Source organism: Eumetopias jubatus, unplaced genomic scaffold (assembly GCF_037043125.1).
Source record: "Eumetopias jubatus isolate StellerSeaLion01/CBP00866 unplaced genomic scaffold, mEumJub1_p1.0 scaffold_13, whole genome shotgun sequence".
NCBI classification, from domain to species: Eukaryota; Metazoa; Chordata; class Mammalia; order Carnivora; family Otariidae; genus Eumetopias; species Eumetopias jubatus.
The window spans coordinates 10,298,450-10,435,499 of NW_028274819.1; the positions used below are offsets into that span (position 1 = coordinate 10,298,450).

The following is a 137,050-nucleotide window of genomic DNA, read 5'->3' on the forward strand; positions in this document are numbered from 1 at the left end:
GGGGAGTTGAGAGGCCAAAGTACTCCTGGGTGGGAATGGAAAGAAGTTTCCCAGGGATGGCCTGTGAACTGGGTTTTGAAGCCTGAATACCACTTGGAGTAAGCACTTTCCGCAGGGGAGTGGAAAGAAAAGGAGTTTGCAGTGGGCCCAGGCTGACTGCCTCTTAAACCGCAGGGCAGGAAACAGGTAATTTGAATAGAGTGACTAACCCTCAAGGACTGTGCTGTACCCCTCGCTAGTTGGCTTGGAGGTGGGGCGGGAATCTTTTTTCTTCTAGGCATAAAAGGGAAGGAGCAGAAGCAATTCCATGCACCTGGAGAGAGGTATGGAGAAGCCCTCCCACCAGGCGCGGTGGGTACATCGCCAGGCTTGTTTCCTTCCTCTCTCCTCTGCCTTCCTCTCTCCCCTTATGCCTCCCCTTGGCAGAACTTACTGCAAGCTGAAGGTTTTCTTTAGCGCGGGGAGCTCAGATGGGGAGGTAAGACTGAATTGCTCCTAGCACCCCAAGCAGCGGGAATGTCAGCATGGTTCCCCTGCACCCAAGTCCTCTGAGTGACAATGAGCCCAGAGAGCGGTGCGCACAGTAGATATGCCACATCTGAGGAGCCCAGGGTAATGGCTTAGCACCTTTGTAAGCAAGGAGCTAATAAGCCAGGGCCCCTGGGGAGAAGGAGCAATTACAGTGTAGACATATATACAGTAAGGGGTTAATATCCAAAATATATAAAGAACTGACACAGCTCAATAACAAAACAAAACAACAATCCGATTAAAAAATGGGCAGATGACATGAACAGACATTTTTCCAAAGAAGACCTACAGATGGCCAACAGACGCATGAAAAGATGCTCAACATCACTCATCATCAGGGAAATGCACACCAAAACCACAATGAGATATCACCTCACACCTGTCAGAATGGCTATTATCAAAAGGATGAGAAATAACAAATGTTGGCAAGGATGTGGAGAAAGGGAAACCCTTGTGCACTGCTGGTGGGAATGTATCTTAATGCAGCCACTCTAGAAAACATGGAGGTTCCTCAAAAAATTAAAAACAGAAATACCACATGACCCAGTAACTCCATTACTGGGTATTCATCAAAAGAAAACAAAACCCTAATTTGAAAAGATTGATGTGGGGCTCCTGGGTGACTTAGTGGGTTAAGCATCTGCCTTTGGCTCAGGTCATGATCTCAGGGTCCTGGAATCGAGTGCCACATTGGGTTCCCTGCTCAGCAGGACGTCTGCTTCTCCCTCTGCAACCCTCCGCCCACCGTCCCGCTCATTTGCGCACTCGCGCGCGCTCTCTCTCTCTCTCAAAAATAAAATCTTTTAAAAAGAAAAGATACATGCGGGCGCCTGGGTGGCTCAGTTGGTTAAGCAACCGCCTTTGGCTCAGGTCATGATCCTGGAGTGCCGGGATCGGGTCCCGCATCGGGCTCCCTGCTCGGGAGGGAGTCTGCTTCTCCCTCTGACCCTCTCCCCTCTCATGCTCTCTCTCTATCTCATTCTCTCTTTCAAATAAATAAATAAAATCTTTAAAAAATAAAAATAAAGAAAAAGAAAAGGTACATGCATTGCTGTGTTCACTGCAACATTATTCACAATAATAGCTAAGATACGGAAATAAACTAAGTGTCCATCAATGGATGACTGAAGAAAGATGTGCTGCATATATATTCAATGGAATACTACTCAGCCATTAAAAAAATGAGATCTTGCCATTTGCAACAACATGGATAGACCTTGAGCATATTATGCTGAATGAAATTCAAGTCAGAGAAAGACAAATTACCATATGATTCCACTTATATGTGGAATCTAAAACAAAACAAAAAACAAATGAACAAACAAAACTCCTAGATAGAGAATAATTTGATGGTTGCCAGAGGGGAGGGTGGGAGGGTGGGAGGGTGGGTGGTGGGCAAAATGGGTAACGGGGATCAAGAAGTACAAACTTCCAGTTCTAAAATAAGTCATGGGGATGTAAAATTGTCTATAAATAACCCTACAATCCTTTTAATATGCATACGATCTATAGGAACATTCCCTTTTTCATTTGTAATGTTGGTAATAGTGTCTTTTTTTCTTGATCAGTCTAGCTAAAGATTTATCAACTTTTTAAAGAATTGACTTTGGTTTTATATATTTCTCTATTATTTTGTCCATGTTCTCTTTAGTTCTGGTCTTGGTTTTATTCTACTTTGCTCTTTTTTTCTAGTTGAAGGTAAAAATTTAGACCATTGATTTTGGTTTTTTAATATTTTTTCAAAGATTGCATTTATTTATTTGAGAGAGAGAGAGAGAGGGAGCACAAGCAGGGGGAGCGGCGGCAGAGGGAGAAGCAGACTCCCCGCCGAGCAGGGAGCCCGATGCGGGACCCGATCCCAGAACCCCGGGATCATGACCTGAGCCGAAGGCAGAGGCTTAACTTACTGAGCCACCCAGGTGCCCCAAGACCATTGATTTTAAATATTTTTTTCCTAGTAAAAAGCTACATCATAGGCATTTTAATGTTTTATTTTCATTATTACTCAGTTCAAAGTATTAATTTCCTTATGATTTCTTCTTTGACACATGCATTCTTTACCAAGTGTATTATTTAATTGCTAAATATTTAGTGGTTTCCCCGTGTGGCAGTTATCAGTATAGTGCCCCTCAGCTCCAGATTCACCTTTCAGCACTTATTCTGTGATAGCGGACTGGACTTGAAGCATTTCTCCCTTACAATGAGCTCGGTGATAAGAGGATGCTAGAAGGACACTGCAGGAGAAAAGGGGTTTTCGTGGTTCCAGTGTGCGTCTGCTCTTGCTGCAGTCTGTCAGAGATGTGTACTGGGGGGACATCCAGTGGTGCTCTGCCCCAGCTGTGTGCCAAGAGTGGTGGGTCCCACAGCAATCTTTTAGCTTCAGCCCAGGTTTGGTGCTCACCTTGCCACAGCCTCACACCTGCAGTGCATCAGGATCCCTCTGTATCCTGCCCACCAGCCTCAGCTTGCAGCACCCCAGGGGCTGTTTCCCAGAGCTTTCCTCATACGGATACCAGAGGCTCCAGATCTCACCCTGCAGTAGTGCCCCGACTCTTCTGCATCCCCGCCCACCAGCCTTGGCTCACCCACACCCTGAGGTGTCGTTTCCTGGGGCCCTCCCAACAGAGACACCACGTTCACCATTAACTCCGTACAACATTGCATCTGATCATGCTACTCACTTCACAGCACAGGAACTCTGGCAATGGGCTTATGCCCACGGAATTAACAGGTCTTCCCACACATATTTCATCTCCTGAAACCAGGGGGCTTCCTTGAAAAGTGGAACAGCTTACTGAAGACTGGATTCTAGCACCAGGTGGGAGACAACACTATGAAAAAATGAGGGTTGCTTTACAGAATGAAGTACTTCTTTGAATGGGAGACCATCCTACGGTGCTGTCATCCCCCTGGCCAGCATAACATGGGTCCAGGAACCAAGGGGTGAGAGTAGGAATGACTCGTCCTATTACACCTTACCCACTCACAGAATTTTTGCCTCTTACCCTGAAAAATTGGAGCCTGCTGATTTGGAGATTTTAGTTCTCAAGTGAGGAATGTTCCACAAAGGGACACAAAAATGGTACCATGGAATTGGAAGAAGAGACTGCCACCTGGCCATGTTGGGCTCCTTATGCCACTAAACCACTGGGCAAAGGGAGGGGGTCCAGTCGATGGCTGACATAATTGATGCTGATTCTCAAGGGAAAATTCCACTGCTGCTACACAATGGAGTTGAGGAAGACTATGTCTAGAACCCAGAGGATTCCCTGGGAGCACCTCTCAGTACATCCGTGCTTCCCCCAAAGCAGGGCAATTAAGGACTAAGATCTTTTAGAATGAGGGTTTGGGTTACTGTACCAGGTAAAGAGCCCAGAGCCCCAGAATCTCAGCTGAGGACAAGGGAAATATGGAATGGGTAGTTGAAAAAGGAAGCCATGGATATCAACTATGTCCTTGTGACCACTTACAAAAATGACCAGTTACAAAAACGAGGACTATAGTAGCTTTGCATGTGTTTCTTTGATTCTTGTATGTATATTTGTGTATACTGACAATTTTCTCCTATTTACTCCCCTTTTTGTTTTATGTACAAATTGTGGGAGGTCAACTTTATAATTTAATCTTTAGGTAGTAGAATATTTCATGGAACCATGACTAAAATTGTGGAGTATTTACTAGAGCCAGCTCTGGATACAGTATTAGGACTGTGTCTTCTCATCTGGGAGAAGGGTGAGAATATCACTTTTAAGGATAGATAAATCTTATTGGTAGGAATATAACTGATTGGGAAGTCCAAATATATATAGAAGGGCACATATGGATTCTGAGTAGCCAAGAAGATGGATTCTGTTATCTATATTTTGCCTCTTGGCTCCAGATTCACCCTTTAGTACCTGTTCTTTGATAATGGACTGGTCTCAGCATTTCTTCCTTACAGTGAGCCTGATGTTAGCTTTGTCAGTAGAGGGCACTAGAAGGACACTGGAGGAAGGAAAGGACTTGTTTTCTCTGCTGCAGGGAGCTCTGGTTTGCTTTTCCTTGCTCCGGTGCCATGGTCTATCAGCAATGCCTGTGCATGGGGACGTCAGGGACCATGCGGGGGACAGTGCTCTGCTCCAGCTCCACACCAGGAGCAGGCACTCCCACAGCAACCTTGCAGGCCAGGTCCAGCCCCGCTGACTACTTTGTGGTGGCCCTGTGAGGGATGCTGCTTGCTCCAGGCCTTGCACCTGTGGCAACTCCCTGACTCTCTGCACCTGCACCCTCAGCCTTTTTTTTACCTATGCCCTGGACCATTTGTCCCAGAGCCCCCCAGGCATGGACACCACATGCCCACAGCAGTGCCCCGACTCCCTCTGTACATCTGCTCACCAACCTCGGCTCTTCTCCCAGGAGGGCTGATTCGCATGGCCCTCCATGCTTTGTGTGGCGGTCATGCACTCCAGGCCTCGTGCGCACACCTTTGGTCACCTTCCCAACAGTCTTGGCTCACCTGTGGCCTGGAAGGTTGTTTCCTGGGATCTTCCCAATGTGGATACTGTGGACTCTGGGCCTAGTGCCTGCAGGCTGTGCCCTTACGCTCCCTGTGCACCTGCTCACCAGCCTCGGCTCACCTGTGTCCTGGAGGGCTGTGTCTTGCCTGGCAGCCGGGAAGCAGCTCTGGCCTGGGCAAACCCATGAACTCGTCTACTGCCCAGTGGGCTGCAGTGAGGTCTAAACCCCAGTCTTAGGGTGGGACCCTGCCAAGTTTGTCCTTTCTTGGGTACTCTCCCTCAGCCCTCAGGTACCTTTTTAGAATTCTCTTTACATCTTCATAGTTACTCTTTTGCCATAACTTTATAATTTAATTTATAGTAAACTTGTCATGTTTGAATTACTGTATGGTTTCTGTCTCCTGATTGGACCTAGACTGAACCACCTAGCTATCTTGTTACTGATTTCTAGCTCAATCCCATTATTGTCAAAGAACTACTGTTTAGGGGCACCTGGGTGGCTCAGTCTTTAAGTGTCTGCCTTCGGCTCAGGTCATGATCCCAGGGTCATGGGATCGAGCCCCGAATCAAGCCCCACATCAGGCTCCCTGCTCCTCGGGAAGCCCGCTTCTTCCTCTCCCACTGCCCCTGCTTGTGTTCCCTCTCTCGCTGTGTCTGTCAAATAAATAAATTTTTTTTTTTTTTAAAAAAGAACATACTCTTTACACTTTTAAATTTATTGAGAATTGTTTTATGGCCCAATTGTTTTATGGTATATACTGGTCAATATTCTGTGTGCTTGGGAAAAAATTGCATTCTACACTCATATATGTTATAAAGAAATTAATAGGAAAAAAGACAAAAAGTCTATTTAACTGGGCACTATTTCTGATGTGCTCCATTCCTTTCTGAGAATCTGAGTTTCCATCTGTCTGTTACTGTTTCCTTCAGGCCAAAGAATTCCTGTAGCATTTCTTGTAATGCAGGATTGTTGGCAGCTCATTCCTTTAATCTGAAAGTGTCTTTATTTCAACTTCATTCTTGGAAGTATATTTTTGGTGAATGCTGAATTCTGATGACCTTTTTTTTTTTTCTTTTAGCATCTTAGAAATGTTATGTTCTCTCCCGGCTTCCAGTTTCTAGTGAGAAGCTAGCTTTCAATTGTTGTCCCTCTCTGTGTGGTGTGTTGTTTTCTCTTGATGTTTTCAAGATTTGCTTTTTGCCTTTAGCTTTCAATGATTTGACTAGGATGTCCTAGCAGTGGCCTTTCTGTGTTTCTCAAGGTGGGTTTGTGCGGTATCTTAAATCTACAAATCTCTCTTTCATCAAATTAAGGAAACTTTTGGCCATTTCTTCCCCAAATATTTTTTCTGCTCTGTGCCTTCTCTTTGCCTCCTAGGACTCCAATTACAATACGTCAGACTGTCTGATATGATATAACTAGTCTGTGGAAGTTTTTTTTTTTTTTCATCCTTTTTTCCCCTTTGTTTTTCAGCTCAGGTAATTTCTACTAATCTGTCTTCTAGTTCGCTGACTCATGGTTATCTCCACTTTTGCTGTTAAATCCATCCATTTAATTAAAAAATTCCCAGTTGCTGTCATTTTTATTTCCAGAATTTCTGTTTTTCAAAAATTATCTGCTTCTGTGCTGAGGTCACCTATCATTTTGCTGAGAATGTATTTTCATTGCCACTTTAATATCCTTGTCTGGTTCCCATATCTGGTTCATCTCAATGTCCATGTCAGTTTTTTTTTTTAAATTATTTTTATTTTTTTATTTAAAATATTTTATTTATTTGAGAGAGTGAGCGCGCGAGAGAGAGAGAGAGAGCATGAACACACGGAGGGAGAGGGAGAGGCAGACTCCCCGCTGAGCAGGGAGCCCGATGCGGGACTTGATCCCAGGACCCTGAGATCATGACCCAAGCTGAAGGCAGACACTTAACCGACTGAGCCACCCAGATGCCCCTCAGTGGTTTTTTTTTTTGTTTTTTTTTTTAAGATTTATTTGAGAAAGAGAGAGCACAAGCAGGGGGAGCGGCAGGCAGAGGGAGAGGGAGAAGCGGGCTCCCTGCTGGTGGGGCTGGATCCCAGGACCCTGGGATCATGAACTGAGCCCAAGGCAGACGCTCAACCAACTGAGCCACCCAGGCGCCCCACCATGTCAGTTTTGAATGTGAAAGTGTGGAGACTCTGGTTTCTGTTCCTTGTCTGCAAAGACTAATGTTCCTTTGGTTGCATCAGGTAATCAGCCTGGCTGGAGACACACCTGAGGGCACCCTTACTGGGTGGAGGGCTCCAATCTCAGTCTAGATCTTCTGTCTTTAGCTGAGATGCCATGAGTCTGCATTGCACATACGTGGCGCAGGGCTTGGGCAGAGATGTGGGCAGACAGAATCTGGGGATTCCCACCTCTCTGGCTCCTTCCCTTCCGAGATTCTCATCTTTCTCTCCCACGCCTTCAGTTGCCCTCGCTCAGTACTCTGGTACTGGGATTTTCCAACAGCAAACGTACATGCCACTTTGCCTACTGCCAAGTTACAAGCAGCAAAAATAGGGAAATTTCTCTGCACAATTCTCCTCTTTAGAGTGTGGACTGCCCATCAAACTTTCCCTTCCTTCTCCAGTATCTTCAAGGAGCTGTTTTTCATATTATGTCCAGACTTTACAGTTATCTGTGGAGGGGTCATTCCCATAGGATCTCAGCCATTATTAGAAATCCCTACGTATAGTTTAAATATTTTATCTACGTTCTCCATGTTTCCTCTGTTTCATGAGCATATCAACCATAGTTTAAACTCCTTGTCTACTTTCTTCAATATTTGGGTCACCTGTTTCTATTTTTTTACTTCTACTCTGGTTTTAAATAGTACGGGCCTATCTCTTGACTTGCCAGTAATTATTACTAGATCCAGAAATTGTGTATAAAAAATATAGTGTCTCTAGATGATTTTTCTTCCACTCTTGTCTCTGAAGGGCAGATAGAAGGGGACTGATCACCTTAACTTGCTCAAGAACTAGATGGTTTGAGGCTGCACTGCAATTTTGATAAGCGTCAGTCTACCTGTTTCATCTTGTTCCTAGTAAGGAGTCCTGGGCTTTTTATCTGTTCACCGGTTCCCTCCGGCTGGCGGGTCCTGAATTCTAATTATCAGCACCAAAAATCTGCCAAAAATTCTGTTCTGCTCTTCAGAGCTTTGAGGTTTAGCTTTTGATAACCTCTGGCCCTAAGATTTGGTAAGTATCTTGAGGAGGTAATTGTTTTGTGTTTAAGCCTCCTCCAGCCTTCAGTTTTGTTTCTCCAGTGTCGTCAGACAACCTGGCTCAGCTTGTTTCCTGGCTCTAACCCTCCACCTGGGGAACGCCTGGATTCTTAGCTTCTTGCTCAAACCCAGAATCAGCAAATGCCCCCAGGGAAAAATCTGCTGCAGACTGTCAGCTCACTTCTCTATGAATCTCCCTACTTTAGAATTTTAGGTCCCCCGATTGTCTTTCCTTCAGTAATTCTCTGAGGCCCTTTAGGAAGATGATTTTTGCATTTTATCTGTTTTTTCTACTTACTAACTGGAGCACTGGTCAGCCAGGAGCAATTCTATCCTACTAAAAGTCTCTAAGCATTTGTGAAATGCTTTTCTTTTTGCTGACTGTCCCCAGGGAGTTAATTTAACATCTCATCTTAAATACACATTCCTTGGGGCACCTGAGTGCCTCAGTCGTTAAGCATCTGCCTCGGGCTCAGGTCATGATCCCTAGGTCCTGGGATCGAGCCCTGCATCGGGCTCCCTGCTCAGCGGGAAGCCTGCTTCTCCCTCTCCCACTCCCCCCTGCTTGTGTTCCCTCTCTCGCTGTGTCTCTCTGTCAAATAAATAAAATCTTTAAAAAGAAAAATAAGTAAATAAATACACATTCCTACTGCTAAGTGGGGGGAAAGCAAACTGTCTTATGGCATATTCCCCATAATCACAGCTGCATTTAAAATATATACACATATTGTCAAAGGTTTGACATAAATGACTGGGAGAGGATTATGGCAAACTGTATGTCTGTTTTCGGTAAAAGTGTTTCTGAAATGTTATATTATCTGTAAGTAGTATACAGGTAAATGTAGATTGTCAGGGAGGGGACAGAGAAGGAACTCAGTGGCTGAGATACAGCAGGAAGAAAACTAATCACATAAAACTTTAATAACTTGAATTTTGTATCACATGAATATATTAGCTATTAAAGAAAGTAAACACACACACACACACACACATCCCAGAACTCACAGGGCCCCAAAGTGCCACAAATATTTTAAGGAAACAGGCATTTGGTTGTACTCACTAGCTGCAAACACTATAGAGAACAATCTAGGCCAGATTCGTTCTGGGGCACAAAAAACTGCATTGTTGTGAGCAAAGGGGAATATAATATTCCTATACAAGCTTTTGTGAAAAGTTCAAAATTGGGCTTTTTTATAGATGAGGGTATAGTAAGTATAGATGGTGGTTGCTTTGTTAGGTCTTTTTAGATCACTTGTTCCAATTATAGGATATGGGGCCTTACACGGTTTAACACTGTACCTTTTCTTTTTTAATAACTGTTAAAATCTTGACAGCACAGCTGATTAACTATATAGTCTCTCTTTCTCCAGGACTGTATTCTAGCCCTCTAAATCAGGGCTCAGTATACTATGGCCTGGGGCAAATCTAGCCTGTTTTGCACAGCTCTTTAGCTAAGAATAGCTTTACATTTTTACATAGTTGAAAAAAGTCTAGGGCGCCTGGGTGGCTCAGTTGGTTAAGCGACTGCCTTTGGCTCAAGTCATGATCCTGGAGTCGCCGGATAGAGTCCTGCATCAGGCTCCCTGCTCAGCAGGGAGTCTGCTTCTCCCTCTGACCCTCTTCCCTCTCGTGCTCTCATTCTCTCTCTCTCAAATAAATAAATGAAATCTTAAAAAAAAAAAGTCTAAAGAAAAATATTTTGTGACACATGAATATGATATGAAATTCAAATTTGTGTCCTTAAATAGTTTTATTAGAACACAGCTGCGTCCATTTGTTGACGTATCATCTCTGGCCGCTTTCACACTATGATGCTGAAGTGGACTACGGGCACGCCTGAGATACGGCAGGTTTGGTTCCAGAATACCACAGTAAAGAAATACCACAATAAAGCAAGTCAAATGAATTTTCTGGTTTCCTAGTGTACATAAAAGTCGTGTTTACACCATACTATAGTCCACTAAGAGTTCACTAGCTTTATGTCTAAAAAAAACCCTACATATATACTTATATTCATACCTAATTAAAAATAATTGCTGGGGTGCCTGGGTGGCTCAGTTGGCCGAGTGCCTGACTCTTGGTTTCGGCTCAGGTCATGATCTGATGGGTGGGATCCGGTCCTGTGTTGTGTCAGGCTCCACACTCAGCGGCGAGTTGACTTGAGATTCTCTCCCTCCCTCTCCCTCTACCCATTCCCCCTCCTTTCTCTCTAAAAAAATAAATCCTTAAAAAAATAAAATTAAAAATAAAAAATTGCTAAAAAATGCTAACCATCATCTGAGCTTTCAGTGAGTTGTAACTTTTTTTTTTTTTAATTTTATTTATTTGTCAGAGAGAAAGAGAGAGAGAGCATAAGCAGGGGCAGTGGCAGGCAGAGGGAGAAGCAGGCTCCCCACTGAGCAAGGAGCCCAATGTGGGGCTTGATCCCAGGACCCCGGGATCATGGCCCGAGCTGAAGGCAGTCACTCAACCAACTGAGCCCCCCAAGTGTCCCCAGTCATAATCTTTTTGCTGCAGCTGCTGCACTGTGCACTTGTATGTTATGGAGATGGCTTCTTTCCTTAAACCTCATGAACCAGCCTCCACTAGTTTTGGACTTTTCTTGGGCAGCTTGCTCACCCCTCTCAGCCTTCACAGAACTGAAGAGTTTGGGCCTGGCTATGGGTTAGGCTTGGGCTTATAGGAACGTTGAGGCTGGTTTGATCTTCTATTCAAACTTTCTCCATATCAGCAACAAGGCTGCTATGCTTTGTTTGTGTGAATGCCAGAGCAGCGCTTCTAATTTTTTTCCTTTGCATTCACAACTTGACTGTTTGGCCCAAGAGGCCTAGCTTTTAGCCCATCTTGGCTTTTGACATGTGTTCCTCAGTAAGCTTAGTCATTCCAGCTTTGGATTTTAAGTGAGAGACATGCAACTCTTCCTTTCACTTGAACATTCAGAGACCATGGTAGGGTTATTAACTGGCCTAAGTTCAATACTGTTGTGTCTCAGGGAATAGGGAGGCCAGAGGAGAGGGAGAGAGACGGGGAACAGCCAGTCGGTGGAATCACAACATGCTGAACATCTATGGCCTAAACTTGCTAACCAACATGGGTGCGCTTCATTGTGCCCCCAATAATTACAATAGCAACATCAAGGATCGCTGATCACAGAGCACCATAACACATATAATCAAAATGAGAAAGTCTGAAATGTTGCGGGAATTACCAAAATGTGACACACAGACATGAAGCGAGCAAAGGCTGTTGAAAAAAGTGGTGCCAACATCCTCGCTTAACATGAGTTTGCCACAAACCTTCTATCTGTAAGAAACACGGTATCTGTGAAGCGCAATAAAGCAAGGTATGCTTATGGTTGCAACAAAGACCATATGGCCCTCAAAATCTAAAATATTTATTATCTGGAGCTTCACAGGAAAAGTTTGCCCACCCCTGTGCTAAAATGCCTCTGAATGATGAGTTTTACAGAGCAACCTTCTGACGTGGTTAGACTGAATTAATGGCCCTCCCTCTATCTGTGCCTTTTACCAGGACACTTTGCAGTGCTTTCCCACCTGGGCTCTGGGCTCAGTCATATGACTTGCTTTGACCAATGGGAGTCCAAGAGAACACAATACAAGCAAAGGCTTGAAGTTAAGATTGCACAATGGAGCTCATTCTTCTGCTCCTCGACCACTGTCATGTGAACAGACCCAGGCTAGTCCTCTGGACGATGACTCATGAGAACCAGGACAGCCCAGTCAGTCCAGCTGAGACCAGCCTAGGTTAGCCAAAAGCCCCAAATCCCAAGATCATCACAGCTGCCTGGCTGACCCACAGATGACCACAGACACATGAGCAAGCCCAGCAGAAATCACCTGAACCCGCCCAATCAGCTGAACCCCAAGGCTCAAGAGCCGTGTAACTATTTATTGGTACCTGCCACTGAAGTTTGGTGGTAGTCTGTTACACATTATTCTAGCAAAAGAAAGCTGATACCATGGGCATATGAATTTTAAAAAATTTCTTTTGCCAAAACAGGCTAAGGAACATTTTTATTCTTCTGAGGGCAGTTAAGGGATCTGTGCTGAATAAAGCACAGAAGTCCAGGGGCGTATGGGTGGCTCAGTTGGTTAAGCGTCCAACTCTTGGCTTCGGCTCAGGTCACGATCTCAGGGTCATGAGATCAAGGCCCATGTTGGGCTCCCTGCTCAGCGCGGAGTTTGCTTGTCCTCCCTCTACTCCTCCCCCGCCCCCCTGACCCCAGGTGCACATGCATACATGCACACACGTTCTCTCTCTTTCTCTCTCTCAGCTAAAATAAATAAATAAAACCCGAAAAAAAAAAAAAAGCACAGAAGTCTGGAACTCCAAGGGTTGGGGTGGGGAATCAGATCGCACCTTGAATTTCTACAAAAATAGCTTATACTCATAACGGCACTCAATAAATATCTTTATTTGTTCTGTGGTTCAAGCTGCCCACTGGGTCAAGTAAATGCTAAGGCCAGGACTTGACATTCTTCTTATCTGGGAAGAGATCTAGCTACACAGACTCTACCATGTACGGAAAAAGAATTCAATTTATTTCCTATTTATAAAATGTAAAAAAAGCCACCTTAGGTATAAAATCTAAATGTCTACAGTGTGATCAGTCAGGAGCTCAGAAATGTCACTCTTTGCATCCATTAATTATGTTTGCTGCAAAGAAAGCAGGTGCCAGGAGCCCCTCCTGTACCAGGCTAAGTGACAGCCTCCCAAGGATCAAGCCTCACAGCACTGTGTGAAAAGAGGGGCAGAGAGCAGGAAAGGAAAAGGGGCAGAACCGAGGTGGAGGCCGGGGAGGGTTATGTACTGAAGCCTGTATTGGGAAACACTTTGATTTGCAAGACGGAAGATCTTCCTTCTTGATGGCTGAACACAAGTGGCCGGAGACTGTCCTAGTAAAGTCAAGGTGCTTCCTGTGCATAGGGCCAACGCCCACCCCACAGAGCCACAAACATAGCCTCTGTCAGGAAGGAAAGGCATCCATCCATCAGTGTGACAAGAAGCGGTCACCTTTGGACTTGGGTGAACTCGCTGCGCAGCCATAACGAGTCCTGGTAGAAGCGAGGATCGCCCAGTCTCACAGCTGTCCGCTTGTAGAAGTAGCAGTAAAACACCGCCGCTGTGGGCAGTACGCAGGAAAGAAGCGTCAGTGATGCTCCTGAATATCCGTTTCAGGCTAAGAACACAACCTAACGGGGCGCCTGGGGGGCTCAGTCGTTGAGCGTCTGCCTTCAGCTCAGGTCATGGTCCCAGGGTCCTGGGATCGAGCCCCGCATCGGGTTCCCTGCTCGTGGGAAGCCTGCTTCTCCCTCTCCCACTCCCCCTGCTTGTGCTCCTTCTCTCTCTGTGTCTCTCTGTCAAATAAATAAATAAAAAATCTTAAAAAAAAAAAAAAACACAACACAACCTAACAAGGCGGAGGGGCCCTGCCCCCTGATTTCCCAGTGCCTCCCTTGCAAGGGCAGCCGGCCACCATCCCTCCTGCTCTTGTCATGGCTGTTTTACTCGTCCCATGCTGGCCGTGATGGACTGTGAAAGCCAGGATCGCGGCCCTTAGTTGCCTGAGCCATGGGTGCCACTGAAGGGAGGCCTGAGGTTGCTCTGGTCCTTACCTAGTCTCTGGAATACAAACAGCGTTTGAAGTCCATCTGTCCAGACAAAGCGGTTGGAGTTTTTCCAGCGTAAGTTCTGAAGGAGACATGAGTAGACAGGGAAAGGTTAGTGACCAGATGAGGCCCTAGAATCTCCAACTTGGTTAGCTGCAGAAATGCCGCTTGGTTTCAAATCAGGCTAATCTCAGCCTCCTTTCTTCCCACAACCCCAAGGAGTGTTTTTCAAAGGAGCTTCAAACTCCCTTTTCTGTGCAAAGGAAATACCCTTTTAACCCTGGAGGAGAGAGTTTGAACTAAGCTATTTATTCCCTTTCATTCCATAGCCTTTTCCAAGGAGAAGTGATACACATTATCTCAGTTCAGTGTGGTCACTGTCTTTCCTTGAAGATCTCAAGCTCAGTTCCTGTCAGATAAAGGCTTAGTACACTCAGGGTTTAATCAGATTAACAGCTTTATATCACAAAGTACAAAGCCAGGACCTATTTTGGCCCCAAGAACCAGAGCAGAGACAATCCTCTTCAGGAAGCGCTTAGAGACTCTGGCACTGCTATTTCTTTCCCGTGAGCTCTACTTCTCTCTGGAGTAACAAGGGCGACTTAAGAGAAGGTTCAGTCTAAGAAGGTGGCTTTAGTAGAGAAGTGACTAGAGAACCCTGAGGTTTTAATGCGTTCCATCAAAATAAGTATGAGAAACACCGGCAATACCCAAAGAGATGGAACAATTCGTGAAGCAGGAGAATCTGAACCATGAAAACTGGGATCTGCTGTGAGGCCGTGTCAGCACCTTGGAGATGAGTCCTTCTGGTGTGATGGGCACAGAGCAGAGGGCATGAAGCACTAAAGGGCAAGTGACACTCTTGGCCTGGCCATTTCCCACGGGACACCAATGTCTAAGAATACCTTGTCCCAACACCCACCTGCCCAAACAGCTAATGATTAAACACAGTCACCTTCCTGTTTTACCAGGACTGTTTTGGGGCAAAGGTGAACAGAATATTCCAGAAGTGTCCCCTGACTCTTGGATAAGGCAGTTCTTTAACACAAAAGGTTGGGCAGAAGTGCCTTATGCAACTTCCCCAAGCCCAGGCGGCACCACATTCATTCACCACAAACACACCTGTTTCCTGTCAAGGTTTCTGTGAGATGTAAAAAATTGAGGCTGGATTCCTAGAAAAAAGATACTTCTAGCCCCTTAAGGATTCAGGAACTCAAGAGCTCCGCTCTTACCATGACCCAGACATGAAGGGAGATGCTGAGGGCGAAGTACACAGCTGTGAGGATGATGGTCCCTTTGAACTTGTGGAAGAGGAGGTTGACCAAGCCAGCCTGGAAGACGAAGGTGTTGAAGAACATAAGGAAAATGATGATGATGTTGAAGAGGATTGCGATATCCTGGATGCTGCAGACATCAAACAAAATACAGCCAAATGGAGATCTGTGGGACGACCCAAGAGCTGGCCCTAAGTCCTAAGGGACACCATGAAGTCTGGCCTTCCCTGTGCTCTAGGCCCCTGAAACCACACCCCCCCCCCCAACAGTGGCATGCGCTTTGGGTCCCAAATGACATGAGTCTCGAACTCCCTGCTGGCCCCATCAGTGAGGTGCAGCCCACAGACAAAGCTTTCCTGCTCTGGTGCTCTTAACCTTCTAGACACTTGGGAGGAGAAGCTGCTTTCTTCCCTATATCCAGAAAAAGCCAGCCCCGCCTGTCACATAACCTGGGCCTGCCAGACATTTCCGCCTAGACAGATGGCAACACCTTTCCCTTGATCTTTGCACGGCTGGTGTCTTAGGGCCATTCAAGTCTCAGTTCCAATGTCTCCTCTTCTGAAACCCTCCTTTAACCCCACTGCCTCAAGGAGCCCTCCCCTCTCCGCCCCACCCGCTTTCCATCCACTGTACATTTGTTACTATTCAAAATTATCTTTAAAAAAATGTATTCATTGTCTTTTTCCATTTGAGTGGAAATCCTGTGAGAGCAGGAAATTGTCAGCTTTACTACTGTACCTAGAACACTGTCTGGCAGGCCAATGAACGCTCGTTGAATGAAGGAAGACAGTGTCAAAGACTGATTTTCTGTTAATAACTTGCCTCGTGGAGTCTATCAATCATTGTGGAAGAAAAATGCCAACAGCTTCATCCCATATACATAACAGATTTGACTGCCCTTTGAGCTCACTGTTCTGTAATCCTCTTTCATAGCAATGTAAGATAATACTTCTACTCACAGACTGAGAAAATAACCCTCTGACTGCTCCCTGGATCCCAGACCCTTATTAGAAGCATATAAATACAGGATCTGTGACATGTCTGTGGAGTACCCAAGATACATGAAATTTTATTTTCCCTAAGATTTCTCTATTAATAACTTTAAAATGCTAAATCACAATTGTCAGAGCTTTCAAACCGCTCGGGTTCAGCTGTCCAGTCCCACCCACTGAACTCACATGAAGAGCACCAGCTGGATGACAGGAGCCATCCGGAGTAGCTCCGAGAAGGAATTGACAAAGAGGTCATAGGACAGCAGCAGGAACTGCAGGGAGAGCACCAGGCTATAGTTACTGGTCTGGAGCATCTTCCTTCTGCTTTATTGGGTCCCCAGGGGCACACTCCACAGTTCCCCAGAAGACAGCTCCTGGCTTTCTCCCCAGCACTGAGGAAGAAGCACTAGTTCCTCAAATCAGAGCTGTTTTCCTTGCTCTAAGACAAGGGCCTGTTGAGGCAAAAAGGAAAAAAGAGAGAGAGAGAGAGAGAGAGAGAGAGAGAGGTGGTTAGAAATTCATTAATAGAGTAAATATTTACTGAGGACCTGCTACATGCCAGGTCCCATTCTAGCTGCTTGGGATACATCAAAGACCAAAACCACTACCACCTCCCAAAAAACCCAACTAGTCATTCCTAGGGACCTTTACCCTCAAACTTTCTGCATGCCTGGAAACTTCTAAATGCAGAGCTCTTTCTTTTTTCTTTAAGTTTTAATTTATTCATTTTAAGTAGTCTCTACATCCAACGTGGGGCTCGAACTCATGACCCTGAGACCAAGAGTCACATGCTCCTCCAACTGAGCCAGCCAGGCGCCCCAACGCAGAGCTCTTTCCACTTTTGAGTTCAAAGGAATCTAGGAGCACTACAAAGAGTGACTGTCTGGGTCATGCAGTTAATACTAGTTCTAATACTAATTGCAGCAGCAAACCTTTATATAATCACTTACAGTATGCTAGGGACTATTCTTTTTTTTTTTTTTTTTTTTAAGTAATCTCTACATCCAACATGGGGCTCAAACTCATGACACTGATCCCCAATATCAAGTCACGTGTTCCACGGACTGAGCCAGCCAGGCACCCCTGCCAGGGACTATTCTAAGCACTAAAATTCTGTAACTCTCAAAATAACCCCATGAAGTAGAAGACACACTATTATTACTCTACCCATTACACAGATAGGACAACTGAGGCTCGGAGAGGTAAAATAATTTGTCCTAGGTCACACTGCTAGCAGCAGTGACAGAGCTGGGATTGGGATTCAGGCAGCTTGGGTCCAGAGTCTGTGCTTTTAACCAATGCCCAAAGCTGCCTCTCATTTAACAGACAGGCTGATATGTACTAGGTGGGAAAGATGTTGGTGCAGAAGTGGGAAGTGGTGCAGGCAGGGCAGAGGAAATAGTGCTCTCCTGCAAAACTCTATGTTTAAGGGGGTGGCAACACAGTGGCACCAGGTAAGGGGGGCTGGGTCTTTACTTTCACATAATCCAAGGCCCAGAAATTGCTCTGCCAGGTGTCCTGTGACCCCTCCAGCTGGGTCAAATCTATAAACAAATTTCAAAATGCTCTGAGGTGTAAGAGGATGAGATTAAATGAACGTCTGCAAAATGTTTTACAATTTACAAGCTCTTTTTATATTCGTCAGGTTACTTAATCCTACACCCATTTTGAGAAGCAGCCGTTAGTATGAATTTAATCCCCATACCACACAGAGGCTCTGAGAGGTTAAGGAACCGCATCCCCCTCAGCTGGTGGAGAAGTCCCACCTTGGTGGCTGCATGATGGCACTTTCTCTGAGCGGACAGCTATCACCTACTACCAGCACCGTGATACACTTGGCGACCAGGACAATTTCCTTTAATCCTCGCAACTACTCTGCAAGGTGGGAAAGAAGGAGCCCCCCCGTTATACAGGCAAGAACCCAGGGTCAGAGTTCAAGTCGTGCCTCCAGGTCGCAGGGGAGCAGAGCCAGGCTTCACAGCGGGGGGATGACACCAAAGCCCCGCGCTCTAAACCACGACTTCACGGGCCACCGCGGCGGGCTGTCGTGAGGATCCGTGACAGAGAACCGCCCGCCGCCAACTCTACGGGAAGGAGGCCCATCGCCTCCGCTTTAAGGAGGCAGAGATTCGCGAGGTAACGGAGCCGTCTTCGGTCTGTCCACGCTCCCTGCCGCGTTCCCTTTGTCCCCAGAGCAGCTTTCCTCCCAATCCTTCCCAATCCACCTCAAAATGCGGCTCCCTTGGCAAACCCCCCCCCAAAAAAAACCAAAAAAACACCCCAAACAGTAAAAACAAAAATTCCGATTCTGGTCACCTCACCCACTCCTCAAGCACTCTCACCTCAAAGCCCCAACGTCGGTTGTCATGGGGACGCCGTCCTGGCTTCCGGAAACCGGTTTTAAATCCCGGAAGTAGGGCGCCTGGGTGGCTCAGGCCCTAAGCGTCGGCCTTCGGCTCAGGTCATGATCCCGGAGTCCTGGGATCGAGCCCCGCGTCGGGCTCCCTGCTCCGCGGGAAGCCTGCTTCTCCGTCTCCCACTCCCCCTGCTTGTGTTCCTGCTCTCGCTATCTCTCTCTGTGAAATAAATAAATAAAATCTTTAAAAAAAAAAAAAAATAAATCCCGGCAGTAGATGGCGGACGCGGGCTCCGTCTGTACCGTGTTATCCGCCGGTCCTCGGTTTTCGCTCCGCGCTCTGTGGCCAGCCCGGCTGCCATATCTGGCCGCCGCTTTCCTGGGCCCGCTCCTCTCCTGCTCCCGGCGACGCCGCGTCCAGCTCCTGACCTTCCCAGACGCTGCCCCGCGGCCTTGCTGAGGGCCAGTCCCCGGCGAGAGGCTTCGCGTCCGCCCACACACGAGCTGGGGGTGAGGGACCGGGCCGAACTGTTGGCGGCGCTCCCTGGGGAAGACACGCCCGCGAAGGAACTGGAGGTGGGAGTCTGCAACCTCTGACTTCATTTCCCAGGGGGCCGCGCGCGCGCCCGGAAGTGCTGTGAGCCTATAAGAGAAGGAGGCGGCTCGGTTCAGAGCCCTGGGGCTGCGGCGCGGTCTGCACGGTCGCGCCCCTCCGGCAGAGTCCGGGATTCCATCCGCCTGCAGTCCTGGTAGCTTCCGCGCCGGGTGGCGAGAGGCGGGTCTCGGAGACCCCTGCGACCCACTGTGGTTCGGGGGTGAGAAAGAGCTCGGATGGGGAGTTCAGGGATCTGGGTTCGAGCGCTGGCTCCGCTACTACCTCTCCGCGCTGTCGCTACCCTTCACTCGGCCTCAGCTTTCTCCTGTAGGAAATGGACACCGTTGTCCGCGCCCTTCCTTCTACAGGTGTGGTGTGGTTGTACAGGCACGAAAGCGCTTCGGGAGTCGCAGTCAGCAGGCGGAGCCCCTCGCCCCAATTGTCACCGAAGGTTAGCTAGGACCAACAGCCCTTCGTCCCCGCAGAAGAGTCGGGGATCGGGCTCCGGGTTCCTGGAACGGTTCTCCGGACACCTGAGTCAGACCGGGGCCGTCTGGAAGGGCGGGTCTGTAATCACTGTGGCGCCAAGGAGCGCCTTGCCTGTCTACGTCCCGACTGAAACTTAGGGGCCCTCACTCCTGAGCCCTGACTTTACAGAAGCCACGTTTGGACGTGAGGAGTCCTTGGAGCTGAGGGAAGCGAACCCGAGTTCCTGTACCAGCTCTGCCACTCATCGTGGCCAAGTCGCTTTCCTTCTTTGGGTTCCAGTGATTTTGATCTGTAAGAGAAGAGTGTAGGACTTGAACGCGAAGTCTGATTCTCAGGGTTTCCAAAATCCCCACCATTCATCCTGGAAGCGGGGGCAACAAATTGACTTTCTGTTCCTTCATCTATTTGTAGTTCTAAATTATAAAAGTAATATTGTAAGAGTTTGGAATAGAGCCTTTTCCTAAGATCAAGGGCTGAATGGAAGCTTACCCATTTCTTACACCGAGGCCTGATCTCTTTTACAGCAGCCAGGGAGAATCGTTTTTTGTCAAGGGACTGAGGAGAGTATTAGGTTGGAGAGTACATTTCTTAGATCATGGTCGATAGAGTAAGACACACCGCCTGCATGGTTTTTGCATTTTTAAAAGATTAACACAAATGAAAAGGATAATATTTTCTGATTTGTACAAATGACCTGAACCTGAAGTTTCAGTGCCCCTAAATAAAGTTTTCTGGGAACATGGCTGTGTTCGTTTGTGAAGGTACTGTTTATGACTGCTTTTGCACTACATCAGAAGAGTTGATGACAGAGTTGGGAGAGAGACTTTGGCCTGCAAAGCCTAAAATATTTTCCATTAGGCCCTTATAGAAGGGCATGCTGACTTCTGCCTTAGCATGGGGCTCTACAAAGTGCAGACAGAATCAGAGACCAAACAATGGTGAGCACATCCTGAAATCATAGCACAACCTACTTTCTTGGAATAAATGATAGAATATTCTCGGTGTTAGGGTTGCAATTTTACTGCATTCTTCTTTTTTCTTCTGCACTTTCGCGTAGAGGTAGGGTCATCTGCGTACTGTGAGCAGTATAACATCATAGCCTGTTGTCAGAAAAGTGTCCCAATTGTGAACTCTAAGTCTGTCCCAGAGCAGTAATCCAGGACCTCTTCGAGAAGGGTGGACACAGCCCTTTTGGATGATATTTACTTTTGTTTTTTCTTCTCCAAAGGAAAAGGAAGTCATGAAAGATAATTGTCTGGTGGATGGAGCCTGCTGACCAAATGCTTCATGCCGACCTCACCGGGAGGTGACTGAACATCTGGTGACCTGAAACTTTCTCTGCTCTTACGGGGCCTAAGGGGACACCTCTGAGGCTGGGTGGCAAATCTCTGAGCTTAGTAGTTGAGTCATGAAACTTCTAGGAAGATGGTGGCATTATTTTCCCTTGGCCTTATGGAAGCTTGTTTTTCCCCCAGCCCCTCGGATCTTCCTTTCTCAGTGACTACTGCCAACTCGGGTCACATTGTGAGAGTTCAGTGTCTGTTTCTGGTTAGGTGGACACCTGCTGTGGAAAGAGTTGGCATAGCCTAGTATCAGGGCCACCGACAGGCCTGGGCTGCCATGAAGGCCACGAGCTTCAGGCTGTAGTTTGTAGGTAGGATGAACTGCTGTGACAACACCAAGAAAAGGAGAATACTTTGCTCTCACAGTGTCCTTATGGACATTTTCTTACTTGCCCTTTCGACAACCTGTGGTCAAGGAAAAAACAGGAGCCTTGAAGCCAAACAGACAAGGCTTTGAAACTTCCTGAAACTTACTGGGTCCTAATGCTGGTATTTAATCTTCCCGAGCCTTGGTTTCCTCGTCTATAAGATGGGGATGATAACTGCTCATGGGAGCAAATAGGATCATAATGTTCATGGGTTCTAGTGGGGTGTCTGCTCCTAGCTGCTCTTCAGTATATTCTTATTACCATGACTTTCTTTCAGGTGAGACGACCGAGTCCTCCAAATGCTAAGTGATTTGCTCAAGGTGCCCCACTTCATAAGAATTGGAGCCTCGGCCACCACTCTGTCAGCTTGTCACTAAGTCTAAAGGTGAGGAATCAAGTGTTTCATCGCCATGGGAGTTCTTGGCTGTTTCAGGGACTTCCTTTTCTGTTAGCTGGTTCAGATTGAGGGATCTCAACTGCAGGATGCCACAGCGTCCCCTCCTTGGTGTGAGTCTGCGGGACAGGGTGACAGCCTTGAGAGTTAGGCCCGTGCTGCCTACACGCCCCCTGAACGCAGACGTGGTCCCGTGGCTTTGTGTGTGTGCCTGCCAGCCCGCACCCCAGCTGCCTGGTTTGTAAGAGCAGCTGCTCAGGGCCCTAGACATTTGTCTTGAAATCAGAGTTGGGGTTTCTGAGTTTATCAAGGACATGGAGAAATCTCAAAATAAACTCTTGCTTTCTAGACCATGAGTTCTTGCTTCCTCTTTTCTCTTCTGAACTTTCCTCACAGGAAGAGAAAGCAGAAGTCTCAGGCCCAGAGACATCTGAGGGCTGCTGTCCAATTCAAGGTGTGGAGTGTGGGGACCCCAGAGGGAAGTCCCGATCTTACTTCCTCAGTGGGAGGATTAGCCTCGCAGAGTTCACCGTCTGGCGAAGAACTTACCTGTAGAAGTGGGAGATCATAGGACTTCCTCTCCGCTGGCCTAACAGTGTGTTGGCTCCTTGCAGATGATAATTTTGCCTCCTTCTGGTAGAACTGAGGGCCTAGGCATTTGTGTGATCTAGCCTGGATTTGGATTCCTGTCCCTTCTTTTTGTGGGGTGGATTCTTTACCTTTTGGTTCTGTGAAGGGAGGCTAATCCCAGGGCTTTGGGCCGAGAGACTTGACATCCGGCCCTTCTCCAGAGCCGGCCCCAGCACTGTGTGCTGCCAGGTACTGGGGTGGGGCCATCCTTACTGTCCACAATCAGAGGTCAGGCCTACCCAGCACTCCAGGTCTCATGGGGCGGTGCCCAGGCTGGTGGCAGGAGAACTAAAGTGAAAAGTGTCCACCCTTCCAGCAAGAGCGAGCTCGGTGTTACTCCTTTAGCTGGTAGGTGAGGTGCACTCAAGCACGCAGAGCCAGCAGGGACGTGTGACGTCTGCTTCTTCCAGGAGCACCTGCTCAGAATGGCCATGGGATGGTTCTACCTGTCCTTCTACTCACTGTGGTTCCTGGGCTTGATGTGTATCATCCTCACCATCTATTGGATGCATTTGTGGCATGGTGGCTTTGCCTGGGATGGCACCATTCTCATGTTCAACTATCACCCAGTGCTCATGGTTGTTGGCTTAGTGGTACTCTACAGTGCTGGTGAGTACGAGGTCATGGCAGACATTCCATGACCCAGACCCGGCTGGGGCAGAGCTCTCCCTTCCCGGGGCTGGCCTTTGTCACTGTTGGGTTTGGGGCTCCGGGAGTGGGGTAGGTCGGGCTGCCTCTGGGCCCAGGTGTCATTTGCAGGAAGAAGTAGTGAGAATGGGGGCGTCTGAGGAGGGTAGCTTTACAGATTCTCTAGGGCAGGGATTGACAGACTTTGTCTGTAAAAGGCCAGATGGCAAAGGCTTTACAGGCCATATGACCTGAGTTGCAACTGTTCATCTCTGTTACTGTATTGTGAGTAGCCATAGATAACCCCAAAACATGTTCGTGGCTATGTTCCAACAAAACTGCTTACAGAAACATGTGGCAGGCTGGATTTGGCCCGTGAGCTGTAGTTTGCCAACTTCTGCTTTAGGGAGCAGGAGATTGAAGCCTTTCATGCCCTGGTCAGGTCCTTCCACGAGGAAGCTGCTTACTCCCGCCAGACCCATCTTTGCCCCATGCATTCAGAGCTGGGCCTCGGGGCCCAGGGGAGCCTCATTTCCCCGCTTGTAAAATGGGAACGATGATAACGTCGATCGCAGTAGTGTGGGGCAGCACGAGGGGAAGAGGCCGGGCCCTGGGATGTTCTCTTCTGCAGCCTCGCTGGTGTACCGCCTGCCGCAGTCCTGGGCAGGGCCCAAGCTGCCATGGAAGATTGGCCACGCGGCCCTGCACCTGCTGGCCTTCATCCTGACCGTGCTGGGGCTGGTCGCCGTCTTTCAGTTCCACCGCCACTCCAAGGTCGCCAACCTCTACTCCCTGCACAGCTGGCTGGGCATCGTCACCGTCTTCCTGTTTGCCTGCCAGGTGCGTGCCCTCCCTCGGGTTCCTGCTGCCGGCTGGCGGCTGGGGGCTCTGGTTGGGGCTGCCCTTTCACCCGCACCGCACACCCCCTCTGCTCACCGCCTGGAGACGGCCCCGCAGGGCACACCCCATAGCGTCAGCAGCTGAAATGGCCGGAGGAGACTGCCGGTTCCCACACTCACCTGCTCCTTCTCTTACTTGTCACGCTGCCCCTCTGTCGTCCTGGAGCACGCTCAGCTGCCCCGATCACAGCACACGCCACGCTGACGCTAGGTCATCTTTGCCACCTTCCCCATTCCCACCTTTCTTTGAACCAGAAGCAATTCTGCAAGTGGTTTCCGCATTCTGAGGTCAGCCCCGTACAAGTGAGGAGTTTTATGGGCCAGGACTGGAAGGAAGCAGAGACGTACAAGGATGGCTGGGCTTTCGGGAGACCGGGCTTGTAGCTAAGCATTTCATGGAACATTCTGGTTTGGCGAAGAAGGCAACCACAGTGCAGAAGCTAGGGGCGGCACCTGGTGGGAGGTGTGAGCTGGGAAAGAAGGGTGAGGGACCATTGCAGGGTAGGAGGTCGTGGTGGGGCGGGATGGCCCGCTGCACCTCTGGGCCCAGCACAGGGCCGTCAGGTTCTTCCTCCCTGTGTTCACAGTGGTTCCTGGGCTTTGCCGTCTTCCTGCTGCCCTGGGCGTCCATGTGGCTGCGCAGCCTCCTTAAACCCATCCACTTCTTCTTTGGCGTCATCATCCTCTCCCTGTCCGTTGCATCTGTCATTTCCGGCATCAATGAGAAGCTTTTCTTCAGTCTGTGAGTGGGATGGGGCCCCCAACTCTGACATGGAGGGGAACGCATAGGGTCTTCAAAAGGTGTACCCTGTGATCATAGGACTTAGCCAAGGGAGGGGAGCCTTTGGGGTTGGGATTGTTCCTGATCTGGAAGGTCCTGGAGTCTTTAGGTTGAGATCGGTAAATTGGTCAGCAAACGTGTATCTACCATCAAACTGACTTAGTACCTACTGTGCGTCAGAAACTCTTCTAAGCACCTTAAATTTAATCCTTTAATCATTTTACAACATAGATACTGTTGTCATTGCCATTGCCATTTACAAAGAAGGGAACTGAGGCACAGAGAGGTTAAGTAACTTACCTAAGGGCACACAGCCAGTAAGCGGCAGAGCTGGGGTTTGGGTTAAGATTACAGCCTGCATGCCTCACCACTACCATCCCCCATTCTTTTAAGACAGGGGGTGGGTAGTGAAAGCAAATAAGGTAGGAGGTCAGACTGGGGTTTAAGTCTTGGCTATGCCATTTACTAGTTACTAGTTTTCTGATGCTGGGCAAGCTCACCTGCCTCTCTGAGCTTCAGTTCCCTCAGAGGTAGAAAGCAGTCTGTAGATATTTGCGTGGTGGTAGGGACTTAGTATGTTAACGTTCCAGGTCATAGATGGTCCTTGGAAGCTTTTCTCACCATCTGCTAATGGTGTTGGGCAAACACAGGTGGAAAGTCTCTCAAGGGCCCACCCTGTTTTGTCATCTTCAGGAAGAATGCCACCCAGCTATATTCCAGTCTGCCCAGTGAGGCTGTCTTTGCCAACAGCCTTGGGATGCTGGTGGTGCTCTTTGGGCTCCTGGTGTTCTACATCCTCCTGGTTTCATCTTGGAAACGCCCAGAGCCAGGGATCCTGACTGAAGGACAGGTATGGGGTCCTGGTCTCCCCTTCCAGGCTGGGGTAGGGCCAGGTTTCGAGAAGGGTCACCCAGGAAAGTCTCGGGCCTTGCCAGGAAGAACACTCAGTAGCGTGGTGGGAAACCAAGTAGCTTGAAGGTGGGGTTAGGTTGGCTGATGGGGAGCCCTGGTATCAAAGTAGCGCATCCCAGCCGTTGTGGCAAATGCAGCTGCTCAGGCTCAGGGGGCTCCGGGGGCCTGTCTCTTGGGAGAGGACTGGTCTTTATGCCCCTCCCCAACTTCCTGTGGTTTCATGAGGGGAAAGTGTGGCCTTCTCTCCCTCAAGGAAGGGCTTGGGCATGGTGAAAGGGTGTTGTAATTTCTACTCTTCCAGCCTTGGGGCTAGTCTCGAGGGGCGGGAGCTTATCTAACGGGCGCTTGCCGAAGGGGTGAGTGCTTGGGGTAGGTTTTGCCTGTTCTTGGCCACTCAAAGTGCCTGAAGGATGCGGTGAGATGGGGTATCTATCAGGCCGAGGGGCTCTGGGTCATCCCTGAAAGCCGTGGTGGCTTGGATGGGGACCGCTCTGCAGGTTGGGGGTCTATCTGAACAGCTCAGGCCCCGGGGGGGCTCCTGCATGTTAGGGGCTATTCTGATGTGAGGCTGTTAACTGCCGTGCCTCTGCCTGTCTTTCCAGCCCCTGTTGCCTGATGGGGAGTGAGCCAGGAGCAGGTGGAGGTGCTTCCCCTCAGTAGCTCTGCTCTGCCTGGGACTCCTGTCTGGTTTCAGCAACACTTGCCCTGGGCTCCGGGCCCAGACGTCTTCTGGCCTCCATGTGGGGCCTGCTCCCTCCGCCAGTGTGCTGCCCACCCGCTTTGCTTGGTGGCTTCAGCTTCCGTGCTCCTTCCTGGCCTCAGCTTCTTGGTCTTCATTTACATACGGCCCCCCTGGCCCCACCACAGCTGCTCCTGCTGCCCCCGCTCTGCGTGTGAAGTCAAGCTGACTTCCCCTCGAGAGCCCTAAGGATGTGGTAGAAACTCTCGACAGCGCGGATGAGCCGGGACTCAAGTGCAGTCTGCATGTGAAAAGTGAGGGACGCGGCGGTGTCCAGCAGCTTTCCCTTAAAGGCCTGCATTTCCTTTGGGCCACCCCCACCGTGGGGTGGGCATCATCCGCTGTTACCTCGAGCCAGCCCAGCTGCACGTGAGGCTGGGCACACACATCTTGAGGTGACGGAAGGAGAGCGGGGAGAATGGCAGCAGAGCGGTGGAGGGGCTGACTGCCCTTTGCCGTTCTGTTTCATGCCCGCCTGCGTTGGGACTGTGCGGCTCCCCTCCGCTGCTACAGCCCTGGCCTACATCCTGGCCTTGCCCCGTGACATGCAAACCCGTCACAGTCAGGCAACCCGACGAACCCTGGCAGCCTGCTCCCTCAACAACAGCCTGTCCCCCGGCTGTCCAGGAGGGCTGAGCGCCAGGGGGGCCTCAGGCTTCCTTTGCTGCCCCTCCCCGGATCAGGGCTTCTCTGCCCTTCCCCGGGCAGGCTGGCAGAGCCCCAGCCCGGCTCATTTTCACTCTCCAGCTCACCGCGAAACAAGCCAGAGTTGTGGTGCATCATGCCCAGCAGATCCCTGGGGCCACGGCCACTTTCTAAGGCGCTCCCTGCTGAGTGTCAAGCTGCCTCATTTCCCACTCGGGCGACTTGGGTGGCCAAATCCAGTCTCCTGTTCCACTAGAGGGTGAGCAGCTACTTGCCTCCCGAGGAGAAGCTGGGGTTGGGGTGCTGGAGTACTTGCTCCTCTCTTCTGTGATGGCACTGTGGCTTTTCCCACCCTCTCCGAATGAGCCCTGCCAGGCCCCGGGCTCCATACTGCCGTCCTTAGTGACAAGCAGCAGGACACCGGGGGCTTGGGTGCACTTGCCCCGGCAGGTGGAGACGAGGCTAACGGTCCACCCCACCCTCACGTGGCTGGCCCACTGGCAGGCCTGTGACTGGACTTCCCGAGGGGATGGAGCATTTGAAGCCATTGGGATGACTGCCAGACACCTCAGTCAACATGACCAGCGCCCCCTCTTTCCATGTGGGAGGCCTGTAACCTGAAGCTTGATTTCCATTTATCATGTGTTTAAGAATCAAATCCTTCTCTACTGTACTGACATCGTGGTTAAAAACTTATTAAAGCCTCTGGACAGTTCTGACCCTCAGCCCCGGGAGCAGAAATTCAAAAGGCACCAAAGATCCTGTGATTGTCCTCCTGGAATCGTATGTGACTCGTGGTCTGTGTGGATTGTCCTTAATAAGGAAAAGCTTGAGTACTGGGTTATCTCACAAGGAAGGAAATGTTTCCTGTTTTATAATCCAGAACTCAAAAAGGATAAGGGACTTGGTCACTGGTGACTGAGGCCCCTTGGCCAGGAAATGGTAGAATCGGGATCCACAGGCCAGATGTTTATGTCATATCCTTCCCAGCTTCTGGGTATGTGCATCCTGTGCACACTGATAACCGTACCTAGTGATCCGGGACCCGTGGTGCACACCCACAGGGGACAGGGGACCCTGGAGAGAGAGGCCCAGGGATTGAGGGGCCCTGCAGCCAAGTTTGGGCAAAGTAAGTGACGGAGAGCCCCCTTCCCTTGGTGACCAGCTGTGGACACCTCCTGGCGGTGGAGCAGACGACCCAGAAGGAGTTGGGGACGGTGATGATAGTGACTCTCAGTGAATAAGCACCTGGCCTGTACTGGGGGCTTTACCTTCATCAGTTTATTTCAGTGCTCATCCATGTCCCCATGAGACGGGTACAGTTCTGGTTTTACAGGTCCCAAGAGGCTGAATAGTAGACCTGAGTTTACGTAGCTGGTTGGAAGCAGAATCAGGATTTAGTCTGGTTTGAGTCCACGCCAGTGCCTTTAACTGCGCCCCTGCACCAAGGATGGGCCAGGCGTGTGTCGTGCGCCAGACTCCACAGCCCCTTCCTGCTTGCCCACCCGCTGTCAGTGTTGCTCTCGAGAGACCTGGGGTTTGGCTTGGGTGCAGTTTCTGTTCAACCACTGAGCTTTAGAATGTGGTGATTTCTTCCAGTGTCCCATTTGATTCCCGAAGAATATGTGAATTCTGTTTAAGTTTAGTGCGAAGAAAAATACACCTATCGGGTGTGGTGTGTGTACTGGAGAACAGGAATGGGAAAACAGCCCAGCGGCACAGACCCTGCCCTTGGGTCTTAGGTGGTAGGGGATGGGTCATGATCACTTTCAATCGGGGCTGAGGCTTTGTGCCTGGGGCATTAGTGGGCCCACTGGTTCACACACCTGCAAAAAGGTCCCTCAGCAGAAGCAGGAGCTCTTGCTTCAATGTGGTTTTTTATTCGCTTCCTTTTCTACACTCACTCAACGTCAGAAGGCCTTCCACAAAGAGCCTTAAAACTGAATTAGCATGGCCAGTTCAAGGCCATGTTGCCACCCAAGGAAAATGCCTATCGTGGGGGCCCGGAGGTGGCTAGGGGCAGAGTGGGGTGGCCCCTGAATTTCACCTCCCTGAAGAGGGGGAAGGCAGGGCCAAAGTGGTACACGACCCACTCAGCCTGCCGTTCCTGTAGGAGTTCTGGAGGCTGGGAGAGGTTCCCTGCTGAACTCAGGACAGGCCCTGGGGGCCAGCGGTGAGGGAGGGTAACAGCTGGAAGACAGGACGAAGCGACAGCGGTGGTCTCTGCACAGTGGTGAGAGAGGCACCGAGGCCCAGGAGGCCCTCACACGCCCTGGCCCTGCAAGGCCTCCAGGACGGCGCGGAGGACGGCTGCAGCTGCCACTGCCCCAGGGTCCGGCTGGTCCAGCCGCGCAGAGCTGATGTAACTGGCTCTTCCGGCGCCAGCTTCCATGTTCTTGGTGGCCTCGGCTGCAGCTTCTGCGCTCTGAGTGGTGGGAGCGTGGGAGCAGGTTCAAGGACAAGCCAGCAGGCCTCCTTCCTCCCATGGACACCCTACGCCCTCCGGTCTCAGCCCTACCAGCACCCTCAGTACTGTCACCAGGGTGGAGAGATCCCCTCTCGCCTACCTCTAGCAGGGCAAGAGGCTACCATCTACTGAGGGCTTGCTATGTCCTCGATGCCCTGAGGCTCCACATACCTCAAGCCTCACGGCAATCCTCTGAGACGGGTAATGCTCTCCATGTTTGGGGGAGGAAACGGGTACAGGCAAGATACTAACTTGCTCACTCACCTGGACTGCTTTGGTCAAAACTTGGAACAGATTGGCCCCTGGGCTTTTCCAGGCTTGGAGCTCCTGTCCTGCTGCCCACAGGGAATCCAGCTGGCCAAGGTGAGGGAGAGGGGAGTAAGAACAGGCCCTGCCACTGAGGGTGGCCTTCAAGGCTTCTATACTGCCAAGAGGGAAGGGCTGGGCTGAATACACACCATGGTCCTGTCCCCTGGAGCAGCCTTCCCGTACCTGGCAGGGAAAAAGGATGAGTAAGACTCCCTGCAGGGACTCACCGTGGGGGTGGGGACGGGGCCTGGCTGGGAGCAGGTGACACCGTCCACTGCCCCCTGCCCCGCCTTGGTCTAAAGCATGGGGCTCTGCATGGCTCACTTCTGCATGGCCTCCAGGCCGGCATCCATGGCAGCACACCAGGCTGGCAGGTCAGTCTTGGCCTTGAGTGGCTGGGCCGCTGCAGTCAGGAACAGGCCGTAAAGCTGGGGGGGACCAGAACACTGAGCACATGGGGCTGGCCGGGGCCTTGGCCAGTCCGGGACCCCTCTGGGTCAGCCCTTTGGTCCCAGGGGCTGCTGGCACTCACCGCCCCAGATGAGCCTCCCATTTTCTCCAGGAGCAAGAGGGACAGTTTGGAGAGTAGCTGGGCCGGGCTGGCAGGGGGTGGGCCCTCCTTCAGCCACCCCTGGATGGCTGCAGGCAGAGAAAAATGAACTCAAGAGACCCTCCCTCCTATCTTCTTGGGCCCCAACCAAGCAACCCAGGCCTCACTGCCAAGCAGAAGGCATGGCCCCTGGCAGAGGCTGAGGGAACCAACCTAGGAGATTCCCAAAGCTCCCTTTCTACATCCTGGATGCAGTCTGGGGAGAGGTGGGAAACGGGGACTGGCAGGAACCTTGGCCGTCACCCAGAAGCTGGGGCCTGCCCCAGACACCCTCGACCTGACCTCCCATGCCTCGCTTCCCAGCTTCATTTCTCCTCCTCAGCCCCGCGCACGGCCACCCTCTATCTCTTCCCGATAGTCCCTGCTGACGGTGTGCCTCCCCCACCCGAACATAAGCCACGAGCCGCGAGGGACTCTGATCTGCTTTGCTCACTGCTGTATTCAGAGCAGCAAGATCAGTGCCAGGCCCGGGGTAGCCCTGATTCTTGACGGGATTATGCTGGATAATTAAGAGCTTTTCATTAGTCTCTGTTAAGCTGAGAAAAACAAGGACAATTGTAGGAGTTTCCCTTGAACCTCAAGTTATTATTCACTGTAAAACATTACATTTTGAGGCACCTGGCTGGCTCAATAGAACACGTGACTCTTGATTTTGGGGTACATACATACACACATACCTACGCAAATACATATTTAAAAAAAAGATTATATTTGGGGCACCTGTGCGGGTGCAGTTGGTTGAGCGTCCAACTTGGTTTCAGATCAGGTCATGATCTCAGGGTCGTGGGATGGGGCTCCGTGCCGGGCTCCACACTCGGTGTGGAGTCTGCCTGGGTTTCTCTCTCTCCCTCTGCCCCTTCCCCCCAACTCTCCCTCTCTCAAAATACAAAAATATTAAAAAGATTACATTTTATTTTGTAATAACCACCCTTCTACATTTGTAGTGTTAGGAGAGCCTTTTCTTAGGAAAAAAAAGGGGCAAGGGGTGCCAGGTTCTGTGAATGATCTCTCTTGGCAAAATAAATGCTGGCCATTCCACGTGAACACTTGCCATGCTTTTGAAGTTGTTCCGGTTCACGAAATGCCAAAATCTCAGAACGCATGTTCTACACCAGCCCTCTCCTGACCCCAGAGGGACCCTGCACCCACCTCTGGCAGCGCGGCTGTGGGTGGTGCCGCAGTCCCCGTCACCGGAAGCACGGTCCAGAGCATTCAGATGCTCCTCCAGGCCCAGAAGGGTGGTGCACACCCGTTCCAGCACGAGCATCACCCGCTTCGAGGTCACACCTGGAGACGGAGGACAGTGGTGCGGAGGCCCACCCGGCCTTTCCACAACCCACCCTGACCAGTGTGGAAGGTGTGGGTACAAGAGCTCCCGCCCACCCCGTACCCTTCAGAGCACAAGGCAAAGCCCTGGGCCACCTTTCCCAACCGCAGGGCTTGGTACCTCCTGCAACAGGGGAAACAGGGGCCTCCAGAGGCTCAGCAGGGGCGGCCCGGCTCCGCTTCCGCCCAGTCACAGAGACCTTGGCCACGTTAGGCCAGGCTGACGCGGTGGTTTCAGCATCTAGGGACAGCAGGATGACTCGTAAACATGGGTCAGCCAGTCAGGGATCAAGTGGGACCTGGACTCCCCACCTGGCTCCCATCGTATCAACAAGCAAATACCAAATGCCTACTGTATACAAGGGAAGCATGGAGCGTCCCTGGGGAGGATCCTAATACCAGCTCCTCAAGTGAGAGCTGAAGGCTGGAGTGTCTCTACAGAGGGTGTCTCTACAGAGGTGATGGTCAGCCCTGATAGGGTGTTGTCTCCAAGTCCCCTGTGGCTCCTTCTGGCCACAAGGAGGCCTGGCTTGGATGACCCCAGCTTCCAGGTCTCACCGATCAGTTTCAGGAGAGGCTCATCCACCAGCAGAAGAGTGAGAGAGATGCCGGGCATCTCCAGGGCTGACATGAAGGTGCCCACCAGGGCACGGGCGATCTTCACCCCGCGGCCCTCTGCAATACCAGAGCATGGAAGTCCATGAGGGAAGGAGTGGAGGATGGGCACTTACCCTCAGAGCATCAGAGAAAGAAACAGGAAGAGGAAAACAAGGACTTTGGAAGCTAGGACCCTGAGGTTAGGAGGGAGATGGCCAGATTCCCTCCCACCATCCCTCAAGGATGCCCCAAATTACCACATTCCCTGGAGGTGCCCCCTCTACAGGGAAGATGGGTAATTACAAGTCTCCTTTTCTGAGTTCTCACTGCTCCCTGGGTGCCAGACCCTGTGCTAAGTGTGACACGTATGTTTAATCTCATGTAATCCTCACGACAACTCTAAAAGGCAGGAACTACTGGTGCCCCCTCTTCACAGACAAGGAGAGAGGCTCAAGGCACCCAGCAGTCAGCTGGTACAGTGACGGTTTGACTTGGGCCCGTCTGCCCCCACATCCCCTCCTCTGGGCCATCTCAAGACTCCATTGTGGCTGCTTTTCTTCTGTCCAGCTTCAAAGGGCTGCAGGGAAAGGAGCTCCAGGGCTTGGGGAAGTCCCCTTCTGGTGTGGGGCTCACCCAGAGTGCGGACAGCAGCATCGGCTATGATGCCCAGTTCCAGGAATGACAAGCCACCAAGGTTGTTGACCATCAGCACCACTGAGGAGCCTGTGGACAGACACAACACCAGTGTGAGACTCTCCAGGCCCCCTGCCCAGAGTAGGACAGAAGGCTGGGAGACAGCATGACAGCCCCTCACCGGACTGCACAGGCACCCGGGACACGTTGGCGGAGTCCGTCATGTGGTCCAGCATGAGCGTCACAATCTCATTGGCGCTTGCCATCTGTCAGAGCGAGAGCCACCATGAGCTGTGCTGGAAGGCCTTGGTCTTAGACTAGCCGGGGCCAGGGAGTTCACTTACCTTTATCCGGCGCACGCCAGCTTCCCCGTGGATCCCTGTGGACAGACTTGGTCACTGCTGACCCACTCAGGGCCTGGGGACTCACTCATCATGTTTTTCTCAAGGATTTACGAAGTGCTCAGTACTAGCTAGGCGCTGTGGATGTGAGGAGTGTGGGGCATGATGGACAGAATGATGAAAAATACAGAGTCTCCACTCTCTGGGAGCTTATGGCTGGGTGGTGGAGACAACCAGAGGCTTAACCGCTTAACTTTTAACTAGTTAAGTAGCTTCAACTAGAGGCAATCACAGCCAAGGCCACCGGAGGCCTCTGCCCATCACTTTGGAAGCATGCGGGGAGGAAGAAGAGAGCTGGGTAGCCTCTGAACCGCCTCTGGAGGAAGGGCTGCATTTTGGCAGGGGCCCCGGGGCCCAGGAAGGGTGTGAGCAAAGGCAAGGAGGTCGGTGGGGCACAGAGCCCCTGTGGCCAGAGCCCTGGGTACGGACGGCAAAGCAGGTAAAGAGATCAGACAGGCTGGGCCAGAAGGGCCTCAAGTGCCCACTTAAAAATACTAACATTGGGGCGCCTGGCTGGCTCAGTCAGAAGAACGTGTGACTCTTAATCTCAAAGGGTGTGAGTTTGAGCCCCATACTGGGTATGCAGATTACTTAAATACATAAACTCCAAGAAAAAAACAAAACAAAACAGAAAGCCTAGAAAAAATACTAAGACCACTTTGGCACCAGCTCCCTGGAGCTCCTTTCCCTGCAGCCCTTTGAAGCTGGACAGAAGAAAAGATGCGGGCAAAACCCAGGGCGCAGGCGGGGCCGGGACAGGGGGTGGCCCCAAACTTACCCAGGCCCAGCTCTACCTCATCCGGCGAGAGCTCAAAGGTGGGTCTGGAGCCAGGGATGCTGCAGGAGGACAAGCTCACTCCCAGGGTCCCTACGGGAAGTGAGGTGTGGAAAGGGTGACTGTTTTGTTCTTGGTGTCAGGCTTTGGGGGCCCTGGCCACCGCAGCCTCTTCGCTGAGACAGGATGCCACATTCATCACCTCAGTGGTGAAGGAGAAACCCAGCCTGGGGACCCGAGGCTACCAGTCCCTAGGAACTCCCCCACGGAGACCTTCCCTCAACCCCTGGGGAATCACCTGGAAAGTCCTATGCAGCCACAGGGAACCTGCGCCTAGTCAGTCCCAAGGTCAGCCTCAACCTCCCACCTTCCCCTTCCAAATCCCTGGGCCAGCACTCACCCATGGCCTTGGCAACCGCGCTCACCCGATTTGTGATTTCCTCCAGCCCCACACCTGCCTCAGCCAGGGCACCTGCCACCTGCACCCACAGATAAGGGGAAGGAGTCAGCGTACGGCTTGCGGGGAGGGTACAGGCTGGGCCTGAGTTTCTAGTTGGGAAGAAGGCATCTCGGTACTGCCACATTAGCCTGGCCCACCATACTTAGGGCAGAACAGCGCACCCTCTGTGTTCAAAGGCACTTGCCTGGAATCTTCAAGAACCCCAATCTGTGGGAGCCAGAAGGGACTTTACCAATGGAGAAATGGGCCCAAAGAAGGGAGGTGACTGCTCCAATGTCACATAGCTGGTTGGGGGCCAGTTTCCTGATTACTAGCCTAGAGCTGGTTCTCCATGGCGTATACACTGAGGCTATCCTTCCCTGCTCACACACCCACCCACCCACTGTTTGCCAAGCATTCAGTGTGTGCGAAAAAGAAAAAAGGTGACTGAGTGACAGTCCCTACCTTGGAGGAACTCTGAATCTGGGGTGGCGCTGGGGAAACAGACACACACAAACTGAACACTAAATGTGAGGTGGTCCATCACAACAGCATGCCATGGGGGCACCGAGGAGGGAAGCCTCCGCACAGGAGGGACATCGGCGGCGGGCCCTTACAGAATCGTAGGAGATAGCCAGGCCCAAGCGGGGCTGGACAAGAAAAGGATTTTCAGAGCCTTAGATGAAGCATCAGCAAAGCCCCAGAAGGAAGCTGCAGCCTAGGCATGCAGCGAACCGGCGTTAATGGAGCCTAAGAGATACGACGGGAAATGAACTTAGGGAGTCGGGGAGGAGGGGCAAGCGTGTGGTGGGCGCCTGACCAAGGAGCCTAGACTGACTCCTGCAGCCCTGGAAAGCTTTCAGCAGGTGAACAACCTGGTCAGATATGCATTTTTGAAAGGTACCCCTGGGGTAGCGTGGGGAACATACTGGAGGGGGAGGCAGGAAGTAGGCAGGGAGCCCCCGTGAGGAGCAGGGGCAGCTGGGTGGGCATGAGCACATGGGCACGGAACCGAGGCTGGGGCAGGAAGGGCAGGGCTCTGAGAGGCACCTGTATTGTAGGGGCAATTCAGGAGTCAGATCACGAGGGCAGGGCAACTGGCTGGGTGTGGGGGAAGTAGAGGGAAGGGTCTGGGAAAACGCTGAGATTCTGGGCTTAGGGAGTTGAGGGGATGGTGGGCCTTCCTGGATCAGGGAGCCCTGGGGAAGGAGCAGCCTCCTGGGGCGGGGGGCATGGGCTGGCGAGAAAGGTCCAGGTCCCTGGTGCTGCCTGGAAAGAAAGAGAAGACTGGGGGCGGGGGGTGCCCGCCAGCCAGTGTCCTGCATGGGAAATCTCACCTTGTGTATGAGCACTGTGCCACAGAGTCCCCTCCTGCCCGCCTTCTTCAGGACGGTGAAAGCACTGTCGTCCCCAATGACCACCATCTCCACAGGGATGCCCTCAGCCCGGGCCTGCTCCCGGGCCAGGCCAAAGTTGAGGCGATCCCCAGTGTAGTTCTTCACGATGAGGAGGGTCCCCACTGCAGGAACAGCCAGCAGGGCCCCGTCAGCGCGTGCCCTCCCCACAGCAGCCCCTCCCGCCTGCCAGGATTACCTGTGCCCGCCTGGGCCACTGCCCTGATGGCTGCCAGGATGCTGCCCACCGCCGGGGAGGTGAACACGGCTCCTGCGATGACCCCCGTCAGCATCCCCTTCCCTATGAAACCTGGAGACGGAGCAGATACTGGCTGGGGACCCGTGTCTGAAGTCCCCGGGGCCTTCCCACGCTGGTGGCCTTCATGGTTTGGTGAGCCCCATGGTAGGCTTGGTGCTGAAAGAGCACCTGGGTCGCCCTCCACAGACCTTTCCTCAGGAGCGGTCTCCGTGGAGAGGCCTTCCCTGACCTCCCAACGGAGGCAGTCATCACCCCATCCCCAGCGACTCCCTGTTCCTTTTCCCCACTCTCTTGTCTTTCCTACTTCACTTAACGCGCTCTGGAACACTCTCTTTCACTTATGCGTTTGCCTGGTTACGGTCTCCCCAAAGCAGAACAGGGGCTCTGTGAGGGCAGCCACCTTGTCTTTCCGGTTCACCGTTATATCCCTTGTGCCCCAAACGGTGCCAGATGACGACAGGTGCTCACGAAGGGCGCTTAGTGGATGGATGGATTTGCCGAGGGAGACAGGAAAGGAACAGAGGATACAGAGCCTGGTCCCCCACCCCCCAGGAGTTCTCGAGGAGAGCTCACATGCCTGGCACTGAGCAGGAAACAATCCAGGGCTATCTGTGATGTATGTGAAAATGCGGGGCAGGAATTCAGAAGAGAGATCCTACTCTAGGTTAGAAAAGTCAGGAAGGCTTCATGGAGGAGGGGAAGGGCTCGGGGGCCTGGAAAGCCAGGATCCACAAAATCACTGACTCTCAGAGCTGGAAGGGCCCGAGAGATCATTTGGCCCAACCTTGTGTTTTTAAAGATGGAGAGACTGAGGCCCAGAGAAAGACCATGACTGGCCCCAGATGACAGCCTGAGGGATTGAGACAGCGGGAACCAGGGCCTGACCTGGCCTCTGTCCTAAACCTCCTAGCAGCACCGAGGATCTCCCAGGAGCCCCCATCCACTGTGCCCAGCACCCGCCCCCTACCTCTGTCCCAGCCTACTCACCGGCATGGGCAGGCTCATGGCCAGAGCCCCCACCCGACAGCAGTGCCACCCGGCCCTTGAGGCTGTCCAGGTCGGAACGGAGGGCCACGCGGTGGCCGTGCAGGAGCTGCAGGCTGGGGTTGCAGGCCACCAGACCAGCCAAGGCTTCATCGGCACAGCCTGCCACCGTGTTCACCAGCTTTTTGGAGGTCTGCAAGACAGGAGCCGGGAGGAAGTTCCAGGCGTGGCTGGCAGGGACACTCCCATTCTGCCCAGCCACACTGCTATGGTTGAGACCCCTTAGCCATAAGGACTCCAGGGACACTCCAGAGACACGGCAGTACCTTGAACTGGGCATGACTTTCTCAGGCGGAGGTTTCTGTGAGTTCTCTTAATTCGGGATTAATTGAGGGCAAAATTTATGAAGTGTTTTGGACTACGGTTTAAATTAATCTGCAAAAAGGGCTTCAATATAGACCAGAAAAGGGAACCAGAGTCCTGAGTCTAGACGAATTTAATAAAATTAGGGCCCAACAGCCTTCTTCTGTCAAAGGAGAAGAAGCCCCAGGTGAGGCTCCTGTGCCAAGAGAAGGTACCAGACAGGCCCCACACTCCTTGGCTATTCCAACTGGGCCTCTGGTGCCGGCCAAACATTTCCTGAGCCTCTCAGTGTGCCCAGTGCTGGTCCAGACAGAATGCTGGTCCTGCCCTTGATGGAAACAGAGGGATCATCTCCACATGCCGTGCGAAGTGCTACACAAGAGGAATGCGCTTGTACCGCCTCCTCAGTGGATCCTGGGAGTCTTCGGGAAGGAGAAGTAGGAGTTAGGGAAGTAAAGGGCGTGAGGGGCATGGGGGAAGGGAACAAGGACAAGTATATTCCAGGCAGAGGGAGAGTATACATCAGGGTCTGGGGGTGTGAAATCATTCGGTGCCTGGGCCAAGAAGCAAATTAGGATGACCTGAGCAACCAGTGACCACCAGGAAGAGGTGGGCAGGTCCTCACAAGCTGAAAGTGGAACCTGGCCATGGGGAACCTCTGGTGGGAAGGTCTCAGGCAGCTGGCCTGAGGGTAGAGCTGAGCTGACATGGGGTGCAGGCAGAAGTAGACAGCGTGGGGGGTAGAGTGGCAAAGGTTTTGGGTTCTGCAGTCATGGTCACGAGCTCTTGGGCTCAAATCCCCTGTCTGCCTCTCACCAGCTGTGAGAACTCAGGGAGGACACCTTGTTGTTCTGACTTTTGTCCTACTCAGCAAATCCGGAACTTAATAAACTACAGTATAATATACCTGTTGTAGATTAAGAACTGAATAAAAGGCAGTTACTCCCTTTTTCAAGCAGTTTCTGAAAAGCTGGTGCTAGCTGAACGAGGTGTGCAGACTAGGCTGGAACTTCTGCCTCTGTCATAGAGGAGCCTAGTGAGGACCCAGAGGGCAGGCTCCTAGCGCCACCTGGTGGCCCTGGGCAGCTGCAGCTGAGCCAGGTCCTGGTCAAGGGGCCTTTCCCGGAGGCTTCTACCCCAAACCTGCAGGCACCTGGTTCCCTTGAGCAAATTCTGGCCTTTCCTGGGCCTGGCAGGAGCCAAAGCCAAGCCACCTGCTCTGGGCTAAGGAGAGCAGGCCAGGTCAGCAGGAAGGAAGCAGAATGAAAACTCTGTTATGACTGGCTCTGTTCCCAAGTAGTGACTGAGAGCCAGGCCCAGGGTCTAAGCGCTTTTTGAGCATGTTTCACTCAATATTCCCAATAACCCTACGGAGGAAAGATTAGCCTGGAGAGGAAACTGAGGCATAGTTTAATGACTTTGCCCAAGGTCACACAGCCAGCAAGTACCAGGTTGGCCTGGCTCCAAAGATGGTTCCATTTTAGCCTTATCATGCTGCTTTCCCCAGGGGCTGAAGGGAGGCTGAGACTGCTAGAGGTCTTGCCCTAGTAAGGGCATGGGCTTGTGGCTCTCAGAGCCCTCCGGGGACTGGAATATGCAAAGAAATTGTGAGTTGGTCTCAACTTGAAGCCCAGCCTCCAGCGCCACCACCCTCTAAGACTGTATCCGCCCCCCCCCCCCGCCCCCCGCCACCACCCCTGACAGTCCTGCCTGGGATTCACAACCACTTCTGAACCAGAGTCATAGGAGGGCTCGGGGACCAATGCCAAACCTGGTTCCCAGTGGCCTAAGAGGATGAAAAGGAAAGGAAGTTGATCAGGCACCGAGTGAGGCCCCCAGGATTCTGGTCTGATTAACACCTCATAGCCACTTGGAGGCTGGGCCTTAATCGGCCTCACACTGCAGATGAGAAGGCAAAAAAAAAAAAAAGCTCAGAGAGATCAAGTCTCTTGTAAGAAGGTCTCTGGTTGGTGACAGGCTGAAATTTGAACCCAGGTCTGTCCAAGGCCTGCTTTGGTTCAGATCTAGTTCTAGAGCGGGCCTGGAATGATGCCGCCAGGGGCATGCTGAGCCTCCCACAGTGCAGATCCCACCTCTGGGACCAGCCCACACTTGTCCTAGGCTCAGGAACAGGCATCAGATCCCTCACGGCCCCTGGTACAGTGTCTGTTACAGAGTAGATAACTAATAATTGTTCTAATCTAAATGTATGACTGAGACCAGGGCCAGATGGGCCCTGCAGGGACTCAGGGGCTGCAGCCCCGGCCCTGGGACCAGCTGGGAAATGGAGGGAAGCAGGGATTCGGCCCTGAGAGGGACGATGACACTCTCTCTTAACTTCTCTGAACCTCAGGAGGCAGCAGCGTCTCTTCGTCAAGGTGTAAGGAACTCCGGCACGCCTAGGGCTGGCACCCCCACTGCTCCAAGACCACAGTGTCCTTCCTCTGCCCTGGCCCTCATGGGACTCACCATGGTGGGGATGCTCTGAAGCACACTGAGTTCACACCTTCGCACTGAGACGCTGGAGGACGGGCAATCCTGTGGGTGCTACGGGGGGTCTAAGCACAGCGAAGGTGGCTGCAGCACCTGCAGAAAGAGGGGAACAGTATGGGCTGCTGGGGGCACTGGCAGCCTACTGGCACAATCACGCTTCCAGGGCCCTGGTAATGAGAGAGCTGCCCCAGACTTTGATCCAAGTCCAAACTCTAGTACGTGCACTGGGGATGGAGAAGAGCATGGGGACTGACCAAGGTTCACACCTGCACCTGGCTGCCAGAAGACAGATCGATCCATACTGGGCTGCCTTTATGCCCAGGAACAGAACCCCACCTCATCACCAAGGGCAGTTACCCACAGAGTAACTGCATCTCTTACGTGGGCACCATGTGCAGTGAATTAGTTTACGAAGATCTTCACACACTTGGTCTTGGCACTGCACCAGGAAGGAGGCAGCCTAGTCTCTCACCCCATTTTACTTCTGGGAACCGGACTCAGAGAGCTCTAGTGCCTTGTCCAAGGTCATACTGGTAAGAGCCAGAACTCAAACCCACACGTAGTCTTTCTACAAAGTCTGTGTTCTTTCTAGCGGTCATTCAGTGCCCCCAAAGTCAGGCAGAGTCCTTGGTGTGGGAAACCACACAGGTAAACTACAATGACACTTCAGCTCCCTGCAGGTTCAGCCTTGTTCAGAGGTCTTTTGGGGCCATCCAGGGTCCTATGCTATGTGTCTGCAAGAGAAAGAATCCACACCAGGGTCCCCGCCTAGCTCTGCCTCTGACTTACTTAGGGGATCTTAGGTAAACATTCCCTCAAACCTCAGCTTCCTCATCTGTAAAGCGGGGGTCGCCTTCTCTGTGGCATTCTGAAGGTACTCCAAGCCACGTGGTTTCCCCCTACTCCTTGGCAAAGCCTCTGGTGTGGAGTGGCCTGGAAATGGCAGGGCTGACTGCTTTCCTGGGCCTTTAAGGGTCTCATCCAGGAAATTCTGATCTTGTGTTTGATGGTCAGAATTTGTACAGCAACAGGGGCACGAATGATGCTGGGTAAAGTGGCCCAGCGGGCCCTTCAAAGTCTGAAAAATAAAACATAGTTTATAACGGGAGAGGCGAGCGTCCTGGTGTCCTTCGAGGTGAGGCGGGGTGATCAATCATTCTAGGGTCAGGTGAGGGTACCGGCTCAGTTTGGATGAACTGGGGGTGCTAAGGAGAGGGAGGTTCGGACCTCGGTTCTAGTCTCGGAGGTGCACAAATTGCTGTCACCCCCCTCCCCCTCTAGACCTCCGCAGTATTTCCGGTTCCAAAACGGAGAACAGCCCCGAGAGCTCCCGGAGCAATGGAAGGGGGAGAGGACAGGGTCTGTGGATGGACGGAGGGTCGGCTCCGAGAGCGGAGGGGGTGTCCGCGCACCTCCCCCACCCGCTCACGCCCGCACCAGCCACCTCCGTAGCCGCTGCCGCTTCACAACGACCCCCGACGGCGCGCCCTCATCCGGGTACTCCGGGCTCTGGCGGTAAGAGGCGGGGCGGGGCCTCTAGGGGGCGGGGCCTCCTTTGGTTGGCCGCCTAGGGCGCCGTGAGTCCTCCAAGAGGCCAGGTGAGGCCGTCCCGTGATGCCTCGCGCCCTGGCCGCTCTGGCCTGCAACGTGTCTCTGGGGCGGAGGCAGCGGCAGTGGAGTTCGCCGCGCGCGGGTGGGGGCCCCTGTCTCTTCGCCTGTGTCCATTTCCCTCCCTATCGTTGCGCTCGAGTGCCGACGGGCCGTCCCAGACCTCGACATGTCGTACAACTACGTGGTAACGGCACAGAAGCCCACCGCCGTGAACGGCTGCGTGACCGGTGAGGCTGCCAGGGCAGGAGACCCCGCGAGGGAGGGAGCTGGGGGGAACCGAGGCCTAGGGAGGCCCGCGGCCCCTGGGGCTGCCGGGCGGGACCGAGTCCCGGGAATGGGAGTTGCTGGCGGCCGACGGAGCTTCCCCCAGCCCACGACTTTAAAAAGAGGCTGTCTTCAGCACGCGCCTTTTGGGGAGCAAAAGCTACGCTCGAGGGTCCCCTTTCGTCCTGGGAGGTCACTTGGCCTCGGGGACAGGGACGGCCCACTGGGACAGAGAGCGAAGTGTGAGTTGATTGTGCCGTGGTGCTTGGGCCCCCAGATTGGCCTCGTGTGGTTAGGGGAAGGGGCCGTGGTGATGGCGACTTGGAGGGTCAGAATTTTCTTGGGGGAGAGCCTGGGAGGTGCAGGGGGTGGAGGGATGTGAGGAATGTATGCACTCACCCGAAGGAGAGGAGTTCTCTTTGCCCTGGGCTGTTGTTTACTGGAGGGAGCTGCTGGAGAAGAGGGTTTGGGTGGCCCAGCCCAGTGCTGGGTTTGCCTTGTTGACTGCAAGGATTACAAAGGACGCAGATGTCCAGAACCCGGGAATAATCATCTTGATCCACGTTCTCAGCAGAACATGAAGACCTCAAATTTGTGTGTTTCTGTAAATACTGATCATGATTTCAAAACAAAACCCTGTTGTTTGTAGAGTGGGAAGCTCTGACGGAGTGTGGACCAGGGTATTGGTAGACTGCGGGGAAGGCAAGAGATGTGGACAAAGCAGTGTTTTCATATAAAGCTCTGAGAATTTGCATTTGTTCTGCTCTGTTTGGTCAAGATTTTGTGAAAATTTAGATAAGGACTGAATGGAGATGTACACTGTTTCCAGCATCCCTTAATTAGATAAGTCTGCCACTGCAGTAGGAAAAGTCAAATTTGAGGGCACAGAGCCATCTGAAAGGTTTTTCACAGTCATTGTCAGTTGAAGGACATGCTGCTCTTAGGCCCAGTCCACTTTTCTTAGTCTGATTAGGGAAGTAGCTTTCTTGAATGTATGAAGTGAGACTCTCTGAGGTGCTGGATTTGGCGAGAAGGAAGTGAATGGAGGGAGCCAGAGAAATATGTGAAGTAAGTGAGAATTCTGGAGGCATTTAAGTAGAAGTGATAGGATTATTTAGGTACTGCTCTGGCTTCAAAAGTTAGAGGATCTGTTCCTTTCAGGACACTTTACTTCAGCTGAAGACTTGAACCTGTTGATTGCCAAAAACACGAGATTAGAGATCTATGTGGTCACTGCTGAGGGGCTTCGGCCCGTCAAAGAGGTGGGCATGTATGGGAAGATTGCAGTCATGGAGCTTTTCAGGCCCAAGGTAAGTGCTCTGGGTTGGGCCCAGCAACGAGAACTTAGATGGTCTTACATTGTTGTATACTTTTGCTTGGGGTGGGTGGAATGAGGTTTAGGAGAGAGAATTTTCTCTTTCTTTTGAATGGCGGGTTTCAATTTATATATATATATTTTTTTAAGATTTCGTTTATTTATTTGTCAGAGATAGAGAGGGAACGCACAAGCAGAGGGTGAAGCAGGCTCCCCGCTGAGCAGGGAGCCCAATGTGGGGCTCCATCCCAGGACCCTGGGATCATGACCTGAGTTGAAGGCAGATGCTTAACCGACTAAGCCACTGAGGCTTCCCTCAATTTATATTCTCAAACAAGCTTCTTAGAGGTAGAAGAGAGTCACTAGGAAAAAACTGATCAAGTTGACTTCTTTAGAAGGGGAAATTAAAGCAGTTTGAAATGTGGGTCACCATACTGATTCAGAGTAGGCTCTAGGTTAGGGCAGTCCTGGCTTTATTCCTTCTTAATTTTAACTTTGGGTATCACCTAACTTTTCAGAGCCTTATTTGCCTTTCTGCAAAATGGGGATCGCAGTATAAAATCTCTGGGTTATTATGAAGATGAAATGTTTAATAACGTAGGAGCTATTACATAGCAAACATTTGGTATTATGTTAACAGTTATCACAGTATTATCATTATTGTAACTCAGATGTTTTCACCCATATTGTTTCATTATATTTTAATTGAACCTGACAAGAATGCAGTGGATTCAAAATTTTAATTGTAACCCTTTGAACAAAATATTCACTCTTTGGGGGACTCTGTTAATAAGTAGGTAAGACCTTGTAGATCCATTTTAGCTTCCATTGTTAATCATGTTTTTTTCTCTCTTCAAATATTTGGGAGAGGATTAGAGGAGGCATTACATTCATGTTTCAGAATTTGAATGGAATGAGTGAGATTAGCTTGAGATGGAAATAGACAAGACATTATTGTAGGTAGGGCAAAGACATGTACAATCATCAAAGTGCAGACTAGATGTTTACCAGCTTCAGTTCTGGCCTTTTGCACACACCCTTAGGGTGTATGCATCTGATGTGTGTTACCTACTCACTATGGATTTTTCTCTTCAAGGAGAAAAGAAAGTTCTTAAAGAATTTAGCATCCTTAAAGAAAAATGCTTAGAGGCTGGATAGGTATTCTTGTTTCAAAAAGAACTTCTTTTGATGGTATTATGTTGGTTTCCAGGGCGAGAGCAAGGACCTACTGTTTATCCTGACAGCTAAATACAATGCCTGCATCCTGGAGTATAAGCAGAGTGGCGAGAGCATTGATATCATAACGCGAGCCCATGGCAATGTCCAGGTGAGGTGGCTGCTTCAGGCTGATGAGAGTATTTTGGATAGAGCTGTCATGACTCGATAAAGAAAATTGAACCGCTGGGGGGGCTCTCTCTGTGATCAGAGCAACAGGGAGAAAACACTAAGGGTTTAAGCTTTCATGAAGAAAGGAAGAGTCCAAGGGACAGGGTACTAATTCATTGAGAATCAGCGTTTTACAAGAAGATATGCACTGTATTTGGGCTCCCTGGCATGTCAGTTGGATGCCACTAGCTTTATTACCACCCCTAAAATCATCTTGGGGAAGAGGTGCCCGATGTCCTCTGTTACTCTGAGTGTTGAGATGCTTCCCTAACCCCAGTTTTACTTCCCAGGACCGTATTGGCCGCCCCTCGGAGACGGGCATTATTGGCATCATCGACCCTGAATGCCGGATGATTGGCCTGCGACTCTATGATGGCCTTTTTAAGGTTATTCCGCTAGATCGGGACAATAAAGAGCTCAAGGCCTTTAACATCCGCCTCGAGGAGCTGCATGTCATCGACGTCAAGTTCCTGTATGGTTGCCAAGCACCTACCATCTGCTTTGTCTACCAGGTACTGGTAGAGAGAGAGGAGTGGAGAGGGAAAAACTATGTGGTTTCACATTGTGGGAGTTGATTTTCACTAATTGGACTGTCTGGATTTGGTAGTAGAGTAGGCAGAGAGTTTAACGTATTTATCCTGAAACGCTTTGAACGGCATAATTAATATGGGTCAGATTGCGGATGCGTCTCCAGTGCAGTAGTATTTAATGAGGCAGGAAGCTCTCTGGCGCTGGTAGCAGGTTTTAATCCTGAGATTACATTCTTGTGGACCTTGGAGATTTTATAGGGTGACCCAGTTTATACTTTGTCTGAGTCTCTTAACGGTATGCTGGGGGATTATTAAAACTTAGCTGTAGAGAAATGATCTAGAAATTGCCCTTATACGCAAAGAAAAAAACATCTTGGTGACGTTTACTTATGTCTTCTAAGAAGGGGTTTGCATTTTGTCCAGCACTCACTTTCTGGTGACTTGTTGGCTGTTGACTTCTATTTTAGTCTGTGCCTAAAACTTTAGCAGAGCTGATCCAGGGCAGCTGTTCTCTGAGCCAGATTTGTTAAGTGGGGGGCGGGGTGGCAGAGCATCAGACTAACTTGCTGTATCTTGGTAAAACCTCAGCCTTTTAACAAGAAGCCATACAGCATGCGGTCATTTCACTCGCATATGGTTGAATAAATGGTGGAAGGAAACAGTCTGAGTCCCAAGTGCTGTGTGTGGGCACGTTTGATAGCCGTGTTAAGTATTGGGAACACTGATGTATTTTTGTATATTCCTTAGCGTCACCGTAAGTGCTAGAGTTCAGAGGCTTGTTGGGATGAAGTTCAATTGAATAAGGTTGAAACTACTTCAGGGGATTTTGTTTGATCTTGTTCTCTGTGCTTTACGGATCATAGCTGAAATAAAAACTTAGAATTTCTTTCCCTTCTTTAGTTTTGTAAATACCAGGTCATTAAAACACTGATGTTGGTTATTCAAGGCTGACTCTGTTCCTAGCCTCAGGGCTGCCCATTGTGACCCATCTTCATTCCTGTGCGTGCGCGCGTGTCTGTCTCTCTCTCTCTCTCTCTCTCTCTCTCTCTCTCTCTCTCTCTCTCTCTCTCTCGGGCCCAAATCAGACCCCCAGCATGACCTTTTTGTGAAGTTCAGTCTTACCCCTGGTCATTGTTGGAAAGATCTTTCATCAACTAAAAATGACTGTCTCCTGTTTTGTGCCCAAAATTCAAATATTGGTGTAAATATTCAGGGAGTTACTATGTAAACTGTGTAGTCATTATAAGTGTGTCAGGAGCTATTAACAGTGGTTAAGATATGGCCCCTGCCCCGAAACAGTGTTGAATTCTTTCCATAACTTCTTAGGCTTTCATCTGGCTGTTGTTGAGGCCGTCTCCCTCTGGCTGATTGCACCCTCCCTATCCCTGCTCTTTTAGACTCTCAGAGGTGACTTTGACAGCCTTAGGCCGGGTTTGAGTCATGATTCAGAAGAAGGGGGGGGGGAGATAGGAGAAGCTTAGCAACTGAGCCACCCAGGCGCCCCCAAACAAAATTTTTTTTAAAGTAATCTCCAGACCCAACATGGGGCTCAAACTCACGACCCCGAGATCAAGAGTTGCTTGCTCCACCAACGGAGCCAGCCAGCACCCCTCAAACAAATTTTTTAATCTCTTAGATGTATATTTAGCTTCTCAATGTATGGGTTTTTTTTTTTTTTTTAAGCTATTTCAAAAGTTCCTTGAGGCTATAGAACGTGCATATATCTTATAAGTACCCACAGATAGTACCTGTGTACGTTGTATTTCCTGTGGTGATTAGTATAGTGTGTCAGATTGATTTTTCTAATTCTTAACTCTGTCTTGTTTGGTCGAGTTGTTAGAAACAGTAGGTCTGAGTCTCAGTCTACCCAGTCACAGGCTTAGCTGGTGGCTGTCAACATACAGATGGGTCAGCGTAGTAAGGCCAACGTGATAGGATGGTCAGATGCTGGGTGGTAGTGGCCTGTCCCTTTCAGGACTCCTTTCCAGTCCAAGCTTCACCCGTCTTAAGGGCTAACCACGCCACCTCTCCCCACCTAGGACCCTCAGGGGCGGCACGTGAAAACCTACGAGGTGTCTCTCCGGGAGAAGGAGTTCAATAAGGGCCCTTGGAAACAGGAAAACGTAGAAGCTGAAGCTTCCATGGTGATTGCAGGTTGGTTGGGGTTTTGGATATGTCCCCCGACCCCAGGTCGGGGCCTGTTCCTTACTCTTGTTCCTGCCTCACCTCTGCTCCTTCATTTCAGTGCTCAGGTGCTGCTACACACACTCATTACTCAGCAGCCCTGAGGTCTCCTATTTCTAAATGTGCTTCCCTTTGCTTTTCCCATTGCTGTCTTTGGGATTATCTCTTTTTTTATTCCTTCCAAAAAGTATAGCTTTCCTTTATTTTGGGGTGGAGGGGTTAACTATGAACCACTGAGATTGATTTTCAGAGTGGCATGTAGAAATTATTCTCATTTTATTGTTGGGCATAACGTTTAAAAACTGCAGGGGCCCTGTAGAGCTTATCTAATCTGACTGTTTCACAGATGAGGAAGCCTGGCCGGAGGGGCTTGCCCGTGCCTGTGCCACACTGACAGAGCCTTGGCCTGGCTCCAGGCCTCTTTGCTCCTCCTGTATCCTCCCCACGACGTTATGTTGTGCGTCTCATCTAGGAGAGAAATTTTAAAACTCTCAAGTGAGAATTGGCTTTTCTAAATGGTGGCCCTGTTAATGGGAGAAATTAAGCTAAGGAACAAGGAAAAAAAAAAAAGCTTTGAGTTTGAAAGGACCAGAGTTGAGGAGAGAAAAGGGGAGGAATGCAGGCAGAAGAACACAGAAGACTCCTCGCCCCTAGGAACTCAGAAACACCAAAAGAGTGACAATAAAAATATCAACCAGGGTTAGATAATGCCAGCCTGAAATTTCTCAGGCAGCAGTCTCAGTTAAAGACTGTCATGTTCCCTGGACTTTGATGTCTTTTTTAAAAAGAATGATTATCTTAAGATTTGCCTCAGAGATGGCTGGATCAGTGCCCTTGCTGCTGCAGCGCTTGGCAGGTCCAAAGTGCTGAGCATTCTAATGCTGCCCTCTCTCCTGCAGTCCCAGAGCCCTTCGGAGGGGCCATCATCATTGGACAGGAATCAATCACCTATCACAATGGTGACAAATACCTGGCAATTGCCCCTCCTATCATCAAGGTGAGCAGCGGTCTTTTACTTTTCCCTCCTGTTTTTCGCCCTTATTCTTAACACTGCTCCTCTCTTTCTCCCCGTTTGTCAAAGGGACATTTACATATGTCTGTTATACTGTTTACTATGTAAGACACTGTTGGTCATTGGGAATACAAAGAGAGTGGCCTGGTTTTGCTTACTGAGAGCTTGGTTGCTAACTACGAGAAAGAAGTAGTAAAGTAAAAGTAATGTACCCTTTCCATCAACTGGGGCAACTTTAAGAAGGGAAGAATTTTGCAGATTTTTTTGAATGTTTTCAGAGCTCAGGTCATGCGAAGGTAACTTAGCAATCAGTTGTATGGACTTAACTAGTCCTAAAAGTTTCAAACCTTAATGTTTCAAGTCATAAGAATTAATACAAAATTAAGTTAAAGGTTAAATAACAAAATCCATGGTATAGCTTTAGCAGTGGGAGGTAATTAGTAATAGTGAGGAAATAACAAAATCTGTGATAGTACCCATAGTCCAGTGAATACTTAGACCTGCTTCCTACTTTCTGCATATTTCTGTGTTTCAGCGTAATAATATGTGAATAACCATTTAGGGTATATTGAGTTCCTCAGAAAATTGTCTTCAGAATAAAAATGTCCCCATCTTCATTCACACATGTAGTCTTAGCTAAGTGGATTCCTTGCTTGTGAAATGGCTGGGTTTGGTAAAGGGAGTGCCTCACAAGGGTTTGCTCTTTGATTATGGGGGACACTTAATCTCTAATGATCATGTCTTCCCTCTTGGCAGCAAAGCACGATTGTGTGTCACAATCGTGTGGACCCCAATGGTTCCCGCTATCTGCTGGGAGACATGGAAGGACGGCTTTTCATGCTGCTTTTGGAGAAGGAGGAGCAGATGGATGGCACTGTCACCCTCAAAGATCTCCGTGTGGAGCTCCTCGGAGAGGTAGGGCTTGACCCTGCTCTGCTACGTTCTCCTAGGGGTATAGCGAATGTGGGAATGTGACTCACAGTGTGAGCAGTGTGAGATTTGTAGTACTTAGCACCTAGCCACAACTGGTCGGTCCTGCTGTGGAAGTTGGTTTTTGAATAAGTGAGATGTTGGAGAATCTCACAGACAGCTGGGCACTACCTCAAGCATAAAAAGGAAGAGAAAGGATGGCATTCAGAATTAAACATTAATTTAATGCTGATATTTAATTCCAGGAAGAGGTTCCCCCCAAAATTTAAGAATTATGCAGTGAATTTTAGAAGTTTCTAATTATTTTGAGGAGACTAGAGCCATTGGGATTAAAATGATCGTTTGGGGCAGGCACCTGCAAGATGAAGTGTAGGTTTTTCTGACTGTAAGGATGTGATAAATGAAGTCATAAGCTTCAGAGATTTAGGAACATTTGCTTAGTGTGACGTGGGGATTTGAAATGGAGAATTGTTTCAGGACTCATGGCCACAGCTGTTCATTTCCTTAACAGATGTTGAGGAGGTGGTAGGACATGTCAGTCTCCCATGGGGTATTCGTTCTGATGTCTCTCATGCCATTGACTCTCTTTTAGACCTCTATTGCTGAATGCTTGACATACCTCGATAACGGTGTTGTGTTCGTTGGGTCTCGCCTTGGGGACTCCCAGCTTGTGAAGGTGAGAAGACACTTTCTTCTTTTTGGGTACTTTGCCGCCTTCACTGCTTCTTCAGGTTTCTCCTGTTTGGAGCCTCGCAGAATTTCTTCAGTTCATCCATGTCCGTACTATGCAGCTTTTTCCTTGGCTGATTTCACATCCTCCCCTGACTAGCTCTTTGTCTTAAAGGTTCATTCAACAGATGTGTCAGGCAAGGTGCTGGATGCAGTGGATACAATTATGAACAAGACCTAGCTGCTACCTTCAAATAGGTCATAGTCTACCGTGCTGGCCCCCGTCTAGAAAAAAACTTTGGGCCTTCCCTGCAGAAAAATGCTTGCGAGCATTTTGCATTAATTTCCAAACTGCTGCTTTGAAATCCATCCACAGGACTCATAGATTAGAAATTCCTGACTGATTAGTGGGTCTCCTGTAGGCTTGCCTGTAGGCCAACCATGTTTCTTAGTCAGCAATCTCCTTCTAGAAGCATGCAGTGGAGCACAAGAAGGGCAATCTAATAGGACTGAGAGTTTCTTTTGGACGATAACCATCTCTTTAGGGTGAATCTCTTAACGTTCCAGGACTAACTCTTTTTTCCTTCTTAGCTCAATGTTGACAGCAATGAACAAGGCTCCTATGTAGTGGCCATGGAAACATTTACCAATTTAGGACCCATCGTGGACATGTGCGTGGTGGACCTGGAGAGGCAGGGGCAGGGACAGGTAAGGGGGTCATCCCAGAAATGAATAGCTGATACGCCTGCCCACTCAAACTGTGTCCTCCTAGACTTGCCTGTTTGTGGAGTGTGGGGTGCCCACTGAAGTTAACTTTTAAGAGCCTCACTCACTAATCCCAATGATGCAAAGATAACTATCATTTATCGAGTGTATCGCTTGGTCTGTGATACAGATCTATATCATTTGTGGTCACATGAGCACCCTAATTAGATAGGAATTCTTGACCATTTCAGAAGTGAGGAGGCTTGGGACTGGGAAAGATCAAGTAACTTGTCCAAGGTCACATAACCTCCAAGTTGCAGGTGTGTCTGACTCCAGATCCTGTGCTCTTTCTAGTGAACTAGGTTCTATGGATGGAAGCCAGTTTGCTAGGAGCAGGGGTAGTTGCTTTCTGCTTCTTGGACTCGAACATCCTGTCCGCTTGGTAAACTTGGGGGCTTGGAAAGCAGCCTCTGTTAAGTCCGCTTCCTCAAACCTAGCTCCACTGAAAGGGTCCTTGGGATCAGGTATAGCTTGTTTATTTTCTGGGCATCCATATGATGGCCTCAGGCTCTGGAGGGAGGTATTTAGAAAGGTTTTCTCTGCTTGCAGCTGGTTACTTGCTCTGGGGCTTTCAAGGAAGGTTCCTTGAGGATCATCCGGAACGGAATTGGAATCCATGAGCATGCCAGCATTGACTTACCCGGCATCAAAGGTAACCCTTTGGTAGACATGGGATGCAAATCGTATTCAAGTGACCTTGGTCTTTGGCCTCATTATGTGTTGTGAAGGCACATGGGTGGCAGCTAGAGGAAAGCAGGTCAGATGAAGAGTAAAAAAAAGTCATAACGACAAATAAGTGGTAGGAGCTTAAACATACTTAAAAGTACCAGAGTAAACTTGATTGACCAAAATTGGATCATGGAGTAGAGAAATGGAAAGGAAAAGTTTGTAAGTTAAATTTACTGTTTTTATAAGGGAACTGAAAGAATTCCTGAAAAAAGAGGAGACTGAGATTATCATACAAAGGTGTAAGTGTGAAGGTATTAACTTCCAGAACAAAAATACATAGTTAAATTCCAGGAGGACTATAATAATCAAAAAGATCAAAGAAAGATTACATAGTGGAAGGCTTTTATGATGTATGAGTAGTAGACACGACTCAGGAGGATACGAAATCTGCACATGTGTCTGATATATCTGACATGTTGTATCAGTAAATGTGAGTGGGCTAAGCTCACTTATAAGAAAAAGATGATCAGATTGAATCATAAAGCAAAACATAGGTATAAATAGAAGGCACATCAGAATATTTAGACTATCAAGAGAATGGGAACAGATAAAGAAATAGAGGTCTATGAATTAGAAAGGAAGAGATCATAAAAGTACAAAATCTATGGGAATCGACTGAAAGCTAAACAATGAGAGTTCGTTAAGGCAGCAGGATATAAAATTAATGTACTGAAATCAATAGCATTCATGTGAAAACACAGTCCGTTTGAAGATAAAGTGGAGGGAAGGAGCTAATTTATGATAGTAATAAAAAGGCAAAATACCAAAGAATAAATTTTGTTTTAAAAGATGTTTGTTTATTTGTCAGAGTGTGTGTGCGTGCACAAAAGCAGGCAGAGCGGCAGGCACAGGGAGAAGCAGGGGAGCCCGATGTGGGGCTTGATCCCAGCATGATGACCTGAGCCGAAGGCAGATGCTTAACCGACTAAGCCACCCAGGTGTCCCAACCAAGGAATAAATTTAACAAGAAATGTGTAAAACCTATACAGGGAAAATTTAAAATACTTCTTAAGGATTCAAAGGATAGATTGATGAAATGAAAAACATACCAAGGCCCTATAAATTAAATTATAAAGCGGTCTCTCTTTGATCTACTTTTTTTTTTAAGATTTTATTTATTTGAGAGAGAGAGAGAGCACAAGAGTGGGGAGGGTCAGAGGGAAAAGCAGACTCCCTCCTGAGCAGGGAGCCTGATGTGGGACTCGGTCCCAGGACCCTGGGATCACAACCTGAGTCAGAGGCAGACGCTTAACCAACTGAGCCAACCAGATGCCCCTCTTTGACCTATTTATTTTTGTATTTAATGTATCTCAATAAAAATATCAAGAGGTTTTTTTTTTTCTTGACCTAGATAAGCCAGAGTCCAAATGGAAAAAGGAAGAAGCAAGAAAAGCCAGGAAGACCTAAAAAGGATCAGCAAGACAGGACTAGCCCTACCAGATATTAAAACGTACCATTAAACCTTAGTAAATGAAAGTGTGGTTTTGGTGCACTGATAGGCAGAGTTCCTTGAGCAGACTCAAAAATCCAGAAATTAGAAAAAAGTCCAGAAATAGACACAGTTACATGTGGGAATTTAGTGTACGATGGTGGTGGTATCTCAGTTCAGTGAGATAAAGATGATTATTTATTTTTATTTTTATTTTTTTTTAAAGATTTTATTTATTTATTTGAGATAGAGAATGAGAGATAGAGAGCATGAGAGGGTAGAGGGTCAGAGGGAGAAGCAGACTCCCCGCTGAGCAGGGAGCCTGATGTGGGACTCGATCCCGGGACTCCAGGATCATGACCTGAGCTGAAGGCAGTCGCTTAACCAACTGAGCCACCCAGGCACCCTAAAGATGATTTTTTTAAATAAATGGTTTAACAAATGGTGTTCCCAGTTATCAACTGGGAAAGATAAGTTTGGATCCATACTGTACTTTGTATACCTTGCTAGAACCCAAATGGATTAGACTTAATGTAAAAAGGAAGCCATATAAAAGTTAAAAGAAAAAGTCAAATTCCTTTATGATTTTAGAGTGGGGAAGGCCTTTTAAACTATGACTCCCAAGTGCAGAAGCAAAGGGAAAAATTGGTTAATTCAACAACATGAAACATTTCTGCATGGCAAAAACAAAACATTGTAAGCTAAGTCGTAAGAAATGGCAATCCAGATGAAAACCTTTGTAGTTCATCTTAAAGGCCTAATTTCCCTAATTTATCGAAACCTTTCTACAAAGAAGGTCACCAAAATTCTTGCCCCCAAATTGGCAAAGGGCATGCATGGACGGGTAACAGGCCTCACTTGTACTAAGGGAGATGCAAGTCAAAACCGAATAGTCATACCATTCTTTACCAGGTGACCAGAATCCAAAAGTTTGACAACGCTGTGTTGGTGAGGGCCGAGAGGAGCTGAGCAGGCTCATTGGTAACGTCTGCCAAAACTGCACCTGCATTTTAATTTAGTGATTTAGGGACAATCCTAATTCTAAGCATCTACTCCCTACACCTTCAAACAGACGGAGTGATGTAAATATAAGATCATTTTTTGCGGCATTGTATGCACAATACTGAAAAAGTGTCCATCAGTGGAGACTTAAAACTGGTACATCTGTGTCATTAAATGCTGCGTAGCTTTTGAAAACAAGGTTCTGTTCCGTTTTGATAAGGGCTTTAGTATAAAATGGAAAAGCCTAGTGCGGAACAGTGAATGGTGGGCAGTTTTATATATATATGAGTGTGTGTAACTCTTTTTTAAGTTTAATTTTTAAATAACCTGTACACCCAACACAGGGCTTGAACCCACAACCCTGAGATCAAGAGTCACACACTCCACCGACTGAGCCAGCCAGGCGCCCTTATATTTGTATTTGGTTATAAAACAGTGACTACCGAATTCCTTAAATTAAAAAAAAAATATTTTTTTGAAGAATAAAAGACTTGATGATTTATTTGGGGGATAGGTTTCAGGGAGAGGTATAGGAGTGAAACTTCTCTGTACACATTTTAAAGATAAATTTGGTTCTGAGTCATAGAAATGTATCATCTTATCAAAAGTCAAAGGAAACACTTTAAAATATTAGGCTCAAAGCAGTTTTAAAAATAACTTCTTCGGGGTCTTAAAGCCAGGAAAGAACAGAGTGGCTGTTTCACCTTCAGGACGGACTCCACAAAGTTGTTGCTCCTCCCTGAGGCCAGGCTGCCTTTCCTTAGATGTGGGGAGCCGAGTATTGGGCTGTGCTCTGCATCTTTATTCTTGATCTTTGTTCCAGGTCTGTGGCCACTGCGCTCTGACCCTAACCGGGAGACTGATGACACTCTGGTGCTCTCTTTTGTGGGCCAAACAAGGTAAGGGTGAGTCTGGCGCCTGCTGCAGGCGTTTCCGTGAGGGTTACAGGGTGGGAGAGCTGGTGTGGCTGACCCAGGCCTTCCTTTCCCCTGCAGAGTTCTCATGTTAAACGGAGAAGAGGTGGAAGAAACTGAACTGATGGGTTTCGTAGATGATCAGCAGACTTTCTTCTGTGGCAACGTGGCTCATCAGCAACTCATCCAGGTAATGACTCAGAAAAGGGCAAGCCCTGTTGACTTAAATTTGATCTAGAGTGCAGTGTAGAGCACTGCGGGATTTTACCACAGTCTTTTTATGGCTCTAAAAGTAACATCCTAGAAAAAAATTTTAAAATTGCCTGATAACCCTCCACTCAGAGAAAACAACTTAACAGCTCCTAACTTTGGAGTTGTTCCTTTTAGCTTTATTTTTTTTCTGTAAGTATATGTAGTATTTATTCACATTCTCTTTTGCAGACTGGGATCATAATATTTTCATGGTTTGGGGTATCATTTTTGCACTAATAATGCCCTGTTTTCTGAGACACGTGTTTTCCTTTGTTGTACTAATGCATACCTATTTAGTCCTAGCGCTCCCATCCATATATGACTGTTGGCAGCACTATCCACATTAATTATTGGAACCAGAGCTTTTACTCTGTTCTGATTTTGTTTTAAATCTGTATGCGATATGGGGGTCAGCTGTCCTTTTGGCCCTTGTTAGCCACGAGAGTCTGATTTCTGAGCACCTGCCCACTCCCTGGTTGTTTTGAGTTCAGAGTGACTCCAGGTGGTCTTCACTTTCTGCACATCTCTTTAGTCTTTGGAACTTTTCTTTAACTGTGGCCAGAGTCAGTGTTTGCCAGTGTCGGGTATGGCACTTGTGTGCTGAGGATTAATGAATCCTGTCCATCTTTTTATCCACTTGGGTCTTCGTTTTGGCCAACAGGCAGTTGTGGATTTGACAAAAGCCAGAGGGAAGGTTCTTTTGGTTTGTGGACCAAGTGTGGGAGGTGCCCAGTTTCTAATGATTCATTGCTTTGAGTTTTTCCTAACTAATGGTCTGAAGACTGGCACCAGCTCATGTATCTGTTATTAAAGGGTTTTCCTGTTTAAATAGGAGCTCAGCTTTGATAGGGACAATCCTAATTCATCCTAAGATGAATTCATAACGTCCGTTACAGTGTCAGCAACCTGCTTTTTGTTTTATTTCAGTGATGAAATATATTGATTAACCATATTTCAAGGTAATTTCATAGCCTATACTAAAGAATTTTATATTTTGGGATGTCTGGGTGGCTCAGTTGGTTGAGTGTTTGCCTTGGGCTCGGGTCCTGTCCTGGGATCGAGCCCCACGTCGTCGGGCTCTGCTTAGCGGGGAGCCTGCTTCTCCCTCTCCCTCTGCTGCTCCCCGTGCTTGTGCTCAGTCTCTTTCTCTGTCAGATAAATAAATAAAATCTTGAAAAAAAAAAGAATTTTATTTTTTTTCAAGGTTTTATTTTTAAACAATCACCACACCCAACGTGGGGCTCGAACTCACGACCCTGAGGTCAAGAGTCGCATGCTCAGTCCACTGACCAAGCCAGCCAGACACCCCCGAAGTTTAAATAATTTTAATGGTTCATGCACAGTAAAGAACGTGGCTATTTTAGAGGACTGATTTTTGGGATGAGAAAAACTGCTAGACTGTACTCACCGGGTCTTCCTCCACTGATCCCTCTCCCAGGACTTCATCAGAATGAAACAGGTTGCCGATAGGTAAGGTGGAAGTAGCCTTAAGCCAGTCTTCTTCGGGGCTTCAGCTCAAAATGGCATCTGTCAGAACTAACTGTTGCAGGGGTTTGGGGGAAAACCCACAGGGCAAAGAGGGCTGCTGTAGTTTATTTTTAGGGTTCCACTAGGGCAGCGTTTACCACCTTCCCACTGGTGTGTGGATCCCAGCAGGTGCTCGGAGAGCTTTCTCTTCCTTTTGTAGATCACTTCAGCATCTGTGAGGTTGGTCTCTCAGGAACCCAAAGCTCTGGTCGGTGAGTGGAAGGAGCCTCAGGGCAAGAACATCAGTGTGGCCTCCTGCAACTGCAGCCAGGTGGTGGTAGCGGTGGGAAGGGCCCTCTATTACCTGCAGATCCGCCCTCAGGAGCTCCGGCAGATCAGGTGTGTGCTTATCTGTCTGCTCCTTGTCCCCTCCCCTGTTCTCCGGGGCTTCTTTCATCCTCGGAGTCCTTCCTCGGCCATACTCCTCTTTGTTCAGCCACACAGAGATGGAACATGAAGTGGCCTGCTTGGACATCACCCCACTGGGGGACGGCAATGGGCTGTCCCCTCTTTGTGCCATTGGCCTCTGGACAGACATCTCGGCGCGTATCTTGAAGCTGCCCTCTTTTGAGCTACTGCACAAAGAGATGCTGGGTGGAGGTAGGTGGCTTGTAAGGACCTTTGAAGGGTTGGGATCAGAGTCAGAATGTGGAACAAGATTTTAATGTGCCCCTCTCCCACAGAGATCATTCCTCGTTCCATCCTGATGACCACTTTTGAGAGTAGCCACTACCTCCTTTGTGCCTTGGGAGATGGGGCGCTTTTCTACTTCGGGCTCAACATTGAGACAGGTGAGAAGAACACTTTGAATGGAGGGCCCTCGGAGAAACAAGGAGTGTGGAGTTGCCTTAGCCTCGGGGTACTGCTTTTGAACCTTCACGACCCAGCTGTTTGTCCTGTTTCCTTTCCTTCCTACTTCCTTCTGATGCCATTCTCTCTGTAGGCCTGTTGAGCGACCGTAAGAAGGTGACTCTGGGCACCCAGCCCACGGTATTGAGGACTTTCCGTTCTCTTTCTACCACCAACGTCTTTGCTTGCTCTGACCGCCCCACTGTCATCTACAGCAGCAACCACAAATTGGTCTTCTCCAATGTCAACCTCAAGGAAGTCAACTACATGTGTCCCCTCAACTCTGATGGCTATCCTGACAGGTGAGCCTCTTTTTCTTTCTTCAACAAGAGCCATTCATTGAGGGCAGCGTGACGTTTTCCTCAAACCCTTCCCCTCTCGCCTTCTCCCAGAGTCTAATCAGTATAAATAGCTGAGGCGGGAGGTGTAGAGCAGAGGTTCTCCCATCTGGCTACCCATCGGAAATCTCTGGGACACTTTTGAAAAAGTACAGATTTTTTCGAATCCTTCTCTGATTCTGATTCAGTAGATCTGGGGTTTCGGCCATAGAATCTGTATTTTCAGGAAAACCTCCCAAGTGATTCAAATGGTTAGTCAGGTTTCAGAACCCCTGATTTAGAGGTCATTCTGTATTCCTCCTGAGCAGGGGTTCTCAAAGTAGGGTCCCCCACCAGCAGCCACCGAACTCTGGGGGTGGGGCCCAGCAATTGGCTTGTTAACAAGCGCAAGCATGCCTGCTGATTCTGATGCAAATGATGATTTGAGAATCACTGTTCTAGATTCTAATGCTACAATTAGCATTAAATAGAAAGCAGTTAAAAAACCTCAGTTGAGGCTCACCCAGTGAGGCTCACCCAGACCTGTTCGAGAAGATGGGGGGTAGCGGTGGGACCAGGCCTCAGAACAGTCACGTCTCCCCAGGTGATTCTTAGCCTGGAGTCAAAGTTGAGAGCCAGTGCCTGGAGGAAGCTAGAGTAATTCTGCCTTGTTTTTCTTCCCCTTATGGAGTTGCCTCATAGAATCCTTTCCTTCCTTGGGTCTACTCAGTCTAAACCCAGACCTTTCTTTCCAGCCTGGCACTGGCCAACAACAGCACCCTCACCATTGGCACCATCGATGAGATCCAGAAGCTGCACATCCGCACAGTTCCCCTCTACGAGTCTCCCAGGTGAGGGCCAGGGGAGGAGGGCTGCAGAGGGCCGTGGTGTGGGTGTTGGTGTGAGGTGCTTCCCCTCTCAGAGCTGTTCTGAGAGGCAGTGTCCACACTTGCTCCCCAGGAAGATCTGCTATCAGGAAGTGTCCCAGTGCTTCGGGGTCCTCTCCAGCCGGATCGAAGTCCAGGACACAAGTGGCGGCACAACGGCCCTGAGGCCCAGTGCCAGCACCCAGGTGAGGGCGCAGACAAAGATGGTGCTGGAGCAGGGCTGGCAAACTGTTCTGGAAAGGGTCACGTAACAGGTATGGCTTTGTCAGCCGTGCGGGAACTACTCCGGTTGGCCATTACAAAAGCCGCCATAGTCAACAGGTAGGATAGTTGGGTTCTAGTCACACTTTATTTGTAAACATAGGCAGCGAGCCTGATGTGGCCCCCTCTTTGGAAGGTTGGGAAGAATTTGGGGTAAGTGTGGCAGTCAATGATTCTGCTACTCCATAGTCTTGCAGGATGAATAATTCTCTTTTGTCATCAATTTGGACACTTTGGAGGGTATGTGTAACTGGGGAGAGCATAGCATTATAGGTAAGGGTGGGATTTGGAGTCTGACAGAACTGGCCTCAAGGTTTATCGCTAGTTGTGTGACCTTGGGCAAGTCTAAACTTCAGATTCCTCATGTGTGCAATAGAGAGGATAGTAGGGCAGTCTACAGCCCCACAGAGTAGACTCGGAGATATTAGCTGATCATCTTATGTCATATATTCTTTGTTTTTCTTGCTCCCAGACATCTGTGGTGGGACATCTTTCCATAATCCAGAATATAGAGTCTTTACGCTTTTCTTTTTATTTCACGTGCTCCCTGCTTTTCCCATCGAGCGAGATGGAGTGTCTCCCCTTATTAGGTTGCTGTAGTTCCTCATTAGCTTTGATTGATTGGGCATCACTGTTTTTTTTTTTTAAGATTTTAATTTATTTATTTGACAGAGACAGTGAGAGAACACAAGCAGGGGGAGTGGGAGAGGGAGAAGCAGGCTTCCCGTGGAGCAGGGAGCCCGATGCGGGGCTGGATCCCAGGACCCTGGGATCATGACCCGAGCCGAAGGCAGACGCTTAACGACTGAGCCACCCAGGCGCCCTTTGGCATCACTGTTTTGATGGTCATTAGTAATAACCCTTAGACTCTTCTGTTTTGACTGTGTCAATTTTATACAGAATTTGCCTCCCTATTCTCAGTCCCCGAGGCTTGTCCTCCAGAGCTCTCCGTTCTTCATGCTCTACTTGAGCTGCCAACCTTGAGTTTTCCTTGTTCAGACTCAGCTTCTGTTCCCTGATCCTGGCTGACCCCTTCACCCAGATGCTCCCAGCACCAGGCCTGCTTTTGAGAGGGGGTGTGTGTGTTCTCTGTGCTCAGGCCCTGTCCAGCAGCGTCAGCTCCAGCAAGCTGTTCTCCAGCAGCACGGCACCGCACGAGACCTCCTTTGGAGAAGAGGTGGAGGTGCACAATCTCCTCATCATCGACCAGCACACCTTCGAAGGTGCACATGAGCTCTTCCTATCATTTTTGTGCCTACGGCCTCCCTGAACTAGCCTATTCTGGTCTCTGACAGATTCCATGGTTTGGTAGACCTTGTGACAGACCATCCTAGGAGGAGTTGAAAGGAGGGGTGGAGACCTCTGGGTTGGCCAGGAGTCCAGGGTGCTGGGCCGCCTCCTTTCAGCGCAGGCTGGTGAGGGCAGGACAGGCTGAGGAGACCGGAGCAGTCGGAGCTGGTGCCCCGCCACCACCCACACCTTGCTTGGACCCGGGCTGGGGGCCCCCCCCTGGAGTACAGGGTTATGCGTGCGTGGGGGTCAGCCAGTCATTCCTCCGGCTCTCCTTCCAGTGCTTCATGCCCACCAGTTCCTGCAGAATGAGTATGCCCTCAGCCTGGTCTCCTGCAAGCTGGGCAAAGACCCCAACACGTACTTCATCGTGGGCACGGCCATGGTGTATCCTGAAGAGGCGGAGCCCAAGCAGGGTCGAATCGTGGTCTTTCAGTATTCTGACGGTAAGTGGGCACAGTCCCCAGCTTTTGAGAGATTTGAAATTCTGGGAAAGTGACAGACCGTTTTGGTTTCAGAGCTTTTAGTTAAGCAGTGGAAGAGCTTGGGTTAATTGCCGTGACAGGAGACTTTCTGTTCCTTCCACTCAAGCTGCTGACGGTCTGAATGAGTTCTGGGGGAGGGGAGCGAGCAGACACACGAGTAAAATTTGGCTTGAATTTTTTCCTTTTCTACTTTTTGAAAGGAAGACGAAGGGAGAGGTGAACTCTTGGTAAGAGAATCTATTGGGCAGGATCAGAGGAGTCCTAGATTTGCTTTCCACTTGGTTGCTCGGCCATGTAGGTCTTCTTTCCAGCTTTAGCACTTCGTGTTCGTATCTGTCTCTTCTCATTTCCCCAATGCAAGATGGTTCTAAAGACTCTGTCAACCCCCAAATCTCAGCTCAGATGGGCGAGATGGAATTTGGTCTCCATCTTGAGAGTTGGGTCTGCAGTTTTGCGGGGGGAGGCAGCCCTTGGACACAGTCTGCAGTCCCTGCACGTTCTGTCGGGGTTCATAGTTGTGGTGATGGTTAACCGCAGTGGACACTGACTCTGTTTCCTGCATTCAGATGCGTGGTTTGGGAGCAGGAATTAGAACCAGAGGGGAAATCAGGATTCTTTTGATGAGTTGAAGTGTGGGCTCATAAAGGAGACTCAGAGTCTATCTTTCTCCCCTCAGGAAAACTACAGACCGTGGCCGAGAAGGAAGTGAAAGGAGCCGTGTACTCCATGGTGGAATTCAACGGCAAGCTGTTAGCCAGCATCAACAGCACGGTGAGGCCCACACCACTTGGTATCACACCCTAGGTTGCACACCACTGTCTACAGAGCATGTCTCCTTTATGTTCCCTGGGGCCACGTATGCATTAGATTTTAGGAGTGATAGAGTGGTGGGAATGGAGGGTGGAGCTGGGAGTCAGGGAGCTCAGGTTGGGCCAGATGTTAGCCTTGGTTACAGGAGACCCCCGTGGCGAATCAGACCCTAAGTGCTGTGGGTGTTGAGGAAAGGGTAAGAGCCATGGCCCCTGTACTTCCGAGTGTGTCGTTGTGGAGGACTGTTTGATCCGTGTGGAACGAGGTGAGCTAGACCATGTTATCTTAAGTATGTCCCTGAAACACTGGTCCCCTGAAAGTCTGCTTCTCTTCTGCCATGATTCCTTCTCCCTTGCAAAAAGGTTTTAAAAAGTTTCATAGTCAAATATGTTTGGGAAAATCCGTGTCCTGAATTCCGTCTTGGAGCTCCCCAGTGTATTGTGGGATATTCAAGGTGCTGAGAAATCGGGGAGTGAAAAAGCATCAATTAAGTACTTTAAATTGAGACTTTCTAGTAGTCGTGTTTATTCATAACCTAGTCATTGAACACTTATGTGCCAGGTGCTGTTCGGGTATTGAGACATAGCAGTGGACAAAATGGACAAAAAAATGGACTATTTGCTCTGGGCTTAGGAACAAATAGTACATATGTGTTCTCAAGATGGTGAGATATAAAAGTGGGGCAGGGACTAGAGGAGTGTCAGAAGGAGAACAGGGTGGGGGTGGCTGTGTCGGCACAGGGTCGGGGTCTTGCTGATGCAGTGACTTCTGGGCGGGTTCCTGAGAGAAGGGAGGGAGAAGCCATACCTGTGTATGGGAGAAGCCAGGGGCAAGCAGTCGGAGGTGGGAGCGAGCTGGAGGGTGCGGGGAGAGGTCACTCGGCGGCCAGGGGACTGAAGGCACCGGCTGTTTAAGGACTTGGGGTTTTACTCTGAAGATGATGGAAACTTGTGGAGGGTTTGAGCAGATGTTTGGATGTGATTGGACTTCGGTCTTGGAAAGATCACTTTACACCTTGGAAAAGGCTGGAGGGGCCCAAGGGCAGAAGTGGTGACATAAGTGAGGCTCTAGTGGTAACGCAGACAGCAGCCTCTGGGCGCTGCTGGAGGAGGCAAGGTGTGGTCCTCTCCTGCGCACATGAGCCCCAAGAGACTTCGGGTGCTACACAGGAGACTGGGGCGGGGGGCGGGGGGGTGGAATAAAGGGCCGAGAGTTTTGGCCTGAACAACATGACGGGTGGCATGGCCATTTACTGATGGGGTAAGACTGAGTAGAGCACGTTTGGAAGGTAAAGGGAAACGCTTCTTTACTCAAAACACTTGTGACGCCATATGTGTGGTGTTTTTATCCCCACACCAACCAGTTTTCCGACTCTAGACACCAACTGAGTGTGCTGTAATTTAATTCACTTCTGACCCTGGCTACGTGGAGTTGGTGTCAGATGTCACAGGTTAAGCGCTTAGTCCCAAAAGAACTGTCCTCACCTCAGACATCATCCCAAGCACTGGCGCTCCGGGGTACCCAAACTTCTGTCCAACATGGCTACAAAGTTGGGTTCCCACAGCTCCCTCTCAGGTTTGATAACTTGCCGGAACAACTCACAGAACTCAAGGAAATGTTAACTTACATTTACTGGCTTATCATAAAGGGTACAGATGAATAGCCAGATGAACATCGAGTGAGGTCCGCAGGGTCCTGAGTGCAGGCGCTTCCGTCCCTGTGGAGTGGAGGTATGCCATCCTCCCGGCGTGTGGGTGTCTTCACCAACCTGAGAGCTCTCTAAACCCACCCTTGAGGGATTTTTATGGAGGCTCCATCACACAGGCCTGATCGATCATTAGCTGAATCTCTGGCCTCTCCCTTCCCGGGAGGATGGGGGAAGGAGGGCCGACAGGTCCAGGCCTGGTGACCTGTGATGTGGTGACCAGCCCACATCCTGAGCTATCCAGGAACCACCAAGAGCTACCTCATCAGAGCAAAGGACTCCTATCACCCAGGGAATTCCAGGGGATTGAGGGGCTCAGTGGAAAACGCTGCTCACACTTAGAAAGTTACAAGTGTTTTCGGAGCTCTGGGTTAGGAACTGGGGGGCGGAGACCAAATACAGCGTTCTTAGTAGGTCCCGGTGGGGAAACCAGAGGCCTGATTTTGGACATGTGTCAGTCATTTCAGTCATCAGGGTGGCTGAAGATGTCAGGGTGGTCGCTGGGGATTGGTGGGGCAGCAGTAGTGGCACGCCGTGTAACATGCCAGCAGTCTGGGTGGGGCGGCCTGAGCTCCCCCGGGCGCTGAGAGCAGGTAGAGGAGAGATGGGAAGACTGAGCCCTGGGGCGCTCCAGCTTTTAAAAGGTCTCCTCAGCTGTTGTTGAAGACTAGACTCATGCCAGAGTCTGGTTTTGTCTGGTGAGCAGGATCACGACAGAGAGGGCAGTGGGGTTGAGAATCTGCAGGTTTATGGTGAGGGACTTGGGGCATCTGAGAAACGGTGAAACTGAGGACACAAGATTCTGGAGGGTTTTTTTTTTAAGATTTTGTTTATTTATTTGGCAGAGAGAGACACACGGAGAGAGGGAACACAAGCAGGGGGAGTGGGAGAGGGAGAAGCAGGCTTCCTGCGGAGCAGGGAGCCCGATGCGGGGCCTGATCCCAGGACCCCGGGATCACGACCCGAGCCGAAGGCAGACGCTTAATGACCGAGCCACCCAGGCGCCCCGATTCTGGAGTTATTTTTAGTGACAGGCCCTGAGGGGTGACTGCCGGATGGACAAGATAATGCAGAGAAAAGGGGGTCAAGAAAGGAAAGAGGTCGGTGTTGGGGCTTCTCTGAGAACGCAGAAGTCACCAGGAATGACGGGAAGGTTGTGTGGGGGAGAATGGTGGGGCGAAGGTGTGCACGGCTGCTCCGGGGCTGGCGGTGCGGGCGGAGTCTGGTGGGCTGGGCTTCGGGACTGGCACCTTAGGGAGGACGAAAGACCGGAGTGAGAAAGAGCCGGCAGGAAGTGCATGGAGGGCTGTCTTTCCTCTAGTCCCAGCTGTCCGGGGACAGTGGCAGGGAGAAGCCGAGAGGGCCTGGCTGGGGTCCTTGTGAAAGAGCCGTGCTTGAGTTAGAGAAAGGGGATGGCCCGGGGACCGTGCTCCAGCGGGGGCAGAGCAGTGCACAGAAGTTGGGTGGGTCGGGTGTGAGGTTGGGTAGGAGGTGTCTAGGCCATTGCTGTCTAATGGGAACATCATAGGAGCTCACAGGTGGGATTTTAGACTTTCTGGTCGCCACGTGAATAAAAGTAAAAAGCAGATGAGATTGATTTTAGGAATGTGTTTTATTTAACCCAATAGAGCTAAACTATAATTTCAACAAGTAATCAATACAAAAATTATTAGGAGGTGTTTTGTGGATAGATTTCACACAAAGACTTCAGAATCTGATTTATGTTTTACACTCAAAGCATGTCTCAATTTGGGCTAGCCACATTTCAGGTGTGTTTCTTGCTTTCTTGTTTATTTTTTTATTTTTATTTTTTAAAGATTTTATTTATTTATTTGACAGAGAGAGACACAGCGAGAGAGGGAACACAAGCAGGGGGAGTGGGAGAGGGAGAAGCAGGTTTCCCACTGAGCAGGGAGCCCGACGTAGGGCTCGATCCCAGGACCCTGGGATCACGACCTGAGCCGAAGGCAGACGCCTAACGACTGAGCCACCCAGGCGCCCCTGCTTTCTTGTTTTTTTTTTTAAAGATTTATTTATTTTCGAGAGAGAGAGAAAACACGAGCAGGAAAGGGCAGAGGGAGAGAGAATCCCAAGCACTGTCTGCGGCAAGTGCGGGGCCCGATAACAGGGCTCAATCCCATGACCCTGAGATCAGGACCTGAGCCAAAACCAAGTGTTGGATGCTCGACTGACTCTGCCAGCAAGCCGCCCCCTTTTTTTTATTTATTTATTTATTTATTTATTTATTTATTGTTTATTTATTTATTTATTTATTTATTTTTAAAGATTTTATTTTATTATTTATTTGAGAGAGAGAGAATGAGAGATAGAGAGCACGAGAGGGAAGAGGGTCAGAGGGAGAAGCAGACTCCCCGCAGAGCAGGGAGCCTGATGTGGGACTCGATCCCGGGACTCCAGGATCATGACCTGAGCTGAAGGCAGTTGCTTAACCAACTGAGCCACCCAGGCGCCCTATTTATTTATTTTTTAAGATTTATATATTTGAGAGAGAGTGTGCATGTGAGCTGGGGGAGAGAGAATCTCAAGCAGACTCCTTGCTGAGCACAGAGCCCCACACAGGACTCCATCCCACCACCTGAGATGAAGACCTGAGTGGAGGTCAAGAGTTGGATGGATGCTCAACCAACTGAGCCACCCAGGCACCCCACCTTTCAGGTGCTTTGTAGCTACATGTGGCTAGTGGCTGCCATATTAGGCAGCAGAGGTGTAGAGCCTATTGGGTTAAGAGTGGGCATCTTGGGTTTTTGGTAGTGTCTTACCTTGGCCTTGGCTGTTTCCACAGCAGACAGGGAGGCGGAGAGTGTGGAGTGGAGGGGTAGTGGGTGTAGCCAGTAGCACATGGAACATTTGGCCCCATTTTCACTCCACTGTTAGGCTGGGCTTAACAAAGATGGGGGGCTCTGGGCACCCTTGACCCTGCTGATGGGAGGTGTGTTAGCCAATGTAATTGTCATGCATAGTTCTTGGAGGGCGCCCCTTTGGAGTTTGGGTTCTTTACACAATCCTGAGAAATCATGGCTTGATATATTCTGCCCGGAGTTCCTGTGTGTGCAGAGGCCACGGGTGGGACCACTGGGGTCCTGAAGGGCCTGCCAGGGCGGGCTTCTCCGGGGGGTTGAGTCTGTCCTCCTCTGACCGGTGTCTGTCTGTCTGCCTGCTGATTGTAAAGCATCTTCATTGGTTTGGAGGTGTGGTCGCAACTGAAGAAACATTGCAGAGGAGAAGACAGAAAGGGGGAAAAAACCCTTTGGTGGAGGGGTGGCCACAGACCCTCGTGCTTGAAGAGTCCTTCAGCTATTTGACAATGTTTCTGTTGGAATTTCCATCCCATTTGCTCTACTCATTGGGTTCACGTCAGAATGTTCTGGGACTGTATATTTTGTGAAGGGTTCAGAAAAGACGGTTCATTTGGAGGTGATCTTGTTCCTTTCTGATCAGGAAACTGGAGATGGATCTTCTTTTTTCGGAAATATTTCTGTAGGTCAGTTGTCCTTCAGTCACGAGAAGACCATCTTTTGTCGTGTCCTTAGTATCGCGTCACTGTTTATTTAGTATTTTTTACACTGACTCATTTTTTATGTAAAGGGAAACTGTGTTACCTGTTTGATGCGCTTGCTCTGTTTTCATACTTCATAAATACATAATACCAAAGTAAAAAAATATTCACGCAAGTACCCCGGCAAACCGTGTCACATCCCGTGCTGCACTTGGGGAAATGGAGCTGCAGATGGAGGAGGGAGGAGGCTCACAGTGGTCAGTCGGAGAGGATTTGGCCCCTGGGATTGAGAGAGATGAGATGTCCTTCCCAGGTGCGGCTTTATGAGTGGACAACAGAAAAGGAGCTTCGTACCGAGTGCAATCACTACAACAACATCATGGCCCTCTACCTGAAGACCAAGGGCGACTTCATCCTGGTGGGCGACCTGATGCGCTCAGTGCTGCTGCTTGCCTACAAGCCCATGGAGGGGAACTTTGAAGAGGTAGTTGGGGGGACGGGGGCAGACTTCTCACTTAGGATGTGGCCCCTGCAAGCGTTTCTTTGGTGGTGAGGGGTAATCAAGCCCGGGGGGGCCCGAAGGTTTTCCCTGGAGCATACATTCTGTATTGATGAGGTATTTTCAGAGACCTCCTCCCCCCCCCAACTTGAATCTGAGTAGGCTCCATTTCTGGGCAGCTGCAACCAAATGGGATGTGTTGGCCGGAAATTGGGGGTAGGATCCCTGTAGAGTGGCGGTTGTGAAACACGGGGCTGCATCTTCTGCGGGGCAGGCTCTCGGCTTCCGGCCAGAGACCAGTCCCAGACCTGGCTTCTGGGTAACTGCTGATTATATTGTTGTACCTTATCTATTTTAAGATTGCTCGAGACTTTAATCCTAACTGGATGAGTGCTGTGGAAATCTTGGATGATGACAATTTCCTGGGGGCTGAAAATGCCTTTAACTTGTTTGTGTGTCAGAAGGATAGGTGAGTGGCCGGCTTGGGCGGGGTGGGGCCCCCGGGTCTGGTGATGAGGACGTCGGGTGCCCTCTCAGGCATAGGTGCTCTTCCTCACGGAGGTAGAGTTCTTTCACGAGGGAAAGAGGCCGCAACAGTCAGCTTCTCAGACCGCCTCTGCCCCTGTGGGCTCACCAGGGAGGCTGAGCATGGGGTGTCCGCCGCATGGGGTCCTTGCCAGGGCCCCCGTGGTGGGGACAGGAGGTGCGGGGAGTGAGTTTCGCACACCGCCTTTCAGCGCTGCCACCACTGACGAGGAGCGGCAACACCTCCAGGAGGTCGGTCTCTTCCACCTGGGCGAGTTCGTCAACGTCTTTTGCCACGGCTCCCTGGTCATGCAGAATCTGGGCGAGACGTCCACCCCCACGCAGGGCTCGGTGCTCTTTGGCACAGTCAACGGCATGATCGGTAAGGCTAGCCCCTGCACGGTGCCCTCCCACACAGGCCCCTTTCCTCAGAGCAGCATTCTGAGGGACAGCGGAGAGCAGCTGGACGCCGCCTCGGAGTTGACTGGCAGAGGTGGCCCAAGCCCGTCCCACCTCGCGCCGCCTTCCCGGGCTGCCCTTGGTAGAGGCGGCTCGCTGTGGGCTCCGCGCTCTGCAGCTGTCTGCAGCTCCCGGCTCCCTTTGCTGCTTCAGGGCTGGTGACCTCGCTGTCAGAGAGCTGGTACAACCTCCTGCTGGACATGCAGAATCGGCTCAATAAAGTCATCAAGAGTGTGGGCAAGATTGAGCACTCCTTATATCCTTCCCCGAGGCGTGTCCCAGCACAGGTAGACCGCCGCGTTACCGTAAGCTGCCTCTGGAAACTACGGTCCGTTTAGGAAAGGTCTTGACTGGTTTCCTGTGGGGAATAGGCTTTTGTCCTGTTTTTAATTTTTTTTAATTTTTTTAAGTTTTTTAAAATTTTTTTAAAGATTTTATTTGACAGAGACACAGCAAGAGAGGGAACACAAGCAGGGGGAGTGGGAGAGGGAGAAGCAGGCTTCCCGCCGAGCAGGGAGCCTGTTGCGGGACTCGATCCCAGGACCCCGGGATCATGACCTGAGCCCAAGACAGACGCTTAACCACTGAGCCACCAAGGTGCCCTGTCCTGTTTTTTAAATATACTTTTTCTCATGGAAAAATTCAAACACATGCTGGTAGAGAGAATCATATAGTGAATCCCCATGTACCGTCACCCAGCTTACCTGGTTCCTCTTGGAAATGTTCTTGAAATATGTCTGCCTCTGGTCTTTCTGGCCTTACATGTCAAACGGGAAGTATAGATGACCACGTTAGGAACGTACTTTTGGAGATCTTGTTGGGTACAGCAGTGTCTGAGAACCCTTGTGAGAAAGGCTAGTGGAAGAAGAGGGGAAAAGTGAAGAAGCCGGAAACTCCAGAAGCCCAGGGATCAGCCCCCTGGTCCGGGACACCCAGGATCCCAGTATTGCTGGACATTTGCTTGTTCCAGGAGTGGGAAAGCGTCCTCCCCAAGCAGGAGATGGGAGGGCTCCTGCTCTCGCCTGGGAGAGAGGCGATGGGCTGATGTGTTGGCTCTGGTCCCACAAAGTCTCAGTTTATTCACATGTGAAGGTCAAGGCTAGACTCAGGGGCATGGTTCTTCCTAGGCGTGCACATCTGACTACCTGGAGCACTTGTAGAAAATGTCAGTATACATCTAGGCCGTACACTAAGGAGGGTTTGATCTGTAGTTTTAAAAACATTGTCTTGAAGATCACCCCAGTTGAAAATCACTAGATTGGGTAATAATTCTACCTAATGTCTTTCAGTTCCAAAGCTGTCCAAAAAGCAGTGTGATTTTTAGTTGAAAATGTTGTTTCCTGTTCTCATCCTGATGACTGTTTTATTTTTTTTTTTTTAAAGATTTGATGTATTTGACAGAGACACAGCAAGGGAACACAGGCAGGGGGAGTGGGAGAGGGAGAAGCAGGCTTCCCGCGGAGCAGGGAGCCCGATGTGGGGCTCGTTCCCAAGGACCCTGGGATCATGACCTGAGCCAAAGGCAGATGCTTAACCGACTGAGCCACCCAGGCGCCCCTGATGATTGCTTTAGACTGTGGTCTGTGCAGAGGTGGGGGTGACCGAGAGTAAGGCTGTTTGCAGATACCGCACATTCCTTAACTCACTTGTCCACCTGGAGATCTTTTCATACTGAGCGAAAGACAGAACCAGCCACGGGCTTCATCGATGGAGACTTGATCGAGAGTTTCCTGGACATCAGCCGGCCCAAGATGCAGGAGGTTGTGGCAAACCTACAGGTGAGCTGTGCGATGTTTGGCCCTGGGCCTGTGACCCAAGTCCATGGCAGGGCCGGGCGTGCTGGAGAGTGTCGGAGTGCCGGGTGCCACCGCCTCGATCCCCAAGTGCAGATGGCCCTTCCCCCGTGGGATGTAGTTGAGGAGCATGGCACAGTACTAGGAACTCCCCCCTCCCCCCCCCCGCCCCGTGTGACTTTGCTGCAGCAGCGAGGGCGTGTTCGGGCACGTGCGGGATCTCTGGCAACCCATAGACGGGAGGCACAGGGATCAGGTCAGGATCCTCCAGGGCAGAGAAGTTTCCACAGTGTGGAGTTTTGGGGTGTTGCTCCCTGGAGATGGTGCCTCTGGGGAACATCCTGGAAGGGGCAGAAATATATGCCAGATGGTGGCCTCCGAACCAGCTTTGCCATCAGTAGACCTTGCTGACTTGTAGCTTTCAGGAAAGGGGTGTGGGTTTCTGATGAGACCTTCCTCCTTGCCATGGCAGTAGTGGGGCCAGGTGCCCTCTTGCTGTGACTGTCCCCCTTTCCCCGGGAGAGTGCCCTTGTGGCCCTCACAGCCCTCCCCTTTCTTCCTTGCAGTATGATGATGGCAGCGGGATGAAGCGAGAGGCCACAGCAGATGACCTGATCAAGGTTGTGGAGGAGCTGACGCGGATCCATTAGCCCAGGGCTGGTAGCCCCTTTCCCAGGCCCTCCCCGAAGGCTTTGCTCTCCTGCCCTGCTCCCCTCCCCCACCATTGTCTTCTCGGCTGTGGGAAGCCTTTCCCTAAGCTAGCTGTCCCAGAAGCCACAGTCTATCTGTGTGGAAATGGGGATTTCTTTGAACTAAAACCAGTTCACTGGAGACCTGGGAATGGGGTGAAGGTGGAATATTTTCTCCCTGGATTTTTACCAGTCCCAGAGGATTCCAACCATCACTTTGGACACCAAGCCTTGATTGGTGTTGCCAGTTGTCCTCCTTCCAGGGAGGGATTTTGCAGCTCTTGGGCTGAAAGGAAGCTCTGTGTGTGTGCTGTGTGTGTGTGTGTGTGTGTGTGCGTGCGTGCGTGCGTCTCTCACACTCATGCGTTGTCCTCTGCTATCTTTTTATTTAGGTTGGGGGTGCGGGGATGCTGTGGGTAGGGGGGAAGAGGGGCGGGATGGGTTCATTGTCTCTGAAGTGAGAGCTTCCTTTTGCATTCTCTGTTGCCTGAGAGCTTTGGGTCTGGAGGCCTGACCACCAGGCCATGAGCTGCCCGAGTCTGAAACCTGGAGATGGTGGGTGATACCCAAGCCGCCATAGCCTTTTTGTCTCTGGGGAGCTGCCTCCTTCAGAGGGAAGGAGGTTGGGGGCCGTGAATTGGTTGTTAGTTTCTGAGTTTTACCAAATAAAGTAGAATCTAAGAAGAAAGATCCATTTGCCTCCGCTTTCCTTCCTGCTCCCCAGCTTCCCAGCATCCCAGTCACACGACGCCCAATCCAGGCACAGTTGTCTCCCTCCTTAGGGCAGCGGCTGCTGCCGCAGCTCCTTTCGAGCAGTGAAACGAGCTCTGTGTCTCTCCTTTGCCACGCGGTCATTTTTGGTGGGGTCCCAAGGATAACGGATGTCAGGTTTTCAAAGTTCAGTGGTCTTTAGGTGCTCTTGACTCTGTAGCCACCATGTGATTCCCAGTTGTCTCTGTTAGTAACCTGCCGAGCCTGGGCGTTGCTCGGGTTGCCTTTCCTGATGTCATTTTAGATGTGTGCACAGCGCCCGGCCAGCTAGTCCCCGGGGCGCTGCTCCTTGGCCGGGGTGAGTGGCTCCTCATGCACCTCCAGCTTCCTGTTGCCACATGCCCTTTGGAGGCTGATTTTATTTCCTCTGGTTTAATCAAGTAAACCTTTGGCGCCTTTGGTTTGAAAATTTAGGAGTAGGGACACATTTGGGGTTCACCCTTCTGTCCAGCAAACTGAGCCTGTCTTCTTTCAGCTCAGTGGGTCAGAATGCCTGGGCCCACATTTCCACCAGTGATCCAGTGGGAATAAAGGCTGCTCTGTCCCAACAGTGGGGAGTAGGGTTGATCCTAGGCATATTGGCAGGCTCCTTTAAGACCAGCCTTTGATACAGTGTCAGGAAAATTGTGGTTTCAAGTTCAAACTGTGGTTTTGAGAGATTCTAGCTTAAAAGAGCAAGAGCAAGGAAGCATCTCTACTTTGGGGGTCTTCTGGAGTCAGTTTCCTTCCTTGGAGGCATTCCTTGTGTTTCATTACTGTTCTTTTCCCCTTCTTCTGCTGGGATTTCTGAGGGTGGGGGATAAGGGTCTTAAAGGGAAAAAAATCATCAGCATCTCTCAAAAACCACAGTTTGAACTTGAAACTCAACACTGTGATTTGAATTCTTCAAGTCATGGTTTGAATTGAAAAGGCCTGCCCCCATGCCAGAGGCCAGCTTTAATGGGGCAGGCAAGCAACGGTCTCCAGATGGTGATCATTTTAAAATGTTAATCCTGGATGGAGGATTGCCTGTAAGGTGCTACGATCAGAAAGAGGTGGTGGAATGAATATTCTGGTGCTTTTTCAGGGTCTGACCTGCACCATGGAGACCTGCTACATGGAGTAGAAGGTTCTTACCTACCAGTGGCTTCAGTCTTGACTTTGGGGGCCGTGGAGTTCTTGGAGTTTTTTTGTTTGTTTGTTTTCTATACTCTTGGGTATATTCACTCAGGATTGAATTCCAGCAATTCTTTGGAAACTGACATTCTCCTGCCACACTCCCACATCCCCTTTTAAAAACCATTAATCACCTCTCCAGGGGTGAAAGGTTGCCCTTGGAGCTTTGCTGCAGCCAGCTGGAATGGCTCCTTTCCATGTAGGCGCTGATGAGCCACTCACTCCAGGCCTCTGCACGAATGGACCTTTGGGAGAATAATAGAAACACTGACTCATCACATGACCATTTGGAAGGGTCACAAGCCAGAGGCTGCCTTCCTGCAGCCAACAACAACTTGGATCCTCCACCCTCAGTGGAGGGTCCCTTTTGTTACAGAGAAGCCACAGGCCACAGAAGTGGGGAGGAAACGCGGAGGAGCTGTAACGAGGGGATATGCCTAAACCAGTCCTTGAAGATGAACAATACTAAGCTAGAGTCTCTCAGAGCTCAGACTTTGAGAAGCCTCAAGGTCTAACAAACCAAAAGACAAAAAGGAGCAAACACCAAGCGAAAGAAGCAAACATTTTAAGAGGAGCAAGGTGAATGCCATAAAGTCAAAAGGAACCATCAGGGGCAGGAAGGAAATGCCAGGGGCTATTTAGAGAGGTGTTTCTTTTGAAATTCACTAGTGGGGATTTGCTAAGTCTTAAATATCCTGAGCTTGTCTTGAGGGAAGAATGAGGATTTTCTTCAAGGACAAAGTTGCATCTCAACTATGCCCCCCGAAGTTCCCAGTGAGCCTGAGGCGGGGATGAGGTTGTGGGGGGGCAAAAAGAGTAGTAGAGTTCAGGGAGGAGGTAGCCGGGGTGTGCTGGAGTGTGGAAGAGGACTGCCATGAGGAGGGACAGGTGTGTAAAAGGGAATTTTTGTCCAGCGTAATTGTGTTGAGCCTTTGTGGGTGGCTTCTAGTATCAGGAAGGAGCACCTGTTTGACATTGAGTGGTGGCCTAGGTAGCAAAGAGAAAGGGCAGTGGTATGGTAGGTTTTGTGGGCTCAAGTGAAGGAAGGGCTTTGTGTTTATCCCTATTCTTGAATAAATCAGGGCTAGATTCTCAACAATGTGGACATCGAAACACTTTTTTTTTGGATAAAGATTTTATTTATTCATTTGACAGAGAGAGAGCACACAAACGGGAGGAGAGGGAGAAACAGGTTCCCCACTGAGCTGGGAGCCCGATGCGGGGCCTCAATCCCAGGATCCTGGGATCATGACCTGAGCCGAAGGCAAAGGCTTAACCCACTGAGCCACCCAGGTGCCCAAACACCGAAACACTTTTTTTTTTTTTTTTTTAATATTTATTTGACAGATAGAGCCCAAGAAGGCAGAGTGGCAGGCAGAGGGAGAGAGAGAAGCAGACGCTCCACTGAGCAGGGAGCCCGATGCGGTGCTCCATCCCAGGACCCCGGGATCATGACCCGAGCTGAAGGCAGATGCCCAACCGACTGAGCCACCCAGGTGCCCCTTGAAACACTTTTTAAGTAACAGGAATTCAGCATGAGCAGCGCAGGGAGAAAGTGAGCCTTTGGATGTTTAAGGCATAAAAGAAAGATTCTGTAGGAGCCTGAGCGTCCTTAGGACTCAGGATGGACATATGTATGAAAGTTGCACTCATGATACAGAATATTTTGGTGATCTGCTTGCTGAGGATGTATTGCTTAAATTAGAAGATGGACCAAGACTAACAAGGTGAGATAATGGGCCTAAATCCGAACATCTGGGAAAGCTCAAGCACACAGGTTCAGGTGGCTCCCCACCTGAACCCCCACCTGATTGCCTTACTGTGTTTAGGAAACAACAGTAGCAACGTTAGAGGGTAACAGCCAGAAACACCTCCAGTGGAGACTGTTATGAACCACCAGCATCATGCGTTTGCCAGAAAAACCAAGTCCTGTTAGGCTGTGTTAATAAAAGTATGGTATCTGGAAGGAAGGAAACTAGAGTCCAGACCATTGTTGGCACCCCATGGTCATTTGTGGTCACCAGTGTTAAGGAGCTCAGTGACAGCTTAAGGTAGCCAGTGGGAGGGCAGCTGCAGAGGCAGAACCAAAGGAACTGGGGTTATTTAGCTGAGAAATCAAAGCACTTCCTGACAAATGTAGTTATTCAAAACTGGCTTGGGCTGCCTTTTGACAGGTAGTGAGTTCCTTATCCTTGGAAGTGTTTAAGCAAGGATCTGGGTGCCTAGGGAGGATTCCTACACAAGGCATAGGGTCATCCTTCCCGCTTCCTCCCCACTGGATGATCCCGATTTTCCTCCACCTGCTCACCACTTCCCCGCCTCCCAGTCTCTGATTGTGACCTGGGGAAGCCACAGAAGGGAGCAAAGAGGAGCCTCTAGGTTCTAGACCCGCTAGTGCCCTCTGGCCAGGGGTGGATCCACTGACCCGCACACCCAGGACTAGTGTGCAGACCTGCTGCTGGCAGGCGGGGAGCCAGCCTAGAACTGCCCGGCAACGAAGTGACCCAGCGTACCTTCTTGGGACAACACTGGCAACTCCGGCTCCACCGAGACCAGCAGTTCCCCGGGCTCACAGCCTCCAGCACCAGCCTTGCTCCGGGAGTCTCCTTCCTCCCCCGGCCTCAGTCTGACGCCCATAGCCCTTCGCAGGAAGCCGACTCCCAAACCCGGGCAGGGGGCGTGGGCCGAAGCTGAAACCCCGCCCCCAGGGGTCCCTGATCTTTGCCCCCTCCCCGGGCTCCGCGCCTCCCCAAGAGGCCACCGGCCGGCGGGCGGCGCTACCTTTTGTGTGTTTCGCTCCGAGGTGCCAGAGACCCCCTCAAGCCGTCCGCCGCGTCTCCTCGCGGCCCCCGGCCCCTCCTCTCGGAGTCCCCAGCCCCCCTGCTCGGCTCCGCGTGCCAGCTCGGGGCTCGCTGGTTCGCTCCCCGCGGCGCCAGGAGGAGGGGCGAGGGCCGGCAGCCCCCTCCCCCGCGCGCCGCGCCGGAGCCCAGCCGAGCCGGGGGGACCCGCCGCCGCCGGTCATGTGGGCCGGACTGCTCCTCCGGGCCGCCTGCGTCGCGCTCCTCCTGCCGGGGGCCCCGGCCCGCGGCTACACCGGGAGGAAGCAGCCCGGGCATTTCGCGGCCGAGAGGTAAGCGCCTCGCGCCCCTCCCCTGTCCCGTCGCGGGGGCGCACTCGGCGTGGGGCAGAGGGGCTCCCGGGAGCCGCCGGCAGCCGCCGGTCGGGGCTCCCCTCCGGGGCGCTGTCCGCGCGCGGGCGCAGCCCAGGGGGTCCGGACAAAGAGACAGCAGCCTGTGCTCTGGGCGGGAGCTGTCCTGGCAAGGACCGGGGCCGGGGGGGCGGGGGCTGGAGATCCAGGCGCTGCGTGAGCCCCTCTGAGTCTGCTCTGGGGCGTGGACCCCTGGCGAGGGCAGCCCGGGACGTGCCAGGTCTCCGGAGCGGCTGGCCGTCGCTGGCGAACGGGCCTCCCCGGGCGGCGCGGCAGCTCCGGGGCTGGGGGCTTCCCCTGCGTCCAGGCTGCACGCACGCCGTGGACCTTGGAACGGCCGGGCTCTCCCTGGGTTACGTTTCGCTTTCCGCCTGTGTGTGCGCGCGGGCGGGGGTGGGGTGTTTGCCCCTTTGCTCTCTCCCGATGGATGCCACCCTCCCCTCGAGTCTCCTCCCGGCGGAGGCCGGGCCGCCGCGGGCCGCGAGCGCGTGTGTGCGTGATGCTCCGAGCGAGGGAACACGGTGTCAGCGCGCGGCCTGGCCCGCGGCCACCGCCTCGGGGGGCGCGCAGGGGGGCGGCCCCGCCGGGCTCGCAGCTCGCACGTGTGTTCTGCAGCCACCGCCAGTTCCTGCCCAGATGGGCCCGGCTCCGCGGCGCTTCGGAGCCTTCCAGCCACCTGTCTCCCCGTCAGCGCCCGCCCGAGGAGGCTCCTTGGGGCGCCCGGCCCCCGCCCACACGCGCTCGGCCCTGTCCGGCTCCACCAGCCTCCGGGGCATCCTTCCGTCCGCCGCTCTGGGGGCACGCCAGTCCCTTCCGGAACCCCGTCTGAGAAGGAGCTGCGGGCTCCGCTTTCCCAGGCTGCCGCCATAATGGCTCTAGCCGGGGCGGCGGGGACACAGCGCGGCTGCCGGCACCTCCCACCCCCCAGGGCCCCGCTTCCTTGCTTCTTCTGTGATGACTTCAGAGAAGGAAACGTCTCTTTGAGGCTCCAGGCACAGTTTGCTGCAGATGTTTCTGTGCTGCCGCGTGCCCGCAGTTCTCCTTCCCAGAGTACTTGTCACATTTGACAGCTCTTCTCCGAGTGGAGTGAGTCTGCCTTCGCCATCCTTGTCCCCCAGTGCCTGCTGCCGCCCCTGGCACCTGGGGGGTGCTCCGTACACTGCCCGACGGGCAGAACATTCCCAGCAGGGGGAGCGCACAGTTGGGGCGGGTTTTCTTGTCCCTCTCCTGTGGTGCCAGGATTCCCAGTTAAGAGCGGGCTGGGCTCCATCACTCTGACCAGCCCATCAGAGGACCAGTTCCAGTCACCGCCTCCGACTCCGTCCGTGCACCTGCTGCTCCCTCCTCTTCTCCAGTCCCACAGCTTGCCCCTTCTCTTGCCTGTCTGAGCCCAGATCCTGGCCTTCCAGGAAACCTCCCCTGACCCTCCTTGGGACTCCAAAGCCTGTCCCATTGTGGGGCACTGGTCACACTGTTTTGTTATCACCTGTATCTTTGCCCAGCGTCCCTTTGAGGGTGGGGAAAGTGGCCTGTTCATGGCTGTTCTGCCATGCCTCACGCAGTGTCGGGCACTCTGGCTCCCCTTTACTGGCACCCGCACCCCGACCGCAGAGATGTCATCTGGGGAATGACATCTCTGGCTCCCCTGGGGCTGCCCTCCTCCTTTGTCTCTTCTGCTGGCTTCCTTTCTCAACCTTTCCCTCAATAGCCATTTAGTGAGCACCTACTATGGGCCAGGCATTGCTCTGGACACTGAGGGGAACAAAAAAGACGAAGCCCTGCTCCTCAGAGAATGAGAGGGGAGACAGACAATGAACGAAACAACAAATTGATAAGTAATTTAAGGTCCCAGGAAGTAAGTGTTAAGAAGAAGAATAAAGCAAGATAAGGGTGGGTAAGAGGGATCTCTCTGTGAAGGCACATAAGCAGAGACGAGACCTCGGTAAAGGAGGGAGTGAGCTGGGTACATTTCTGAGGAAGAACCTTCCTGATAGAGGGAACTGCAAGTGCAAAGGCCCCGTGGCAGCCATGCCTGGGGCTCTTCATCCATTGCTATCTTTCCCCCTCAGTGCCGAGGCCCCTCTGAGCACCCCTGCCCCCAGCCACTCTGCTCCGTGTTCATGCGGCAGGTCTCTGTAGGAGGCTGGCCCCCCCCACCCCCCGGCTACGCTGCTCCGTGTTCACACGGCAGGTCTCTGTAGGAGGCTGCTGTCTGTTCTCTCACACCTTCGTCTTTGTCCTGCCTCCAGGAGAGACTGGGTCATTTTTCTTTGGGAACTTCACACTGCCTCTCTGGTGGGTTTCAAGAACTGTTTGTTGACTGACTTACTGACTGGCTGGGAGGCTTTCACTGCACGGCAGACCAATCCCTCACCCAGAACAGCAATGTGGCAAGTGCTCTCTCCTCTCTCCTAGACGCCGGCTGGGCCCCCACGTCTGCCTCTCGGGCTTCGGGAGTGGCTGCTGCCCTGGCTGGGCCCCCTCCATGGGCAGCGGGCACTGCACCCTGCGTAAGTGCCTGTCCCCGTGCCCCAGACACCCTTCCCAGCAGGGCCCTGGCTCCCTGGGCTGGCCTGAGTAGGGCCCCCACTCCCTTACCTGCATTTCTCCTCTCAGCCCTCTGCTCCTTTGGCTGTGGGAGTGGCATCTGCATTGCTCCCAACATCTGCTCCTGCCAGGATGGAGAGCAAGGAGCCACCTGCCCAGGTAAACCGGGGCTGGGCCATGGCTGATGGGAAGAATTCTTTTGGCACTGCGACTATGTGCCAGGCTCTGGGCTTTTGTCTTGCTTAGAATATCATCTTCCAGCAACCCACTTAGGTAGGCCTTCTCATCCCCATTTTACAGATGAGGAAACTGAGGCACAGAAGTTAGTGGCTTGCCCAGGGTTACCTGGCTAGTAAGTGGCAGAGCTGGATTTAAGCCTCCAGGGCCACCTTCCCAGCAGAATTTAGGAGGAGCCCTGGTGAGGTGGGGGCAGCGGGCACTGCGGCGTGCGGTGTGCTCACGGGTGTGGTGCCTGTTTTAGAATCCCACGGACCCTGTGGAGAGTACGGCTGTGACCTTACCTGTAACCATGGCGGCTGTCAGGAGGTGGCCCGAGTGTGCCCTGTGGGCTTCTCCATGACAGAGACGGCTGTCGGCATCAGGTGTACCGGTGAGAGACCTGGGCGCCGTGGGGGGCGCGGCGGGCGGGAATTCTGTCTCCTCCTCCGTCCGTCTGGCTGTCCTGCCAGGACAGTCTCCGGAGAGATGCAGGCCAGGCCGAGCGAGGCCGAGCTCTGCTGGGAGTGTGGGCAGGGAGGCAGGCAAACCCAAGAAACGGGCCCCTTCTGATAATGAGCACCTCTTATGGGCCAGGCCCTGAGCTAGGGGCTGTAGTGGGTGACGTGTGGTGGCTTGGTCCCTGCTTCTGAACAGGAGGAGGGGAGACAGGTCAGGGTAACCACGGTCCCATGTAATGGGGCCGTAACTGGCCAGGTCCCGGGAGCCAGGCCCACAGAGAGGCAGATAACCAGCACTGCAGGCTGGTTGACCGCGGAAGGCTCCCTTGGGATCGTGATGTTTGAAAGATGAGGAAAGCCAACCTCAGTACTTATTTTGTAAAAGTGCTATTTGTTTGGGATTCTAAAACGTTCTTACAGGCAAAGTCTGTTACCTTCCTCACAGGCAGCCACTGGGACCAGTTTCTTGCGTATCTTTCCAGAGAGCTGAAAGGAAGCCCCCACCCTTGTTTTGTTTTCTTTTGTTTGAGTTTTGACTTGGTAAAAATAATGTTTCTTCTGCGCATATGAAAGTAAAAAATAACTTATTATGGAACTTTTGGGAAGTAAAAGAAGGGTAGAAGATGAAAACTAACATGTCCCCAAAGTCCCTACCCAGAGATATTTGTTACTAACATGAAATTATTTCTTCTGCACTCTTCCCTGGGTGCGTGTTTGTGAGTGTGTGTGTTTTAGGTGTGCATATCTGTGTGTTTTATAAATTGGGCTCATACCTTATGCAAAGTTTTTATTCTTTTTCTCACTTTATATTGTGGGTGGGGACTAGTGCTTACGGCATAATTTTTTTGCGGCCGTGTCTATAGGTTGTCTGCAGGGTTTCACTACTCCTAGTAAATGCTGCAGTAAAGAGGCTTCTCATCAGCCTCTCTCGTTATTCCCAGAAGGAGAACCATTGGGTCAAGGGTCTCACTGAGGAGTTTTGGTGCTCGGGGCTCATTGCAACATCCTCTTCAGGAAGGCTGAAGCAATTCATCCTCCCCTGAATGTTTCCTGGGGTGCACTTTCTGCACACACTTCTTGTTGCTGAGGCAAACCAGAACTCGGGAAAGCCAGAGAACAATGTCAAAGCTAGCCCCAGGCGGGGGCGGGGGGGGGCACCACCATGAGGCATCGCAGTGGGATGGGTTAGTCAGGGTGGGCTTTCTAGAGGCGGTGGGTGTGGTCCTGAGGGGCCAGCTGTGGGGAGAGCAAGTGGGGAGAATGAAGGTCCCCGGCAGGCATGGGGTCAGGGGGTGGGAGACACAGATCTTGTAGGTCCTCGAGAGCCTCCGTGGTTCTTAGAGAAGGGAGGCCATGAAACCAGGGTGGAGAGTTCTGTTCGGTGGCGCCCCTGACCCCACACGCCTGAACTTCCCCAAAGGACTACTTGGATCTAGTCACCCCACCCTGGGCAGAAGGCTCAGGGCCTCCTCGGCACTCCACAGCCGGGCCTCAACCCATTGCTTCAGCCTCCCGCTGGCCCAGCAGGAACCTCAGCTCTGGCCAGCCTGGCGGTGGGAGGAAGCTCCTCAGGCTGTCTCTCCTCCCAGTGCCTCCTGGTCCTCTGCCCATCTGTCCTCCAGGCGTTCCCCGGCCTCATGGGCATGTGGCGCGGCTCTTAATGTCATCAGACCGTAACCAGCTAGAGGGTCTATGCCATGTCTTGGTCACACTGGTGTCCTCAGCAGTCCTCCAGATCTGCTGCATACAGGTGGTGCTCAATAAGCACTTAATGGAATTGAATCAGCCTTCCTGCTCGGTGTCCTCTGCCCTCCTAGGGTTGCCCTGTGGTGGGGCCATTGGAAATGGTTCTGTCTCAGCTGTCCTCTCTGTCGTCTGGTCTGCGTGGGTCACAGAGAAGGAGCCTGGCCCCTTGGCCTCTGCTCTCTGGTGGTTCCCTCCTGGCTGATGACTTTCCTGGTGGTGCCCGGTCTTTCTTCCTCGGGTGTGTCGGGGGATGGTGGTGGTTTCCCCCCTGCTGAAGGCAGGCTTTGCTTGGGGACGGCGTCCTCGTGGGGTCGCTTTTCTTCCCCTGTACCCAAACAACGTGCAGAGTGGTCTGTGCAAGGATATTTTCTCTCTTCGCAGACATTGATGAATGCCTAAGCACCTCCTGCGAGGGCCAGTGCGTGAACACGGAAGGCGGGTTTGTGTGTGAGTGTGGGCCGGGCATGCAGCTGGCTGCCGACCGCCACAGCTGCCAAGGTGAGTGGCCCGGGGACAGGTAATGAATGATGCCCTAGCCCCGGCGGTTGGGCGGTTGGGCTCGGAGTCAAAGGCATGCGGCCCCGCCCAGCCCAACGTGTGTGCGCTCCATGCATTACTGCATTTCCCAGTCCCCTGAGGCAGATCCTGTTATCATTCCGTGCTTTACTGATGGGGAAACTGAGGGTCACCCAAGGCCATTCCGTCAGGAAGCGCTGGGGTCAGCTTGACTCCTGGCATGTCCAACTCTAGGGCCCCTGCTCTGAGCTGGCTCTGCAGGGTGGAGGGGTAGGGCTGGAGAGGCCTGCAGGAGGGCCAGGGGTAGGACGGAGGGGGCCGCTGAGATGAGGGCGGGCCGTGGGAGAGCTCCTTCACCCACTGCCTTCATTAGCTCCACCTGCCCCGCCGGCGGCCTGGCTGCCCCATCTGGTGGGGAGGGGCAGGAGGAGCTTGGGGTGAGGGGTAAGTGCTGAGGGAGCCCCAGGGAGACGATTCTGCTCCTGAGTGAGCAGGATGAGGGAGCTCTTGTAACGTAATTACCCCTTCCTTGAAGATGGAGCCTTTTTTTTTTTTTAAGATTTATTTATTTATTTTGAGAGAGTGAGAATGAGAGGGAGAGAGAGAGAGCACATGAGAGCGGGGAGGGTCAGAGGGAGAAGCAGGCTCCCCGCTGAGCAGGGAGCCCGATGCGGGACTCGATCCCGGGACTCCAGGATCATGACCTGAGCCGAAGGCAGTCGCTTAACCAACTGAGCCACCCAGGCGCCCAAGATGGAGCCTTTTACTTCCAGAAGGAAGCAACGCAGATAAGGCAAAAGATCCCCCGTGAAAGTGTGGTATTATTTTCTATTGTTTGAAATCGTCATAAATTGTAAAATAAGTTTTAAAAATGGCTACCTCCAGACCTTCTCTGCTACTCCTGCGCTCTGCACTCCCACGGGAATAACCCTGATGTCTTAGTCTGCTTGGGGTGCTATAACAAAATCCCACGGACTGGACCATTTACACAACAGAATTTATTCTCACGGTTCTGGAGGCTGGGAAGCCCGAGGTCATGGTGCCAGCCCGTTCACTTTCGGGTGACGGCCCTTCCTGGCTTGCAGACAGTCTCCATGCTGTGTGCCCACAGGGAGAGAGAGCAAGCTCTGAGGGCTGTTCTTATAAGGGCACTACTCCCATCATGAGGGAGCCCCCTTCAAGACCTCATCGAAGCCCAATCACTGCCCGAAGGCCTCACCTCCAAATCCCATCACATGAGGGGTTAGGATTTGAACATGTGCATCTGGGGGAACACAGCTCACCCTCGTACCTGGTCATTGCTCTGATGCATGTCCTCCCTGCCTTTCCCCACGACGTGTACACACACATACACACACTCACAGTGATAGGATGAGCAGCTAACAGGTGCAGAGCTGGGTTCCAGCATCATGCTAAGCGCTTTACATGCATTTTCTCATTTCTTTCTCGTGATGACCCTGTGAGGCTGGTACTGTTTATTTCCATTTTCCTGATAGGAACACTGAGGCTTAAAGAAATTAAGTAATTTGCCCAAGATCATGTTAGAGCTGGGATTTGAGCCTCTGCTCGCTTGTTTCTCTCAGCAATCTGTCTTGAAGATCTCTCCACATCAGGGTAAATGGACCGGCCTTGCTTTTTTTAACTGCTCCCTGGGGCTCTGCGGGGCACCTATCCCACAGTGGACTAACTCTTCTCTTATTGGTGGACATAGACATTATTTCCAGTTTTTCACAATTTCAAACAATGGCATGGGGAAGCTTTGACACAGGAGGTACTATAGAAGCTGAGTTTTGAGGTATGAGTAGGAGTTTCCCCCCAGACAAGATGGACAGGGATCCCAGGCAGACGAAAGACCATGGGCAAAGAGGGAGGCCCACAAGGAAGGTGCATTTGGAAGATGGCAGAACAAAGGTGAGGGACAGGGAAGGAGGTGGGAAAGGCCCTCCAGGACTTATGAGCTGTGGTGCGGCATCGGTGCCTGTGGGAGGAGAGAGTGGCCCGGATGTTTGGTCAGAATATCCGGGACACTGTAGCGCAAGGCTTGGGAGGAGCACGGGGAGATGTATCAGGCCGTCGCTCTTCTCCAGACCAGAGCAAAGGTGGCCCAGGCTGGGGTAGGGCAGTGAGGATGGAGAGAAAGAGGGCTGACCCAGAGAGGACTTCGTTGATAGGCTGAATGTGGGTGGTGAGAAAGAGAGGGATCAGGAGGGTCTCCCACGGCCCTGGGTTGGGGAGGGGATGGCAACGGGAGAGAAGAGGGGAGCACACGGTTCTGACACTCCATGGGGAAATGAGCTGCAGCCTTGCCCTGGTCCCTTGCAGACACTGATGAATGCCTCGGGACCCCCTGTCAGCAGAGATGCAAAAACAGCATAGGCAGCTACCGGTGTTCCTGTAGACCTGGCTTCCATCTCCATGGCAACCGGCACTCCTGTGTAGGTAAGGTGGGGGGACCCTGTCGTCTTCATACTTAGGATGCCCATCAGGAAGATGGGCAGGGCGAGCCCAGGGACAGGGAAGGGCCAGCGGTCCGGACCTCCTGGCCGCCTGGTGACTGTAAGCACTTGAGTCTTTGCTCAGAGCCTGCCTTTCCCGGGGGTTGACGTGGCTCCTCGTGGAAGACCCTGTCTTGGACTTTTCCTGGCCACGTGCCACTTTTATCCTGTTAGGTTTCTCTTCCACCCCTCTCCCAGATAACGCCCCAAGGATTCCTCTCTGCTCACCCATTTTCTTGGCTGCCTTTCCTCCCCTTGGTAAATAAAGCATGTTATGTCTTGGTTCCCCTGGTTTAGAAGGAGAACCCTGTTTTCTCAGCCCATTAGCGGAAATTTCCAGAAAGGGATTGGCATGTTTGGCTTAAGCTTGGCTCATGGGTTGAAGGTGGGGTCCCATGGGCCTGAAAACAGACCTTGTTCTGGCGGAGTTTGGTATTTGTCCCGAAGCCTACCTTGAGCAGTCAGCGCAACGGTTCTTTTTTTTTTTTTTTTTAAAGATTTTATTTATTTGAGAGAGAGAGAATGAGAGATAGAGAGCACGAGAGGGAAGAGGGTCAGAGGGAGAAGCAGACTCCCTGCTGAGCAGAGAGCCTGATGTGGGACTCGATCCCGGGACTCCAGGATCATGACCTGAGCCGAAGGCAGTCGCTCAACCAACTGAGCCACCCAGGCGCCCCGAGCAGTGCAACGATTCTTGAGACTCTTTTTCAGAAGGGGCCACACCATCCCCTACCCCCACGTGGGAAGGTGGAAGGTTTGGAGATGAGATTCCCCGCGGGGCTCATCCCCACCAGCCAGGGCGTAACCATTGCTGGGTAGTGCTGGGGGATGAGTCACTGGTGCATCCATTAAATGCCATCTGGATGTATGAACCTTCCAAAGGGATTTCAGCCCCACTCCTAGACATCTGAGTCACGTCCCACACCCTGAGGCAGGGATGGACCTTATAAGAACATGGCAAGGAGACTGCCCCAGCTTTCTGGGCTTAGGGGTGTTGGAAGAAGGGGTCGATCGCCCCAACAAGGCAGCTGTTGGCAGCGAAGCTCTCCTACAGATGTAAACGAGTGTCGGAGGCCGCTGGAGAGGCGAGTCTGTCACCACTCCTGCCATAACACCGTGGGCAGCTTCCTGTGCACCTGCCGACCTGGCTTCAGGCTCCGAGCTGACCGCGTGTCCTGTGAAGGTGAGCGACCAGCCCTGCCTTCGCCGACCCAGGCGCCGACCCAACGCTAGGCCCCGCCCTGGTCCACCCAGGGGGCCCCCCCCCCCGCCCCCTGCCCCCCAGACCCCGCCCCTGCCCTCCCGGACTCCACCCCTCCCCGCCCGGGCCCCTCCCCCACGGGCCCCGCCCCTGGCCCTCCCAGGCCCCGCCCCCTGCCGGCCTTGGGCCTTCTTTCTTTTGCATCCATTCTTTTTCAATTCATCTTGTTATTTCCACCTCTTCACTTCCTCACTTCCGCCTTCCACTTCTTTATCCTCATCCTCCCTTGTCATTTTACTGTTTCCCTAACCCTTTTGTTTTCTTGCAAATGGTAAAAGGGGAAAACATATGATAGAGGAGATGATAGAGGAGCATGTGACAGGAGTCCGGGAGCCTGGGCTCCCAGGGACACTTTGGACAATGTGGGGTCAGCTCACTCTGCCGTACGTCAGCAGTGCGCCCATAAACATGCGTACAAGGTCATCTAAATACTGAGCATGCTCTTTCTAGTCCACGGCAAGCTTTCCCCAGACCGTTTGTTCATCCCGACCTCGGCATGCCCTCCTGGGAAGCCACATCTGGGGGGGGGGCGGGAGCAGGGGACCCACTCCCAACCTGTCACTTGGGCCTGCTCCTGTGGTGCTTTTCCATCCCCCTTGTGCGATCGTCACCGCAGCCCCCCGTGGTCTTGGGTCGAACTGGTGGTATTAGACCCGTTTTGCTGATGAAGAAACTGGTCCAGAGACATCCAGTGACTGGTGGTGGAGGAGCTGCATTTAAGCCCCCTGTGCTTCCGTTTCAGCTTTCCCGAAAGCCGTGCTGGCCCCATCGGCCATCCTGCAGCCCCTGCAGCACCCGCCCAAGATGTTACTGCTGCCCCCAGAGGCGGGCCGGCCTGCCCTCTCCCCCGGACACAGCCCTCCTTCTGGGGCCCCGGGGCCCCCACCTGGGGTCAGGACCACCAGCCTACCGTCTCCCACCCCTGTGCCACCCACGTCCTTGCCCTCCACCCCAACTCGGCTGCTGGCCACCTTGGTGGCCACCCCCGTGCCTGGTGCCTCCCTCCTGGGGACCCTCGGACCTCCCTCACGACTACAGGAGGTGACCCCGCCCTTGCCCAAGGGCCCAGCAGCCACACAGATGGCACCGGGGTCCTCTGCCTGCTGGCACCTGGGAGCCACGTATGAATCAGGGAGCCGCTGGACAGAGTCTGGGTGTTCCCAGTGCTGGTGCCAGGTAGGTGGGAGGGATCCTGGGGGCTGCCCAGCTCTGGTGTCTGGGGCCTTGTGACAGCTGGAACTCCTGCTTCTGCTTCCAGAACGGGGAGGTGACCTGTGAGAAGGTGACGTGTGAAGCTGCTTGTTCTCACCCGATTCCCTCCAAAGATGGGGGGTGCTGCCCATCGTGTACAGGTGGGAGCTGGTCTGGGGGAGGCTGTGAGTTCCCCACGTGGTCCTGCTTCTTCCCTTCCCTGGCCCTTCTGCAGCTGCAAGGCTGTTCTCCAACTTTTGGGGGCATTAGAATCACTTGAAGGGCAACTCCTGGGTCTCATTTATCCGGTGTGGGCAGGGCCTGGGAGTTTGCATTTCTAACAAGATCCTGGGTGATGCTGCTCTTGTTGGTCCAGGAACCACACTTTGAGAACCACTGGTGGTGTATGCTGTGGTATCCCTCAGGGGGAACTTTTCATCTTCTGGGGATCCTTTTAAGCTTCATTCATTCATTCATTCATTCATTCAGTGAGTTTCTCCAGATCTACCCAGCAGTCCCCCTACCCTGCCCCAACTCCCCTCCTACAGCCAGAAGAGTAATCCTTTGTAAATTCTGTCCCCTTTCCTTTTTTTTTTTTTTTTTTTTTAAGATTTTACTTATTTATTTGACAGAGAGAGAGACAGCGAGAGAGGGAACACAAGCAGGGGGAGTGGGAGAGGGAGAAGCAGGCTTCCTGCCGAGCAGGGAGCCCGACTCGGGGCTTGATCCCAGGACCCCGGGATCATGACCTGAGCTGAAGGCAGACGCTTAACAAATGAGCCACCGAGGCGCCCCTCTGTCCCCTTTCCAATTTACTCCCATAACCTGCTTACAGTTTTTCACTTGCTTCCCCTTGCTGTTAGGATACAGACCCTAAATCCTCACGAGTCCTTCGACAGAGCTTCTCAAACTCACTCCACACGGGGATCCCTTGTTACAACACCGCTTCTCATTCCGTAGATCTGGGGAGGGGCCTGAACTTCTGTGTTCTCTGAAGCTCTGGGGATAAGACGCTGCAGTGAAGACATCTTCCGAAGGGTTAGAATGAGAATAGATGTAGTGGTTTCTTAATGATAATCATGATCTTTTGCCATGTTCCTACTATATACTGAGTCCTGAATGTGAATGGCTGGGCACCTGACACGTGAGGCTGTGGATCCTTCCAAGGCCCCTGCAGGGCACATGGTAGTGTTCCCATTTTACAGTAAAGACAACTGAGTCCATAGAGGTTAAGTGACATGTCCAAGGTCACTCAGGTTAAATGAACAGACGGACCAGGTTTTTGAACCCAGGGCTGCCTGGCTGCCTTTCTTGCCATATGGGAATAAAATGCCATGTTCTCAATAGAGTCCGGGGTTTACAGACATGAATGGAACCCTCCTGGGCCATCTTCTGTGGGTGTCTCCTGCTTACTTCTCTAGGGGTCCTAGGACCGCACAGTCCTGGGTACCTGGATCTGTCACGCCTGGGGCGTCCTGACTGGTGAGAGAAGGTTCCAGGTACATTACGCCTGGAAAAGTAATGAGACCTCAAGCTTCCTCTACTTTGAAGAGGTCTGATGCCTCCACTCCTGTTTGTCTTTCAAAGGCTGTTTTGACAGTGGCGTCATCCGAGCGGAAGGGGATGTGTTTTCCCCTCCCAACGAGAACTGCACTGTCTGTGTCTGCCTGGTGAGCATCACAAGAGCCCCAAAGCCTCGCGGGTGTTTTCCTAACCTTTGGGGGTTTTAGAGGAAGAGGGAAAGATCAGATGTTAAAGGTGAGCTTGTCAAATGGAGAGAGAGTTCCCAGGTTGTGGATTTTGGGCGGAACCTGTCTAATTTAAAGGTGTGGGGGTCTGTGGAGTCGAGGAGCTTTGTGCTGAGCAGCGAAGAGCCAGCAGGCAAACAGGGTCCATCTGTCTAGGAAGGGGAGGGGATGGAACTCCCTCGGAAACTTCCCACCAGGGAGGCTGTTTTTCCCTCCAGGCAAAATATTTGCCAGCACAATAAAGGTATCCACATTTGGGTTGGAGGAGGCTTATTACCAGGCTCAGCTCGTTAAGAGTATTATTTTGCTGTACGCCAATTCGCTTCTTTAAGAATAGTTATTAAGCACCTACTGTGTTCCGGACACGGCCAGGTGCTGTCCCACAGATTGGATTAGGAGCACTCCATGCGTACCAGGCTCAGGGCTTGGGGCTTTTCTTCTGTCACTTCACCCGTGGCTCCTGGCAGCTCGTCTGGGTCAGCTTTCCTGTCCCTGTTCTACAGATGAAAAGACGGAGGCATGAGCTGGGCTTTGAGGCGAGGTCTGTCTGCATCCACGGCCTGGGCCCCGCCTACCACCCCTCACTGCCTCCCTCTGACCATCACTCGCCTGGCGGTGAAGGGCGGCGGCTGCCGTGGAAGGCGGGGGTTGGGGGGCCCGGAGACGACTAGCACCACCCTTTACCGAGCTCCCCCCGGGTGCCACGCACATGCAGTGGCCAAGCACTTTCATGGATCATGTCGTGCGTGGCACGAATCCTCCGCAAGCCCCGATGGAGGCACTGTTTCCAGCTCCTCTCGCAGATAGGGGGACAGGCTCAGCGGGCTGACGTACGTTGGCTAAAGTCACATGACTCGTTAGTGGAGGAGCAAACACTGCTTCTCAGCTCTGGCTGGCTCCAGAGGAGTGTTTTTGGTTTTTTGGTTTGTTGTGGGTTTTTTTTTTGTTTTTTGTTTTTTGCCTTAATTTCCAAATTTTGAAATTTAGTTTTAAAGTTAATTCTTTGACTAGCCAGGAGAGTCACCTGGTTCAAAACTCAGATGCACAGGAAGGTGTCTCTGGTGGAGTGACCTCTGTTTGCTTCTCCCCGGCATCCTTCCAGAGCTTCTGTATGCTGTGGGAGGATGTTCTCGGCACACCATAGTAAATGCCAGGACCTGGGTCCCTGCACACTGTCCTTGTCACCGTGATGGCATTCAGAGATCTTGGATGGCTTCCTTTAGGAGGCTTTGGTGTTGGGCAGGAGACCCGAGGAGTGGCTTGAAATAGGGAATGAGCTGAGGGGCAGGAGGGCCTGGTTCTCCTCCTTCCCTCTGCCCCCACCCAGCACCATCTCTCCCCTGCCAGGCCGGAAATGTGTCCTGCATCTCCCCCGAGTGTCCTCCCGGCCCCTGTCAGACCTCCCTGAAGTCAGATTGCTGTACTTGTGTTCCAGGTCAGTGACTCTTTGGGGGTCGGGGGGGGGGTTTAGCTCTTTTGTGTGTTTTTGGGAGCAGGGTGAGTGGAGCAGAGGACAGGCATTGATTTTTGCTTTAGAAACTCAGATCAAGTGGAACATTCCAAAGTGCCAGTTTAATTGAGCACCTACAATGTGCACAGTGGCTTGGATGCTAGATCGGGCTCTCCGCCCCAGGAGCGCCTTCAACACAGCCAGGAAGGAGTGTGAGTCCACCCTTGGCATGGCTCTGTCTTGAGGCTGGGAGGGCGTCTCCCCTTCCCCACTAATGAGTTGGTCCTTTGTTAAAAATGTGGTTCTCTTTTCCCGGGATGACCTCATCATCATCACGAATGTTCCCTGACGGCTCTGTGCTGTTGCTTGCCAGCCCTCGAACTCATTGAATCCGTGTGGCTCAGCCTTGAGGCAGTACTATTCACAGCCCCATTTTATAGATGACAAAACTGAGGCTTACCGAGGTTGTCACTGCCCAGAGACATAACAACCAGTTAATACGAGAACAGAACTTGAAATCAAGCCTACCTGATCGCAAAGCTGGTGTTGTTTAAAAAAATGTTTTTCTGGGCGCCTGGGTGGCTCTGTTGTTTAAGCGACTGCCTTCGGCTCAGGTCACGATCCTGGAGTCCCGGGATCGAGTCCCGCATCGGGCTCCCTGCTCGGCAGGGAGTCTGCTTCTCCCTCTGACTCTCCCCCTCTCATGCTCTCTCTCTATCACTCTCTCTCTCAATAAATAAATAAAAATCTTTAAAAAATAAAAAAAAAATAAATGAATGTTTTCTTAACTTTTAAATGTTATTTTTAGCTAAGACATTTTTGAATAGGTAATATACTGCCTATGCAGTAGTAACCATTATCAGCTCTTATCAACCCCATTCTACAGATGGGAAGACTGAGGTTTAGAGAAATTAAGGATGTTGCCTCAAATCCCTCCCTACTGAGTTGCGTAGCTGGGATTTGAACCCAGGGCAGTCTGACTAAGCCGGGTGGGCCTGGGCCAGCTTGTGGGCTGAGAATCCTTGGATGAGAGGCTCTCACTGACTCCTCCTGATCTCCAGGGGATGGCTTTGGTGCCAGACTTTGTCTTAGGCATCTGGGGCAGTTTCTTTTCTTTTTTCTTTCTTCCTTTTTCTTTCTTCCTTTCTCTTTCTTCCTTTCTCTTTCTTTCTTTCTTTTTCTTTCTTTCTCTTTCTTTCTTTAAGATTTTATTTATTTATTTGAGAGAGAGAGAGAGAGAGCACAAGCAGGGGGAGGGGCAGAGGAAGAAGTCAGTCTCCCTGCTGAGTGGGGAGCCCAAGGTGGGGCTTGATCCCAGGACCCTGGGATCATGACCTGAGCTGAAGGCAGATGCTTAACCAACTGAGCCACCCAGGAACCCCTGGGGCAGTCTCTTTTCATTTCTGCTTTTCTGTTACTTTTTAGTGATTCAGGGAGTCCCCTCCCTTTTTGGTTAAGGATCTTAGTTTTCATGTGTTTCATTCTCCCATCAGTTTTTAAGCAGCAACTTAGTTTTTGTCGAGGGTTTGGTGGGGAGTGGTTGGCTCCCTGAGTGTGGTGCATGCTGTGGAGCGTGGTGGGAGTGTGTTAGCTTCCCCAGGGCCCCCCGACCCACTGTTCCCCTTTCTCTTTAGCGGCCCCAGCCCAAAGACCTTGAGCTGCCTCTCCCTTTCTCCTCTGCAGTGAGATGCTATTTCCACGGCCGGTGGTACGCAGATGGGGCTGTGTTCAGTGGGGTTGGTGACGAGTGTACCACCTGTGTCTGCCAGGTAGGTGGGTGCAGGAGAGAGGGCCGGGCACAGGCCTTCGCTAACATGCCTTGACCAGGAGAATGGGAGCTGCCATGCAGCGGAAGGGACACTGAAGCAGCAAAGGCATTATGGGGACCTGCGTTCACCAAGGGCTACCCGTAGTCTCCATGAAGTTCACCCTTCAGCAGAGCTATTTATAGAGCACCTACTGTATGCTTGGAGCAATGCTGAGTGCTGGGGACACAGCTAAGCACAGGACTGCCCCAGTCCCCTCTTTCAGGGGGCCCACAGCCTAGGTGGGCCATGGGCAGGTGACTAGGGCTCCTGACTGGAGCGGAATGCTTTTTGGAGGGAGAGGGGCTAAGTCGAGATCTGAGGGGTGAGGGACTTATTAGAAGAGGATCCGAGGCAGGTGTGCCTAGCAGAGCAGATGCCTGGCATGAGCAGATGGCAGGAGGTGAAAGCGTGTGGCCTGTTGTCAGGGCCTGAAGGTGTCCCTTCTGGTTGGGGCGCGGAATGTGGGAGACGAGTCAGGCAGGAGAAGAGGCCGCAGACAGGGATGGTGCTTGGGTCGGGGTCCGAGAAGCAGGGCCTGGGGCATGTAAGTGATTTTCTGAAGATTCTCAGGAGGAGCCAGCCAGAGAAGCCAGACAGGCAGGGGACAACGGGGTCTCAGGCTGATCCCACAGGGAGCTCTGGAGTGAGTTGCATGGTGGAGATGGGTGTGCCCAGAGGCCAGGGAGCTGGGCATCAGTCAGTTGTATATGTTCTCTCTGCTCCTGGGGAGCGGAGTGGGGGGTGAAGGAACCATCCAGGTACCTGGAGGGCCCCTCCCCTGTCAGCCAAGGGCAGTACTTAGGGGAAGGGGTCTTGGGGAAGAGGGGGCCCCATAGCCTCTACCTCAGACTCAGTCATGAAGGGCTTCGCCGGCCAGGCTGAGGGCTCTGGGCTTGGCAGAGCTGCTGATGGGTTTTAGGTTTGGAGCCATGCGATCCCACTTTGGTGCATGAGAACTTTCTCAGGCCACAGAGTGAGGGCGGACTGGAGGGAGAGCAGGAGGCTGTTGCTGAAGTGAGGGGAAATGGGGCTGGGGCTGCAGCCTGGGCAGGCAGGGACCCTCAGCCCAGCAGGCGGGACATCCCAGAACATGCTCCCAGTGTTTCCCCCCTACTTCCTGCCCCCCTCCCCCACATCACCCCTCCCTCACTCCTCCTACTCCTCCCCCGCCCCGTCCCCCGCAGATTCTTTGTCACTTTTAGGAGGGTGACAGCCGCTTGCCAGCCTCCTCTTTAGCTTTCAGGCGGCCCAAGGCTGGGGAGCTGCCCTCACCGGCCTGTGCCCTTGGTTCTCTTCCAGAATGGGGAGGTAGAATGTTCCTTCACACCGTGTCCGGAACTGGACTGCCCCCGAGAGGACTGGTGGCTGGGCCCTGGACAGTGCTGTTTCACCTGCCGGGAGCCCACACCCATGACAGGTGAGGGCCCCCAGCCCTGCATTGCTGGCCTTCTGCCCCACCCGGGGCCTGGATGCCCTCCAGGAGGGTGGCGGCGCTTCACCTGCTGAGACCCAGTGTGTGTTTCTGGAAGCGTGTCTGTGTGTGTGGGAGCAGCATCTGCTCGTGTATGTCTCTGGGAGCGTGTGTGTTTGTGCGCTTGTGTGTAAGTGTGCATTTACGGGTTCCGAGGTAAGCATCTGTTTGCATGAGGCTGCCTATGTGGACCGGGCACGTGTTTGGAAGGAAAACTCCCTAAATGAGGGAGCTGGACCGGCAGCTGCAGGCAGCCCCTGGGCCCAGCAGGTGGGGCGATGGACGCTCTGGGGGACCCTCTCCGTGGCGGGAGTGAGTGGAGGCGGCTGTCCTTGGGTGGCAGGCACGCTGTAGGTCGGGCAGGCGTTCAGGGCCCTCCTTGGCCCTTGTGCCCACCCGTGCTTTCTCCCTCACTGTCCCCTGGCCAGGCTGCTCTCTGGACGACAACGGGGTTGAGTTTCCAATCGGACAGATCTGGTCTCCCGGTGACCCCTGTGAGTTATGCATCTGCCAGGTGAATGGCAACCTGCACGCCTTCAGCTGCTCCCCGCCCCAGCTGTCCCTGCCTTGCCCCGAGCAGACCCCTCGGCCCTGACTGGGCCCTCCTGGCCGGGCCTCCCTGCTGTGCCCGAAGCTGGGCCGCCTCAGCCCACCCTCTGTCCCCCTCCTATGCCGGCAGCTTCCATTTGTACAGAAGGGGGTGTGACCTGCTGCTTGGGAGGAGTCAGTGGCCCCAAGAGCAGAATTTCCCTGGGCACAGATAACTGAAGGAGCGGGGTGACCTGAGGCTCCGTGGTTTGGGCCTTTCCTGCGACACTGCCGGGTTTTTCCTGAGGTCCCCTGAATCTGTGACCTCGGCTCATCTGAAACGGATAAGGAGACGGTGCGGTGCGCGGGTCTTAGAGTCAGATGGGCCCAGATGCAAGTACAGCCGCTTACCAGGAAACACTCTGGTTACAGCTCATTGTTTTGAGTACACGCTGGCTTTCCTTTTTGCTTTAGAAGAGCTTTTAGTCCGTTGGAGCTTAGAGCTTTCTTTCTCAAAATGAGGTCCGTGCCCCAGTGGTGCTTGCCGGACGTGCAGAATCTCCAGATCCAGAGGTGTGGCTGCTCAGACCTCCACACTCAGAATCTGCATTTTAATCCCCTGGGTGACTCATGTGCACACTGGTGTGTAAGAGGCATGGCCTTCGAGTGTCTCAGATGCACTGTTTGTGAAAAAGCCTTAGACCCTTGCAAACCTTGGAAGCGTTTCATTGGAATTACAGTCGGGAGGAGGGCATATCCGCTGCCTTTCCCCTTTACGACTGATCCAGGGCACTCATAGTATGAGAAAGCGACACAAAAGCTTCATCAACATTCAGAGTCTTAGACCAAAAAAAAAAAGAAAGAAAGAAAGAAAGAAACCATATGTGGTGCTTTTGTCTTCTGAAATAGACATTTCCGGTGGAATAGTTTTCTATAAAAATAGGATTTTATTGTACTCCATAGGTTTGGGGTGAGCGAGGGTTCCAGGCAAAAGCTGAGTGAAAGAATTTGGATGGGGTGGTGGTGAGCTTTGGCTGCTGCTGGAGAGGGACAGGAAGCCACGGAGACCAAAACCCCCCTCTGACCTTCCTTCTCCTTAGATAGGGAGGCTTTCACGAAAGGCTCACACCCCCTTTCCCCAGGAGCCGGTCCTCTTTGTGGGGGACCTGCCACCTCCCATCATGGCAAGCCTCGGCCAGTTTGCAGCACTGCCCTTCCTTGGGGGTGGGGGGTGCTGGGAGGGCGGAGTGGGGCACAGAGGCGGGGCCTGGTGTTACAGGTGGGGTCTTGGTGAAGTTCTTCCTTCCTTCAGGCAGATGGCTCCGTGAGCTGCAAGAGGACAGACTGCGTAGACTCCTGCCCTCACCCAATTCGGATCCCTGGACAGTGCTGCCCAGACTGTTCTGCAGGTAATTTCCTGCTTGGGGGGCTGCACAGCACCCCCTGCTCCCCTTGGTGGGATCCTGCCCCCCTCCCCCTGCTTCTGGGCTCGCCCTGCACCAGGCTCCTCCATGCAAAGGGTGCACCACACGGGCTTCATCCCCACAGCCCCACGGGGCCAGCCCGTGGTACAGATGAGGAACGCAGGCTTCAGAGATAGAAAGCAGTCTGCCCAAGGCCCAGCCCTGTCTCGGTGCTAGAAGCCGATGTGGAGATACGCTGAGCTTCCAGCCTGGGTGGGGGGAACCAAGGAACCATACCTGTGAAACAATCAGGGAAGAGTGAGAGAACACAACAATGCTGTTTTCTTTTTTTATATTAATGTTCCGCTTTTCCTTGATTTCCAAAGTAACATTTTATTGAAGTACATACAGAAAGCAAAAATAAAAATTAAAAAGGGCCCCTTATCACTTTTAGCCTCATGGTTTTGTTTTTCTAATCTCTTTTCATGAAGTATCTCTGTCGCTATGTCCCAGGTCTATATCTAACAAATAACATATAGATGTTCTAAAACATTTCCCTGTTGTCCTATTACCTGCTCTCTACTTCCTAGGATGTGATAAATGTCATCAAGGTGGCAACACTCAGATCAGACCTCAGCGGGCTTGGGGAAGCCCAGGGGAAGGGTGTGGGGGAATGTTCTGGAAGGTGGGGACTGGCTGAGTGGGTTGGGGGGGAAAGAGCAGAGAAGATGGCAGTGATGCCTGGGCCAGCCCTTCTGGCCTGATCCTGCCCAGGGAGGGGCAGAGGAGGAAACACTCCCTTCCCCGGAGGTGGAAACATTCTGATCCCTCTGCTAAATCTAGGGCAAAAAAAAGAGGTGGCACCCAGTCCAGACCTGTGTTTTGTCCCTTCCCCAAACCCCGGGGTGACTGCCTGGGGAGGCAATTGGCCTGACCTTTGCTACCCAGAAAGCTCTCGGACCTTCGCCCTTGGCAGGAGCCTGGTCACCGGCCACCTGCCCAGCGGGCGCTCACCCCGTGCTCTCTCTGGCAGGCTGTACCTACACAGGCAGAATCTTCTACAACAACCAGACCTTCCCGTCCGTGCTGGACCCGTGTCTGAGCTGCATCTGCCTGGTACGGCCCACCCAACCCTGACCCCTGTCTGTGGAAACTCCCCAGGGGCTGACACCAGCTCCTGGACCTTGGAGGCACAATCCAGAGCCCTCCATGAGAAAGGTCACTCTGGGTCACGGTGAAGGTTGGCTCCCTCCGGCCCTGCCCAGGGTGAATCTTTACCCAGGGCCAGAGAAATCGTTTTTAAGCCTGCCTGGCAAAAGTCCTCTGCTCCTGGGTGACCAGAGGGCATCTGGGGGGCTTAACGTGGGAGTGCTCCCTGAGGACACAGGTGAGGGACTCCAGCCCAGGACTCTGAGCTGCAGTCTCATAGACTCACAGGATGGAGCTCTTACCGTGTGCCAGTCTGGCTCTCGGCCCTTTCCTTGCATGAGCTCAATTAATCTTTGCAAGAATCCTATGAGGTGGGAGCCACTCTTCTCTCCATCTGTGGGTCATAAAAATGAGGTACAGTGAGAAGTCACTCTTCCCTCAAGATCCTGCTGCTAGTCCGCTGAAGTGCCAAGAATCGAATCCTGGTGTTCTGACGCTGTGCTCTAGGAGGTGCACTTTGCCCTGAAGCCAGACTGCCTCTCAGTCTGAAAAAGCATGTGGGATCGTCCGTATCATTTAGGATTGGGAAAATGGGGGGGAAAGGCCTTCCTGCTTGTGTTGCTGGAAACATTTGATGCTGGTGGAGCTTCTTGCAGTGGGTCAGGACGCAGTGTGGCAAGGGACAGGTCTGCAGGATCAGGGGAACTCAGCACCGAATGTCTCGGCCTCTGAGTGGTCCTGTTCACTCACGTGCTTCGGGGAGCTTCAGGCTCTGGGTCCTTCTCTCTCCTTGGTATTTGGTGCTCACCTTTGCCGGGTAATTTGTGGGTTTGTTCCTCTGGGGCCTTTTGACGGATGAGCTGCGTGAACAAGGCCAGGCCCCTGGACCTGTGGGACTTGCGTTCTGGCAGGAAGACAGACTCTGACTGAGTGAATGAACCTGTTCCCACACCGCAGGGGCTCCGATGGGCACTCAGTGGCTCTGTGGCCGTCCTTCCCGAGTGTCTCGTCGGCGGCCCAGAACAAAGGGCCTCGTGTGTTTTCTGTGTCGTGCAGCTAGGCTCCGTGGCCTGCTCCCCCATGGACTGCCCCATCACCTGCACCTACCCTTTCCACCCTGACGGGGAGTGCTGCCCGGTGTGCAGAGGTGAGTGGGGGAGCCACTGCCCCGCGTCCCAGGCTCCCAGGGAGGCCTTGGCTCTCACGGCCTGGTCTCCTCCACCCCTGCAGATTGCAACTATGAGGGAAGGAAGGTGGTGAACGGCCAGGTGTTCACCTTGGACGATGAGCCCTGTACCCAGTGCACGTGCCAGGTAAGCTGGGCCTGGGGACTGCTGCTTGCCTTTTGTCCCTTTGCGAAACTCCGAGTCCCCTTAGCCCACGGAAGCCCATCTTCCTCCTGCCTTCCCAACTTTAAGTAGCAGCTAGAATGCCTTTGGATTTGATGGTATCCTCCCTCTTTGCGGGTTCCTTAAAGCGGCCCTACTGTGTCAGCCTCCATCCCAGGATCTTTCTGTGGGTGGAAGAGGCACATGGGGGCACTGTTACAGGAAGGGAGATAATCTGGGCTTCCTCATGTGTGTGCTTGTGCTTCCCCAGCTGGGAGAGGTGAGCTGTGAGAAGGTCCCCTGCCCTCGGGCCTGCTCCGACCCCCCTGGGCCCCCCGGGGACTGCTGTCCCTCCTGCCCAGGTAAGTGGGCCTCTGGGTCCTGAAGCTTCTCTGTGTCTTCCTGCACTTTACTTTTCTTCCCAGTAACCTAGAACTTGTAAAGGGCTGGATGTGCGAAGCCCGGGCTCAGAGAGGGAATGTGTTCTGCCCGAGGTCACATAGCCAGCATGTGGCGAGGACACCTGGTTGGGGCCCTGTGGTTAGCAGGTGGAGTACTGGGTGGTGGAGCTTTGGGAGCAGTGTGGGACCTCCTCGGGCAGGACAGCGCGTCACCAGATGGGTCCTCACCCGACCAGGGTCCTCTAGAAACAGGAAACTCACCATGATGTAGCTGGCTCCCCATACTCCCACCAACTCTACGCTGTGTGTCTTGAATTGAATTTTTCTGATTTAACATGTCCATTAAGTACCTTAAATGTGGCTATTTTATGCCTTTTTAAAAAAGATTTTATTTATTTGAGAGAGAGTGAGCACAAGCAGGGGGAGCGGCAGAGGGAGAGGGAGAAGCGGGCTTCCCGCTGAGCAGGGAGCGAGATGCGGGGCTTGATCCCGGGACCCTGGGATCATGACCTGAGCCGAAGGCAGACGCTTAACGACTGAGCCACCCAGGTGCCCCTGCTTTATGTTTTTTAAACTTCCAGGAAGACACTGAATTTTCCTACTGATATGTGGCCTGGATTTCCTCTTGGATAAAATACCTGTTTAACTCCTTTGGCCTTTTGAAGAGGATGCTCCATATTTAGGGTCACTCTTCAGGTCCGTGGCTGACGAAGAGCTGCCGTCAGGACTGGTGGGGCTGGAAGCATCCTGAGCCCCTATAGCCCTGTTGTTGAGAACCGTCGAGCATTTTGTAGATCTTGCTTCGCTTAACCCGTCACAAAACTCCTCAGCAAGCCAATGGCGATTATTCCCCCTGATTAGTCCAGAGACTAATCGTTAGCTAAGATGCCAGGCCACGTGTGGAGCGTGTGACCCATGTCACCTCAGCTGTGATTATACCTCCCTTTTGCAGATGGGCAAACGGAGGCCCAGAGAAGTTAGGTTTCTGTGTTATGGCTGGGCTCTAGCTGGTGGCGCTGGGCTCAAGCCGAGGTCTCTCTGATTCCTTCCCCCGTGCTCTGCTGCTTCCAGATGGGGAAACAGAGGCCCAGGGAGGTGAGGTGCAGAGCCGGGCCCCTTCTCCTGGAATGCACTGCTTCGGCTACGTTCGCAGGCGCCTCTTCCTAACAAGAGCTCCATAGAAGGAAAAAGCACTTTTTGTTGCAGTAGAATATGAGTTGTTTCCTTTTGATAATTCATAAAAGTCACAGTTTTCCTGAGGTATAGATCACATCCCGTACAATTCACATGCTCAAAGTATACAATCCGGTGCCTTCAGGCAGGTTCAGAGTTGTGTGACCGTCCTATGGGTGATTTTTAAAATACAGTCCATTCTGGGTTTTCTGGGCTTGACAGCATCTGTCTCTTCCTGATCATATACCTTTCTCCAACACTCTTCCTTCCTGTGCTTCTTCCCACCCCATGTTCTCTCTGCCTAGCCTCTTCTGCTTGCTGTCCTCCCATATATCAAGCCCTTATGATGTGCCAGGCTCCAGGCTGAGACTTAAAAGAAATTTTTTTTTCCTTTCTTTTTTTTTTTAAAGAAATTTTTTTTTCAATAGACTTTATTTTTTTTTTTAGCAGTTTTCAGTTCCCAGCGAAAGTGAGCGAAGGCAGAGCCTCCCCGACTAACAACAGCCTGCGCCAGATGGGACATTTGTTACAATCTGTGAGCCTCCCGCGCTGGCGCAGGATTATCAGCCCAAGTCCGTGGTTAACATCCGGGTTTGGGCTGGGATTTCCCGCACGCACCATTCAGTCAGTGCTCAGAGTGGCGCTGTGAGTCGTTAGGATGCCCATTTTACAGATGAGGACGCAGAAGCCCAGCGGAGTTATGCACCTCATACAAGGTCACGCAGCCAAGGCCTGGCAGAGTGACTTTGGCGGACTGCCTCCCTCTGCCTCCCTGGTCCTTACCAGGTGTGAGCAGCCCCTGTCCCTCCCCCGTGCAGCTCGTCCTGGGGCCGCCTCGGCTGTCGGGAGAACCCCAGTGCATCTTGTTTCCTCCACCTCTCTCTAGATGGCCCAGAGAGGAAGGCGGTGGAGGTCGGCAAAGCAGCTCGGAGTGCCCGTGGAGATGCTGCGGCCCCGGTGAACTGTAGCTCCTGCCCAGGCCCCCCGGCAGTGCTGCCTCAGAAGTCGGTGCTCCATGTCCTCCAGCTCCATCTCAGAACGAACCTCTCTAATGGGCAGACTTTACCCACGAGCCCCTCAGGAGCCCAGGCCTCACCCTCACCCCCTTTGGGGCCTGGGGGCACGTTCCCAGGGGAGCCTGGGGCCTCCCAGCCCTCACCTGGGCGTTCGATCCCTCCAGGAGCCTCCACTCTACCTCCAACCCCTCCCGGGGCTCCTGGGCCTCCTCCTGTTACTCCAGAGCCTTCGGCCTCCGCCTCCGGGGCCCAGACAGTGACCAGAAGGCCTTCTTTGTCTGCCATTGTCCTGACTGAAGCTTCAGCCCATTCCACGACGGCCCCCAGCCCCTCAGAGACCCCTGCCACCCTCCTCAGGCCTCGCAGACTCTCTCCCGCCACCTCCAGACTCTCTGCAGCCCTCGCAGCCACGGCCAGCTCCAGCTCCCAGCGGCCTGCCACGGGGACCTCACGGGAGGATGAGGCCACCGGGTAAGCAGGCCTCCAGGTCAGGGCTGTGCCTGGGACGCGCCGGACAGAGAAAACGGCCAGCAGCCCTAGGTGCTGGCGGGAGGCTCTGGGGCCAATGAGCCCGGGGAGACCCAATGCTCACTTCTGCAAGGCTCCTGGAGGGATGGAAAGTCCCCAGGGCCCCACGCAGCCTTGTCTCCAAGAGGCATTTGGAACGTGCTGTGAGAACAGGTAATCGGCACTCTCCATGGTCAGTACCCTCCTTGGACACCACAGCCGGCCTGTCTTTTGAGGAAGGTCGGGGCTGCTGAGCTCCCTGCTCTGGAGGAGAAGAGTCGGAGGGGGCCTGGGATTCCCCGGGACTGTGCCACCAGCCGTCCTGCCTCCCTCCCTGAGGGTTCCTGATTAAAGGCTGTCTCAGTCTCCCCCAGACTGCCCTGCTTGTTCACTTCTCGCCTTTGGAAAGGTGGGGAAATGTCACTCCAAGCCCATGGGTGGTAAACCAGCACCCCACCTCAACCCTGCAGCAAGGGAGAAAAACCGGCCCAAACGGGGGTGGCGTGCGGTGACATCTTGTGGAAGCACCTGCTGCCTTTGGCTGGTGGGGGGGCTCTTCCAGTGGAAAGGGAAAAGATGGACAGAGGCGGTTCCGCGGGTTGGGTGCCCTTGGTGGGAGCCTCAGAGCTAGAACAGGAGTGGGCAGTTCCCGAGGGCACCCTCTCAGCAGTGGCACCCGCGGGTGGGCGGGAGGCGGGGAGGGCAGCAGCGAGGGAGAAGTCCCACGCCTCAGCCAACCCCCTGTGCGGCTAGGATGGCCCCTCAGGGTTGTCCCGAGTTGGTGCCAGGAGCCAGGGCTCTGTGCCCCGTGTTGACCAGTAGTTCTAACTGGGCTGCCCCAGGAAAGGGGCGTAACCTTGGCGGCTCCTTTCAGCCCAGGCAGTTCCCTAAGAGGGCGGACAGCCTTCCCAGCAGCTGTGGGACTACATCGTCAGTCCTGAGGTGGGATCTGGGTGGTGGAGCCCAGTTCACAAGACAGGTGGAAAGAGGACAGTGCTATCGTTAATGGGGGCGGGATGGAGCCGGAAGACAGGGAGCTATGCTGTCACCTGGTCACCAGCTTGCTATCACTGAAATCCGTTTACTTGGCAACCCCCAGGGCACAGACCCCGCCCACATTTGTGGGGCGCTGCACCCCCGTCGCCCCCCAGCTCTTCTGTGCCCGGCTGCTCAGCACACATCCCAGGGCGGAGCATCTGCAGAGGTGCTGGATGCAAGGCCATCTGAGGCACCCACCCAGACACCAGCGTGGCAGTGAGGTCCCAATCCCAGCGCGGTGGCAGGAATAATGAATTTCTAGCTGGGAGCGTGCAAACCCAAGGCTTGAGAGATGCAAAGGACTTAGAGACCTTCTTGTCCAGTAAGACTTGAGGCATGTGATGGACAGTGAGGTCTGGGATGCCCTGGTCAGCTGTGACTTGCCCAGGGACCTTAGGTCCAGCTCCCTCACCTGTAAATGTCCCAGGTAGCTGTGACCATGGCATGCGCTAATACCTCCATACCTCTCAGTGGTTTGTGCTTGCGCCCCGGGGCAGCCGGCCCACGTCACGATGCCCCCTGGGATCTAATTTCAGGATGAACGTGCAGCATGCTGGCTGCCTCCATGTTGCCACTTCTGGAACAGTCCAGCTGTCAAGGTGGTAGTGGTTGAGAGTCAGTGCCAAAATTTGCTCATCGCTATTCAATAAAGTGTGCAGTTTGAGTTTTCATGCCAGCTTTCTCCTCCATAGAGCTCAAGTAAATCGTGTTTATTTTGAACATTAGAAAAAAAACAAAACGAAGGGCATTAGGATAGCTGTAAACATTTTCCCCAAGGTGGTCCAAGTCTAAAAAATGCTTCTTTGGGCTCCCTCTCCCCATTGACAGCGGGGACCACAGAGGCCCAGAGAAGTGTCCTGAGGTTGCACGGATTGTGACGTCTGAGCTGGGAGGGGAGCCCTGTTCTCTGACTACCAGGCTCGCCTTCGTCCCTACGCAGCACACCTGGTGCAATTCTTCTGGTTTCAGAGACAGTTTGTGGAGGGCGCTGTGATTACCCTATTTTGGTTTGGGCTCCCCCAGGAGCAGACCTAGAGGGAAATATTTGGGGGAGTCACCGACCTTGGGGGCGTGATCCCAGAAAGCACAGTGAGGGAGGGGGCGGTGAGACAGAGACAGGAAGAAAACCGACCACCGTGCATTACAGAGCAGGTCACGGCGATGGGCACCCAGTCCTTCTGCAGACCCTCTGGGAGACCGTGTGGCACACAACTCCGCATTGTCCTCCCGAGGGCCTGAGGATGCCACTCTTGTCCCTCTCTCGTTCCCAGGCTCTTGGCTCTCCAGCACGTCCAGCTGGCTGGGGTCGAGGATGGAGCCTGCCTCCTTTCCACTGGCCCCCCGGGCACATGCACGCTCCTGGGGAAGAGGTGAAGGAGCTGTCCCCAGAGGGCTTCTGGGCTGCCCAGGATTCTCACTCTCTCACACTGTCGTCAGCATAGTCCCTTCCCAGGACCCCTGGGGGGCTCAGAGCTGTCCTCCTTCAGGTACTGTTGACGTGACATGTTGGAAGGCCCCGGTGGGATCCAACTTTCTGAGAACATGTTCTGCCTGAGAGAAGCCTCAGAACGCTTGGGCCCCTGTCCAGGGCTGGCTGGCTCCAGCAGGCCAGGGGACTGCCTTCAAGACCCCAGATGGGTGAGGGCTGCTTTTAACGAATGGCAGGAGCTGGTCTGAATTCTCAGACTCCAACACTCAGTGGGGGAGTTTGGTTTTGGGTGAACACACACTTCAGGGTCCCTTACCTGGATTCCACACTTCAGGAATCTTCTGAGAAGCAGTAGAGGATGCAGAAGAGGGGATGCCTGAAGCCTGGTCCATGGTGTCAGTTTCACCGGACCTGGGGAGTTCTCAAGGGGCCCAATGATCGGACCCAGTTCAAGAGACCTAATGTTGGAGGTTTTTAGATCAATAGGCTCAAGGACAAACCAAGCCGAGTAGGACAAACCACAAATAAATAAAATCTTTGAAAAAAATTAGGATAACTCAGAGGTTTAAGAGTAACTTCCCTTAACTTTTTTTAAAAATAATTTTTTAAAAAGACTTTATTTCTTTATTTGATAGAGAGCACAAGTAGGTGGAGCGTCAGACAGAGGGAGAAGCAGGCTCCCCACTGAGTAGGGAGCCTGATTTGGGGCCTGATCCCAGGACCCCGGGATCATGACCTGAGCCGACGGCAGATGCGAAACCAACTGAGCCACCCAGGTGGCTCAAAAGATTTTTTTTTTTTTAAAGACTTAATTTATTTGACAGAGAGACACAGCGAGAGAGGGAACACAAGCAGGGGGAATGGGAGAGGGAGAAGCAGGCTTCCCGCCGAGCGGGGAGCCCAACGCGGGGCTCGATCCCAGGACCTGGGATCATGACCTGAGCCAAAGGCAGACGCTTAACGACTGAGCCACCCTGGTGCCCTGGTTTTTTTTTTTTTTGTGTGTGTGTGTGTGTGTTTTAGAGAGGTGAGAGAGAGTGGGGGAAGGGGCAGAGGGAGAGAGAGAGAACCTTAAGCAGGCTCCACGCTCAGTTCAGAGCCTGACGTGGGGCTTGATCTCACGACCCTGAGATCGTGACCTTAGCCAAAACCAAGTCGGAGCCTTAACCAACTGAGCCACCCAGGTGCCCTCCCTTATTTCTAACATGTAATGTGTTCACATCATTAGAAATAAAAATATGTAAAATTGTATTCAGTGAGACGTCTCCCCAGCTCCCCCTCTTCTTCCTTTTACGGTTTCTGATTCTGGGTGTCCTTTCTCAGTTCCATTGTGTAAGTGCAAGCAAATCTTATTTTCTTTTTTTGTAATCCAAAGATTCTTAGTATAAGCCTGGTTGTCACCTGTTTTTGTGCATGTGTGTGCTTCACCTAACAATCTCTTTTCAAGATTTTTCCCAGCACCTAGTGAGCATACTCATTTTTAGTATATGTACTGCCGAAGCAAGCATGTGAGCATACTCATTTTTAACCTTTTTACAGCTGCCGAGTAGCTCCTTATGTGCACACACCATAGCCTGCTTAACCAGGGTGGACCCCATCGGTGGACATTTGGGTTGTTTCAAATCTTGCTCTTACAAAAGATGTTACAGAGAATAACCTCGTACTTACATCATTGTGCAAGTGTATGTTTTAAAGATAAATTCCCAGAAGGGAAGTTACTGGGCCAGAACGTATACACATTTCTCATTTTGATAGATATTGCCAAATGGTGCTCCTTAGGGAGCCTACCAGTTTATGTTCCTACTGGCACTGCACGAGACCCCGCGTCCAGGGAGGGTGTGGGTTCCACAGATGAGTGGAGCAGAGACCTGGGAGATGAAAATATACTCCTGGACAGATGTGAAGCGGAAGGATGGATGGAGCTGTGCTTAGACCCTCGAGGCCTGCAGGGAATGGAGAAAGATGAACGGAGGGAAGCCTGAGACCGTAGAACAGGAATGTGAATCTATCTTATCTCGTGGAGGCAAAGCGGAAAGAGTCAGATCAGACATGTCAGCTCCAGGTTTCCTAGTCCAAATGGTCTGTTTAAAGGGGAGTCTTTTTAGATTCTGTCTGGATCCAGGCATCCCAGGGCGAGGAAACGGAAGAGGGGCGGGAAGGAGGGGCTGAGCTGCAGCTGCAGGGGCCAGGAGCAGAGCAGGAAGGGTCCAGGAGGACGGGCCCGCATCCCCAGAGCCTAGCACACTGCCTGGCTCATGGGAGGTGCTCGGGAAATGCCAGAAACATAAACAGAGCAAAGGAGCCAGGACAGTGTGAAATTCCTCCCCAGAAACCTGAGAAGTCCACCTGTTTGTCTCAGGACCAAATAAGATTGGGACAGAACGTTGGTGGGGGTGGGAGCGGACCCATCTGCTGTCTTAAGCATGCCCTCAGTGAAAGCAGATCCACTTCCTTGTTGTTTCCTTTCAAAAAGTCATCCTGAGTTCATCACTCAGTCCGCAAATATTTATTGAGCACCTGCGATGTGCCAGGCCCTGCTCTTGATGCCGGGGCTTCAGCAGTGCCTGCCTTCGTGGATCTAAAACGAGCACTTGTAGAAATGCATGATTGCAGGGTGTGCCGAGTGCCCTAACAGATAGGAGGGCCGGGCTCCACGAGAGGGTGGTCAGGGAAGTCTTCACAGGGAGGTGCTGTGTAAGCTGAGATCTGCAGGATGCTCGGTGGTCGCAGGTCAAGAGAAAAGGAGCAGCAACCCAGGCAAAGGGCACAAGGTGTACAGAGGTCCAGAGGTAGGGAAGAAGTTTGGGTATTTGTGGAGGTGGCAGAAGGCCAGGTGGGTGGGTGGGGGGCTCACGGTGAGGGGAGGGGGTCAACGTGAGGCAGGGAAGGTACTCGGGGGCCAGAGAGCATGCAGGGCCTGGAAGATGTATTGTCTTATTCCAAGTGCAAGTGCAAGGCGTTAGTTGAAGGTTTTAAGCAAGGGCGAGATGTGATCAAGATTTCTATTTCAAAAAGACTGTTCGGCTCTGGAAAATGGGCTAGGGAGAGGATCCGTGACACTGGGGAGACCCAGGGCATCCTAGAGCCCAACATCTTATATTTGTGTGAGTGACAAACGACAAACTGGAGGAGAATGTGACAAGAGAGTTTCCCAAGCCATCCCATCCTGGACACCCCAAAGTCACTCCCTCCCCGCAGGGAGGCCCAGCGCCAGCCCTCCGCCTGGAATCCAGCTCGCCAGCCGTGGGAGTTTTCCAACAGTCCAGCCGAGGAGCATAGGACTGCAAAAGGTTTGCTAGCAAGAGAGGCACTGGGCATCAGGCTGAGCTGGGTCAAGGTCAAACAGATGACTTTGTGGGAGCACTTCTCAGAGCCTTGGGGAAACGGGCCTCCTGCACCTCCAAGCAGGGCCTAGAATGCTACATGTTGCATGCTTATTCTGTAACTTTGTTTTTTTCACTGGAGGTTTTGCTACCAAACCCACTGGGAGAAATGCTGCTCTAGGTTTTTTTCCATTTGCAGGCAAGGGTGTATTTGCTAAAGGGCATGCCCACTGCCTTCTCACAACCTCTGCACACCCCCTCCCCAATGGAAAACCATCGGATCAGTTCAGTGTCCTGCACCCAGAGCGTCAAGGGGTCTTCAAGTGTTAGTCTGGACCAACCAGCTAATCCCAGAGAGCAGCCCAGTAGATGTGGGGGTGTCAGCTTTGGTCACCCCTCAATCCCCTGCCTGGAATATTTCCATCAGTGGAATGCTACCTCCCCCTAATCTCTTCCCTTTTCTCACTATCTCTTACTGTCTTTGGGAGATAGAAGAAGCTGACTCCCGGGCGCCTGGGTGGCTCAGTTGGTTAAGCGACTGCCTTTGGCTCAGGTCATGATCCTGGAGTCCCGGGATCGAGTCCCACATCGGGCTCCCTGCTCAGCGGGGAGTCTGCTTCTCCCTCTGACCCTCCCCGCTCTCATGCTCTCTCTCTCTCTCATGCTCTCTCTTAAATAAATAAATAAATCTTTAAAAAAAAAAAAAAAGAAGAAGAAGCTGACTCCCTCACCAAGAACCTAGGTGCCCTATTCCACGAGGAGGCAAAAGGCCTGGTATTTCTGGTGCCCGTCTTTCTCCCAGCTGGACCTGCTGAAGGCCTATCATCTTCCCGGCTCTATTACGGGGTGTGTAGCCCTGTCACTGTTTGGTGTTGTCCAAGTGGACATGGTCATCTTGTCCCCCTGCCCTGGTGTTCTGACCCTGGTGGTGTGGGGAGAAATACAAGGCACACTTTCCAGGAGGGTAGGTTTTTATTCTACGTTATTGGTATGACAGGGGAGGGGCCCAAGATTCCACCCCCACAGTCCCATAGGAAGAACATTCGGGAGAATTATATACATCTAGAGCGGGCGACTAAGGCTAGATCTTCTTGGGACGTGGCGGGAGAGACGCCAGCTCAGGCCACGGGGGCCAGGCCGACCTGGTTGTTGGCCCTGTCGAAGACAGTGAAGTATTGGTGGATGAAGACGTCACCCAGGATCCAAAGCTCTCCGGAGGCGGTGGGGATGTTCATGCCCTGGAATCCACTGACACAGCCCTCCTGGCTCTAGAGGAAAGGAGAAGAAAGCTGGAGACGGGGCACAGACTCTGCGGTGCCAGGGCGCCGGGGACGAAGCATCAAGGTCCCTGGGCCACCGCATGGCACGTGCAAGGGAAGAATTTCCTGGCTCGTGTCCGGGGACTTGGCTCTTCTTGGCCGGGGGTCTGCCTGGATAAGCTGTTAGCTCTGCTATTGGTTTCCAGGGATTACTAGACATGAACCAGTGTTTCTGGCAGATGTACAAACCCTGACATCAGCATCGGAGCTAAGAGGTTTAGGGAGAAGTCAGCTGCCGTGAAGGATTTTGGAAGCCCCGGTGACACAGCCTTTTCTCATTCTGACCCCGTCCGGTGGCAAAGCAGATCAGCTGTTAGTCCTTTTCACTTACTAGGGCACCGGGCCACCACCTTGGCTGCACATTAGAACCACCTGGGGAGCTTTGAAACCCACCCCTCTCCTCATTGCCTAGGCCACGCCCCCTCTTAATTAATTGGCATCCCTGCGAGGGAACCGCCTGGCCATCAATACTTCTTGCTGAATAACATCGACCCGCAGGGCAGAACTGGTTTTCCACCTGGCATTATAGTAGTCGGTGAAGTGTTGTCCTGTGGCTCATACCCTACCAAGTAAAGATTTGTTACTTGCAGAGACAGTAGGAGCATCACAAGCCCTGACCCTACGGGAGGTATGGTTTCCATTTGCTCAACCCCTTGTAGCTTTGATGTGGTCGATCCCACTCGATTACCCTACCCACGCTCTGGGGGTGGGGAACGCTGACATCTCTAGTTTCTAGACAAGGACCCTGAGAGCTGGGAGAGTTTGCAACTGGCTCGGAATCAATGAGCTAGTCACTGAGACCCAGGACTTGGACTCAGGCATCCAACCGGAAATCCTCTTTTCCTGCCACCAGTCTCTGCCTCACTTTTCCCCTTGGGGGGCGCTGCATCCACATTGTCATTCTTGCATTTATTTTAAATGTCTCCTTTTTCTCTGGAGGCTGTGCAGAACAGATGTCAGCTTCAGCCCTTGGAAGAGCACTTTCCCTTGTGCAAAGTGCCGTGGTGCGTGGCCACATTCACTGCAGGCACCTGCAGGTGACTGGCCCAGAGCCCCCTTACCTGCAGGATGTAGGCGCTGGGAGGCAGAGGGTACTGGATGCCGTTGATGGTGAAGACGATGTCGGGCAGGTTTCTGATGGCTGAGCAGCTGATCGCCATCTGGAAAGAGTGAGGGTTAGGAGACTTGTTTCTTCTGCATGGCAGACCCACCACTTGGGTCTAGATCAGGGCACTCAGGGCTGGACTCACCTGGCCATTTGAGTCCTGCCTGGCGCCAATGTAGCTCTGGATGTTGGCAATAGCATCACTTGGGCCGCTCAGCAGAGAGGTGCCTGTGTCAACAATGGCCTGGCAGCCCTGACTACAAGCGATGGCCTGTCCGTTCATGGTGACACTAAGGACGAGATGCAAGTAAGGGTCCCCTGAGTCCCCAGGGGATATATATATCTCCCCAAGGAGGAACCAGGTGGCCCCAGAGGGTCCCCCCTTCCATCCATTGGCCAATACATAAAATTCCAGCCATTCTCATTCATTCACGCATTCAGTTACTCAACAAATATTGACTGAGTGCAGGCTCTGCGCTAGGCATGGGAGATGCAGAACCAGACAGCCGCATGGCTTCAGGCTGCAGTGAGCACACGGTGCTGCAGTGCACACACGGTCTGGCTGGAAAGATGGGTTTTGGTGGAACAAGAGCCGGAGGAGCAGGACACATGGCCGTGGAACGGAAGCATAATCCAGGGGGAGGGTGGTGGTGCCGCGGAAGGCTTCTCTGGCAAGCAGACCCCCGAGGTTGCTAAGGAGGTGCAGAGCTGGAGGAGGGCATCACAGGCAGGGAGTGAGGGAGATACGGAGCAGGGGCAGGAGGTGGAAGACGTGATGAAGTTTCAGCTGGGCTGGGGCAGATGCAAGGTGACCAGCATGTGCCAGTTTGGTCAGCACCATCCCGGTTTCAGTACTGTGAGTCTGGCGTTCCAGGAAATGGGGCATTCCCGGGCAAACCTGGGCCGCTGGTCACCCTGGCAGGCCAGCTGGGCAACGAACAGCTGGGGACCGAGGCTGCTTGGGGGAGGGGCAGGCCCCGAAGGGGAGAGTAGAAAGGAACGCCCTGAAACAAGTCAGTGCCCTCACCGTAGGGTGGGAGGGAGGGACGTGAGCTAGGTCAAGGTCCGCTAAGTGCTGGGATGTGTGGACATGTCTGCTGGGAGATTGTCCTGCCCGTTTGACCAGAAGGAAAGTGACTTTCCTTCTCCAGGGAGGTACCTTTCTTGGGATCTCTCTGGCTTGGCCAGCTTCTGCCTTCTCCTCCTGGGGTACATTTCCCGGCGCTGGCTCTTCCAGGGGGATTCTAGAAAGCTTAGTTACCTCCAAGTCTATATGGAAAGGAGACCGGGGGCCCACAGCAGGGTGTTGGCCCTTCATAGTGCTCTCACCTGTCCACGGTGATCTGCCAATAACCCTCAACAGAAACAGGCACCCAGTTCAGGTTTCCAGTGAAGTAAGAAGAATCGATGCCACCAAACATCACCACGCTGCCACTCTGGTCATTGCTATGGAAAGTGGGGGTGAGAGACAGGAATTCATTCACGCAGTCACTCATTCACCGGAACATCTACTATGCCCGTCCTAAGAGCTACCCTTGATTACGCTCTTGCCAGTGCCAGGAGCTGTGGTGAGTGACAGACAAGGTCACTATTTTTATTTCTACTTTGCAGTGAGGCTCAAAGACATGAGGCAACTCGCCCGAGGTCACGCAGCCAGGGAGTGGCTCATGTCTTTCTGGCTCCAAGGTGTGTGGTTTCTACCCCAGGTTCACTCCCATTGCTGCGGGGAGCTCGAGAGAAGCAAATGCATGGCAGTGGCCGCTCGTAAGGACCTGATGGTGTAGTTCACTGGCTCTCAGCCAGGGGTGGTTTCCAATTTGCCAACATCTGGGATGAGTTTTGATTGTCGTGATTCAGAAAGAGTAAAGGGGTGTTACTGAAAGCTAATAGGCCGGGGAGGTGCTAACCATCCCGCAATGCACAGGATAGCCCACCCCCCCAACAGCAAAGAATTCTCTGGTCTAAAATGTCCAGAGTGCTGTGAAGGAGAAAGCCCTGATTGGTTGGAGAAATAAGAGAAATACCGAAGTAGCCATAAAGACAGGTTATGTGCACCAGCCGACTGGAATATTAAGTGGCCAAGAGGAGAAATGGATGAATGGTTCCCCCTGTTGTAAATTGTAGGAGTCCTTGTTACTGGGACATTCACTTTCTACATCCTTGCAGTTTCGGGTCAGATAGGGAAGCAAAGGCGGGCAATGATAGGAAATTAACCATGAAAGAACTGGCCACAGAAAAAACCATCCCCACTCCCCTAAGCCCACCCCACCTCCCTGAAAACATCCGACAGTACAATGTGACCCAATGAGATTACAGCAGAACAGTTAGCAACTCGAGAGAAACATCGAGCACAACAAACCACTTTGAGAGAGAGAAGGTTGTGTCAGAGGAAAGCTGAGTGTCTCAAGAAAATTGATGACACCCTCTGATACTCTTGCATAAACCTTTACTCAACCAAACCAGCCCTTGGCTTATTCTTTATTCGTTGTTCCAATTAACTAACTCATAGTCACAACCGGAATCTAGATTTTGTTAACTAATGGAAGAAACTTGCTTTCATCAGTTAAAAGTTCCCTTGTTCAAGACATTAAATCCTATTTTCATTTTTTGCTATGGAATTTTGGCCTCCATTTTAAGTGGATTCACTTAATCCACTCCCGGGGGCCAACAATGAGGGAACTGGTGCTGGGGAGCAAATGGTTAATGACATTTGATTGTGTAAGTCAAGGTGACAAAAGTCACACTGGTAAAACAAGACGAAGGAAGGTGGTTCGTCAGGGAGGGATTTGGCACCATTGTCTCTGAGATTTACCTCTTGAGACTTAGACCTTGACCTTTCAAATCCCTTTCTTGCTGAGACCCCGTCCACCCCACCCAGCCCTGGACGGCCCCCTGCTGCCCCCCCCCCCCCACCCTGCCCAACTTACCGGCTTAGGTAGACAGAGAAGAGGTCTTGGGAAACCAGCCCCTGGTTCCACATGTTGTCAAAGACAGGGGTAGCCCCGGAAGATGAAATCTGGGGGTAGGCCAGACCCAGGATGCCGTCGAAGGGAGCGTAGTACAGGAAGGAGCCGGGCTCAGTCTTGCTCAGGCCGAAGATCTGGTTGGTGTCTGAGATGCCTCCAACCTGAATTGGGGGAAACCAAGATGTTCACCGTCAGCCTGTGTTGACTGAGGACTGTGGGGTGCCCGCCATGGGCCCAGAGCATCCCTGCTTCATTTCGAGTAGGACTTGGCTTCCAGGGCAGCAGGCTGGAAGGAAGGGGGAGGGACTGGCCCTGGGAATGCTTGTTACTGATCTCCAGATGGCCACGGTCTGAGATGCAGAGTGAGAATTTGCTGCAGAGCAGATGGTCACAGTGTGTGTGTGTGTGTGTGTGTGTGTGTGTGTGTTTCTGACGACTGGGTGCAAAGCAGACCCCAGGCAAGTCAGAGCCCTTGACCCCTGCTGTACCCTGCGGGGTCGGGGGTGGGGCTTGTCGAGTTCACTGACTCAGGGGGGCTGCAGGTGGGGGTATGAAAAGGGGAGGAGGTGCTGAAAGAGAACTGAGCCTTTTTGCCTTCTGCTCCTGTCCTCTACCTGGCATTCAACTTGGTGCTGAAGTTGGCTTAAGGCTCCTGGCGCCCCACCCCCTTACCCACTACTGCTCCACCTAGAAATGGCTGCGACATCTTTGCCACTTTCCCCTCCTGCGTCCCCTTTCAGCTTACTTTTGTGGTCACCGAGACCTACATTGCTTGAATAAGCTCACTCTGGGGGTGCACTGTGGTCCCCAGGGTCCTGGGAAGATGGCTTCAGGGCTGGGCGGAGGAGGTGGCCGGCCAGCAGGTACTCACCTGGATGGTGTCGTAGCCCAGGATACCTGTCATGCTGCCGGTGCCATAGGCGATGGAGACTGACTGGCTGGTGCCCTTGTAGGTGGAGGACTGCTGAGGGTTGAAGCGGTTGTGGTTGCCTGCCAGGGGCAAGAAGTAATGACGTCAAACTCAAAAAGCCGAGCGAGAGTCATGGGCTGAGAGTGTCTTCCTAAGATGGGTGCCTTGGTTCTGGGGGGGGCGGGCTTTGGAGGAGAAAAGTAACCTTTCCCCCAAACTTTAGAGCCTAAGCATCCCCAGTTTCCACTTCTGTCTAGTTGGGCCAGTTGGGACCATGTACCCGATGGGAGGTCCCCAAGGACCCCCTGGTCTCCCCTCCTCCTGGAAGTCTTCCCTGATTGCTCTCTGAGCAGAGCAGGCTCACGGTCATCCATGGTGCTAAGCACCTTCACGCTTCTCTCTGCCAGTGGACTGAAGTCCCTGAGGTCAGGGACCATGTGTGGTTCACCCTGTTATCCCTGGGCACCTAAGCCCCATGCTTGGCACAAGGTAGGTACTCAGTGAATGCCTGTGGAGTGAATCCCTGAGCGCCTGCCCCAGGCTTGAAGCCCTGGGTGCTGTGGGCTCCCCGAAGGGCTGGCGCCAGGGAGCCTGGGCCAGGCGGGGCCGAGCACTCACTGCAGGCAGGACTGGAGCAGTAGACGGAGGGCACCCACAGGTTGGAGGAGCCTGTGTCGAAGATGACGGTGAACTCCTGAGGGGGTGTGCCGATGCCGATGGTGCCGAAGTACTCCATCTGTCCGGGGGGGGGTTGGGGGGCACAGTTCACCGAGCGCACCGTTCCCTGGGACTCCCCGGCCTGGCCTCCCCGGGGGCTGTGTCTGGGTCGGCTCCTCAGCCTATCTCCCACCTTTCCCTTCACTGTGTTCCTGGTCCTTCTTGCCCTGTCCAATGCATCCATCCTTCAAGGCCCAGCCTGGTCTCCCCTCCTCCTGGAAGTCTTCCCTGATTGCTCCCCTGTTACCCTCTGACTGTTCTCTTCTAAGCACCATGAACACCCAATCTGCTGTCCCCTCTTCAGCTCTCGTCTTGTATATCTCAGTCTTGTTGTCCTAGAGAATGCACGTTCTCGGAAAGGGGTGCAACCTGACAGCACTCATCAGAATATATGCTGAAATGCTTTTTTCAGTAAATTGTTGATGGGGAGATCAACGAGCCACCTAACGATGGGCAGCACTTTCTCCCTTGCCAGCTCTGTTCCAGCCCCGCTGGTCTCGTGATTCTTTGATGATGATAAGCTCCTTCCCCTCCCAGGGCCTTTGCACTTGCTATTTCTTGTGCTAGAAAGATGTTTATTCTATATCTTTCCTGGGCTGGCTCCTACTCATCACTCATTCAGAGCCCTAGTCAAACGTCCCCTCTGCCAAGCGGCCCTCCCTGACCCCTTTACCTACATTTGCCCCTTCCCCACTTCCCCCCTTGCTCGATTTTTATTTTGTGACCCTTGTCATTCCCTGATATTATCTTACATATTTATTTGTCTCTATTCGTCTTTCCCTCTAGAATATAAGCTCCAGGAACTTTACTTCTCCACCACTGTTTTCTTAGCTGCTTGCACATAGTAGGCGCTTCCTAAATATTTGTTAAGTGAACAGGTGGGCTGACTTTACCAAGCTCTTACCAAGGACCAGGCCCCATGCTAAGCACTCCAAAAAACATTCCTGCATCCATTACTTGTGACAACAACCTGATGGTAGATATTAGTGGTTCTGTCTTACAGACGAGGAAGCTGAGGCTCAGTCAGAATGTAAATGATTGCCCAAAGTCACGTGGCTCCCAAGCAAGAGAGCCAAGGCACCAGGGCTGGAGGTTTTAAATAGACTAAGCTTGTAAGGACAGGCAACCTGGTCTCATACCCTTGGCCCAGGGCCATTCACAGTAGGGACGCATAGTATCTACCGAAGGGCTGGGTGTTGCATGGGGTCCCAAATCGGAGAGTCGGAGTGATCTTCCTGAAGCTCCCATCTGGTCATGTCAGCCCTCCCGGTGAAGGCAACTCAGTGCCAATTAGGCTGCAGACCTTCCTGAGACTCTGACTTGGCTCCACTCACTGACCCCGCAGGCCTCACTGTGCCTCTCTCCCTCCCTCTCCGCTCTCCATGAATACCAGTCTCCTTTCCTCAAATGCACTCTGTTCCCCACGGTCACGGGATCTGGCACGAGCTTTCACCCCCTGGGACACTCTTCTGTCCCCTGGAAACCCCAGCTCTTCCTTCGCTGCTTGCCCCGGCCGTACTCTCTGAGCCTGAGACTTTTACTGTGCAGCCCTTGGCCCCATTGTGCTTTTCATGGTTTGTGAGGCTCCCCGCTTGCTGTCTATCTCTCCCTCCTCGATTGTGAGCTGCATGAGGGCAGGGGCCGCGCTTGGTTTTGTCCACAGCAGCTGCCCCTGGGCCCGGCACAGTGCCTGGCACAGAAGGAGGTGCTCTTTGTGCATAAACGCGGGATGGCTGAACAAAAGAGCCAATGAGAACCACGGCTCTGACTGTGAGTTTTCCTGCACCCCCTGTGCGTCTGCGATCCTGGGCTCAGACCCCTGGGTTCCTGCCTGGGAGCCCCGGCCCATCATCCTAGACCCCCGGGAGCCCCTCTCTCTCCTCCGGGGCCGGCCCGGGCACTCACGTCCATGTAGTTCTCCAGGGGCTCCGTGGCCATCATGGTGGCCTCCTGGGGGAAGTACTTGCTGGCTGGGTTGGGGCTGTGCTTCTTCAGGAAGTCATCTAGGAGCCCATGCTCCATCAGATTCTTTCTCAAGGACTTCTTTTTGACCAGGGGAACCCTGCGACGGAGCATTGGCAAACAGGGGGCTTGGAGGAGGCAGCATAGTTAGGCAAGGAGTCTGCTCGTGGGGCGCCGCGGAAGCCTCAGAAGGAAAAGGAAGCTGGCCCAAGAGAGGGAGAAGGAGGGGGAAGCCAAGAGGGGAGACGCTTCTCTTTTTGGCACCCGAACGCAAAGAGCTTGAATGCTTGCGTAAAGTCACCCCGCCCGGTCCTGGAGCTGGGAACCCAGCCCCGGGTAGGACACAAGATGCACGTCATCAGTGCTGCCTCCCCAAAAGGGCAGAGGGAAACCAGAAGGGGGGCTGGAGGTGGTGGAGCAGAGAAGAGTTGGACGAGGGAAGAAGGAAGAAAAATGTGAGGGGAAAGGAAGGAACGTGACAGGCAGCAGAAGGAAACAGCCCTGGGAGGCTGGTCCGGGGGCTGTGTGTCTTGCAGACTCACCTGATGATAGCGCACTCAGAGAGTGCCACCAAGGTGACCAGCATCAGCCACTTCATGGTTCTTCTTGGGTCCCGATCTCCAGAGAAGGGTTGAAGGCTGGAAAGTGCAGGAGAGCAGGCAGGAGCTGCTCCTTATATACAGTCCAAGGGCTGGGGGATCAGCTTTATCAGCCTCCAAATGTCACCCGTTTTCGTAACCCCAAACAGAAAAGTTCCTGATAAGACTGTCCCCGCCCCTCAGCTCTGTTCTGGGAAGTTTCCAATTGAGTAGATTTCCACCATGACCCTACCGGCCGCAGTGGGGAAGGACCTGCAGGGGCAAGCTACGGAGTGGTAGCTTACTTCTTAAATAACGGAATTCGTTAAAACTTGACAAGCTGCATGTTTTGATAAAATTGGTCTAAAGTGCTCTTAACACTGAACAGATGTCGAGGGGGCTCATTGTACCCCGCCCCCGCCCCTGTGGGATGCGCCAGCGAGAACAGTCCCCGACTCAGCCAATGACCGTGTTCCTGTAGCTGCTTCCCCAAAGCGCATTCCTAGGTCGGTGGTTCGGGACTCAGGACACATTTTCACACAGAAATGTCCTCCTGTGGGATTGTTGGGTGTCAAACTAGCCTACAGGCTTCTCATGGCAGTTGGGCTGACTTTTGGGAAAGTGGTGCGTGCAGCACAGAGGAAGGGGAGGGAGCTGAGCAAGCGGGAGAACACTGCCTTCCTTTGCCGGAGGAAGCAAACTTGAACCAGGCTGGGTTTGTCATTGGAATCTGCGCCTTTCTCATTCTGCAACCCTTCTCCCCCTATTGCTCCTGTCTTACTCTCTCAGGTTGCTGGAAGCCTCCACTTTGGCAATCCTACCAGGGTCTGTCTCTCCCAGGTGCTCCATGCTTAAAACATGGCCCAATCAGCTACCGCAGAGCAAAGCTATCTGGGCAAATTCAGAATAGCATGTGAGTGATTTCAATGAGGATCCTCTTTAAAAAAAAAAAAAAGAGGATACTTACCTCTTTCTCTACCTTGTGGGTTTTATTCAGCGTTCAAGTGGAGTGAAAACTTTGATTCAGAAATTGTGGGGGACAGAGATAGGCGGGAGGGAGGTTGCCAGTCAGTAGCAAGCCCTATCTGTGGGTCTTGTTTTGAAATCTGATTCCCTGGGCCACCCCTGATTTTTCTAGCATCAGGAGACACAGATTCTATGAAATCTCCAAATTTTGCCCAGTGCCTCTGGGTGAGTGTGGAGGGGTGGGCAGTGTGGTTCAAGGTTGGGACCAGGTGTGGTTAGTACATAGCACATTTGCATTTCAGACTTACCCGTTAAGACATCTTTGTACCCCCAAATGCTGATCCTTCACGTATTTTGGTACCTGCTTCCTCTCCTCTCTTTTCTTTCCCCTCCAGCCTTTCTCACCCTGACCTGTGGGCTGATCTCAGCCCTTATATGGTAGAGCTGATGGTCCTGCAGATGCTTGCCTAAGTTCTGGGAGCTCCAGATAAAACCCTGGCTCAAAGCTGCCACGGGGCAGGAGGGAATGTGGGTGTGTGTGTGTGTCAGGGGGGTGGGGGGCTGCTCATCAGGGCTTCAAAGGTAACTGGGGTCTTACGCTGGGGGGCGGGTACCTGGGTGCTCATCATTATTCTTTATACTCTATGTAACCTGTCATGTGTATCTGAGACCATTCATCATAATTTTTTTTAAAAAGAAAGAAAGAAGGACTGAGTCTTTTGTGCCTACCTCTCAACTTGCAAATGAAGGGAAATGTGGGTGGGTGGTAGCAGGGAGAGTCAGGGAGCCCTCAGGATCGAGGTGTGGGGAATGAACCATGAAGATCATTTTGTGTATTTTATTCATCTTTCATTTCCCTCAATGGATTATATGGTGCACGGGAGTGTTCACCACCATGTTTTGATTAATCCCAGGCAAACTGGGTTTAGCTAAGAGCCGCTTGGGAGCGTGGCTCTGAGTGGGGTCATGGTTCCCTAATTAGCCACTCTGCTAATTTACCTGGAGCGGCATCACCCACGTGTTTCTCCCCCTTGGCAGTTAGAGGAGCCAGGAGCTTAGATTTATTGACCTCTTACTCTTCGCTCACTATGGTAAGTAATATTATGATCCCCATTTGATGGATGAGGAGACTGAGGCGCAGAGAAGTTGCGCCACGTGCCTGAGGGAGCTCGAATCCAGGCCAGTCTCTGTGGGTCCTTGTGCCTTCCTCCGCCTCAGTCCCCTGACTGGAGTTTCCTGTAGGCCATGGAGGAATCTTAGGAAGAGCTCTGGATCCAGGGTCTGGGTTGGAATCCCAGCCCGCCTCTGAATGTCTGAAAGACCCGGAGCTAGTGATCTAGTCTCTCTGAGACTCAGTTTCCTCGTCTGTCGAATGGGGATAATGGTCCCACCAGTTTCATGGGATCGTTGTGAGGATTAAATACGGAATGCTAACCAGCCGCACACTTTCACTTTTTTCTTCTCAAAGATTAATTTATTTATTTTAGAGAGAGAGCGAGAGAGCATGGCGGGGGGAGCAGAGGGAGAGGGAGGGAGAATCTCAAGCAGATTCCACACTGAATGCGGAGCCCAACTCGGGACTCCGTCCTACCACCGTGAGATCGCGACCTGAGCCGAAACCAAGAGTCAGACGCCTAAGTGACTGCGCCACCCAGGCGCCCCTAATCAGCCATGCAGTTACAGTGGCTAAAATGGAAGCAACCGTCAACCCCACGTGCTGGTGGGGATGCTGGGCCACCACGGCAGGTGGGCACACAAGAGGTCAGCCCCTTTGGAAAAAGGCTTAGCAGTTTTGTATAAAGTAAACATGCACTTACCATTTGACCCAGCCATCCCCCTCCTGGGTATTTACTGAAAAGAAATGAAAACCATATGTCCCCACAATGACCTGTACACAGATGTTTCACACAGCTTTTTTTCATAATTGTCAAAAACTGGAAACAACTTGGAAGTCCTTCAGCTGTTCCCTGGATACGCAAATGGTGCTGTAGCCACCTGATAGAAGAGTGCTCAGCAATAGACACAAATGAGCTGCTGGATGAATCTCATTGTATGTGACATTCTGGAAAAGGCAAAAATAATGGGAACAGAACACGGGTGAGAGGCCAGGGGAAGATGCTGACTTTGGGGAGATGGGAATATTCTGTCTCTAGATTGTACATTTGGAAAGGTACGTTTCACTCTAGGGTGTCAGAAGCGATGCACCTGACTTTATAACAGGTGATGCGTTCAGCCAGTGACAGCCACACGAGGGAGCGGGCGAAGGGAAATTGGGCACTAGGTTCTGCCTGTGGGGGCGCCCTGGAGAGGACACACAGGATTTGTTTCAAATAAGATGTTGCAATACCATTAAAGGAAATGCAAAATAAAAGAACGACGCATTCATCATCCCTGCTTCTGTTTCGGTCCTTTGGAACCCCCAGTAAAGTCTGTCACAGTCTGCTTTTCTCCTCCACATCGAATGGCGGCAGTGACGAAGCTGGCCCGTTGAGGAGAAGCTCTGACCACAACCTTCCTCGGAGCTACTGGCTGGTAGGCATGTTCCAGTGGCTGGGGGTACATCCAAAAGCAAAATGGAAATATGCCAAGCCTTCAAGGGGTTTGTGGTCAAGTCAAAAGAGGGTGGATGATGGGCGCCTGGGTGGCTCAGTTGGTTGAGCGACTGCCTTCTGCTCAGGTCATGATCCTGGAGTCCCTGGATCGAGTCCCGCATCGGGCTCCCTGCTCAGCAGGGAGTCAGCAGGGAGTCTGCTTCGCCCTCTGACCCTCCCCCCTCTCATGTGCTCTCTCTCTCTCTCATTCTCTCTCTCTCAAATAAATAAATAAAATCTTTAAAAAAAAAAAAGAGGTTGGATGATTTGCGGCGGGTGGGGGAGGCTCTTTCCTTCCCACCTGGTTAGCTCTTTGGATTGCACTAATGGGAAACTCTTGAATTGGTGAAGATAATTGAGTCTTCCCTTATTAGAGATTTTAACACCCTGAGGGAGGCTGAAATGCTTGGTGGCACCAATTCTCAGCTTATGGCACAGTCTATGATGACTCCCAACTATTCTTGCCCTCTGGTATCCATGCCCCTTGTACCACCCCCACACCCACCCCCCCAGCCAAACGTGTGCAGGACCTGTGACTTGCTTCTAACCAATAGGATATGACAGAGCAGATGGGATGTCACTTTTGTGATTACATTATGTGGGATCATCACTTCTGTCTTGCCAGTAGTCTCTCTGTATAGATGTTCTCCCTCGCTCACTCTGATGAGACAGGCTGCCCCGTGGAGAGCTCCAAACAGTGAAGAACAGTGGGTGGTCTCCAGCCAATAGCCAGCAAGAAACTGAGGCCCCCAGTCTGACAACCCACGCAAAGCTGAATCCTGCCAACAACCGTGGGAGCTGGGAAGTGGACCCTTCTTCGGTCGAACCCCAGATGAGACCATGTCCCTGGCTGACACCCTGACCACAGCTTTGTGAGAGACACTGAAACAGAGGACCAGTTAGACTGAGCCTGGATGCCTGACCCACAGAAACCATGAGATAATAAATGTGAGTTGTTTCAAGTTGCTAAATTTGTATTTATTTGTCACCAGCAATAGAAACTAGTACAGTTTCTATTGCTGTAGAAACCCCCTTGAAAATTCCACAAGGATCCACATAGCCGCCTCCGCTCGTCCCCACTCGGGGCCGTTCCAGAGCCCTGCAAGCCAGTTTTCTGCCCAGGCAACATGAACGATCTGACAAGGAGGGAGTTGACACATAAGCCTCCAACCAGAAAATAAGACTTGTGTTTCTGTGGCTCTCCAGGCTTTTCTCAGTGCTCTGAGATACATGAACTTTTAAAAAATGGTCATCCTGCATTATCCCTACAATCCAGGAGGTTTCAGTGGTCAACACAGGTTCATATGACTAGATAGTGACACTGTTTAGGGACTAGAACCCGTGTCACAGAAGGCTCTGGTCTTGGGAGACTGTTTCCCCCGGGGCCAGACTCTGTGCCCTCACCCACCCACCTGGCTCCTGCCCGTAGGTTAGAGCGTCAGGTGGACGTTCCATGACCAACACAGCCTCCATCCCGGGGACACTCAGGGAAGCCCCTCTGCCCGGTGCCCACAGGAACTCCTGGGGGGGAAAGAGGGCCCCCGACTCCAGGACCACGTGTCCTCCATGAGCAGGTCTGATCATCAGCCAGAGCCGCTTCGTGGCTGCCAAGGGGTTGGGGGGGGGGGGACGCCAGGTAATCTCATCGTGCCAGACTGGCCTGGCAGAAAGATTAGACAACACTGTGTACTTTGCCATTAGCCCTGCCTGGCACTCAGCTCTGAGGGGCCCCGGGAACAGCATCCCCAAGGCAGGGTACCCCCTGCCAAGGGCACAGGTGTTCAGAAATGTTCCGTGAACATATCAAATCAAGCAATGGAATGAGATCTAAAGAACCCAATCCTGGCAAGACTGAAGTGGAGCATTTAAGCACGATAAGTGTTATCGAACTGGTGTGATAGGCAGTGGGCCGGCTGGTCCCCTAGGGGCTTTCAGTCAAGGCCTCGCCCCAGCACACACTTCCATTCCCCAGTCCCTGACCTGTGGAGTTGCTCTAGGGATGGGCACAGGGTTTAACATTAAATTTATAATAACATTTTTTGGGCCCAAATCTACAAATAATACTTGTCCCTTATAGATTACTTATAGGCAAATAAAACTTTTTTTCTAAAGATTTTATTTATTTATTTGACAGAGAGAGAGAGAGAGCACGCACGCACAACAAGCAGGGAGAAGCAGGCTCCTCCTGACCTGACCTGAGCCTCTGGTCACGCAGAGCAGGGGGAGCCCGATATGGGACTCAATCCCAGGACCCCGGGACCATGACCTGAGCAGAAGGCAGTCGCGTAACCAACTGAGCCACCCAGGCGCTCGGCAAATAAAACTTTTAATGCAACTCAACCCGCCCCCCCACCCCAGGACGATCCAGCATTAATGTTGCAAAGGAATATATTTATTTCTTACAAAAATGGGGCCAGATAGTCCAGTACACACTGTTTTGCAGCCTGTTTTTTTTTTTCATTTTTTAAAAATTTTTCATTGTTATGTTAATCACCATATATTACATAATTTGTTCTGGTGTACTGTTCCATGATTCATTGTTTGTTCACAACACCCAGTGCTCCATGCAGCACGTGCCCTCCTCAATACCCATCACCAGGCTAACCCATCCCCCCACCCTCCTCCCCTCCAGAAACCCCAGTTTGCTTTTCAGAGTCCATCATCTCTCCTGGTTCGACTCCCCCTCCGACTTACTCCCCTTCATTCTTCCTCTCCTGCTATCTTCTTCTTTTTCTTTTTTCTTAACATACGTTGCATTATTTGTTTCAGAAGTACAGATCTGTGATTCAACAGTCTTACACAATTCACAGCGCTCGCCGTAGCACATATCTTCCCCAATGTCCATCACCCAGCCACCCCATCCCTCCCACCCCCGACCACTCCAGCAACCCTCAGTTTGTTCCTGAGATTAAGAATTCCTCATATCAGTGAGGTCATATGATACATGTCTTTCTCTGATTGACTTATTTCACTCAGCATAACACCCTCCAGTTCCATCCACGTCGTTGCAAATTTGCAGCCTGTTTTTAAAAGAAAAATGAGGGGCGCCTAGGTGGCACAGGTGGTTAAGCATCTGCCTTTGGCTCAGGTCATGATTCCAGGGTCCTGGGTTCGAGTTCTGCATCGGGCTCCTTGTTCAGTGGGGACCCTGCTTTTCCCTCTGCCCTGCTGCTCCCGTGCTTGTTTTCTCTCTCTGGCAAATAAATAAATAAGATCTTCAAAAAAAAAAAATAAAAGAAAAATGAAATGCTTGTGTATTTTTCCAGGTGATTTCTTGTCAGTTTATTACTGTCATTTTAAAAGCTTTTCTTGATGTATAAGGTGCACACGAAAAGGTGCGTGCCATAGGGAATGGCTTGATGCAATTCCACAAATGGAACAAATCCACATAAACCACTACCCAGATCAAGGAACAGAACATTACAAGGACCCACAGAGCCCCCTTGGTCCCCCTTCCAGATCCAAACCCGCCCTCCCCCCCGCCCCCCGGCAAACCAAATCACCACTCTAACCTCAAACAGCAAAGACTAATTTGTCCTGTTTCTGTATTTTAGGGAAACAGCACCATCTAACACCCATGCTCTGGGTCTAGCTTCTTGGCTCCAAATTATGTTCGTGAGATTCACCTCAGTATTGGGCAGCTGCAAGTCGGTGATTTTCATTGCTGTATGTCATTCCGTTGTGTAAATATACATTTTCTGGACCTCTTCTCTGGTCGATGGGCATTTGGGTGCCTTCCAGAGTGGAGATTCTTAGGAGCTGTGGTGCAATTAACATTCTAGTACATGCCTTTTGGTGAACCTATGGATGCATTTCCGTTGGGTGTAGACCAAGGGGTGGACTTGCTGGATCATAGAGTAGGCTCAGCTCTAGTAGAAGCTGCTAAACAGTTTTCCAAGTGGTTGTACCACTTTGTGCTCCCACCAACCGTGGATGGGAGTTCCACTTACTCCATGTTCTGGTCAACACTTGGTATGTCCACCGTTTAATTTTAGCAACTCTAGTGGGTGTAAGGAGGTGACTTCTTGTGGTTTTATTTATTTATTTTTAAATTCTATTTTATTATGTTATGTTAGTCACCATACAATACGTCATTAGTTTTTGATGTGGTGATCCACGATTCATTGTTTTTGTATAACACCCAGTGCTCCATGCAGTACATGCCCTCCTTAATACCCATCACCAGGCTAACCCATCCCCCCACCCCCTCCCCTCTAAAACCCTCAGTTTGTTTCTCAGAGTCCATAGGCTCTCATGGTTCATCTCTCCCTCCGATTTCCCCCCCTTCATTTTTCCCTTCCTTCTCCTAATGTCCTCCATGCTATTCCTCATGTTCCACATATATTGACTTATTTCACTTAACATAATCTCCTCCAGTCCCATCCATGTTGATGCAAAAGTTGGGTATTCCTCCTTTCTGATGGCTGAGTAATATTCCAGTTTATATATGGACCACATCTTCCTTATCCATTCGTCTGTTGAAGGGCATCTCGGCTCTTTCCACAGTTTGGCTATTGCGGACATTGCTGCTATGAACATTGGGGTGCATGTGGTCCTTCTTTTCACTACATCTGTGTCTTTGGGGTAAATACCCAGTAGTGCAATTGCTGGGTCATAGGATAGCTCTATTTTTAAATTTTTGAGGAACTTCCACACTGTTTTCCAAAGTGGTTGTACCAACTTGCATTCCCACCAACAGTGTAAGAGGGTTCCCCTTTCTCCACAACCTCGCCAACACTTGTTGTTTCTTGCCTTGTCAATTTTTGCCATTCTAACTGGTGTAAGGTGGTATCTCAATGTGGTTTTGATTTGAATTTCCCTGATGGCTAATGATGATGAAAATTTTTCATGTGTCTGTTAGCCATTTGGATGTCTTCTTTGGAGAAGTGTCTGTTCATGTCTTCTGCCCATTTTTTGACTTGATTATTTGTTTTTTGGGTGTTGAGTTTGAGAAGTTCTTTATAGATCTTAGATACCAGCCCTTTATCTGTAGTGTCATTTGTAAATATCTTCTCCCATTCGGTGGGTTGCCTCTTTGTTTTGTTGACTGTTTCCTTTGCTGTGCAGAAGCTTTTTATCTTGATGAAGCCCCAAAAGTTCATTTTTGCTTTTGTTTCACTAGCTTTTGGAGACGTATCTTGAAAGAAGTTGCTGTGGCCGATGTCAAAGAGGTTACTGTCTATGTTCTCCTCTAGGATTTTGATGGATTCCTGTCTCACATTGAGGTCTTTCAGCCATTTTGAGTTTAACTTTCTGTATGGTGTTAGAGAATGGTCGAGTTTCATTCTTCTGTATATAGCTGTCCAATTTTCCCAGCACCATTTATTGAAGAGACTTTTTTCCATTGCATGTTTTTTCCTGCTTTGTCGAAGATTATTTGACCATAGAGTTGAGTGTCCATGTCTGGGCTCTCTATTCTGTTCCATTGGTCTATATGTCTGTTTTTGTGCTAGTACCATGCTGTCTTGGTGATCATTGCTTTGTAATATAGCTTGAAATCAGGCAATGTGATGCCCCGAGCTTTGTTTTTCTCTTTCAACGTTTCCTTGGCGATTGGGGGTCTTTTCTGATTCCATACAAATTTTAGGATTGTTTGTTCCTGCACTTTGAAAAATTGTCATTGGAATTTTGATCGGGATGGCATTGAAGGTATAGATTGCTCTGGGCAGCGTAGACATTTTAACAATGTTTATTCTTCCGACCCATGAGCATGGGATGTTTTTCCATCTTTTTGTGCCTTCTTCAATTTCTTTCATGAGTGTTCTGTAGTTCCTAGAGTATAGATCCTTTACCTCTTTGGTTAGGTGTATTCCGAGGTATCTTATGGTTTTTGGTGCTATTGTAAATGGAATCGTTTCTCTAATTTCTCTTTCTACAGTTGCACTGTTAGTGTATAAGAAAGCAACTGATTTCTGTACATTGATTTTGTATCCTGCCACATTACTGAATTGCTGTATGAGTTCTAGTAAGTTGGGGATGGAGTCTTTTGGGTTTTCCACATAAAGTATCATGTCGTCTGCGAAGAGAGAGAGTTTGACTTCTTCTTTGCCAATTTGAGTACCTTTTATTCTTTTAGTTGTCTGATTGCTGTTGCTAGGACTTCTAGTACTATGCTGAACAATAGTGGCGAGAGTGGGCATCCTTGATGTGCTCCTGATCTTAAGGGAAAGGCTCTCAGCTTTTCCCCATTGTGGTTTTAATCTGCATTTCCTGAATAGTAATGGCTAAGCACCTTTTCCTGTGCTTATTGGCCATTTGTGTCTGCTCTTTTGCTCATTTAAAAAACAATTAAGTTGCTTGTCTTTCATCGCAACCTATAGTTTTGCATCAGTCATTTAATTGTCTAGGGACAAAATATCTTTATAAAATCTTACATGCATGCAATGCCATTATAGGAAAAGGGGAACAGCTGAGTTGCCTGGGCAACAGAGGGGATGAAGACCCACCAACCCCACAAGATATTTCTATGGCACCCCTGGGAATCGAAGGTACACAGTTTGAAAAACCCATGCAATAGAGGCTCTTCTCACCCTTACCTCTTGGGTATCTATCTCATTTGCAGATTCGGAGTTTGGGGGAGCAGAGGTGAGAGCCCTCCTAGAAATCTCCCCCCACCCCGACAGCTGTCCCCACCCAGATTAGTAAAAGTAATTGCCTGCAGGTGTCGAGCACTCACCTGTGTGGGGCCAGGTGCCCACATGCCTGCATGAGATCTCCCTGGGAGATAGGTCCAGGACTATATGGCACCATTTCACAGATTTATAGCTGGACAACTGAGGCTCAGAGAGGTTTAGCAGCTTGCCTAGAGTGCAGAGCAGTGGAAGGCTGAGCTGGCATCCTTGATTCCTCTGCTCAGAGGGTCTGTTGCTGACTTTGCCTGCCCTACTGGGCCTGAGATTCTTGGATAGTAGGGGTGAAAATTCTCTTGGATGGAGACACGTGAGAGCCTTCTGGGGGCTGGTGTGTTCCATTTCTTGGCCTGCATGGGGTCACTTAAGCGTTTCATGATAATGTGTTAAATCATGTATTTATGCTTGAAGCCTATTTTACATGTCGGTTATGCTTCACAATTGAAAAAAAAAGAAAAAGCAGGCAGTCTCTTCACTCTGGCTCTGGATCCCCCTTATCCACTAAGGAAAGTGAATTTCGGGATGCCTGGGTGGCTCAGTCGGTTAAGCGTCTGCCTCAGGTCATGATCCCGGGGCCCTGGGATCGAGTCCCGCATCAGGCTCCCCGCTTGGCGGGGAACCCACTTCTCCCTCTGCCTTTTTTTTTTTTAAAGATTTTTTATTTATTTATTTGAGAGAGAGAGTGAGAGAGAGAGAGCACATGAGGGGGGGAGGGTCAGAGGGAGAAGCAGACTCCCCGCCGAGCAGGGAGCCCGATGCGGGACTCGATCCCGGGACTCCAGGATCATGACCTGAGCCGAAGGCAGTCGCTTAACCAACTGAGCCACCCAGGCGCCCTCTCCCTCTGCCTTTGCTCCCCCTGCTTGTGCTCTCTCTCTCTTTCTCTGACAAATAAATAAATAAAATCTCAAAAAAAAAAAAAAAGGAAAGTGAATTTCTAATTGGTTTGGTTTGGTTTCCAGACCTCCAAGGGCTGGCAAATGGCACAGGGGAGATAGGACACTCATCCCAGCCCAGTCCATCTCCCTGGCGGCGGGGGGGGGGGGGGTCGAATAAAGCCCCTCCCACCCAGGCTAGCCCCTGGGACAAGGAGGCAGGTCAGTGGCAGTGACAATAAGGCATAGATGCCAGTGAGCATGGTAATGACTGACAGGTGTAAAGGCAAGTGTGTGCTGGGAATTAAGGCTCATCTCAGCAACCCTGTTGAGTAAGGGCAGCCCTGTGAGTAAGGGCTGCCCCCTCCTCGGGTTTTACTGGTAGGCTGCTGAGAGGCTCCGTGACTGGTTCAAGGTTCCCGAAGTTCACAGCTGGGGCAGAGCTGAGGTTCAAACCCAGGCTGTCTGGAGCCTGAGCCCAAGCTTGTAAGCATTTACTGCCACTTTCCTGGGCAAGACACACACCGAGACACACACCCAATTTCTGAACTCCCACAGGTTGTCCCTGGGGCCCAACTAGGGGGAGAAGTTCTGCTCAAGCAAATGGAGTTGTTGACCATGGATAAGGCAACAGAGAGGTAGTGAGCTCTGCCCTGCAGGAGGTATGTAAGCAGAGCCTCCAGCCCAGCTTTGGGTAAAACGCACAAGAAGGACTTGGGGGAGACAGGCATTCGGAAGTGGGCAGAACAAGGGTTAACTGGAAGCAGACAAGGAAATGTTTGGAGCCTGGGAGTGGGCTGGCAGAGGATGGAGATATTAACCAGGGTATGGAAAATTCTCGGGAACTGGAGCATAACCAAGGAGTTGGCCTGAAGTCCCACAGCAGGGACAAAGGGATTCTCAGAGAGCCCCTCTGCCCCTCACAGCCCCCGCTCCTCCTCAGGGTGCCTCCCTGGAGCTGGATCTGCCTGGTGGCCTGGGGTGAACTTCTGTTGGGGACAGAGGTCAAAGTCGCTGATAAGGAGTCCGACCCCACAGGGCACCAGCTCTTTCATCCTCCGAATGCCACCTCACTCCCTGGTGAGCGCGCCTCTGGACCTATCTGATCCTCTGTGTCTGTTCTGGTCCAATCTGATCTGATCGAGGCCCTGTTCTTTCTGGCGGTGACCTGGGTCCTGGCTTCTGACCTGTGGCTTTATCATGTTTGGTTACAGTGGAGGGAGCTGGGAAAGTGGCCGGAGGGTATTTAAAACCCTTGACCTGGGCCTCGGGCTCCAGATGAAAAAAGCTGTTCTTGAAAGAGCTGCAGCATCCAGCCAGAGGACCTGCTGCAGGAGTGCACAGGGCTTCTGGCCTTGGCCTAGGGGTGGGTGGTGAGGCCACGAATGCATGCAGAAGCCTCTGGCGTCTTTCTAGACCCTCTTACTGCTTTGCATCACCCATCTTGGACTGGTCCCTGAGCACCCAGATTCCCCATGAGTCCTTTGCCTGGTCCATCTCCTCATTCATTCATTCATTCATTCATTCCATGTCCTGGACAATAGGCCTGCTATAGACAAATTAGCCATGAATTTTGCCTTCCTTGGGTTCACATCTGAGTGGGGGGAATAAGACCCAGACTTAAATCATTGTAATAATGGGCAGAAAATGATCATAATAGCTCACTAGAGCAGGATACCAAAGAGTCAAGGTGCTACAGGCCATTTAGAAAAAAGAGCTCACTTCCAGGGACCATCTGGGAGGTCATCATGGAGGAGGAGGCATTTGAACTGTCTTAATGAGAGTAGCCTAAGATTCCCAGGGGGAATCAACTTTTTACAGGCATTTGAAACTGGCACAGAGTCCATGTTGGGCGAGTGGTTAAGCACCCCAACAGACCCTTGGGAAGGAGCTCATGATCACTAAGGACCCGTAGAGGAGGCTTTGGGGGTCTGGCTGGAGGCTTGGAAATCACACTGTTGGTGTGCCTGCAGCATGGGTCGCCCTTCTCAGTCGGGCGCAGGCCTGCGTGGGCGGGCAGTGGAACCCCCACCTGTTCTCTCTGTTCCGGGGCTGGCTCAGGTAAGGCACCATCCCTTCCCCTGCCGTCTGTCTCACCCCTGGCACCAAGCATGAAACCATTTCTAAATTTTGAAACTTTTTATTTTGAAAATCTTTCAAATTTCCAGAAAAATTTGCCACAAGCTCCCATGTATACTTCCCTCAGGTTCACCCATTATTGACATTTCGCCATTTTGCTCTATGTACACACACACACACACACACACACACACACACACACACAAGGAGTATTATTTTGGTTGAATAATTTGAGTTGGTTGCAGACATCATGACCCTTTACTCCTAAATCTTTAGTGTGTATCTCCAAAGAACAAAGACATCGGCTTACATAACCACGACACAATGGTCATATTGAGGAAATTTAACATTGACACGATATTATACACAATCGGATACACAGCATGTATTCAAATTCACCAGCTATCCTCAGATTGTCCTTCTCAGTGATTTTTTTTTTTTCTGACCCAGGATTCAATCCAGGACTGTGCCTTATTTTTGGTTGCCTGGTCTCTTCACTCCCCTTCAGTCTGGAACAGCTCCTTAGCCTACCTTTGGCTGTTCTTGACATGGACAGTTTTGAAGAATACGGGCTGGTTTTGCAGAGTGTACCTGGATTTGGGTTTGTTTGAGGTATTCTTACTTTTTGATTCAGGTTATTTTTTTTTTTTTTTGCAGGAGTGTCATGGGAGGCACCAGGTGCTGGTCTGTGCCATTCTGGGTGCTGCTGACTTTGGTGACTTGGTTAAGGTGGCACCTGCTTCCCAGATTGTCCATTGCAGTTCTCGCGCTGGGATGACTAAGGTGTTCTGTGGGGAGGTGCTTTGAGACCGTGCAAACAGGCTGTTCCCCATGAGACCTTCACGCAAGTTGAAGCATCCCTTGAGGATTTGTGCCTGAATCGATCATTAAACTGATGGCGATTTTTGTTGACATTTTCCGATTGGCAGTCTATGGTGAGGACTGGCTGTCCTTTCACTCTATGTGTTTATTTATCTGTTTGTACTCATAGATTCTTGTTTTATTTAGTGAGTTATAATCCGGTATTATTATTCTTCCTTTTCATGCCTAGATTGTCCTGGGCTTGGCCCCTGGAGCCCCTTTCAGCTGACTCCTGTATTCTTTTGACACATCCCCACAGTTTTTGTGTTTATCTGTGTAATGGGCTGAATGATTTCTCCCTCCCCCAGCGTTTACATATGTTGAAGTCCTAACCCCCAGAATCTCTGAATATGACTGTATTTGGAGACAAGGTCCTTAAAGAAATGATTAAGATGAAATCAGGTCATATCGGTGGCCCTCATCCGATCTGACCAGCGTCCTTATAAGAAGAGGAGATGAGGAGCGCCTGGTAGGCTCAATGGGTGTAGCGTCCGACTCTTGGTTTTGGCTCAGATCATGATCTCATGGGTTGTGAGATCGAGCCCCACGTGAGGTTCTGTGCTCAGAGGGGAGTCTGCTTGGGATCCTCTCTCTCTCTCTCCCTCTGCCCCTCGCCCTGCTCATGCTCTCTCTCTCTCTCTCAAATAAATAAATCTTAAAAAAAAAAGGAGATTAAGACACAGACACACCCAGAGGAAAGACCACGTGAAGACATCAGAAGAAGGTGGCCACCTACCAACCAAGCAGAGAGGCCTCGGAAGAAACAACCCTACCAACACCTTGACCTCAGACTTCCAGCCTCCAGGACTGTGAGAAAATGAATTTCCATTGTGTAAGCCCCCCAACCCCCCTAGTCCATGGTGTTTGTTACGCCAGCCGCAGCAAACTGGTAACAGTTGGCAATGTCCACACTTCTTGCTTTTGCAGGGTTGTGCTCAGCGTGAACCGATGATGTGGTTTTTTTAACAGTGGTTTCACATAACATTCATCCCCAGAATATTTATGGAGCATCTCTCATGGCCCAGGCCCTAACTTAGGCACTGGGGATCTATCAAGAACAAGATAGACCGAAATCGCTCCCTCACGAAATTCCACTCCAGGGAAGGTGACAGATAACCACAAGAGAAATAAATACATTATACTGTGTGTGACATGGTGACAGTGGAGGGAAGTAAAGACAAGGAAGGGGAGGGGGAGTGTCGGCGAGGGTTGACCTTGTAGAGACAGGTGCCAGTGAAGCCACCCCCTCCCCAGGAGGGGCCTTTGCAGGACACACCTGAAGGCGGTGAGGGAGGGAGTGACCCACAATTCCAGCTGCACATTTCTTTACGTACCACTTTCCAACTTTTATTAGTATAGCTTCCCTGAGAAAATATGTATAGCTAGTAAATAAGTTTCAGCTAAGTATAAATATCTGGAATATATTTGTCTAAGTCTGAACAGGGATCAGCAGGTCTAAAGGTGGAAGAGTGGATGTGACAATGGTTTTATGTTGCCAAATAGCCATTCAAGCAGATGGAACCCAGAGGCAGGTCCCGCCGTGACCGGGAAGAGCGCGTGTGCAATATCAACTTTGGCCACCAGGTGTCAGCACGTCACAGTCTGTTCCCGGATGGCTGGTCTATGGGAATGGATTTATTTGTTCCAGCGCAACCCCAGCGTCTCCTCTCTGTTGGAAGCCTTTTTCTTTCATTGAATAATGCTTAGCTTCCCACCCCCCACCTTATTCTGACGACAAATCAACTCTAAAAACTTGGTACCAATGTACATTCTTACAAGAAGTGTTCAAAAGCTATCTTTTTCCTTTTTCCCTACATTCTCTCTCACCAAAGGCTATAAACATCCCTTCGGGATGTGATTGGTAAAGGATCAAAGTGGAGGGCTGGGGGGGGGGGGGGTGAGGGGATCTTTGCTTTGAAGATCAGAATTAATGCCCGTGTTGGGGGCACAGGCTACACATACAGAGCCTCGAGGAAAGTTTGGTTCATTAAAGGGCGTCAGCTCCAGCCTTGAGCTTGGGCTCGTTTAGGGGGAGCAAAGCCCGACCTTTTATGGTTGAAGTGATGGCGGTAAGCCACGCTAATACCACACGTGTCTCCCGCCATGGATGCAGCAGTATGCACCAGTGGGAGCACTAACAAATTCAACTATTCATTTATTTAACGTGTCTTTCTTGAGGGCCTACTATGTGTCTGTCACTGGGAGCTGGAGCCAGGAGCTCGGACACCTCCCTCATCTGTACAACCAGGGCAACATTTCCTGCCTCGCAGGGGGTCACGGGGAGACAGCATGGGCAATTCCCTGGACCTATTGTTCTTGCTCTTATGGGCGGCTTCCGACCAAGAGAGAAGGGGCCTATGGTTCCATGAAGACCCCCTTGGAAAATGAGTTTACAAACTGTACACAGCTGAGTCTTCATGACGTTTTTGATTTTTATTATTTGTTCGAAAACATTACCAATTCTGGCCTCACCCTACATCAGCCCTGCATCTAGTCCTCTTTTGCTTCCCCTCACGTGATCATAATCCTCTGTCATCGAAGGGACTGGGACGGAACTGTGGACATACAGCGGATCTCACACGGATGGTAACTGCAGGGCTTGGGGCTATGTTTCCGGCTGGGGTGGCAAGATTGAGGTCAATGCCCACCCCCTCCCAACCTTTCCCTGGCTCCCCAAGAGAAAGCCCATCAGTCCTCTGGCCTCCTGCTAACACCTCTGTTGTTTTCCCACCCGGCCCTCACGGGTGGGTGTTCTCGTTTGTCTCTATCTTTCTCCTTGACTTCTATCCCAGGGGTCCACCACAGTGCCTGGCACATAGTAGGTGCTCAGTGAATGTGTGGCAGATGAAAGGATGCAGGATGAAGAAGTGTCACTGTCACTGCGGTTTGTCCTACCGGAGTAATGGCAGCATGATGCACTCGGATAGGACGTTGTTTTCCACCTTTGTACTGCTTCTTCCGTCCGCGCCTCCCACCCTCTGCCTTCTGACTCCTGCAGCCCCAACGTGGGCCACCGCCTGGGGTCTCCGGGTGGGAGGAAGTGATGCCTTCATCCCAAACTTCCCAAACCATGGCAGCTCACACCAAAGGGTGTCATGGCTGTGTGCCCCAGAGGGGGCTGAAGGCTTTGTGCACTGTGGGTGCCCTTTTACAGGGGGTCAGTCTCCCCAGGACAGTCTCAGAGGCCAAGGGTAGGGTCCTGCTGGGCCCTCAGAGGGGTGGGGAGAGCTCAGGCATTCACGTGGGCCTGTCACTCGGGCAGCAGGACTGGAAAGGACACTGTAGGTGTGGGTGGCAGCGAGGGGGTGGCCGGGGTCCTTTGCCTGCTTTGCTCTAGGGGGCCAGGGTGGAACCATCCGAGTTTGAAGGGCCTCACTCAGAGACTCTCTGCAGCAGAAGGCCACTGCCAACCGGTCTTTTGCGGTCAGAAGAACAGAATCTATTTTTACGATCCTTTCCCGTCCCTCTGAATGTGGAGGTGGTGGTGACTGGGGAGGCAGTCACGAACCTGCTCATCTGTCCAGAACACACCTCTGCCACTTCTTTGGGGGACTGCTCTCCTCAGCTCACGCGGCCAAGTGGTTGTGTAGGAAACTGTCAATCACACCCACCGCCCAGCGAGGCCACGTGATCAAGTAGCGCCAGTCAGAGTACCCCAGGTCCGGGCCGCAATGGTTGGTCCAGGGCTGGACACATGACCCGAGCTGGGCCAATCAGAGCCCTGCCTGGTACTAAGCTCCTCTCTAGGGATTCTTCCTTTCTGTTTGCATCCCTTAAGGCTAGAAAGCCCCGAGGCGGGCAGCAGCCAGGTCCTTCGGCCCTCGTAGAAGACTGAGGAAAGAAACTTGCCAGGCGAAGAGGATCAAAGATGAGAGAAGGGAAAGAGGGAGGGAGAGAAAGAATGAGCTGACGGCTTTTGATTTCTTGGGTCACCGAGCCCTCTGGACCTGCTCTGGTTCCTGCATCCTGGGTCCCCAGTAGCCTTCCAGTAGTTTCCCCCTTCACTGAAGCCAGCTGGCCTTGGGCTCCTCTCATGGGTGGTCCAGACTCGATTCGGGAGTCCTGCCTGATTCTGATGCAACCCCATCCAAAGAGAGGCGCTGGTTCATTTCAGCACCATGGAAAATGAGGTCTTTTATTCCCTACTGAGAGCAGGCTTTACAGAGCCCCAGACAGAGTTCAGGATGGACCCCGGGCGGGAATGCCCCGAGTGACTGTGTGTGTGTGTGTGTGTGTGTGTGTGTGTGTGTGTGTGTGGCGGGGTGGAATGTGTGTGTGTGTGTGTGTGTGTGTGTGTGTGTGTGTGTGTGTGTGGCGGGGTGGAATGTGTGTGTGTGTGTGTGTGTGTGTGTGTGTGTGGCGGGGTGGAATGGTTGCTTCCTGAAGCAGCTCCAGCATTTACACTGCCGGAGCCAGGCCAATCGTGTTGTTCGCTCGATTGAAGACGGTAAAATACAACCTCAGGAAGACATCACCCAGAATCCAGGAGTCCGAGAGGAACAGGCCACCTTTGCCTTCGTCGAAGTTGCTGTAGCAGGTGCCCTGATGATCCTGGAGGAGACAGAAACTCACCAGTCAGCCCGAGCCCTCACTTGCAGCCCGCCTTCAACAGCCAGCCCTTCTCTGCTGGATCTCCCTCCTTTCCCGGGAGCCACGTGGCTCTCTGAGCAGCTGCAGAACTGGGGTGCCCATCCAGGCACCAGAACTGTCTGCCGCTCTCCTCACACTCTGCTGTGTCTTTCCTGTGACTCAGGCCCCGGCTGTTCCCTCTGGCGGAAAATGCCTTTCCTTCTCTCCTCACCCCCACCAGCTCCCTAAGACTGAGCTCAGCCGGTCTCTTGGCAGCCTTCCCGACCCCAGGCGGGCCCTCCGCGGCCGCCCGGCAGCATCTGCAATGGTGTGGCTTGGCCTCCAGGGGGCCTCCTCCTCCCGGCCTCTGCCCCGCATTCCTGCAAGTCCCAGATTTGAGGACCAGGTCCCCAGGGTTGGCTCCTCACCTCCCGGCTGTAGGCACTGGCTGGCACTGAGTAGTTGATGCCGTTGATGGTGAAGACGATGTCAGGCAGGGTGCTGACGGCGTCACAGTCAATTATGTACTGTCAGAGAAAGAGTGGGAGAGAAGTTTGGCCCAGCCGATCCTTCTATGCCTGGGGAGCCCAGAGTGTCCCTGCGGCATGACCCGTCACCTCGCCACTGTAGGACTGCTTGGCATTGATGATCTTCTGTATGTTGAAGACAACGTCAGATGGGCCAATCAGCAACGAGGTTCCGGTATCAATAATGGCCTCGCAGCCACCATCACAAGCAATGACCATCTCGTTCATGGAGATGCTGAGAGACGGGGATAAAGCAGGTACCAGGATCACACTGGGGGCTCCCTTCACTACCACCCCCTCCCTGGCTGACCCCAGGGCACCCCTTCAGCTCATGCCTGACAGCTGTTTCCCCTTGTTCTGATCATACTGACCTTCCTTGACTTCCTTCAGTTCCTGAATGTCCCAAGCTCTCTTGTGCCTCAGGGCCTTTGCATATGCCAGTAGCCCCTTCTAGAACCATCCCCACTCCCTTTGTCTGGCTGATTTCTCCTCACCTTCCAGGTTCCAGCTTCACTGTCACTTTTTTAGGGAAGTCTTACCACCAGACTCAATCAGGCTCCTCTCTTGGTCACCTCGGCATACTTTTACTCATTTCTGGCATGTATCAAAGTGGTAATTCACTATTTGTGTGACTTGTTTCATGTACATCTGCCCTGTTAGATGGTGAGCTCTGTAAGAGCAACTTCTATCCTCAGTTCCTCCTTCAAGTGTCCAGCACACAGCAGATGCTGAACATATGTTTGTTGAATGAATGAATGAACCAGTAAGTGAGGGAGGGACGAGAGACCTGTATCTGGTGTCTGGCTCATTATGGGGCCCACACAGTGAAGATGGAGGTTCTCCTGGGCAGCAGGTGCTCAGAATGACAGGAAGGGAGTCACAGGCTGCTCTCAACCAGCTCCCAGCTCAGATGCCAGGGCCCCTGGCCATGGGCTAGCCAATGCCTGAGCTAGCCCAGGGGCCAGGACACGGGCTATGGAAGCTTCCAAAGGACATTTTAAGCTTTTGTCTGCTGATACCAGGACCTTGTCAGGAGGCGTGGGGCTATTAGAACCTGTGGGCGGTTGTGTGTGTCCATGTGTCTGTGTGTGCGCATGTGTGTGCGTGTGCGGGCATCACCTGGGGCCGCCTTCAGAGGGGCGGGCTTACCTGTCCACGGACAACTGCCAGTAGAGGGGCTTGGACACGGGCACCCAGTTGAGCTCTCCGCTATAGTAGGAGTGGTCCACCCCGCCGAACATCACCACACTGCCCTCCTCCTCCTTTCTGAGGGGAAAATAACCGGGAGGGGGGATTTGCTTTGTGTAAAGCATTGTCTAAAGACACGCTTCTCATGGCTCACTTGTCCACACGTCACAAAGCCCCATGGAGTAGGCACTCCTCTGCTCTCCATTCTACAGACAGGAAGGTTGGGGCCCGGAGGGATTGAGGCCTGGCTAATGGATGGTGAAGCTGGGTTCAAACCTGGACAGTCTGGCTGCAGGGCTGGCTCTGACCACCCCCTCTGCCAGTCCCTTTTGGCGATCAGAGCACTCGGCCATGTAGTTGGGGGACGTGCCAGCCAGAGAGGTCTGGCCTGTCCTCTTTCAGAAAAGCCGAGTGTCCGGGCTCACATGGGGTGCGGGCTGTGGGGCCCCATGCTCAGCAAGGTCCCACCTCTCTGCTGTCCCTGTCTTGAAATTCCTAATACTTGTAGAACAAGGGGACTCCTATTTTCATTTTGCACTGTTCCTGCAGTGCAGGAACTGTATGTAGCAGGTCCTGGGAGCACGCTGTTAGTGAGGGGGGACATGTCTCTGCTGACCCCTCTCCTTCCTTCCAGAGCAAATCTATGGGCAAATCTTGTTGCCCGTTCTTCCAACATATATCTCAACTCCTTCCATTGTTCTCCCTCTTCCCTCCACCTCCCTGGACCAAGCTGCCACCCTCTCTCTCCTAAAGAGTCTGCTGTAGCCTCTTCCCTGGCCTCCCTGCCTCCACTCCACTGCATCATTCTCCAGCACACAACCAGGGTGAGCCTTCAAAAGTGGAAATTGGATCATGTCTCTTCCCTGCCTCACCCCTGCCAGAGGCCTCCACTCCCACGTGGTGCAGCACCCCAGGCGAACCTTGCCCCTGCCTCCCTGCCAGGCTCCGTTCCCTCCCCACTCCTCCCCCAGTGCTCCAGCCACACTGGCCCCCTCGCTGGGCCTTGGGTGCTCCTTCAGACCATTGCACGGGGTTTTCCCTCTGCCTGGGACTTCGCCTCTGCAGCCCGGCTCTCTCCCATCACAGAGGCCTCAGCTCACAGGGGCCTCTGCTACAGCCCGTCTATAGCCACCTGCCTGGGCAGTCTTGTGCAAAGCTCCCCTCTGAGCCTCGGTTCCCCCGTCGGTCAAATGAGGGACTTGGACTACAGGGGTCAGCAAAGTTTTCCTGTAAAGGGCCGGATCATCATGATTTTAGGCTTTGCCGCCTGC

At 51.8% G+C, this 137,050-nt stretch overlaps 7 protein-coding genes across 13 annotated transcripts in view; 3 read left to right on the plus strand and 4 right to left on the minus strand.

Annotated features, from left to right (window-relative positions):
* Positions 1 to 12,684: 12,684 nt before the first annotated feature.
* Positions 12,685 to 19,092, minus strand: TMEM138 (transmembrane protein 138). Of its 2 annotated transcripts, none has more exons than XM_028118425.2 (6): positions 18,825 to 19,092; positions 18,508 to 18,741; positions 16,352 to 16,617; positions 15,132 to 15,303; positions 13,906 to 13,981; positions 12,685 to 13,412 (listed from the first exon to the last, which is right to left on the minus strand). In XM_028118425.2, exons 3-6 carry the CDS (start codon positions 16,477 to 16,479, stop codon positions 13,300 to 13,302), a joined length of 489 nt encoding a protein of 162 aa, XP_027974226.1. In that variant the 5' UTR covers positions 16,480 to 16,617; positions 18,508 to 18,741; positions 18,825 to 19,092; the 3' UTR covers positions 12,685 to 13,299. The 2 variants fall into 2 exon arrangements, with proteins under 2 accessions (XP_027974226.1, XP_087873803.1); XM_088017677.1 differs by having other exon boundaries at positions 13,373 to 13,647.
* Positions 19,093 to 19,205: 113 nt separating this feature from the next.
* CYB561A3 (cytochrome b561 family member A3) lies at positions 19,206 to 26,786 on the plus strand. Of its 4 annotated transcripts, none has more exons than XM_028118005.2 (9): positions 19,206 to 19,336; positions 20,834 to 20,926; positions 21,594 to 21,701; positions 22,107 to 22,164; positions 22,751 to 22,949; positions 23,599 to 23,807; positions 24,454 to 24,608; positions 25,341 to 25,497; positions 26,162 to 26,786. In XM_028118005.2, the coding sequence occupies exons 5-9, from the start codon at positions 22,766 to 22,768 to the stop codon at positions 26,183 to 26,185; spliced, it is 729 nt and encodes a 242-aa protein (XP_027973806.1). In that variant the 5' UTR covers positions 19,206 to 19,336; positions 20,834 to 20,926; positions 21,594 to 21,701; positions 22,107 to 22,164; positions 22,751 to 22,765; the 3' UTR covers positions 26,186 to 26,786. The 4 variants fall into 4 exon arrangements, with proteins under 4 accessions (XP_027973806.1, XP_027973808.1, XP_027973809.1 ...); XM_028118007.2 differs by having other exon boundaries at positions 20,834 to 20,911; XM_028118006.2 differs by lacking the exon at positions 19,206 to 19,336 and adding an exon at positions 19,375 to 19,484.
* A 2,015-nt stretch (positions 26,787 to 28,801) lies between these two features.
* Positions 28,802 to 41,523, minus strand: TKFC (triokinase and FMN cyclase). 3 transcript variants are annotated; one of them, XM_028118002.2, is made up of 18 exons: positions 41,438 to 41,523; positions 39,970 to 40,086; positions 37,141 to 37,330; positions 36,094 to 36,204; positions 35,838 to 36,019; positions 34,462 to 34,540; positions 34,065 to 34,154; positions 33,230 to 33,264; positions 33,067 to 33,151; positions 32,886 to 32,975; positions 32,214 to 32,330; positions 31,777 to 31,896; positions 31,479 to 31,616; positions 30,252 to 30,358; positions 30,044 to 30,147; positions 29,869 to 29,902; positions 29,675 to 29,764; positions 28,802 to 29,368 (listed from the first exon to the last, which is right to left on the minus strand). In XM_028118002.2, the coding sequence occupies exons 2-18, from the start codon at positions 39,970 to 39,972 to the stop codon at positions 29,207 to 29,209; spliced, it is 1,737 nt and encodes a 578-aa protein (XP_027973803.1). In that variant the 5' UTR covers positions 39,973 to 40,086; positions 41,438 to 41,523; the 3' UTR covers positions 28,802 to 29,206. The 3 variants fall into 3 exon arrangements, with proteins under 3 accessions (XP_027973803.1, XP_027973804.1, XP_027973805.1); XM_028118003.2 differs by having other exon boundaries at positions 41,431 to 41,513; XM_028118004.2 differs by lacking the exon at positions 41,438 to 41,523 and adding an exon at positions 40,815 to 41,116.
* Positions 41,524 to 41,616: 93 nt separating this feature from the next.
* On the plus strand, positions 41,617 to 71,286 carry DDB1 (damage specific DNA binding protein 1). The gene is made up of 27 exons (XM_028118096.2): positions 41,617 to 41,831; positions 43,030 to 43,178; positions 44,394 to 44,510; positions 44,860 to 45,081; positions 47,139 to 47,253; positions 48,183 to 48,280; positions 49,052 to 49,210; positions 49,818 to 49,901; positions 50,486 to 50,602; positions 51,209 to 51,311; positions 54,643 to 54,718; positions 54,815 to 54,923; positions 56,673 to 56,851; positions 56,949 to 57,112; positions 57,196 to 57,303; positions 57,456 to 57,663; positions 58,434 to 58,529; positions 58,639 to 58,750; positions 59,926 to 60,049; positions 60,398 to 60,562; positions 61,278 to 61,372; positions 66,947 to 67,117; positions 67,492 to 67,601; positions 67,870 to 68,039; positions 68,270 to 68,372; positions 69,771 to 69,894; positions 70,476 to 71,286. The coding sequence occupies exons 1-27, from the start codon at positions 41,771 to 41,773 to the stop codon at positions 70,557 to 70,559; spliced, it is 3,423 nt and encodes a 1,140-aa protein (XP_027973897.1). The 5' UTR covers positions 41,617 to 41,770; the 3' UTR covers positions 70,560 to 71,286.
* A 4,258-nt stretch (positions 71,287 to 75,544) lies between these two features.
* Positions 75,545 to 100,511, plus strand: VWCE (von Willebrand factor C and EGF domains). Its single transcript, XM_028118215.2, has 20 exons — positions 75,545 to 75,654; positions 78,148 to 78,242; positions 78,349 to 78,438; positions 78,761 to 78,889; positions 81,084 to 81,200; positions 83,541 to 83,657; positions 84,768 to 84,896; positions 85,717 to 86,150; positions 86,233 to 86,326; positions 87,753 to 87,835; positions 89,261 to 89,348; positions 91,047 to 91,132; positions 92,471 to 92,588; positions 93,071 to 93,156; positions 94,483 to 94,579; positions 95,607 to 95,689; positions 96,779 to 96,869; positions 96,953 to 97,035; positions 97,322 to 97,412; positions 99,511 to 100,511. Exons 1-20 carry the CDS (start codon positions 75,545 to 75,547, stop codon positions 100,113 to 100,115), a joined length of 2,826 nt encoding a protein of 941 aa, XP_027974016.2. The 3' UTR covers positions 100,116 to 100,511.
* A 6,379-nt stretch (positions 100,512 to 106,890) lies between these two features.
* LOC114220396 (pepsin A) lies at positions 106,891 to 115,661 on the minus strand. The gene is made up of 9 exons (XM_028118244.2): positions 115,459 to 115,661; positions 114,860 to 115,016; positions 112,856 to 112,973; positions 112,199 to 112,317; positions 111,289 to 111,488; positions 109,691 to 109,807; positions 108,507 to 108,651; positions 108,318 to 108,416; positions 106,891 to 107,205 (listed from the first exon to the last, which is right to left on the minus strand). Exons 1-9 carry the CDS (start codon positions 115,512 to 115,514, stop codon positions 107,056 to 107,058), a joined length of 1,161 nt encoding a protein of 386 aa, XP_027974045.1. The 5' UTR covers positions 115,515 to 115,661; the 3' UTR covers positions 106,891 to 107,055.
* An 18,232-nt stretch (positions 115,662 to 133,893) lies between these two features.
* LOC114220528 (pepsin F-like) overlaps positions 133,894 to 137,050 on the minus strand; it is a 9,616-nt gene continuing 6,459 nt past the window's right edge. The window contains exons 6-9 of the mRNA XM_028118448.2: positions 135,741 to 135,857; positions 134,682 to 134,826; positions 134,493 to 134,591; positions 133,894 to 134,046 (exon numbers count right to left, since the gene is read on the minus strand). Of these exons, the coding sequence (XP_027974249.1) occupies positions 133,894 to 134,046; positions 134,493 to 134,591; positions 134,682 to 134,826; positions 135,741 to 135,857 (514 nt within the window). The remainder of the gene's footprint in view (positions 134,047 to 134,492; positions 134,592 to 134,681; positions 134,827 to 135,740; positions 135,858 to 137,050) is intronic.

Bases quoted from the DNA above. Each gene is read 5' to 3' on its own strand.
- TMEM138 (XM_028118425.2), bottom strand. From the start codon at position 16,479: ATGCTCCAGACCAGTAACTATAGCCTGGTGCTCTCCCTGCAGTTCCTG. The intron at 15,304-16,351 runs GTGAGTTCAGTG...TGATGTCTGCAG, and splicing joins ATCCAGCTGGTGCTCTTCAT to CATCCAGGATATCGCAATCC. The intron at 13,982-15,131 runs GTAAGAGCGGAG...TGTCTCCTTCAG, and splicing joins CCCTTCATGTCTGGGTCATG to AACTTACGCTGGAAAAACTC.
- CYB561A3 (XM_028118005.2), top strand. From the start codon at position 22,766: ATGGCCATGGGATGGTTCTACCTGTCCTTCTACTCACTGTGGTTCCTG. The intron at 22,950-23,598 runs GTGAGTACGAGG...TCTCTTCTGCAG, and splicing joins AGTGGTACTCTACAGTGCTG to CCTCGCTGGTGTACCGCCTG. The intron at 23,808-24,453 runs GTGCGTGCCCTC...CTGTGTTCACAG, and splicing joins TCTTCCTGTTTGCCTGCCAG to TGGTTCCTGGGCTTTGCCGT.
- TKFC (XM_028118002.2), bottom strand. The intron at 31,897-32,213 runs GTGAGACCTGGA...TGCTGTCCCTAG, and splicing joins GCCTCTCCTGAAACTGATCG to ATGCTGAAACCACCGCGTCA. The intron at 30,359-31,478 runs GTGGGTGCAGGG...CTCTGCCTGCAG, and splicing joins CCACAGCCGCGCTGCCAGAG to CCATCCAGGGGTGGCTGAAG.
- DDB1 (XM_028118096.2), top strand. From the start codon at position 41,771: ATGTCGTACAACTACGTGGTAACGGCACAGAAGCCCACCGCCGTGAAC. The intron at 49,211-49,817 runs GTAGGGCTTGAC...ACTCTCTTTTAG, and splicing joins GTGTGGAGCTCCTCGGAGAG to ACCTCTATTGCTGAATGCTT. The intron at 54,924-56,672 runs GTAATGACTCAG...TTCCTTTTGTAG, and splicing joins CTCATCAGCAACTCATCCAG to ATCACTTCAGCATCTGTGAG.
- VWCE (XM_028118215.2), top strand. From the start codon at position 75,545: ATGTGGGCCGGACTGCTCCTCCGGGCCGCCTGCGTCGCGCTCCTCCTG. The intron at 94,580-95,606 runs GTAATTTCCTGC...TCTCTCTGGCAG, and splicing joins CTGCCCAGACTGTTCTGCAG to GCTGTACCTACACAGGCAGA. The intron at 97,413-99,510 runs GTAAGTGGGCCT...ACCTCTCTCTAG, and splicing joins CTGCTGTCCCTCCTGCCCAG to ATGGCCCAGAGAGGAAGGCG.
- LOC114220396 (XM_028118244.2), bottom strand. From the start codon at position 115,514: ATGAAGTGGCTGATGCTGGTCACCTTGGTGGCACTCTCTGAGTGCGCT. The intron at 108,652-109,690 runs GTGAGAGCACTA...TCTCGTCCTTAG, and splicing joins TGGCAGATCACCGTGGACAG to TGTCACCATGAACGGACAGG. The intron at 108,417-108,506 runs GTGAGTCCAGCC...CACTCTTTCCAG, and splicing joins GGCAGGACTCAAATGGCCAG to ATGGCGATCAGCTGCTCAGC.